General features: G+C 40.0%; 1 protein-coding gene across 2 annotated transcripts; it reads left to right on the forward strand.

Annotated features, from left to right (window-relative positions):
* The first annotated feature begins 44944 nt into the window (after nucleotides 1-44944).
* Nucleotides 44945-120793, forward strand: arhgef39 (Rho guanine nucleotide exchange factor (GEF) 39). Of its 2 annotated transcripts, none has more exons than XM_030045389.1 (12): nucleotides 44945-45053; nucleotides 52443-52612; nucleotides 53619-53713; nucleotides 62922-63042; nucleotides 68636-68754; nucleotides 85462-85532; nucleotides 94136-94264; nucleotides 103614-103843; nucleotides 108904-108992; nucleotides 114152-114278; nucleotides 118113-118210; nucleotides 118815-120793. In XM_030045389.1, the coding sequence occupies exons 2-12, from the start codon at nucleotides 52463-52465 to the stop codon at nucleotides 118852-118854; spliced, it is 1269 nt and encodes a 422-aa protein (XP_029901249.1). In that variant the 5' UTR covers nucleotides 44945-45053; nucleotides 52443-52462; the 3' UTR covers nucleotides 118855-120793. The 2 variants fall into 2 exon arrangements, with proteins under 2 accessions (XP_029901249.1, XP_029901250.1); XM_030045390.1 differs by having other exon boundaries at nucleotides 118818-120793.
* The last annotated feature ends 1103 nt before the right edge of the window (nucleotides 120794-121896 follow it).

Raw genomic sequence — 121896 nt, forward strand, 5'->3', positions numbered from 1 at the left:
CTTTTCTTGATAATGTTACAAAGTGCTTTCCAAGAAAAGAAGTAAAACCATGCACGGCAGATAAAATGAGAATAAGGCCAAAGGACATGAGCGCGGAGAGAGTAAACAAAATAAAATAAGTGAGAATTAAAACAGTGACAGTAGTCACAGTAATGAAATTAAAATCAAAATTTTCAAAAATAATAATAATTACAAAAATAACAAGTATAATCAAAACCAATGACAGAGGGCAATGAGTGCAAATGAGCAATATCAAATTAATGATGTGCACAGGGCAGAGCAGAAACATCACATGTCAACCATTTGCAAAAGCTTTCTCAAAACTTAAGAGATTTAAAAGCAGCTCAAGTTCAAACGGGCAAAGAGGTCCAGCACATACTCATCGACACACCAACCTTGTTCCCAACAATATACAATAATTATCTTCTTCCTACATTCTTTCACAGCCCACACATACAAAGGCCAAGCAGAGCAACAACACATGACAGAGCTGCTAGGCCTGCTGGGCGTTCTGCAGACATCTCCAGTGTTTCACAGGTGGACTTGTGAGAAGGTCAGGTGCCTATTGTTGGTAATTAACCCCCCAATGTCGACACAACAAAACATGCCAGCAAGGCTTCACCGCAGAGGACCACTCACCTTAAACTTATGCTTATGACCCACAGCCAACAATCAACCTCTAGACCACACACACACACACACACACACACTGGAATGGTTGGGAAAAGGTCAAATGCACAACTTCTCCAAACCTTTTGTGGTGTTTTGCTTTGCCACCGGGAAAGCGGAGCATTGAGGGACTGTCAGAACGATGAGGGGCTCTGCCAACAAAGAGGTGTGCAACCTTTAGTGTCCTGGCCTTGAGGAGCACCACCACTTTCACCTGAACATTGTTTTAAAGGCCATGTGTACTGTTTACGCTTTACATTTACCCTTTAGTCTGCTGTCTCCTCCACTGGGGGTATGACCAGCATATATATGACCAGCCAGGGTGTCCATACATAATAGGTAAGAGAAGACATGGCCAGCAAGGCATAATATTCTGCTGCCATGGAAAAATGAAGCCACCAGCAAAGCCCACCGTAAGGTTTTGCTTGACATATTTCTGTTGTCATCATGACTAGTAGTTTTGTATGTACATAGAAGATCTAAGTAAGAGAAGACATAATGAACTCAATCAAACAAATAGTAGTTTTGGTTGACTTCTTTCTCGAGTCAAGTCATTATGATTAGGCCAGGTAGATCGGGTTGGATGGAGTTTTAGATGTTAGGTGGAGGTGACATGTGACCATCTTTGGTTTCAGATGGATGACATTAATAAATGACTCTTTTTGGAAAGCTTTTATTTCACCTACACTAACGTAACTTGTCAGCCTGAGTAACACTATCTTCACTTCACTCTCCTCTGCTCCGTCAGAGACTGTGTGTGTGTGTGCGTGTGTGTGTGTGGAGGGGCTAAGCCCTGCCCTCGGTGAAACACAGAGAGCACAGTAGTGATTTGTTCACTAGTTGGTTCAGTGCTCCTGTGCGAGTGCTGTGTGCCTGTGCTGCTTCTGAACACCGAGCCTCAGCATTAGAGCACAACATGAGGCCCGCATTGGAAAATTACTCATTTTGCATTGATTTTATCACTTGGTACCGTGAGGTGTTAGTTGATTAGTATCCATTGCTCTTGTTCACTGAATTGATTAAGTGATGGAGGCTGATCCGAAACAGTGACTCAGCAAGCTTCTCTTTCAGTTCAGTCCCAGCCATGTTGAAAAGAGGTGAAAAACTAACTGCTGCCCCACACTCACACAAAGTTGGAACTTATGCAGAGGTAATCCGTTTTGCAAATTGTGTGACTTCTTGCTTTGTTAGCTGTACAAGAAGCTGTTAACAACAACAACAACAACAACAACAACAACAACAAAAACATCTCCCTGCATCTTCCTATTGAAAACTAAACATAACTGTCTGGGTGTCCTTGTTGTCAACTCCCAGACGCCCCAGTGTGCTGTGGGGCTACGGAGTTCTTTAGTTTATTCAGAGGAGACAAGAGAAACTAGTGAGACTGTAAATGACAGCAAAACTCAGCAGAGACTCTCACACTGAGCTGAAATAAAACAAGTGTACATAAATTAGTTAAATAATATAAAATATTTTGTTTCTCTCAGGAGGGAGGGGGTGAGGGGCCACAGGAAACACTGAGTTAGCTCAGTCCAAAGGCCACAGTTCTTTGCAATGGCAAATATAAAAATGGCCACCGCTCCGACCATCCCACTTTGTTGATTTGAACGGGAAAGTCTGTTCTACTCCATTCAAGTTCAGCAGTCAAACTTCAGAGGGGACCTCGTGCAGATGACTGATGGATCATGGGAATTTGCAAATCTCTCCATGTGTTTTGTGCATTTGACCATGCTGCTGCAGGTACCTTGGCTTCTGTATTAATATGTGGTACCAGGGTCAAACGATGCAAATCATTAGTTCCCTGTACACTCACATGTTGACCTCATGGCTTCACTGGCCTGTAATGTTCAGTGAGCTCTGGAGTGGTTTGGATTTGAGTGAGACGCAGGTGGGCTGAGGAGCAGCATAGGCTCATAATAATGTAGGATAACATAAGGCCCTGTTCACACCTGGCATTAACATGCATCTTGGGTGATCCTTTCACAAGTGGACAGCTTTAAGTAAGTCAGTTCACACATGGTATTAGAATGCGTCTCAACATGCGTCTCGAGTGACCACTTTTGATCGGATCTCATTTCCCTGCTCTGTCTGCAAATAAACATGTACATCACTTCCATTAGCACAGACCAAATTTTAAATTTGTTATTTGTCATTTTCAAACTTGCCATTTTGTCTGCTCTGTGCCTGTTCTTCTTCTTCTTCTTCTTCTTGTTTCACACTTAAACATGACGCTGCTGGCATGCAAATGAGTATGTACTTATGCTTATGCAGAGGATGTCAGTTTAGCAGGCCATCCTTCTGTCTGGCCCAGGACACATTCACATACACACTGCTGAGAGAATGTGGCCATATGCAGCCCAGACCACCTCCGAATGTGGTCTGAGTGATTGGATCTCAGTTTGTCTCGGGTGCATTCACACCCATACTTAGCGCTGTCCACTTGTGATCAGACCACCCAAGATGCATATTAATGCCAGGTGTGAACAGGGACTAGAAGTAATATATTTTCATTCAATTGAGGTTAAGAGTTGTATTTTCTGTGATGTAATAGAGTATGTAATAATAATGAATCATTGAATGAATGATGAATTAAGGCATGTTTAACAGATCAGTATTTAACTAAATACCACCTAACTTAATATCATAATTGGTGTATTAATTACCATTTCTGGGCATTTGTTTGAGTTGCTAGCCCTCGGCAGCTAGGCACTGGAGCTGCTAGCTCCACTATGATGTCACAAACTGGGCTAAAGTGTGTAGCCTCCAGTGATTGTTACAACCAACATAGTGCTGGACGCCAGACCGTCTATAATTGTAATGGCTGGTGGCAGCTGACAAGCATGTTGTATCACCAACCAAGTGAGGCCAGAGAGATCTCCCATACAGTCTGAGGTCATCTGCAATGCAGCATAGCAGCCCTCTACATTTTGGTCTTCCCTGCTAGCCTGACATACCTTGCTCAACTGTTCTCCACCAGATACATTTAGACATTTAGACGGATAGGTTGCCCATTTTGAAAAACTCTGACACTATTCTTTTTTCATGACACAATTATACAGCTGAACATTTCATCACTTTATATTCACGTAATAAATATAAAGTGATGAAATGTTCAGCTGTATAATTCAAATATGAAATGTGTAGTAAAATATAGTGTAGTTTTTCAGAATGGGTAAACTATCCCTTTAATGCTTGCATTATTATGGCCCTGTAGGCTACCAGGCATATGAAAAACACAGCTCTGCTCACCTAAGTGGCTGTCAAGTGAGAGTAAAATACATCAATATACAATATGACAACTTGTCAGTTGTCAGTCATTTCCCTTCACACATGCTGTTTGTGCTTGATTATGGCAAGCAAACTGAGAGCTTGTATTTTAACAACAGCAGCATTCATCCCAATGGAATTTACCAAGGGACCGATTCATAGTGATGTGCTCATGCACTGATGATCATTGTGTCTCTTGCTACTCTTTACATATGATTACATTAGGGTCTGACCAGTGTGGGCTTTTCAGGGCTGATGCTACTCTCACAGCAGTAGGGGTCTAATGACAGTGTATCCAAACCCAAGGCAGATAGGTCACTGACTCTGTAAACCAACAACATTTCGGCTTTTTTGACCAACAAGGAAATGGTTCCATTTGCTAAACCCAATTCTGAACTGTTCTGCGTATTTCAACCAAAAATAAATCAGTTTGGAACTTGAAAAGTTGCTTCCCAGCTGGAACCAAAAATATTAGAACCTGAAGTGGGAACCATGACAACAACAAGAGTGGGCGTGTGTTATTCTGCAGGGAAAGTTGGAGGAGACAGAGGAATTGAGGCGCGTACAGTGGTCTGCCAAACAAAACAATTGCTTTCAATTTGGACATCTCTTGAATTTCAGGAAAAGATGCAAGGGAGCACTAAAAAAGTAAATTGTCTCTTGAAATTGCTTAAGTGATGGTGAAGGCTTAGAACCTAGGCCCAAATTATAAACAAGTTAAATAAAGGAGTACACAGACTCTAAAAAGGATCTAGTGAAAAGTGGGGCTGCACGGGGTAATAAGAGGGGATATTAGGAATTCCTCAGCAGTGTGCTGGATCATAGAGCAGCAAACCAGCAGACTGGTGGTGAATTAAGCCTCAGCAGTGCAGTAGTTAGTGGCCAAATGTGAAGCATGCATTAGTGGAAATTTGCAGTGGTTGGCCACATCAAATGACAGTAGATTCTACATTATAACTTAGAATGTTTCTTACCTTTTGACCACAGTGTGGACCTCACTATTTCCGCTATCCCCACTAACCTTCTCCTGTATAGTGATGTCTGAAAGGTCTCCAACATGAACAGTACACAAACCACCCTGGAACGCTCAAGACCTTACTAAAATATCTGTTGACAATCTGTTAATTTGTGGCTTCATTGTGACCAGCATAGACAAAGTTCCACGGGAATTTAAATATTCCACTTAATGACAACACATTTAGCATATCCAATTAGTAATCATGTTTAGCTTAACGTCTCCAGACTCGAGATACTAAAGTTCTCACAGTTTCACAGCAGTCAAAAACTTCTCACAATCCTCCCCATGTAGCTACATTTGACTGTTCTTATGCCTTTTCTAGTCAAAATATTCACTGCACGGCGGTTAGGACCACTCCTTTGCCTTTTTTCCTTACCCGTACAGATCTATGATCTGTTGCACTCAGACACTCATTTTGTGACTCTCAAGAGTTGCTGCAAGTGCTTCTAGGTGATTAGGCTGATGTTGACATCTTTGGACTAAAGCTGCTGTTTGTTGTTGTCCCAATATTCTGCATATGGAATTCTGACCACTTTAAAATGAAAAATACGGAAAAAACACAAGTTCAGTGTTTCACCAGTAATTTATTTTTGTCAGGGTGGAAAAGCCTCTGACAGCATTAAGATCATGGGACCCTAATGGCATTTTGGTATGAATCAGCCCTCACATTATTGCATGATTGCAATTTTGTGTAGGTATGGATGGGGTTTCACACACTACTAAATGCAAACAAACCAAGGAAGTATGAATATACTTATGATGAAAATTCTGGGTGAAAGTGCTACTTGGCAAAGAAAAATTGGTTGCCAAATGTATCACTAAACAGAGACATTTATTATGGTCCTGGAATTTACATCAGGACAGTGGAAGAAAGTTTTGTGACGTTGCATCATCCATTTTATGTATGTAGTTATGTAGTTTGTAGTACAAATTTACAATCTTATCAGTCTGTGCTTTAAGTGATGGATGCTGGGTGCTGAGACCACCTCTTGATTTGGGTGTTGGGACAGCTGAGTTCATGTAACACATTGACACCACGCTCCACACTAACAAGTTGTTTCATCTATGTTGTTATTTCTTTTATTTGGCTTTCACATGGCTCAAATCAAAGTGGACCACGGTATGCAAAGCTGACACGCTTGCTTGTCATTTGTCAGAGAAGAACGTGGACAAATAGAAGAAGTTTTTCTCATAGTATAAGAATATTCTGGAACATGGACTTTAACATTTATGACAGTCATTCTAGATAGATAGATAGATAGATTTTTATTGTCATTGCACAATCATATACGTATAATAATGCAACGAAATTAGGGCTCAGTCCTTTCGGTGCAGGGGAGAATAGAAAGCATCGTGCATCTTGCTAGTTGAATAGCCAAGTCCAGTAATAGATGGCTGCAGCCATGTCTCTGATATCAGAAAAAATGCAACAGTCACGGAAACACTTGTTGGATGTGCAAGCACAGTTCGTCATCCCGTGTTCGCCATGGACCTGGCGCTGGAAAATGCTGGGAGGCGGCGGCCCAAAGGGCTGTCCTTTCAGCCGTGTCAACGCACCGGCCCTGCAGCCTCGGCGTCCTCCGGAATGTCCTGGCAGCGATGAAAGTCCGGTGAAATTGGCATCCCGCAGCGCAATCCCAAACTCAAAAGATCCTGATAGCTGTTGTTTCCTTTGCTTGTTTACGTTTCCTCCTGGACTTGTCACTGGGAAGAACTATCCACGGAGACCCCGGTGTTCTAACGGCGTCCTCCGGAATGTCCTGGTAGCGATGAATGTCCAGCGAAAAAGGTACCTCGCAGCACAATCCCAAGCTCAAAAGGTGCTGACAACTGTACGCGTACATTGCCCAACATAAGGTGGTGTTTTAAGCTAAAAACACAACCGTTCACACATACAAAAACATATAATACGGCACCGAGAGTGGAGAGCTGTAGCCGCTGCGTGTATGCGCACCACCATGGCAACCACAAATTCTCCTTTTGTTGTTATCCAAGGAACATTAACAAGACAGAACATGAGACTAGTACGACTCCAGTTGGTGGTGGTACCAGTATTACATGATGCCATCAGATTCTGGTACCAATGTAGAAGGCTGCATTATGGCAGCGTCATGATTTCATAACTGCATTAGGAGGCAGACCAACCAGGAACAGTAAGAAACGTACTCCTTGCTCAACCCACGTTGGCAGCATTGGTGCAGTTACCTTTCTCACTTAAAATGAACCACTCTAGAGTTTGCTTGGGACCGACCTGAGGCCACCTCTCCAATCTGACTCTGATTTGAATATTCTGTGTCCACCAGGGATTAGGGCATTCTGACCCCCAAACAAACTGCACCAAGCGTGTAAACACACCAGGGTTCGATTCAACCAGACTAAAAGGTGTGAAAGCGACTTTAGGACACAAACATACCAAAGATTCAATACAACTAATCATTAGGTGTGAAAGCATCCTAAAACTCTCTGTTGAAAGTGAGACTAATAGCATTCTTTTAGTTAGTTTAGCATGTCCTTGAAACACAATGATGCAGGTTTCATTGCAGGTTTTAGAGCGGGGGCTCTCAAGGTTTTGATTCGGGCCAATTTAGAGACACAACATTGGATTAAGGATTGCCCAAGAAAAAAAATGGAGCACAAATAATTCCCAAACAAATCTTTTCTTTAATAGCCTATTCTAGACTAAAAGTCATGCCTATTATGAATCATGTGAGGAATATATGTTTATGGAGGAGTAAAAATCCCATTTGTCCATTTGTAGATGCTTTAATGACAAAGATGCATGTGTACAGTTTATGTTTTGTAAATGGTTTGTAGCTAGTAATGTAAAATTAACACAATTTGTAGTTAATGAGGGTAAAAGAGAAACTGACTGCTGGACAAGTTGGGCCTCTTTGAAACTGTTCAACCTTATTGTGCACTCCTTGAACTTGTCATACATTTTATCATTGATAAAATGGCGTTTTATGTTGAACTCCTTTCACATTGCATTCAGACAAGACACATCGCTTTATCTGACCCATGAAATACAATGAAGTAAGTGTTGCTCCTTTTCTGCTTCTTTTTCCAGAAACTTCCCTCTCTCCTCACTGACACAACATTTTTGCATGATGGCCTCGGTTGCTCCATCTACCTAAATGGCTAACACGTCAGTAATGATGACAAAATCTTCCCCGAGACATGCAGGACTCACAAGATTCCTGACTTGACAGTATTGCCCAGAGGGCGCAGTCCTACCGCTCTTACAAGCATAGTGCTGTATGATGTAGGTTGCAAAAAAACTGCATTGTTTTTGCCCCACACTGCTCTGAATTAGCATAAGGTGGGCATGTCTGCAAAGACGAAACCCATGGCTAACCACCGAACCCATTTTCATTCAGATATCTTCAGGTCAGAGGTCAATGGACCCTTCTGAAAATAGCCATGCTAGCTTTTCCTTTGCCAAAATTTTGCCTAAATTTGGAGCAATTTTTAGCCCCCTTGCCAACAACGTAGCATGATGTATTTAGACCAATGGATTCCAATGGATTAGGTCATCTAGTTCAATATGATACCAGTATTTTCACTCAGCCTTTTAAACTGAGCCCAGTACAACCTCTGAGAAGCAGGAGGTTGGTCAAGGTCACCGCCGACCAGTGAGGGGTTTAAGAGGTTAACTCGTTGTGGGCCACAAGAAACTGAGCCACAAGCCGTGCTTTGGGAATGCCTGTTTTAAAGATTGACATCCCTGCAGTAAAATTACTTTATTCTCACCTCCATCACATTAGCAATGGACAACACTGACTGCCTTATGTCTGATTTTTATTGAAAGGCCAATATCAGCAAAATAATATATCGGCCTAACTCCTGTTTAGATGGCCAGGCTTGCGGCTAATTTGAAAGAGGAGCTGCATACAAAGTTCAATCCCATCTGTCTCCAGTGGAGTTAAGAGTCAATGCTGGTGCCACAAACACTCATCCATGACATTTGCAGTCAGCTCTGAGACACAAATCATCCAGTGGGGAGCCTTATAATTAGGAGAGTTTTGCATGATTTAATCGATCAACAGGAAAAAAAGGAGTAATATCCACAAGGTATTAATTACTGCTCTCCACCATTTTCTGTTGCCATATCTACAATTCACTCAAGTGGGACACATTTAAACTCATAGTCTCTCTCTCCATCAATGAAACATGAATGAGCATCCAGGGTGGTCCCTGCTTCTAACAATGCCCTAAGCCAATGCCATAGGCAAGGCGTTCCTTTGGCTCGTTTCTCTACAACATCCCTCCAGCCAAGAACCAATGCCTTTTCAAGTGTGTTACACAAAGTGGAAATGTTGAATACAGAGAGGAAGGAGGACTGCACACACACAGATACACGAATCAAAGGCCTGACGGCATCAGGGGAGGGGAATACACACACCTTAATCAAGACAAGCTTGTATATTTTATTCATCACCTATTTATTATTGAGTATATATTGCCTTTAAATAATTCAGCGATTCCCTCTTTCTTACCTGTAAGTTAGGTCTTGGTGCACAATACCTAGTGGGTACATTTTCACTTTTTTTTTTTTTTTTTAAAGAATCACTCCAAACATTAGATCTCAACTTTCTTTTGCTACCCGTGGGGCGAGGTTGCAGATTCATAAATCAATCATTAATTCCATCAAGTTGTCAGAGGACTTCCACTAGTCTAGAGTTTTGCTTCGGTAATGTAATTAGCCATTACACAGACACTGAGACGTTTTAAAGGTGACATGATTGGCCTGTGTCAAATTTCATCACATTTACCCTTAAGGCTGACAATCAAACGTGGATATGTCTGGCTCAAATTATAAAGATTACCAGTGTAATCACAGTCTGTATGATGTTGATGGGCTTGTCAATCAGCGGGGCTGTTGTAAAGGGTGTCATCAGGTGGTCATCTTTGTCTTGAGTTGCTCTTGGAGAACATGAGAACTGAATAAACAGTGCTGATGGCCAAGCAGGCTGCCAGAGAGACGGTTTAATTAAAACTGTGACATTGTATCATAAAAACCAGAGACCTAATCGCAATGGAATAAGTATAATGTAATTATCAGCCAGGTTATAAATAGCTTTAATTTCATGCTTTGCGGAAAATGAAATGGAAATGGCGTGGAGGGGAGGGGAGGTGCAAGTGTGTGTCAGTGTGTGTGTGTGTGTGTGTGTGTGTGTGAGGGGGTAGTTTACCGAGCTTGTCGCCACCCTCTGCCAGTGCCAAGAGACAGGAGCCAAATCCAATTTCTCCTCTCAGGTCACACGTCTGTCCATTCAGCCATCCTTCAAACCTCTCTCTATCTGTCACCCTCATCATCATCATCATCATCCCCACAGCAACTTTATCCAGAGTGACTTGGAGGGGATGCAGGGCCACCAGCACGCCACCTGCCCAGCCAAAGAGTCCTGACAGTGTGTTATTTTCCCTTCCAGATGCTAATTAAGAGCACAAACGGTAGGTAAACCACAGTCAAGACTTAAAGCAATACAGAGGCTAATGCAGTGACTTTTTGGGAGTTCAACTGGTGAACACTGCCAGATTCGGGTTCAGGCTCAGAGTTAACTTTATTGTTCTAGATGGGTTTGCAGCACAGTAAACACATAGAAGCAATAATACATACAGACAAATACACATGACATTAAAGTGTTTTTTTCTTTTATCCAGCCATTGGTTTCCATTCATTCCTCTACGATATGAAAATTAACTTTCAAAGACTTCAAACCTTCTTCACACCAGTATTCCATCACAGTTTTCCACATTATTTTTCCTAAAAGGAGCAGCTCTGTGGTGTTTTGATGAAACTAAGGCCCCGTTTACACGACAGCAGTTCTGATAAAAATGGAAAACGTTTTTCTTTTCCTTCCTCCACCTAAAACGCAGTTGTCGTGTAAATGAAAGGCCAAACCGCATCAAAAGTTTACATTTCTTTGTAAAAATCGTTGTCGTGTAAACAGGGCCTCAAATTAAAGTTGCGTGGAGTGAAATGGACTATCTGCCAGAAAATAGTCCTCATGGAAACATTTGCGTTACACAGCCAATTCTCAGTTCTGTGAGTGTTGATGACTTTGTTAGCCACAGAAGCATTGGTTCAACCAAAAATTCTAATTTGAAAATTTTGATATTATGTTGTGAAATCTTTAGTAGTCCCACAAGCTTTGCAAAATGGTTTGTTGCAATGAAAAGTGTGGGTATATTGTAGTAAATGGGCCAAACTTTCAATATCACTGGTATGGTCCTAAAAGGGGGTCCTCTAAAATAGGAATAATGCTGCCAATGTCAAATATACAGACAATAAGTTTTAGAAATGCTCACTAGGCAATGCACTTAAGGTTTCTCAGAAAACTGTAACGCACATCCAGTGTCTGCTGGCCAAACTAATAGATCTGTTACCCAATCCACTTAGCAAGCACTTAGAAAGTTAGTTAGAAAGGTTAGCTATTCCTAAACAGGTAAATGATTTTGTTGACTTACTTTTGTGTCAGGGTTAGCTTCAATTTATCCTCTGGGAACCAGAATAACATCTCCAATGTTGCTGCTTGTGTATGTGGACACCAAAATAACTTCTCAAAGCTGTCTCCCTCTGCTTTCTCAATAGCCATTTCCCCCAACCAGAACTGTCCACAGTCTGATTCACAGCAGTGCTCATAACAATAACCCACGTCTGCAGGAGAGGCTGGGCTCTTTACTGTCCAGAGTCTGTGGAAAACGGCAGTGGAGTTACTCCTGCAGAATCTAATTCAACTTAAAGGCGTCCTGTTTTTCTCTGCATCACCATCTGTCTTTGCATTGCCTGATTCCTCCCTATATATTCAAGTTTCAAATAACCCTGAATTTCCTGCAAAGTAACAATTTGGTTAATGTTGTCCTGATCAAACTCTTCAAATTGTGGCATATAATATTTCTTGCAGCCATGTTTAACTCAGCTGCAGAGTGACTTTTCATTGTAGCTGTTTTTTGGCTTATCGTGATCAATCCCCATTAGCCTCAGTCTGCTTCCTGATCAGTTTTGTGTTGCCTTTAGCATCCATAATGGTACAAAAAGTTTTCCATAGCCTTTCTTATCTCTGTAATAGCCTTACTCTGCAGCATGATAAATTTATGTATGTCGTTTGCCTGCTTAGACTTAAGAGCTGTTTTCAATACAAAATGTGTGTCCTTCATCAGTTTCAATAAATCTGTATTGAGCCAAGACAGCTTTTGGTTTTTCTTTCATGTGACTTTCATTCTTGTAAATTGTTTAACCATGCTTTGCATTTTTTTTTTCTTCCTGAAGTCTCCGAGCCATTTATGGGCACTTTGGAATCATTTCTTTGTGAGCTTTCTAGTTAGTAGTGTCTAATGAAGCTAATGAACTGCTCTCGCTGAATATCATGTCAATCAGTGTTTGGGATGAAGTGGATACCCCGGTCGGTCCTTTAACCAACTGCATTAAATCCAATTGATCTATTCTGCTCAAGCGACTTCCTGTTCTTCCTGTGATCCCAATTAATATTAAAATCCCCCATCAATGATTTCTTCCTGAAACCTCCACCCTAACAAAGCTGTTTACAAAGTCTGTTAACATGACGCCTTGTAGCGATTTTATGAATGTTTCAAAACATTCATTTGAGTGGTCCCTCGTTTATCATGGGAGTTACGTTCTAAAAATAACCCGCAATAGGCGAAATCCGCGAAGTAGTCAGCTTTATTTTTTACAATTATTCTAGATGTTTTAAGGCTGTAAAACCCCTCACTACACACTTTATACACTTTTCTCAGACAGGCATTAACATTTTCTCACTTTTCTCTGTTGTTTAAACTCTCAAAGTTCAAACCTTCGTAGAAAAATAAGTCCAGTATTATAGAATGAAACCAAAGATCAAAACCTCCTGGCACGGAGGAGATTGATTGACAATGGTCTACAGTCCCTTAGCCAATCAGGACGCAGAACACAATGCGCTGTTTAAAAGAAAAAAAAAAAAAAAAAAAGCATGCAAAATTGCGAAAGGTGAACCGTGTTATAGCAAGGGACAACTTTATATATATATATATATGTATATATATTTGTAGATATACTATGTGATTTATTGAGACACCAGCAGCATTTTTTTCCTTTATTGATGTTACCTTTTTATTGTTGTATCCTTATTGTTGTAATGGACTGTATTTGCATCTGTATTCTAAGTTATTATTGTATTGAAGAGTTTCATATGAAGTTGCTACAGTATAAGTAATTATTGAAGAATTTAATGATGAGAAATGATGTATATGTTGTTTTGGAATATAGTGGTATACATTCAATCAGTGGTCACATAACTATTATATATATGACTCCTTTGTAGCCTCATAATTGAGTGTCATATCAATGTTTTAGATTGCAAAAGTAAGAAAACTATTAGCAGCATTGTTTTTTTTTTTTTAACATTCTCATTAGTAAATTAGTAAACACATTAGTAAACACAGCAGTATTAGTATAAATAGTAGTGAAACCTTCAAACAGCCCTATTGTACTGGAAATAAAAAGATAAAATGAAATTCATTAACAACTAGGGTTATCATACATATAACTGTTTATTCATTTTGATTTATTCATTTCTTTTTCAAAGTAAATTTAAACACAGTGTTGCTTTTATGTTCTGTTTGTAATCAGTTTATGCACAAGGCTTAGTCATCAATACATAGCAAGTCGATGCACTGTTAGAATCAATCTAGCAGGTTTAGAAGCAATTATGTAACAACAACAACAAAAATTATTGTTATTTATTTATTTAAATAGGACTTCAAATGCTCAAATCAGAGTTACAAAGTGAGACCAGAGCAATAAAAGTCATCAAAATACAAATCAATCCAACACAAAACTGTAAAGCACTCAGTAGAGGGTATACCTCACATATGGCAGTTCCATGTGTTGGCTGTTCAGGGGATGATTTATCACAGGTTACTGTAAAGCTGGTGACCGTCCCATTTCTATCCCATTTTTGAGCAACCCCACCCCCACCTCCACCACCTACTGTTCCTAGTTCTTGAAACCTGAGACTTCTTAAATGTCAATGTCAAATTGTGGGAACACAGTGATAAAAACCTTCTCTGAAGACATCAAGGTCCTTCATGCCTTCAAGTGCAATGTCGGAAGCTTGTATTTCCAAAATCTGAACTCCTGTGTACAACTTGACCGGTGTTGAAGTGTTTTGGCTGGAAGTATTGGGTATCCATAGCAACCTAAAAACAAAATGGAAGCCGTTACAGGTCATTACAAATTACAACTCGAAAACATCAAAGTTTCCGACTGGTCATTATGAGTTTGAAGTGGCATTTGTTTTCTTGTAAATGTGCATATACTTTTATGATATATATGTTTATGATGAGCATAGATGGTGGAAGATATTTTTAATTCTGGAAAATGCAGAATTTGTGACAACTCAAGATTAATCATGCTTTCAAACTGCTGAACAATTCTGAGCAGTTCCTCCCCATATCAAATACTGCCTCAACATCCGGTTTCAGCAGGGCATGCACTACATCACGACAGTAAGCCACCATTGAAACACCATTTCCTTGTGATACTAGCGGGTAATGTGTGGATAATGACAATCTACGCTGTACTCCTTCAAGTCTTAAAACAGATGAACAGCTCAATAACCGAGGGAAACAGTGAGACAGAGAGGAAAGCAGTACAAAGAGCATGGTTGATTGACTTGTGGGAGGGGGTGGGGTGGGGTGAAATTTATGAAGAAGGCTCACAGGTGTGAGAGGTGAAAACCCAACCGCCTAAGAACCTAATGATCTGAGGGGGCCTTGAAGTACTCCTTGGAGAGCTCCAATACAGGCAGGAGGGAGAGGACCACCCCAAAACAGACATGGTGGTCACACTGCCAAGAAGACAGTTTTCCTTTCAATAATGCAAGAGCTGATGAGGTCTGATCAGTCGACAGGAAGCTGAGAATGCTACGAGCCTGGAAAGAAACCAGCACAGACTTTCGCACTTTTCTTCCTCACAACATTCAACATTTCGTTTGATTAGCAGAATGATTGCAGTTGATTAAACTAGAGCAAAATGCTTCAGGTGTAAGTGCTTTGCTAAATGTCTGATTTGTCTCATTACAGCAAAAGTATGTTTATGAAATGTGAAAAACTATTCAAAATGTGTCAAAGTGTAATTAAAAGCCAAAACCTAGGCCTTAGCTATTCAATTTGTTGCCGCTTTTAAGGAAGGTATTCGAAAAACCCGGTGGTTGAAGTGAAGGTCTAAGCATCAATATCACCATTTAATATAAATGCTTGCAGTGAAAAGCAGAGAGGATAGAAGGGTGTACTTAGGGGGTGATAAACAGTGCAGGGGAATAAGCCTGGGCTTTTTCAACCTTCCACTATAAAAGACCAAATGAAAGGTGAGGCTTAATTATACCTGCAGTAATGGCCCACATATAGCAAAGACTGAATGAGCTCAGACCACACATAACTGTGAAGGACAAAGTAGTTTTTTTTTTTTTTTTTTTTTTTTTACATGGTGTAATCATAAAATGAAATTCCCAGTGTCCATTTAATTGAACCAGCTTAATACTGTATGTCCCAACTGCCAGAAGCTTGCTGATAATTATAATTCCTCTAAAAATGGCAATTCCCTGTTTATGTTTATTTCAGCATAAACCCTTAAGTCTTATTTATATTTTTATTTTCTCTTTCTGCCGGCCTGCAATTTGCTTTTTATTGTGCCGTCGTATTAATTTCCCCTGAAGTGACATTCTGATAGGAGCAGAACAGATGGAAATACAGGATTGTCCCGGCAAAATTCATCATGAAAAATGCATCCGACACCTGTGTAATTTGCCTAATCATCTTTTCCTAATAAGCTCCCTCCATTAATTATGCACGACTTCCACAATGCAATCAAGATAAAAGTAAATCTGATGACTTAATACCCTTCAAAATAATTACCCCCCACCCCCATCCCACCAACCCACACCCGTCTCTGGGACAGCTTTTCTTTTGATTCTTCCTCCCATCTCCTTCAAGAATTTAATTGGGATTAGAGAATAAAAAATGTGAAATGTGGCCTGCAAACTGGTTGAGTGTAGATTTCCCTGCTGAGTTCCTGGACAAGCTGCAGTGAAATTCCCATTTACAGTAACACACCGTGTTTTAAACATTTTTTTTTCTGTTTTTTTGTTTGTTAGTGAGGAAAAAGAGGGAAAACCTGTGCAGAAACCACCACTAAAACACATCTACATTTGTTACTTATCCTTTCATCCTTTCCTCTTTTTATATTTTTCTTTCTTGCTTTGTTTAAATTAAAAGAACCGAGTTTTTCCATCTTTCCTGTGGGTAATGGGGGTGATGACACACTAGTATAATTATATATATATATATATATATATATATATATATATATATATATATATATATATTATGTAACTGTAATGTTACACTGTGGGAAAAAAAGGTTTTTTTTCTTGGGCAGGAATTGCCCTCATAAGATTGAATATGGGTGTCGAAAAACTGGGGATTAATGGGAGAAATGCCAAAATGGGAGGAGGGCAGGAAAAGGGGTTTAGAAAAAAGGGGGGGTTTCGGTTTGCTGACAGATATGGCTAGGACAGTAGTGGTGCTATCTTCCTGAACATGAACATAATATGGGTGGTGATGACGATTCCTAATAATGAGCATGCGCCTCTCTGTATTTTGAAAATGTGACTTTACAATTTAGCTCAGCTATAGGCCACCATCGCACAAGGGAAAAGCTTGTGGAGAACTCGCAGGAGGGGTTGTATTAGTGCTGCCATTGTGACACATTGCCTGTGGGGGGCATAGGTCACCCCCACAGCCTGGCATCTACTCCCAGGTTGCAGCTGTGGGCTCAGAATCTCACAGGTTTTCATGTGGCAAGATATATCTGTTGCTACATTGGTAGCAAGATTCAAAAGGACCAATCAGCATCATTTCTAATTACTCTGCAACTCAGCAAGCCAGAGAAATATAAACAGTTACGTGTTCAGGTTATGGCTGCTTCTAAAATTTGTGTATACTAGACAAATGCATTTACAACAAATACAATCATTTTGTGTCATGATACAGCTCTATACCCAAAGCAAACAATATTGCACGTGTGGCTTTACCCACAGCAGAGCAAACTATGTGTGAACTTGTTGCCTTGCACATATTCCCTTGATTCAGCATAGATTCCATCTATCAGTAAAAATGTGTCACTCATGCTAACCTTAGCAAACACATGGGTGAAGCTGATTGGCCTGAATTAAGTGAATCTTCGAACTTCTTCTAAATGCCACCAGTGTAGTGAGTAGCCAACAGTGACATGCAGAACAGCTGTGGAGCTGTGGAGCTGGCTGACTGTGGATGGCCCACCTGCTATTTCAAACTTGCTGTTTTTTAAATGCACTGAGAACTTATCGAATTTCATCCTTTTCATTGTCTTAACCTGTATGTGTGTCTTATTAGTAGGCTTAGAAAATGGTTGTAACATCATCACTAATTTGCTTGATAAAATCAGTTGTGTATGACTATGGAATAAAGAGACAAGCCCTACAATAAAAATTTGAAATAAGACTTGTCAAAGCTTGACATAGAGACATTAATGGAAACTGCTTGAAATGTTTTGATTTACTGCTCTGAATTGTGGCCGGCCTGCCTGGCCACTGTGCACAGAGTGGACTGTGTTCTGCTCTGGGTGGAATCACATGGAAATTAGTAAGTCCTCAGTGCAATGAAACAAGCACTGCCATGTCTTTTGTTTATTTTCAAGGGAGTGAATTTGAGTCTCTCCCCATTAACCCTTTGAAACCTGAACAAACTCACTTGGTGTCTTTCAGAAAGGTGGGAAAAAGGTGATAATAGTAAGAAAAAAATAATAACAAAAAAATAACAAAAAAAGATTTTACCAGAAAATTACCAAAAATCACATAATAATAATAATAGAAACAATAGTAATAATAGAATAAATATTTAAATGTCAGATCAGAGATACTGGATCTTTGTCATTTCTTATCTTTCCATGGGACCCAAAAAAGTTTAAAGTAGCCCATAGTTTCCTGTGCAATGTGAACAATGTGAAAATCAGCTGGCTGGCTTTGGGGCGCTAGTTACAGGCTGCATATGCTTTGACTAATGTTTATAACTCAGAACATAGGATTGCCAACCTCCCCCTTGGAACATTTAAAAAAAATAAATAAATAAATAAAAAAAAACTCACCTCTGACTTACATTGAGATGTCCTGAGAGCTGGGAAGTGGCCAATTTAAACCTCCCAGCTCCAACCAGGACACGTTCAGGAGCTCCACTTGGGAAAGCAAACAACAAACATGGCTGCCCACAGCTGAACACAACTTGCTGATTTCTGATACTGAAACTAAAACATCAGAGAATAGTGAGCGAACTGAACAATGTTGAGAAGGAGAGAAGATGCAGAAGGTAATTGTTAGCATGTTTATTGCTCGTTAAAGCTCAAAGATTACTCCACTTTTTTTGGTTGGATTTAAAAAAAAAAAAAAAAAAAAAAAAAACACACACACACATACACATAATGAAATGGTACAGTGGAGCAATCAAATAAAATTTTACAGTTTGTGTGTTTGTTTACAGTTTCCACCTGACAGAAGGTTTTTGATGGAGCCAGGAACTTGCCTCAACATCATGCTGTTTCTGGGTGAACTGGGGGGTTTAGAAATCTTGCCCAAGCTCCCCAGAGGGAGTTCCCACTGGGAACTTTTCCTAATGGAACCAGGGACTCCCAGGTCCCAGGACGGCTGGAATACAGGGTTAAAGGGAACGCGGCATTAATTCTGCGAATTCTGCTGAAATGGAGAGTGGAGGGGCCTGTTCAGAAGCTACTGCTTATACAGTAGCATGGAATCCCAGTAGAAGGGAGTCACAACATTACAAAATAAATATCAATGACATGAGAGAGGGTGGGTTGTCGTGAACAATTGAGTTCTATCTAATCGAGCCAGTGAGTTTTTTTCTCTCACTAATCTTCTCCTTTTATTTCCATTTGGGGGCTGGGCCTGACCAGGCAGACCAGCAGTATGTCTCGACAGGTGTCTGATGGACTTGTTTTAACTAGCATGTCCACATCAATGGCACTCCAGTCTCTCCCTTGTAAGGGTCTTTTGAGGCCACCTTTATTTCCCCTGTTGCTAATCCCTGCCACAATTAAATCCCTGCTACTTTTTGGATTTCTGCAGAAAAAAAATCCCACAATTTCTGATTACCCCGCGTTCCACCTTTGATCAACTGCTCCAGTCTCGGCGTGAGGCGTCAGCTAATGGGAGGTAATATTTCTCTCTGCAGTGTTGCATGCAGTGCTCCATGCTAAGCTCACATCAATGGCCATTACCAGTACACATATGGGGCTCTATTTTTAAAGCCACTGTTTCATGAGCGGAGACTGATTCTTAGATTGGAGCAGATACTGTTGTCCTTTTTTTTTTTTTTTTTTTTTTTTTTTTTTTTTTTTAAATTTTCAGTCTCAAATTGTGTTGTCGCATGGATTTCCTTTGGTTTTAGTTTGAAAAATCTTGAGGCCTGCTGAAAACTAAATGTTTGAACCTGGTTAGTCATTGCACTGCCTTTCTGACCAATACCTTAAAGGACCATACCAAGATTTTTGTCTATTTAGTGTAATATTGACAAAATGTACATACCTCACATTTCTGCTCATCTTTTCCCAGAGCAAGCAGTCATGTTTTAGAATTATGATATCATCTTTCCTCCCTTTTATGCATACATTGGTTTCCATTCATTCCACTACAATATGAAAATGAACTTCAGACTTTCATCACACTAGTATTCCATCCCAAATAATAAAGTTGTCTACATTAGTTTTCCAAAAAGTACCAGCATTTTGCTTATTTGAAATCTGGCGGAGTGAAAAGGTCTCTCGCCCAGGGAAAATAGTCCCCGGGGAAACGTTTGCTTTCCACAGCCAATTATCAGGTCTGTGGTTTATGAATGTTGACGACTTTGTTTGCCGCAGAAGTAGAACATTACAAGGTGGCTGTTTCAACCAAATTCAAAAATGGAGAGATTTGGATTATATGTTGAAATCTTTAGTACACCTACATGTTTTTCAAAATGGTTTGCTGCAATGTGAAATCTGGACAAATTTCAGTAAATGAGCCAAACATTCAAAATCACCAGATGGTCCTTTAACCTGTCACATTTATCATTTATCACAGGCCTGTGTCCTTGGTAGGTTGTTATTGCCAATCCAGATGCTATAGTCATTTCTAAAGTGAAAAATTACATATCAGTGTTTAAAATATATTTTTAACTGTCCCTGGCTCTTTAAGGGAGACAGAAGCATTGGCCTGGCCTTTGGAAATAGTGATTGATATATCAATAGAGACAAAGATAAATCTATCACCAGTTGACAAGGGGAAACAAGGCAATGTGAGGCCCTGATAAAAGGAGCCAATAAATAATTGGTGCAGCAAATCTCTCCTGTAGATTCAGTCAGATGAGTTAAATGAATTGACTCAGAAATGCTGTCAAATTAAAGGTTTGCTTCTTAAGGTATTAACATCTTTAATGTCAGGGGGGTAGTCAACACCGCCCACTTCTAGCCTTGCTCTGCCCATGCGGTGGCTGTTTTCAGGATAATATTCCTACTTTAACACCTGCACATCACAACTGATGCACTGCTGCTCTAAGTAGCTGTTTATGGGAGCTTTCACTTCGTTAATTTGGCGACTGCTGAAGTGTTAATCAATGCTGTTGCCATGGCAACCAAACAAACAGCAAAGCAAGGTCCCATGTTAATTGTGCTCCATTGTTTCTGACACATGCAGAAAGAGTGAGAGCAACAGAGAGAGAGAGAGAGAGAGAGAGAGAGAGAGAGAGAGAGAGAGAGAGAGAGAGAGAGAGAGAGAGAGAGAGAGAGAGAAGCAGAGTTTTGGACTGGTTTCAGTATCTACTAAATTCCTTATGTTATAGAGTTTAAAGTTAAAACGTGTTCAAATATAAATGTAAACTACAAACGGTCATGTGTAGGAGTCAGTCATTAAGTCTTGATCTGTGAGAGTCATGTTTTCATTGATTATAGCAGTAGCTTTAGTGATAAGTGGTGATTGCTTAGGTGTTTTGCCCTTATAGACAATGGACTAATACCTTATTATATTTACTCCAAACAAACTGCCGTTGTTGCTTGAATAAACATAAAGTGCATCCACTACTGTGTGCAGAAAATTGTTCCTGGGTAAGAGAGAAAATAGAAAGGTTTTCATGAACTGGACAGTAAATGACTGGTATCATAGTACACCAGAATCTTTAATGTATGAAAATGTTTCATATTATTTTATATTATTTCCTTAAATGATGCTAAATAAGGTGAATTTGATTATTATTATTATTGTTATTATTATTATTATTATTATTATTAGTAGTAGTAGTAGTAGTAGTAGAAGTAGTATTAGGTATATTAGTAGTATTAGGTGTAGTAGTAGTATTTTAGTTTGGAGTTAATTTTCAATTAAACTTAGCTGTCTTATACACATCATTAGTATATATTTTTTTTATATAAAAATCTCTTTCAACATTTGGTCAGCAGAATTTGATTTATGGTTCAGTGTTAGGTTATTTTAAACTTAGTTTTGATTATATGTACAAAGGTTGATTTCTGGTGGATTATGTTCTTTAGTTCAACCCCGTTTTCACACATATCAGTTTATGAGCTTACTTAAATTTATGTAAAATGTTTTAGTCATGTCTTGTTTTATTTGCTACCACAATTAACAGAACGTGTAGGTGAGTAACCAGTTTGACTCACGTTCATTTACTAAGTAACCTCATGCAGACAAAACTGCTTTGCCTATATAAATTGTATATAATGTCATCTTTGCCAGTGTTACAGAGATTTAACGCTGACATAAAGATGACATTTTTTGTACAAGAAAAAAAAAGTCGGGTGTGAAAAAATCAATAGGAAGTTTTAATGGGTTTTACGTGGGTAATGATAGAGGAGGTTAAGAGGCTAGGGCACGGGTTAATGGCACTATCAGGACATAGACCAAGTTAAGTGCAAAGGAAAGGTCTACCACCAGAGGTTAATTAACCTTTCGAAACCCAAGGTGTCTGAACGCACATACATATTGAATGGAAACTGCCACAAAAAGCCTGTAGGTCACGGCTAATACATTCTGCGAGTTACAATTAAAACATCATCAGACCAACGCCTGATCTCGATTTAAGAGCCATTTATGAAGCGGCAATTCAGGAGGCAATTTATTACAGCCAAAAGCTATCTGAATGGGGGGCAGTTAGGTTACCAGATATGTAATTTCAGTCAACGCAAAAGCAATGGATGGGAAGGAAAGGCCAGTGATGCAAGTGCAAAAGCATTTATTCTGTCTCCCTGTTCCTTTTTTTCGTGGTCACTGAGTACAACAGTGGAGAGAGTGGGGAAATAACTTTGATGTAAGTGACAGCAAAGTCCTCTGTTAGCACTCATCAGTTTCTGTGGAAGCATTTGCAACACATGTTAAAGGGACAGTTCACCCATGTTGAAAAATTTGATATTCTTTTTCTGTTCTGTAGGACAGTAGTGGTGCTATCTTCCTTTCATCATTACTGAGTGCTGGATACTGGCTGGATGCTCCAAATGCTAACTGAGGTGGACTTCCCCCCAGCGAACATTCTTAAAAACAAGTGTTTTAATCCACTCAAACAAGGTTTAACATCAGCTTACAAGAGTTGCTTTCCAAAACTAAACTGCACATATGACTACTGAGTGTACACTGATGATAATTTTCCTCAAATGATTGTTTATGTCTGTATTTTTCCGGTTATTAACATCCAGACAGATCCAGTAACTTCTGTATTTCCTGTATCACTCTGAACCAGAGGAGCAGCAGCCACCACAGAGTCACAAGTAGATTGTTTGTGTTTGCTATCATTTGTTTTCTTCATTGAACACATTTATGCAAGTTGAAGGACAAAAACAACAACTTTCTGGTGTAATAAAAGACAGCTGGCAAGTAATGTGGCTAGCTTCTTCTTTTCCTCCATTCTTGTCTACCTCACGTTTCACGTACCTCTCAGGCTCCTGCTAGCTGCCTCGTAACTGACGACTAGCACAGAGAGCAGAGACCACACAAGAAAATAGTTCTACTGTTGATACAATATTTTTTTTACGTCATTTCAGTCAATAAAAATTTCCCTACACATCAACAAACTCAAACTTTATTTAACAATTTGAGCAGATTATGGTGGTTATTTTTAAGAATGTTAGCTGTGTTGACTTGCTGTTTTTTGTTCATAAACCACATCTGCCTATTTCAACAGGTTACCTAAGCTAGGCATGCTAACATTACTGTTCTGAGTTGAGTGTGTGATGCACAGTAAATGTCTGAGCATGTAGTTCTATTTCAAAACATAAGTTCCAGGTTTTCTCCAGGTTCTAGTTTCACCCTCACATTGCTGTTGTACACTAAATGCCTTGCTTTGTATTGTATCGTATTTGAATTTTTCGCAAATTCATTAAAAAGAAAAAACTGAATTCAGATCCGTTACTCAGTACTTAGTTGAAGCACCTTTGGCAGCAATTACAGCCTCCAGTCTTTTGGTGTATAATGCAACAAGCTTTGCACACCTGGATTGGAGGATTTTCTTCTTTGTAAATCGTCTCAAGCTCGGTCAGGTTGGATGGGGACCGTCGGTGGACAGCCATTTTCAGGTCTCTCCAGAGATGTTCCATAGAGTTCAAGTCAAAGCTCTGGCTGGGCCACTCTAGGACATTCACAGAGTTGTCCCTAAGCCACTCCTGTGTTGTCTTGGCTGTGTGCTTAGGGTCATTGTCATGTTGGAAGGTGAACATTCATTCTGAGGTCCTGAGTGCTGTAGAACAGGTTTCCATTGAGGATATCTCTGTACTTTGCTCCATTCAGCTTTCCCTCAACCTTGACCAGTCTTCCAGTCCCTGCTGCTGAAAAACAGCCCCACAGCATGATGCTGCCACCACCATGCTTCACTGTGGGGATGGAATTGGGCAGGTGATGAGTACTGCCTGGTTTCCTCCAGACATAACGTTTGGAATCAAGGCCAAACAGTTCAATCTTGGGGCTCTAGTTTCACAGACCAGGCAAGGTGGGGGCGTAGTGCAGATGCGCTTCGCCAACTGGGTGTGGCCAGGCGGATTTTCCAAGTTTGGCACGCCGTGCTCACGTACTCCGCCGTCCCTCCTACCGGCGGAGGGGAGGAGAGAAGGCGTGGAGTGGGTTTGACACAGCCGATTCACATTTAACCAATCAAATGAGCCCCTGTCCTTACCTTTAAAATGCGCTGCGTGAAGGCGTAATGAAAGTTTACACAACTGACATGGAGGTCTATTGCCGCAGGCAGAGCGGAGCCCAGGAGACAGGCGAAAGTAGTAAGTATGAAAGTAGACGTGGTTTCAGATGGCGAGCTTTTGGCGCACCTCGGCGAAGCCTTTTGGCACGAAACTGTCACTGCGCCAAGCTGAATCTGTCGGCACCTCCCCCCGCTGCGCCGCCACTCCCATCTCGGCAAACCTCCGCCTGCGAAACTTGGACACTGTCTGCCTCTGCCGTTTCGCCGGTCGAAACTAGCTCTGCGCAGGGTTCGCCTCACTGCGCCACCCCGCGCTGCGCCGGGAAACTAGAGCCCTTGGTTTCATCAGACCAGGGAATCTTGTTTCTCACAGTCTGAGAGTCCTTCAGGTGCTTTTTTGCAAACCAAGCAGGCTTTCATGTGTTTTGCACTGAGGAGAGGCTTCCGTCTAGGCGCTTTGCCATAAAGCCCAGATCAGTGGAGGGCCACAGTGATGGTTGTCCTTCTGGAACTTTGTCCCATCTCCACACAGGATCTCTGGAGCTCAGTCAGAGTGACCATCAGGTTCATGGTAACCTTTCTTACTGAGGCCCTTCTCCCCCACGATTGTTCAGTTTGGCTGGGTGACCAGCTCTTGGAAGAGTTCTGGTTGTGCCAAACTTCTTCCAGTTGAGAATTATGGAGGCCACTGCGCTCTTGGGAACCTTCAGTGCAGCAGATTTTTTTGGTAGCCTTCCCCAGATCTGTGCCTTGCAACAATCCTGTCTCTGAACTCTGCAGGCAGTTCCTTTGACCTCATGGCTTGGTTTTTGCTCTGATATGCATTGTCAGCTGTGAGGCCTTCTATAGAGAGGTGGGTCTTTCCAAATCATGTCCAATCAATTTAATTTACCACAGGTGGACTCAAGGTGTAGAAACATCTCAGCAACCATCAAAAGAGAAGGGAGGCACCTCAGCTAAACTTCAAGTGTTGTTGCAAAGGGTCTGAATACATAGTTTTCCTTTTTAATTAATTTACAAAAAAAATCTACAGTTCTGTTTTCACTTTGTCATTATGTCATTATTTGTCATTATCATTTTTGATAGGTGCCTGTCTTTTCCGGTTTAAGTTATTGTTGTTGTGTTTCCCAATTTGTCGTTGTGTTTTTTGTTTAGCCGTTGTGCTTTTTTATTTGCTGTGGTGTTTTCTGATTTGTCATTGTGTTTTCTCTTTTGTTTATTTGATTTACAATTTGTTGTTGTGTTTTGTTATTTGCTGTTGTGTTTTCCTAATTGCTGTTGTATTTGGTGATTTGTTGTTGTGTTTTCCTATTTGTCATTGTGATTTGCACTTCATGGCCACCGTACCATGTAGACACAACTACACTGACTAAACAACAGAATGGGACTCAATACAGAATGTGCACCAGGTCCAAAAGTGAGCAAGAAAACTGGATTCACCAGCATTAGATATTTAACTTCTCTTGTACCCTTCGTCTGCTCTGGTATAAACTGTACCAAAGCATTTACAGCGCAGCCGGGCTGGTAAACATGAATGTGTGCTCTATGTTCATGACATTACTTCATATGATTTCTAGGTATTATAGGGTCATTTTTCAAACAATTGTCATTAGCAAAGCTTTGAATAATTTTGCAGGGAAAAATTGTTTTGGAGAGCCAACCTCCTGCTATAGGGAACCACTTGTAGCAGGATTACGACATGAGAGGAAGTGTTGGTCCCTTATCAGCACTTCAACATGACCTCAGTGTAGTCCAGATGAAGAAACAGAGCTGGTGAGAGGTCAGACAGGCCCTTTTCAAAGCCGATTCCTTTAATTAGCTGTAGGTATACCTGGAGTTACAGATAGTTCTAGCTTATCACGGTCATGTACCTGTGTTATTTAGTGGCTATTATAGTGTACAATCTATGGAGGATTGAAAATTGAGATACTGTGTCCAAAAGTGTTCCCACATTTACAAATGTGTATTATCATTTGTAAATGTGTAATCACATTTGTGAATGTGAGTTCATATCTGCAAATGCGCATTTGGATCTTAAAATGTATAATCACATTTCCAGGTATAAAGGGATTTGTACGGTAAATATTCCTCGGGACTTGGACAAAAACTGTCATTAGTAGGCTACCTCATGTTCCATTTAGTTCAGTTCCCACAAATTTGAAAATTGGCATCAAGCTGTTTGTGAATTTTGTTCCTCCCGTGGTGCATCCAAATTTATATTGAAATTTGGAGAAGGGGTACGCTGCAGCCTTGGAGGGTTCATGTACGCTGATACTTTGATTCCTGGATGAAACATTGAAGAAGCAAGAGAGTCAATTTGTTTGCTCATTATCTCTCATTTAAAGATCATTAGCACTCTAATTAAAAATGAAAAGCATGATCAGAATTGACCTGAATTGACCACAACAGTGGTCAGACCAGGACTTATTTTGACAAGGTGATTGACCTAAGATATGACTTCCAGACATATTCAAATTGGAATTCTCAAAGCCGAATTCTGGTTTTGGCTATTTTCTGTCCAATAAAAAAAAAAAAAAAAAAAAAAAAAAAAAAAGCTGTATTTTGGTTAAAGGAGGAAATGAAAAAAACATTCATAGTCTTGTTTTTCTCTCGAGTGAGGAGCTGTAGCCTCTTTCCTTAAGGCAGAAATAAGACAAGACAAAAGTAGAATTGAGTCTTGCTTTTTTTTAATCATTTTTTCAAATTGCTAAAACAAAAAACAAACAAAATCAAAAAAATAAACAAATCAATTTCTTGTTTCTGCAATGATATATTTCAACCAGGAATTGAAGTATTAAAATAAATGCGCCTGTACATATTTTGGACCCCAGTTGATTTTTACTAAGCTGCAGACCCTCATTGTGCTAATTTGTCAAGCAGTACATTTGTCACTTGTTTTTGAATGAAATCTAATTTCTATAATTGGAGAGCCATGTGTGTTTGTATGTCCCAGCATTTTCCCCCTTAAGGCTACTGATCCCTAAATTGACTTATGAGGGGTTTTACGGGTCCAAAGTCGATTGAACATGGTCCCAAGTAAACTGGACCACAGGAAATAATCGGAACTGGCCCATAGACCAGAAACAGAAGCCCCATCTCTGGAACGGAAAATTATAGAGACATGGGGCCAAGACTGGCATATTCATCGATCCCTGAAAACCACCAGACAATTTTTGGTTTTGAGTCACTACAAGGTTCAGTTCCAGAAAGCCCACTAATATAACAGCAGAGTAAGTTTGTGTGCCACCCCTTTCCCTTTAGGCCAGTGATCCCAAAATAATTTCCATGTTTTGGGGGCTGCTGAGTCCATTGGACACGATCCTGAGGTGATTGGACCACAAGAATTGCCAGATCTTCTGTTCCCATATCTTGGGAAAAGAAGATCATAAAGACGTGGGTCCCTTCCTTTCCAGAGACCCTCCTAATATAACTGGATAGCAGTGGGAAGTGTGGAGTCTATGTGTGTACTTGGGTCTGAGTTCATTTGTGTGTCCCACCATTCTTCCAATCAACATTCCTCAAATCCCTTGCAAATTTGCCCCAGCCTTTCCCTATGGTGTTTTTATCATTTAATTTTTTTATGCTTAATAAATGCTCAGAATGGAACTCTGAACCACTGTCACTCGGAACCATGATCACTGTTTTCCACTGTACCACCATTTTGGCTGATCACGTGATGTGTGAAATGCATTGTGGGGTTGTTTGGGAACAAACAGTGGGATCATCACCAGCAGATGCAATGCAGGCAGATCCAGTGGTTGATGCTGAGAGTACAGAGAGTTTTAACAGCTAGAGAGTAGATCAGTTATAACAGTATTTATCAGTATCCCCCTAAGAACACATGAAAAAGAAGTTTTAATTTGACATTGTAATGCCACAAGTATAACTAAAGCCTAATGCTGCACCAGAAGATTACAGCATTAAAATTGTAAATGAGTCTTTCTAAGGTAGGTTTGGATGCTGTCATTAGCCTTCCTGACCGTGATCCTCTTCTATGTAGTTAGGAGGACAGCCCATCTCATACAGAGAGCTTTAAATATAGAAAGGGTGAAGCCAATGCCTCAACCACATTCAACTACAACTACATTCTAGGCTCAAGTGGTTCCTCTGGTGCAAGGGCAGTGCTAAAGCCCAGTGTCAAGACAAAGCATGTAACAGACCTGCCACCACAGGAGAGCGTGTCATTGTCACGTTTCGCCTCGCCATGCTTTGCCTCCTTGCACTGTCTTGTAGCACCTACACCCTTTGGACCAGAACCAGAGCTTTATAGCACTTGATGTCGTTGTTCTCTCCTGAACAGATGTTTGCTTGTGGTGCATAAAAATCTCACATGTATGTTGCTTTCGATCAACGTGTCTGCCAAATGTGAATTGCAATTGTTGTTTTTTTTATTTAATTTTTTTTTTTTTTTTTTTTTTATTACACCAAGTGGACATAAAGTACAGACAGTAGACATGCAGTACAAACCACAACAGACAGCAACATAAAGTTACAATGACATGTATATAGGTACCGATTCTCCCTTTTATCTGACTATTCCATAAACTGGACCAAATCCACAATTCTGGAAGACTTGAGACTGGGAGACTGGAAGGTTGAATTTCCAAATATCCATCCTCATATGCCCGTGGGTAACATTAAATATGTGGGTATAAACATTTCCCCCAAGCTGTCAGAGCTGTTCAAATTAAATTTCACCCCACTACTAAAATCCATAGAGGACGACCTAAACCGCTGGATGAACCTCCCCCTCTCCATTACAGGCAGAAAAGCATCAGTCAAAATGATAATACTACCCAAAATCAACTACCTGTTTTCAATGATCCCAATTCAACCCACCACCAACTGGTTTCAATCACTGGACTCCATAATAAACAATTTTTACTGGAAAAATAAAAAAAAAAACCTAGAATTAAACTAACAACACTTCAAAAAAGTAAAACCGCTGGAGGATTAGAGGCACCAAATTTTCCTAGCAAATCAATTACAGTATATTACTAAATGGATTAATCTAACACCGCAGAACCATTCATGGACACAAATCGAACAAGCTCAATGCAAACACATTCCGCTATCTGACTAACCATTCCTAAACACAACTATAAAACGCCTCGACTGTTTCAAATTCATGACAATCTCGACAGCTCTGACGGCTTGCTGGAAAATCAACAAAATCACAAATTCAACATTAACCCCCTGCAAATACACTCCCATCTAGCACAATCCTGACTTTACAATAAATAATGCACCTCTCAACTTTACTACCTGGAAGGAAAGCGGAATCACACATCTACATCACATCTTCCGTAACAACAACCTCATCACCTTTTACAACCTCAAACATATGTACGACACTGGGACTGATCAATATCTCCACTATCTCCAACTAAAATCGGCTCTCAAATCCAAACTTAAAATCACAAATAACAGTTTAGACCCACCTGCACTATCAGAAGATTTGTTTAGGCTCAAAGGCACAAATAAAATTCTTTCAAAATTATACAAACTGTTAATAAATACGGACACCACAACAACACTCCCAACCCAAAAATGGGAGAGTGACCTACTGATCAGTCCTGATGCCAAATTTTGGACACAAATCTGTCACAACACCTTCACAATGACCAAAAACACTAATATACAGCTGATACAGTACAAAGTAATCCATAGAACTCATATTACTCAACATAAAATGCATAAAATGGGATTCACAGACTCAGACATATGTCCATCTTGTACGCTCAACACTCCTGATAATTACATGTGGCCATGTGGCTCTGCCCTCCAATCCACAACTTTTGGGAAGACATTATAACCAAACTCTCCAACCTACTGGAGTGTAGCCTTCCACTATCCCCCGCCCTTTGTTTGCTTGGAGACCTATCCACAATCAAACCAACACCCAACAACACTAAACCCATACTCACTGCCGTAGCCACTGCCAAAAAAACCATACTCCTGAACTGGAAAACTAGACATAGGGCCCTATCTTCCGCCAGAGTCCCTAAACTCGTTATTTGGGGATTTAGCATTGCGCAAGAGGCATTCCCCCGCAAAAGTTGCTATCTTGCGCAACTGCCGTTATCTGTAAAACACTTGCGCTACCCGTTAAATTATGCATAGGTGTGTTTTGGGCGTTGCGCCAGGTAAACCAATCAGTGTGTCAGGTGCAATTGCCTTATCCTAAATCCTCAAACCGAAACCCATGATGGAGAGAGGGAGGTAGATTTTCTCAGGGGTTCTACTGAGGCTAAAGCAAGGTGGCTTTATATATATATATATATATTATATATTATATTATAGGCGAGTTAATTCGGGAGGTGGAGCCACATGTGTCCAAGTGGACGTGTCACAAGGTTGTACTGATTGAGTAAAATCCCCGGGCCACACCACACACACACAAGAGGCAGAGGTGGAACTATGTGTAAACTAATTTATTGACAAGGTAGATTGGGCAAATAAAATACAGTGGTCCCTCGTTTATCGCGGGAGTTACATTCTAAAAATAACCCACAATAGGCGAAATCCACAAAGTAGTCAGCTTTATTTTTTACAATTATTATAGATGTTTTAAGGCTGTAAAACCCCTCACTACACACTTTATAAACTTTTCTCAGACAGGCATTAACATTTTCTCACTTTCCTCTCTTGTTTAAACACTCTCAAAGTTCAGACCTTCGTAGAAAAATAAGTCCAGTATTATAGCGATCGAAGATTTATGTAAATTTGGCAAGCTGAACACATTCTGTACTGTACAGGAGACACGGCACGGAGGAGATTGATTGACAATGGTCTACAGTCCTTTAGCCAATCAGGACGCAGAACACAATGTGCTGTAAAAAAAAAAAAAAAAAAAAGCATGCAAAATTGCACAAAAAAAAAATCCGCGAAACTGCGGAAACAGTCTTTCCTCTAAACAGTCTGTATGAGTAATATACTCAGTCCATTCCGGCGGCAATTGTAGGGAAAGTGCATAAACACGCCCACGGACACACCTCCAGGCGCAAATAACGGAGTCGGCATAATGGATAGCGGGTAGCGTGGGCGCAAGATACCGTTTAGGGATAGCGGAAGCTCCTAAATGCGCAATTCACGGGTAGCGGGTAGTGGCAGCGGGTAGCGGGTGTCACAAGATAGGGCCCTAAATCTTTTTCCTGTTCACCAAAACTAACCAAATACTCCCCTGCACTTTGGTTTGAAGTTTATTCCAGCTATTCCAGGAGCTAAGTAGCTCAAGGCCCTCTTGCCAAGTTCTGCATGGACTTTACATCCAGATCCAGATGCAGATAGAAAGAACAGGTCACAGGAATGTAAACTGTGACTGTTGATATTTATGTGCAAAACTGAGAGTGAAGCATACCAAGAATCACCTTTAAATGAACATGAGTGAATGTGTATGTGTCCATTACATAATGAAGGCCAGGTAGCCTTTACATACAGAGCACAGTGGTGCATGAGAGCTTTACAGCCAGTCACTAACATCAGTGCAAAATGATAGACCCTATCTAACAAAATGATGATGATGTAATTTTTTGCTGAGGTCTGTACCAAACATTTTTTTTTCTCTAACATCTGGAGAGTATGGTTTGTAGGCCAAAGCATCTCTGTAACACCAAAGTCTTTAATTCATAACCATATTTTGTCACACATTCTACTTTTTAAAAAATTGATTTGCAATCTGGACACTGCACTTGGCCATGCTGTGATTTCAAGAATATCTTGATTCATTGTTCTACTCAGACTCCAAAGGGTTGAATTGTTTCAATGTCATACTTAAACACTGTCAAATTGTGGTGAGGTTAAGCCAGAAAGAAGAAAATGTTAAAGTGATCCCCCATACATTTTTGGGATTGTAAATTGAAGTAAATTGAAATTAAACTATTCCTCATTATGCTGAAGACCCTCAAGGACCCCCTGGCACTTTGAAAAAACACTGCCTTAGAGCTAGAAGTAGTCTGCAACCAGAGGACTGCAGCAAGAGGACACTTGTACTTGTACTAACCCTAACCCTAACCCTAACCCTAACCCTAACCCTAACCTAACCCTAACCCCCAATGATCAAGAGGTAAGTTTGTGGCACCACGTATCCTTAACTCCTCTCCTGACAAACATAGAAAAATTACAGAAATACTCCTATATGGCCTTGTGGCAGAGATGGTGCCATCAAATGGTGTGGGTTCCTCTTTCAACCAGCGAGCACAGCAGGTTCTGCCATTCTCTCAGTGACTGGTAATCCCTGTCAACACCTCCATTTGGAGACTTCCTCAAAGACAAACGCTTCCAAGGGGAATGTACATCGGAATCAGTTTTGTGCATCCCATTTCTAGGAAGCTTCCTTGAAGAATTGCTATATCGAATAGAGGTTGGGGTGGGCGGTTGGGGGGGGGAGGTTCTCAATGTAAAAGATTCTACTGAGTACATTCTCTCTCTCGGTTACACACACAACAACACACACACACACACACACACCCTCAAACACCCACACAATCCATCTCCCGTCTTCTTCCCATGAGTCTGCCGATCTACACCCTAAACAAAGACAACAAAGCAATCCCCAGTGGAGTCCGGCCATTCCTTACTGCCTGAGAATGTATCTCCTGCTTCCTCTCTCTCTCTCTCTCTCTCTCTCTCTGTCTGTCTCTCTCCCTCTCTTAATCTCTCTCTCTCTCTCTCTCTCTCTCTCTCTCTCTCTCACACACACACACACACACACACACAACATCCACTCCATGATGTAATGAACCTGCAAGGCTTCCCCTTTTTCTTCTCATACCCTACGATCATTTTCTTCAGCTGTACTTTGGATTCACTTTTGGGGAGAAAGTTTTTGGAATACGTCCCTCCCCTCCCTGCTCCTTGTAACATGTCTTCCCATCCCCACCCTCCATCCCCCTCGTATAAACCCAAAGTTTGAGAACGCTGCACCCACTCTCTGGATGAGGCCTATTCCCTGGGCTCACTCTTTCCAAGTAATTGCCCTGTTTTTCAGCAAGCAAGGGATCCTGCGCCACAGTGATGCGGTGCTTTAATTTGCGGGTAAATAGGCTTTCTGCTGAGTTTAAAGGCACCATGCCCGTTGGGGGATTCAGCTTTGGGGAGACAGTCTGTGGCTTGGAGAAATCATTTGGCAAGGGGGGCGAGAGGGGGGGGCGGGGATGTTCTTCTTTCTGTGAGTGTCGGAAGCCTGGGAGCTGCAGCAAAACAGTTATATTGTGGACAAGCTTCATGATGCAAACAAGTAGTCAGTGCTGACCTGACATGGTTCCCTAACAAGGACTCGCACACTTTGTATTTCTATTCACTCCATGCTGCGAGCAAGCCTTTCAGTGACTCTACACTGTTGTTAAAGGTCAGGTTTATGTGAATATGAACATCTTACTGGAATTCTGCCACACAATACTAATAATTTAGATTCCAGAAAGGAGCTTTTTTTTCCTCGCACGCTTGAAGTATCAGACTGTAATTTCTTCAGTTATAGTTTTTATTCGTTTTTCAAAAGCTTTGGAGCGATCAATGCATTTTGCATCCCAAGCCTGACGAAGTGGCCCTTTCTTGAATGGACTTGTTTTCCTGCTGTTGCCAGCACCTCGATTGTCATGGACAGCTGTGCACAGCGTACACACACACTTTTGACTAAGGTTGATTTTGGGCAGGTAAACTCTTCAGCCTGTGTTAAGGGGATAGAAAAAAAAATTATTTCACTTCCCCCCGTAGCTGTTATGTAGGACAGTAGTGGTGCTATCTTCCTCTCATTGTTACTGAGTGCTGGATATTGGCTGTATGCTCTGAATGCTAACTGTTAGTCTCCTGCCATTGAGGTGGACTAACATTCTTAAAAATAACCACCTTAATCCTTAATAAACAAAGTTTGGATTTGATTATGTGCAACAGAATATCAATCATCTTTTTGAAAATGGGTGATCCTTTAAATGCTAAACGGATGGGACTCATGGAACAATCATAAAAATTCTTTAATGTTTTAAATATTAGCTTGAATAAATAATATTATACTAGGTAAGGGTGGTCTTGAATATGACTAGATGGCTGTCTATTGTAGGTCATACACTACTGTCAGGCTACAAGACTATAAATCTCATTAAAAATAGAACTGTCACTAATGTGTACCCTCCAAAACATGTGTCTTTCTCTAAGATCTGCATTTCCATCACTCTCCTATAACATTCCGTGCCTTCCAACACAGCCATGAAGAGCCGACCCCATGGTGGCCAGACTGCCAGCCAACTGCTGCATTTTTATCCAGATATGTTTACCAGTTCTCCTCATCTCTGTAATCCCTTCATTAGCAAGGGTTGTCCTCTAAGACGACCACATGCTGCCCAGCTGTGAGGCAATCATATGACAGTAATTGCCTTTTAAATTACCAGGTTTCATTTGACAACCTCTATTTGAAAAGTGAAGAAATTCTTCGATTTAAAGAAGTGCTTCTATTCCTCTCATCCTTGCCCCTTTGCTACCATTAATGTGTCTTGAGCCATTGCTATGGCTCTCAGAAGTATGTAATTATTAGCACATGGTGACAAATGCACAGAAAGTCATTACATTGTTTCAACTTCCTTTCTCATCAGCCAGAAATAATGGGAGATTTCAGCTCAGGCCTAGGACCCTCAGGTTGTCAGCTCAGAAAAGGTCTAAATTAGACAATTTCACAATAAATTGCAGCTCACTAATGGCATCGCTCTGCGATTATTTCCTCAATAATTTGTTCTGAGATTGATTAACCATCCCCAAAACAGATACTAGACCATAAAAGGAAATGCATTGTCCCCCATGAAGACATGAATCTTCTTCTGTTCATTTGTACAACTGTTTGTTGGACCTCCTTGCCTCCTCATGATTTGATTTTAAAATTACACTTTGTAATTGGCTCATAGCAGAGAGGAGGGCTGGCTCAAAACCACATGGCAACAGCTAGCCATGGCCTCTAAAAGTAAGTGTGAGCCGATTCCTGTACTGCCTTCTGCTGGATGTAACTCTGCCCACCTTGTTAAAGATTCAGTGAAATCTTTTATGTACAACTATAAAGTCAGTTTTTTGTACATCGAAGTTGTAATAGCTAATGTAATTTCTTCAAATGGCTTCCCCTTATAGTGATTACTTTAAACAATTGAAAAGAAAAATATTTGTGTAAACTTAAGTGAATGTAAGAAATTGTGCATTATCTTGTTCTTTCCTATGACAACAGCTCCAGGCTACATGTGAGCACGCTTTATGACCATATAAAGCACAGGTGTCAAACTGGTGCCATGGAGGGCCAAGAGGCTGCAGGTTTTCATTCCAACCAACAACTCCACCAGGTGATTTCACTGATTAGTCCCGCCTCTCTGTTTGGAGGTAGGGTGATCAGTGAAATCACCTGGTGGAGTTTTTGACACCCCTGATATAAAGCAATGATTTTCAAAATGGGAGAACTATTCTATAATATGAAAGAAGGAACTTTTTGTTTTGCCCAAATGTGCTCATTTGGGTTGTTGTAGAAATTGGCCCTCTTCTGCACATCAGCATCACTCAAGTGCTTCATGAGTTGGTGGCATCTCCTGCTCCACCCTTTTGCTCTTCTGGTAAAAACTGATTCCAAAAACCCACCATGGCAGCAGCCAGAAACCCCACTTCCAGCCTTGCAGAGAGTCAAGGTGTAATGTCACAGTCACTTTGTCCATGTAATTGATGTTGTTATTGACTGACTGTGAGCGGTCTACATCATCCAGAGGGTACTGCATGTTTACTGTTGATTTATTATCTAATACAGTCATGCCATGTACTGCTTTACAAGACCATTTCTATCACTACCCGGCTTGAGGTATAATAACCCTTCACCCATTAAATATGGACAAGCTCTTGTAATATTCATTTGCATTTGTCTCCTATGTAATTACTAAAACAAAGTGAGAGAGACGTGGTCAGATGACCTGAGGCTCAGAGTTTAAGTCTATGGGGATGCTGTGTAAATCTCTCAGGGAGGGGATGACAGGGAATAAGCATTTAACCTCTTTTGAATGTCATTGCAACAGACTATCTTAATACCATAGAGTGAATGACAGGACACTGAGAAACTGACGTAAACATAAAATATTTCCTGGCGGAACAACCTAAAGAGCAGAGCAGAGCTTTGGTTACACATTAGTTTTATATTCTTTTTTTTTTATTATTATTATTTTTATTATTATTATTATTATTTTTCCTTAACTTAGTTTTCTGTTTTTTCATAATTGAATATTAAGCCTCTGACGAGAAGTTATGGTGAGACAATTAAAACAAAGGCTATATTGATTGAGCGTCACATGAAATATTGAAACTGGCTACTGCTGAATTCATATGAAAGCGGGTGAATCATGGTAATTACAATCGACACATCAGGAGCAGCCCAGCACTAATAATGTATTTGGAGGAAATAAGCAACAAGCACACACTCAGACTCCCTTTGCAAAGAATAAAAAGGGATTTGCTTTGAAAATAAAAGACAAAATACCTCTGGAGAATAAACCAATTATAATGAGATAAAAGAGAGCTAAAAATAAGGTAGCTAAGAAAAAAAGGGTGCTGCACTTGTTTGTTCGTTCTCATCACAATTGTTGAAATAGTCTGACTTCAAGTAGGTTCCCAAAGGTCCATGCACTGGTTAAATATGAACCTTGACAACCCAAGTATACCCACCCACCTCCACCTAGCTCTAAATGGTGGTTAGACACAAAGCAGGCCATTATTGAGTAGTGTAAAAATGTCCATACAAGTTTTTTGGGGTATGATCATTTTCTTTGATCCACTTTGGAAAATTTGCCTCTCGTGCATATTTGTATGTGGTTCATTTCAGGTCACCATAAACAAATACAAGTGAACTGGGACTTGTATAGAAAACTTGTGTTTAAAACCTTGTGTGTCCAATTCAGGGGCCAGCTCTCTCGGAGTTCACATTTCCAGACCTTATATGTCATACTCGCTCAACAAGGCTGTCCCAATCCAAAGTGTCCTCCAAATGCAGCACAGACATGCAGCCTTCTTCAGGCAGAATTTGGAGGACACAGCAGGTGTCCTTTGCTGTCCTCTATATCCCATAATCCATTTTGCGCAGATATCATTGTGGAAAGCAGTTGCAGCAAGTGAAATGGAAAGTGAAAACTACATACAACCTTCATAATTTTGTCCAATCCAAACTAAATGTTCTGAGTCTTCTGGGCTGCTCCCGGGGCTGTAATCTCATTTGTGAAAATCTGTTCAAGACCAATCAAACAACCAATCACGGTAAGGACTCGTCTTGATCTCAGTCCAATCGCACTGGCTTTATCTCCCCCAAAAAATTCCACTTAGCCTTCCTTAGCTGTATCAAAAGAAAAAAATTGTTTCATGTGTTTCATCTTGTGAGGTTACACAAGTCAGAAGTCACAGGTAGGGTGAGAAATTAAGGGTTTTATTTATCTAAAATATTTTCAACAATAGGGTAACAAAACCAGAATCCAGTGAATAGATTTACAATAAAGAAATAAAAGGCCCAAAAATAAATGAGGCCAACAGACAACTTAACCCAAGTCTGAACAGAACAAAACTGAGCCCACCAGCCAAAACTGGAGCAACTTATATAGGCTAGCTGACATGAAGGAGGGGTAAAAAATACAACAAACAAAACAACTTAACTTTAAATCTACTGATACGATCCTTACTGCCCTATTTGACAATAAAGTTGCTCTGATCCTAATACTCCACCACAGGAAAGCTAATTTATCCATTTAAACAGTAACTTAAATAAACAAATATCAGGCACATCCCTCCAAATGCAGAAAAGGATGGTTGCTTCCAATTTGCCTGCCAATTGCCATCAGCTATCCCAGGTGTTGCTGAGGTGGTGCTGAATCACGGCCTCGCCCTTTGGCACAAGGTAAGTCAAACAAACAAACAAACAAACAAACAAACAGAAATAAATATTAGCAACAGGAAATGCCACTAAAGAGAATTTAACATACAATGTTAACTAAAATGTGTGCACTCCATCTGTAGATAAATCATTTAACTAAAGCGCTACAAAAATAAAAATATGGAGAAAACCAAACCTATGTGTTGTATGTGATTATACTAAATGATATGAAGACACTAAAATAACAGGATGAGTGTAGTGTGAGTAGTGTAAGGCAACTTATTGTGGGTCTCAAGGGGCAGCCAGCACACTTAGTAGACCATCCAGGTTAGCCATCATTAGCAAGCTAGAAGGTCTAGACCAGGACAACTCAATTACAAATTCAACTGGGTGAGATTTCAAAACCAGGAGATGTAGATGGACCAGACATTTTCAGCAGACTATTATTAGCTCTCTAGACTTCTGTCTTCCGAAGACCACACCTCCACAGACCATGTCCTTCAAAGGGAAAAAGCTTATGTTTGTGTGCCGAGATATTCAACATACAAATGTACAGAGTTGGACAAAAAAAAAAAAAAAGTCTCAGCCAGCTTATTGTAGCCCACCATGGTGAGCTACCGGAATCCAGGCGAGGGAGCTCTCCTTTATCACATTCAATAAGACGCTGACAGAGATAGAGATGCAAAAAATTTTTGACAAGCAACTTGTATATGCACTGCACTGTTAACAACTGTAATTTTATTTATAGGACAAATGAGTCGGACAGAATTAGAGCAAGAACACAACATTTACAATCCAAGGAGAGTTGAATCGAGGGCAGCAGGACTTGTTAATAGATTCCTGAAGACGTTTCACATCTCATCCAAGAAGTGCCAGGCTTCTTGCATTCTTGAAGAAGCTTGTGAAACGTCTTCAAGAGTCTACAAACAAGGCCAGTTGTTCTCAATTCAACCACCACACACTATCTTTACCATATTATTTTTCTCACTGTTAAGTAGGTCAATGTCATTAGTGACACTCGTGTTTATCCTACTATTCATTTCAAAATGGCTGCTCTGAGAAAGGTCTATTAACCCTCTCTTGATCTACCACTTACCAACACAATGAAATAGCTGAATATGAGAATCAAGGCTTCGACACATAAGAAACTTCTAGCTATCAGCAACATCCATATCCTTGTACCCATAACTGAGGTGAACAGGGGACATGAGGGGTTCTGGGGAAAAAAATGTAACCAAAGGTACAATTTTTCTTCTTTTTTTTTTTTTTTTTTTTTAATTAAATTAAATTAAATTAAATTTAATTTCTTTTTTTTATTTTATTTAAAATGCAGGGTGAATTATTTTGGTCTTTTACCAATTGTTATGACCTTGACTCATTTGTATTTGAATGTGTTTTTGGTTGTTTACCCTCCCTGCCTGTGGGTGGGGTTATTCACCCTGATTTTCTCCCAGTATGTTGAGTTGCAGGTGGTGGCTGTTGATTGGACGGGAGACTGATGGTGCCTGATTTAAAAGATGGGTCTGAGCAACATCTCCTCACTCCTCATACTTGCTGGCTCCCAACCTGATTGTGCTGTGTGTTGTGCTGCAGTGATGGTAGGTAGACAGGTAAGATGTCTTATTTTGTTTTTTTGTTTTTTTGTGAGTATTAAGTTACTTTATTAGACCTCCCCCCAACATTTGTTGCCACCATCTTTTTTTCCCTGTGTAAATTTAAGAATAAATCTATTCCTCTATGGACTGCATTCATTGTAGGAGTGGTCATCCCTGGGAGCAGGGAAAGAGGGGAGTCACTTTTATGCTATGCTCAGGGTCCCTTTAGGCCATGCATTGCACAAAAACATGGATTAATATTGATCAAACTGATATGACCCATTATGCCTAAGTGTTGATAGTGCTTTAAAAAAGCTAAATCATTCATGGGGTAATTTCTGAGGACAGTGCCAGCCTCAAATCCAGGGGCCAAGGGATCCAGGGGCCCTGGAAAATGGTGTCATCTGGTCATCCTACAGTAAACCTTGACATTTTGGGCTTGTTTCCTGTAGCTGCAGCTGATTATATTCTCACTCCCACTTCTTGGAAGAAGACTGAGCCTTTCATGCTCAGGCATCTCAGTGTGGTTATTTGGTGCCACCTGAGTTTGAATGGAATTGACATAGCAAAACTGACCTGAAAGAGTTAGTGGCCCAGAGTTGAAATAAATCACTGCAAATATGCTGCGTGTGGACATGCCCTTAGTTGTACGATGCATATGCCACCACAGGAACCAGGGAGGGCCAACACTTCCTTGACAGACTGATTTTCTCATTTGCAGTAATTTTCAAATCAGGACAATTATATCATGGAGCTTCTGGCTATGGTATAGGATGATTGAGCCATTCTATCGTCCCAGACCTTGTCAATCTCACACAAATACAATACAGGCCCCCTTTTGCAGCTTGACGGTTGAGCGACAGCTTTTGAGTGAGTTAGTGTCCCTGACCGTCAATTAGGAGCAGACCTCATTGACACGCATAAAGAATCCTGCCATCCAGTGCTTTCAGTAATTGCGGGCATGACAGTTTATCATTATCCATGAAAACCGCTGGGTTTTGCAAACATATCACTGTTTTGATGGTCCTCCACCACTTGAGTGTCACTCCATTTTGTGTGTCTGTTTGTTTCCATGTGATTATTCTTTTTTCCCTCACAAGGCCAAATGGTCATTTCACTTTAATGAGCTCACCGTTCTACAAAACACAAAACAGCAAGGGGAGTAGAGTGCCGGGTTGCAAAGGCTGATTGAGAGTTTTAATCAAGGCCGCTAAAGGTAGACAATAGGCAATTACAGCGAATTGCATTTGAAAATCCTAAAAACAGTCTTCATTTGTATTATTTTTTTCTCCTTTTTTGTTCAAAATGAGCACCTATAATTTCTATCCTATGGCATACTCTATGCTTTGCCTCCCCAACCCAAGATTTAAGCTCATCTATGATCTTCGAAATCAGAATAGAGTGTCTCCATGTTGTAAGACTGAAGCATACTTTGAATGAATATCTGTAATTGGTGAGTGAGAGTTTGGTCCTCTCATGACAGAGTCTTTACCCAGGAGAGTTCTGAAACAATTCCTGAAATACTGCAAACACATTACAGTTTTTACTAATTAAGACTAACTGATACAATTATGTACTTCTCAGCACGACAGAAGCTTTACTCAAGTGTCAACACTTGACGCCATGATTACCATTTGACAAAAACACTGTCAATTGCAACTTAGAAGTTAACTGAAGAGCCAGCACAGAAGCATTTAAAACGTAAATTAAACCTTTGCCCCCCTTCAGCAAAGGTAGATAATGGTATTCCACATCAATAAACACTTACAGGTTTTTTCACATCAAGTGGCAGCATCCTGAAAAAAAGTGCTATTTGACAGTAACATTTCCCCTGTACTCACTCAAGAGATTTCTGTCCAACAGAGCTCCTATTTATTTTTATGAGTTTTATTTGTTTATTTTTTTATGGCAAACTCATTTGATATCTCTTGGTCTTGCAACCTCGTTTCATATGACATCTTCAAGCTAAGGTAGCCTTGCCTCCTATGTCTTGAATAATTCATGACCTGAAATCCAATACTATTGGATTGGAGAGAGGGGGACTCAAAAGTTGAATTACAAAACATCACATTCTTTCATCTCATGAAGTTTTTTGCAAAGTGCAGGGGTCAATTATGAGTCCTCTGGCAATAGTTGGTATGAATAATGCACCGAAGGGCTACAAAACCTTGAGAGAGTTGCTGTACTTGTGTAGATTATTGACGCTTAGACATTTTTTCTATCCTTAGGTAAAAAAAAAAAAAAGAGAGAGAGAAAAAAGAAAAAAAAAAAAGAAAAGAAAAATGGACCCTTTGTCTGTGGTCTCTTGCACTGTTCATGCCTAGATAGCCTGGAGGCAAAATAGGCCTAATTTGCACAGGTCTGTTTTGGGGCCAATTATTATAATACCAAATGTACTGGAAACACAATAAAATTGAAAACAATAAAGAGTGGACCCGCCAATATCATCATACATTTTAATGAACTTCTCATTAAAGATGCATTTTATCTGTTCAGCAATTTGCAGTGTTTTGGCTTCCTTTCTTTAGACTCTTCCACATTACCTGGAGAACATGGCCATCCTCCTCCACGTGGTCTGCAGGGAGCTGATATGACATGCTGATTCCTGTCATCTTAAAACTCTGTTCAGCAGCTTTTGAGTCAGGCATTACTTATGTGAGACCACTATAAATGAGCCAGTGTTGTGCTCTTAGTTTGTTAGATTTTAGATTGACATACTGATATTGAAAATCCCCTAACGAAAGTCATGACCTGTGTCTGAGGTGGAAATAAACATTGTTTATGATGTGACCCAAACAAAGATCTACTTCTGGTGGCATTGCGGGAAGCACGCAGATCATCACATGAATTAAAAACATGGTGCCTGGAAAATACAGCAGAGCTTCATGTGTTGAAGCCTGGAATAAGCATTAAAAGATAAAAGGCTCTATTTGAAAAAACTAAGTGCTGGGTCTGCAGAGCATGGTACAAGTGCATTTATGTGTCTTTTGCTATTGTAACAGTGGAAAAAAGGCTGGTTGCTCCAGGCGCCTGGTTCAAAGGGGTTGTCCTGAGTCTCTTCATTAATCATAGCTGTGTTTTGGGTGTAACATGCAGTAAACCAATCAGAGCGCCATCTCCCATCCCCTTTAAAAGTCAGGTGTGTCACTCCTGGGTGGGTTGCTGTTATAATGGAGGATTTTCCAGGTAAGAAGGAAGGCTTCTCTGCAAAGGAAACAGATCTCCTTGTGGGGGACTTTTTCCCCCCTCACGTTATGCAAACAGTCAACACCTCATACCCTCAGTGCCACTGGATCCTTCCTAAGTTGCCATAATTGTACAATCATCAATTTGATATTGCCTTACACTATGTCTTCATTATAAATATTGTAATAGTGTAGTTACAGGTACATGTTTGAAACAAAAGTAATGATTATTTTATTCCATTTAGCCTCATTGACTACCATGTGTTCTACTCTGTTTAGCAAGCACTCAGCACTGCCCTCAATGGCCAAAAGACTGTTCCGCACTATTTTTTTTTTTCTGTCTTACAGCAGGCAATGGCAATAAAGGTGATCATTCACAATAACTTTGTATGAAGTTGCAGTGAGTCTTCCCTCAAAGGGAACAAGTGGAAAATGCCCCCCACAGCATGGCCTGTAGTGTTCTTTTGGTGGACGCCACATATGCTTGCCTACTTGTCCAGAATATGGTGAAAGATGTCGTCTCACCACATCACTTTTTTCTACATCTCTGTAGACCAGTCAGCTGTCAAATGTGCATTTGTCCTTGTAATACATGCTCTATTAATGAACCCTCTTTCAACATCCCTCCTTTATTCTAACCATCTTTATCCAAAATTGACATCATCTGGGTCTGCTCAGCATTTCTATACATGCCACATCATGCTGGGTTGATTGTTGATTGGTTAATTGTATAATGCTGGACATCTGTATGGAAGCATTATGTTTCTCCACTCAGTTATTCAGGTTTTTCCTTTAATTTGCCACCTGTCTGTAGGTACAGAAGTGGTCTCTTTTTGGTGATGCACATAGGTTAGAGCAGGATTTGGGCTTTATCAGCACTAGGTGTCAGTGTTCTCGCTGCTCTGTTGGCTGCAGGCACCATGAACTACAGCCTGTTGGCACTGTTACTGACTACTGGGATATGTTCCAGAAAAATGCATCCTATTTTTTACTTTAAAGTCTACATTCCTCATGGATTTCATGCTATATAGCCTTCTGCGTCAGGGCCTGATTACTGAGGGCATCACTTTCATCTCATACCCACAAAGATTCATAATGAGCTTAAACTGCTGAGCTGCGTTTTCCTTTCAAGGAGCAGTGCTGGGGAAGTTATTAAAAAAAAGTAATCACATGATTTTACTAATTACTGTGTCTAAAAAGTCATCATTATTATTATTGTTAATTACTTCACTTTTGTGTTACTTTCTAAAACCTAGGTTATACTTGCTTTTAGAAGACAGTCAAGAAACAAAGAAATATTTTCCAAAGTGTCTGCGCGTGGCCTGTGTGTGGATCATAGGCTGTACATGTTCCTGCTCCTGGCTCCTTTAGCAGACTGGAATAAAAATGAAGACTCCATCACATTGTGCTGTATCTGTGTTAGTTAGTTTTATATTGGAAGTTTGATAGTGATAAAAATGCCATTCACAAATAATAGCTTCACTACTGTCACTATTTCACTATTAAGCCTGAACTGACAACTCTGATGTTTGTTGCCATCCCTCAAAACATCCTCACACTTTATTTTAATTTATTTTATTCAAGTAAAGGGTGCAGATGTTATGGGCTATGAATGAATGAATGAATGAAGGAAGGATGAATATGTCATATGTCTATCAAAATTAATGGATAATTATTATGTAATTATGTAAACAAACATATCAGAGTTGGTGTGACACTTCCGAGTTAAACATTGGTGAAGGTATTGATTTTTGAAGGGCGACTATTAAGCTGAATAGCTCAAGTCCAATATAAAACTGACTTTACTCTGTTTATCTATTATCTTTCAAAATAATCTGACCAGGAAGAGCCAAATTTTGCCTGTTTCACAATGAACTTGATAGATAGATAGATAGACAGATAATTTTCCATAGGGCAGTGTTTTCATGGCTACTTCTGCCGCTCCCTTTGTTCAGCAGCTGCTAACTGAGCACAGGCAGCCGTGATCCGATCAGAAACCTGTGGTCCTCTAACTCTGCACGGAGTGGGAAGTCTTTCTGTGTGCTGTTGTCTGTCTTGGTTTGGAGCGAGAAGAGAGCAGCCAATCGATTTGCACGTCAACGTCACAACCCGGAAGAAAGAAACTCAAACGAAAAGAGCGCCTTGGTTAAAAATATTTGGAGAGCAGACGCTTTCTGAAGGTTAGTAAAAGTTTCGTTCCATATGCGCAACACAGTAACATTTTAGATTCATATAACGTTCTGGTTCTAGCACGAAGTAGTATTCATATATATAAGAAGATTTTAACTTTAGAAAGCTGTAACTTTTAGAAAACTGCTCTTTAGGGTGGGGTCGACCAACAGCGTTACTTCAAACTCCTTCATAGTCATGTTTTTGTAAGCTAATTCATTTGCTACAGCGACGTTAACACTCAGTGTTACAGTACGCAGTGTTTCCTTGTCGTGTAACGCTGCACGGACTGACAACAAGTGGAAGTAGGTGAACATGGAGGTAGTTGTGGCTACAGCTGTGGACTGCAGTGAGGGTGAATAAAATAGAAACGAGAGGGGAGATGAAATTACTTTCTTCTTAAGTATGAATCTTCAGGTTTTTAGCTAAAGTGAATATTCATGTCGCCAGACTGGAAGAACATCCATAATAATCCTTAACTTCAGCACTACTCCCCTTTTAGGTTGTAAGAATATTTTAGCAGATGATGCAAGTTACTGTAAGTGTAATCTGTTTTTGTGTGTTGTCCAGTCCTTTCCTGTAGCGTTTCTGTGCTATACAGTATGATTCAGTAGCTACAGTAATGTGGTGATTTGAAGCTGTTGCTGAGATGCAGGAAGTGTATTCTGCACACTGACAAGTATCTGATCAGACACTAGCTCCTGTTCATGTTTATCTGTTTACACCAAACTGATGCTCAAACCAAAGGGACACTTAGCCCATTTTGAATGAATGAATAAATAAATAAATAATCCACTTAAGCCCTACCATACCCTACCATACCACATTTATTTATATAGCATATTTAAATACAAACAGAGTTGTGCCAAAGTGCTTTACAATAGATTATAAACATAAATCAATCAAAAACCATATATACAACATACCCAGTGCCACATAAAACATCAAATGCTCAAGCTGAAGATGGAAAAGCCAAAGTGTAGAAATGAGCCTTGAGGCGTGTTTTAAACACCTGAAGGGTAGGGGCTTGTCTTATGTTCAGGGGCAGCTCGTTCCAGAGCCTAGGGGCTGCCACAGCAAAGGCTCGGCTGCCTCTGAGCTTCAGTCTGGTTCTGGGCATGGACAATAGACGCTGGTCGGAGGATCTGAGTGTCCTTGAAGGAACATAGGGTTCCAGCAAGTCCGACAGGTATACGGGTGCCAAACCATTTAGACACTTAAAAACAAAGAGCAAGATTTTGAAATCAATCCTGTATTGCACTGGAAGCCAGTGGAGGGAGGACAATACAGGGCTAATATGGTCTCGTTTTCGTGCACCTGTAAGCAAACGGGCAGCAGCATTCTGGACTAACTGCAAGCGAGAAATGGAGGCCTGGCTAACACCAATATACAGGGAATTGCAGTAGTCGAGAAGAGATATCATAAAAGCATGCATTACAGTTTCAAATACAGGCCGAGATAGACACGATTTAACCTTTGACAACCTCCTAAGTTGGAAGAAGCTCTTTCATACAACCCCATTTATCTGTTTATCCATCTTTAGATCAGAGTCTATTTTAACCCCTAGGTTGGTGGCGGTTTGCCTAATGAAGGGCTCAAGAGGGCCTAGGTTACCGGGAGGAAGCACATATGCATTGCTGGGCCCAAACACCATAACCTCAGTTATGGTGTTTGGTTTGGAGTTTTTATGTATAGTGGTGCTCTCTTCCTCTCATTGTTACTTAGTGCTGGATGCTCCAAATGCTAAATGTTAGCCTTCTGCCACTGAGGTGGACTCTCCCCCAGCCAACATTTTTATGAATGGTTGTGTGTCTGTTCCTCTGTTTGTCACTTACTTCAGTTTTTTGCAGTTTTTCCAAATGGGGCCTTGTGGGGAGTCCTCTGAGTCGAGAAAACGACATTTTTAGATTAATGCAGATTAGTGTGGACTTGACCTTTGTTCACACACAGCCATGTTCACTTCTAAGTGAGCTTTTTATTACAGCTTTTGGACTAGAGGTATTGGCTCCTCTAGTAACCTCTGTTACTACTCATCAAAATAGGTAGTGGAGATGTGTACCATTAGTAGGTGACAATGTTTTTATTGTGCAGTGTTGAATCATTACATGGAGGCTGTGAAAAATTCTATTCACAAAGTCAGTCTCATGTTCCCCAGGGCAGCAGTGATGGAACATGGGTGCAATCTATTGCACTCATCACTCTGAGGAATCCTACGAAAGCATTTCAGTGCACTTAATGTGAACCAGTAAATTTCATTAATTATTAATTGCTACTGTCAACAAGTCTACCCTACCTGCTATTTGTTAGAAGCTTTTTTAAAGGAAGTGGAAACACTACAGTTATAACATCTCTGACACGGTAAATCATCAGGGAAAGCAAAGTGGTCTTGCATGTCTCCAAACACCGTAGCCCTGTAAAAGCTCCCTCTTATTAGGCTTATCTGTTAATTCAAATGTATCCCCTTGTACTTTTGAATGCAATATGTATATTTATATTGGGTTTTGTTATTGCAATTTTGCAAAAGGTTATTCTAATAAAGGCTGCAGGATCCTCCAGGAGCTGTTATGTCAGCATTATGAGCTTTTTGTTTGTGTAGCTTGAACATACCTCACTCCACAGGAGAGGAGGTATGTCATGTAGCCTAAGTGACCCTGGCAGTGTAACTTTCTGAAAAGTTGGACATTGGACACAGGAAACTCCAGGTAGAGTCTTGCTAACCCTGCAGTCTAGCTAGTCTTTCCCTCAGATTAGATGAAGTTAAAGGGATAGTTCACCCATTTTGGAAAATATCATATTTCACTTCCCCCGTAGCTGTTCTGTAGGACAGTAGTGGTGCTATCTTCCTCTCATTGTTACTGAGTGCTGGATACTGGCTGGATGCTCCAAATGCTAACTGTTAGCTTCCTGCCACTGTCTTCAAATAAAGCAGAAATGCCAAATAAATAAATAAACTGTAACTGCCTTAATCCACTTACTTGTGTCAGTAATTTGACTTATACCTCATTACATTTTGCTTGAGTTTTGTACTTCACTACAGTTTAAATCAGATCCATTTCAAAGAGCAAATAATCAATGACAGATTGTGGAACCTCTCACAATAAAACACTCAGTCGGCAAAGATGAGAACAGGAACCTGCTTCTACTTTGTTGGCTATACTTTTTGCATTTACACATTTCCAGTAAAAGCTGCACCATGAAAAACTGCAGATGGTTGATGGAAATGAGAATCATTTAGACCCATCATGCAAAATGTTGAGTAAGTGTGGGAAAATAAGTTGGCCTGATGATGAGAACCATGTGGACTCAACCACCATATAGAGGGTCCTCACTTTAATCAGACCTTGGCAATTTTGTGCAATGCACCTTTAAAAGAATGTAGTTTGAAGTGTGTTCTCTCCTCCTTTTCTAACTGCATGGAAAAGATCACACCTAACACAGTTACTGTTTGGAAAAAGTTACTCTAATTTTTACTTTCAATACATCTTAAATGAGCTACTTTTTTATTTTTACTTTAGTAGATTTTTAGAGCAGTACTTCTACTTCCACTCGAGTAGCAGTGTGTAGTACTCTCCACCGCTGGTTTTCCAACATCTGAAAACTTTATTCACAAAACAATATTGCTCCACTCCTTGCACTGACGGTATCCATTTGGCTGCTTTCACTGGAGTGGGAGGTATCTTTGAACAGTTCAGTTCATTTTGGTCCGTTCACCAAAATGGTTCAGTCACTAGTTGGTTCAACGGTCCTCCATGAGAGCTGCATCATTCCTGAACACAGAGTCACTCTGAGCGAGCAGCCCAACCAAATTGTAACTGGAGCCTCAGTAAGCCTTTGTTCTCTCGTTCACTGAACAGGATTGGTTCAGTGAAGGAGGCTGATTCAAAACAGAGCGACTCAGCTAGCTTGCCATTCAGTTCAGTCCCAACATTGTTGAACAGACTTGAAAAACTGCTTACTTCCTTCTCACGCAAACTTGGAAGTTACGCATAGATAATCCATTTTGTGACTCGTGTGACTTCTTGCACACATTTGTTTGCTTAAAAACCCACTTACCTGCTCAAGTCCTGCATCCTTCTGTGAACTGGGGTGAAAACAAAACTTAACTTGATGTTTGGGTGCACTTCTTTAACTCCAGAATGGCCTTGTGCACTGTCTGTAGTTCAGTGGCGGCCTTGCTGGCTGGGTCAGCTCTGTTTTGAATCAGCCTCCTTTGCTGAATCATCCAATCCTGTTCAGTGAAGGACAGATAAGACGTTGCTTTAGCATCATCAGGGTAAAAGTAGAGTGCGTCCCCTGGATGCATGGATGCTGAGTTTACTTTGTCCTTTTGTTACCCTGGCGTACTGTTCAGCATCACTGTATTAGTTGGCAGCTGTCTTTTAGTAGTACTCTGGAAAAGGTTGTTATTTCTGTCCTCCAACATATGCACATGTGTTCAATGAAGAAAACAAACAATGGCAAACTCAAACAACTTACTTCCGTCTCTGCGGTGGCTACTACTTCTCTGGCATGGAGTGATAGCGTCTGTGAGCACTCAGTAGATATATGTCCATTTTTAGTTGCGGAAAGCAACACTTATAAAGTGATTTTGAACCTTCTTTGAGGGGATTAAGGCAGTTATTTTTAGTCCACCTCAATGGCAGCAAGCTAATGGTTAGTATTTGGATCATCCAGCCAGTATCCAGCACTTGGTATCAATGAGAGGAAGATAGCACCACTACATAACAGCTAGGGGGGAAGTGAAAAAAAAAAAAAAATCAGATTTTTCAAAATGGGTGAACTCTACTTTTGAGAGAGGATCAGTATTAGACCCATGACTGGACACCAGTATGACGGCCAAATGCTGATTTTCAACTCTGCTTTCGAGAGGATGTAGAAAATGCTGAATTGTTTTGTTTGTTGGACTGTATGAAGCCCACTTGGTAAGATAGTGTAGTTTAACTCATCGACCAGTCACATGAAGCTTGATGTCGTCTACCTGGTGCTCTGTGGGGGAAATGTACCCTGTTTAACATTGATCTGGCTCTCTTGTTTACAGTGCAAGGCTCCCCAGGGACAGCACAGGGGTTAATTGCTGCTAAAGCGCTGCTCTCTGCCCACACATCGGCCTTGCTAATACATAGGAGATGACACTAATGAGGGAGTGCAGGGAAGGCACCTCTTAGCCATGGTTCGGGGGGAGGGGGTCAGCCAGGGCTAGTCTTGGGAGTGATCAGTTAGTGTGAGAGATGGCCATTATTTATGGTCAACATAAATAGAGGAATAGTTTCATTGCTGAGTTAGAGACAATGAAAATACTGCCGTCACATTTATGACATAATCACATGGTTGCAATTGTATGTGCTGATTATTTGTGCCATTTTACATAATCATCAGGTTCCTAAATGTTTCCATCCAAGTATCAAGGGAATTTAAAGCCAGAGTTAGAAATGTCACAGCAGACAGTATACAAGTCAGGTGTGTGTCAGCTGGGTTAAAGAGGTTGTTCTTTTTTCAACCCCCAAAAAGTGATTCATCTATTAATAGTAATTATTTACGTGACAATTAACTGTCAAGTAAAATTTCTTCATGACATGACTATTGGTGGACATTTCTTGCACTAAGGCACAAGCTCACTTGGGCGTCACCAAGAGATTTTTGTTGAATTTGTGACCATAGATGAATGTGAGTGGTGAAAGGGGCTGGATCAGGTTGAAAACATTACAGTAGTTATGGTGGGGGCTGGCATCACTCCTGATCAATCAAATCAGCTCTTCTCATACCCTTTAAATGCACTGCTGTAACGTTTTGATTTAAAAAAAAAAAAAAAAAAAATGTGCCATGGGCACATGATAGCTCCTGCCTGGACACTATGTTTCTTTGCATAATTATGCTGATGTGGTATTTTGGAACTGCAGTTACATTATAATAAAAATGTTCCCATTAAGTTATTGATTGCCTTTGTTTTCCTCAAGTAATTAAAATTGCTTAGTGCTTAGTTGGTCATGTTTGGCCACACTTAAATATTCACAGTAATTCCACACTGACCAATACTGTGAACAATATGCTTTGTTTATGGCATTCACGTTAGTGCATAGGCCTAGGCCTTGGTTTGAGTCATAGCATCAAACTAGAGAGCAGTGTGTGAAAGTTGACCAAGAACAGTCACTCCTTTTAAACAACAGAATGATTATTTTCCAAGGTTCAATTTCAGGTCCACTGCTTTTCAGTCTGTGTATAAATGACCTGCCTACAAGTTGCCCAAAGTTTGGCTGCCAGCTTTATGCAGATGACATGGTCATCTACGCACCAGTTATGTCACCTTACCAAACAGCATACCTAGATGATGTCCATCAGTGGCTGCAACATAATCATCTTGTATTGAATCTGAAAATGAAAACATTTTCTATGGGTTTCTCTATTGGAAAAAAAAGGCTCACTTGAACATTTAAAAATCAAGATACGGAATGATTTTAAGTTCTTAGGAGTAATCTGAGATCCACCACTCAAACATAAAAACTTTTAAAGAAGATTTCAGAAATGGACCAACATTTGCAATTATTGCAGATTAATCTGGCACCTCATACGCACTCGGACAGCCCAGTTAAATATTTAAACCTTCAAGTATTTAAAACAAACAATAAGTTAACTGTGCTTAAATAGCAACTTTTTAGAATGCACAGAATTTCAATTGCAGTGTCCAGCAGAGACATGAGAAAATTTGGAAATAATAAATAGGCTTATGCATATTGAGAAAAAGAAACAACTACTTAACAGGAAACTTTGATGGCACTGTTTGCATCATTTCTTTTGCAAATTTATTATTATCCCCTGAGCATCCGGCTCAAATGCAGAATCCTTTAATACATGGCTCTTGCTGTGTTTCTTTTGGTCAAATTAAGGCGGAGCTGCTGCTTCATCTTTCACACGCGTTTGTCTCTTCTTCAGCGCACACTTGAACAAGTGTAAATCATAGCTACACTGCCCCCGTCAGTCCAAGAAGAATATGTTACGGCCCATTGAGGGCTAAATAAATACTACTACTAAATAATTACCGTGAATAAATATTCCATGCTAGTAACTGCTGACCAGAACAGTGTACTAATTTGGATTTACACCAATGTCTGATTGTAGGCTCTCAGGACATAAAACATTTTTGTCCACAGGATCCCCTTGAAAAGTCATGCCATTTTTGACATTTTGAGAAGATGATCATTGGTTTTAACTGTCTGCTTACTGTATGCTGCACGCTGGATCAGGATCAGAATTTAAGTTGCCACAGCAATTGATGGAGACTTCGATCTTGCCTGTTAGATCAGTAAATCCTGGATTTCTATAAATTGTATATGTGGAAATATGTGTATTTCATGCAAGTCTGCTTTCTGCAATACCCCCTTTGGTCTGCTTGCTTGTGTCTGCAGCTTCCTCCTCCTCTGTTGCCATGAGTTTCTTCCCTGGTCCATCCGGCCCCCTTGTGCACACCAGTATTCAGGAGCAGAGGGACCGCTGGGAAAGGAAACGCAGCCGAACGGCAAGAGAGCTGGTCCAGACAGAGCAGCGTTACTGCCAGCAGCTGGAGCTGGTCACCACTGTATGTATGAGTCAACAACTGTGGGGGGCAGTAAGACTTGTTCACCCCATCTAGCAATCCAGTGTCAATATATTTTCTCGTAGCAAAAGCGCAGCCAGCAGCAGTCTTGGTTTTATCTTGTTATATTGTTGCATGACTTCACTGTTTATTTTGACATTTTTTATTTTAGCAAAGTATTTCTACTCAGGAAACATAAAAAATGCAACATAAAAAAATAATCATGATTTTGCATATATTTGTTTTTTGTTTGTTTAAACTAGACTAAACTATGCTTCAGACTACATTCTTTAAAGATGATTGGCACCAGAAGGTTGCTCCATATTTTTGTTGCATCACTGCATTTAACAATATGGAGTGCACACACACACACACTGTACAATACATGGCAACAGACTCAAGGTAACATTCACAGTTGCATTCTGTTGGCGCTATTCATCCTTGCAGAGAAAACAGACTTTTGCATCCACCAGTGCAGCCTCAATTATACACAATTACTCACCCTACACCCGTTCAGTCCAATTAAGAGCCATTTTAGGCCTAATGCACATTCAATTCGCTAATCCCATTTTCACTTCAAATGACTTGAGACCAGCACAGCTGTCGCTTTATTGTCAGTGATGTGGTGCAACAACATCCCTCTGTATTTACTTGTGCACACCAGCCAACCACATATGCCATGTACCATTCGTCGTTAGCATATAGGCTGTAGGGCTAAAAATCAACCAGTAAATCCCTGGTGTTATGGTTTTAGTTATGAATGAACTTGTATGTTTTATGCATTTTGGCATGTTCCCTTCGGTGATCTGGTATTACACTTGCTCTCCATGTTGAGAGAGTAATTGAGGTGTCAGTGGTGCAAGCATTTCCTTATCAAATGATGTTTTCCTTCATCTCAGAGGTATCCAATCAGAGATGACAGCCCACTTATAAATAGGGAAAGGCTTATTAATACAAATGGTGAAAAGACATTTTATTCTGTCTCCTTCTGCTCTCTTGTTCCTCACAGTACTTTGTGGAGATTTTGAAGGCCAAAGGAACCCTAAGGCAGGACATTAGAGAAAGCATCTTCAGTTCAATTAAATCCATTCATTCAGTAAACCAGTAAGTATCTTCTGAATAATTAAACAAATATCCATGCTTTAGAGAGAGTAGGGAGAGGCTTTATGAAGGCGTGTGTGTGTGTGTGTGTGTGTGTGTGTGTGTGTGTGTGTGTGTGTGTGTGTGTGTGTGTGTGTGTGTGTGTGTGCGCGTGCGCGCGCGTGCGTGCATGCGTGTTTGTGTGTGTGTGTTAGTAATTTGTCTGTTGCATAAGAATTAAGTTAAGATAAGCTCTTAGTATACCAAGCACAAGCCCTTATTTTCACTATTAGTAGGAATCAGTCCGGTGGATCTTGTCATGTGGCTTCAGTGTGGTTTCTGTTTCCTGTGAGAAATTGTTGTATATTATTTGTAATCACTTGAGATGATATCAAAGGATTCTGTGCAGGCAGATACAGTAGTTAAGCAGTACAACCTCAATACCTGCAGTTTGAGTTCTATATCCATATTATTTATTTATTTATTTATTTGTTTGTTTGTTTGTTTGTTTGTTTGTTTGTTTGTTTATTTAACCGGAACAGTGCACATTAATCAATATCGCTGTAAATGCGCCAGAGTTAGCCAAGAGGCTATTTTTCATCTGTAGTCCCTGGACAGATGTTTCAGAGTCACCCTAAAAACATTTCATTTCATTTCATTTTCATTTCATTAGGGCCCAAGCACTGTCCCAGTGCGAAGCCCTATTGTTTTTTTCATTTTGGCTTAGAAGAGTGGAGTGCATTATTGTTATCATAATTTATCTATGAGTGCTAGCTGCCCATTCAACCAGGAAGCTAAAGATCTTTAGGTGCATGGGGGGGCCTCTGGTTGAAGAATGGTCCCTAAAAGTACACTATATTGCCAAAAGTATTCGCTCATCTAGCCAAATCATTGAATTCAGGTGTTCCAATCACTTCCATGACCACAGGTGTATAAAATCAAGCACCTAGGCATGCAGACTACTTCTACAAACATTTGTGAAAGAATGGGTCGCTCTCAGGAGCTCAGTGAATTCCAGCATGGTGCTGTAATAGTAATGTAATAGGACGCCACCTGTGCAGTAAGTCCAGTTGTGAAACTTCCTCGCTACTAAATATTCCACAATCAACTGTTAGTGGTACTATAACAAAGTAGAAGCGATTGGGAACGACAGCAACTCAGCCACGGAGTGGTAGGCCACATAAAATCACAGAGCGGGGTCAGCGGATGCTGAGACGCATAGTGCGCAGAGGACGCCAACTTTCTGCAGAGTCAATAGCTTGAGACCTTTAAACTTCATGTGATCTTCAGATTAGCTCAAGAGCAGTGCGTAGAGAGCTTCATGGAATGGGTTTCCATGGCTGAGCAGCTGCATCCAAGCCTTACATCACCAAGCACAATGCAAAGCATCGGATGCAGCGGTGTAAAGCACACCGCCACTGGACTCTAGAGCAGTGGACACGTGTTCTCTGCAGTGACGAGTCACGCTTCCCCGTCTGGCAATCTGATGGACGAGTCTGGGTTTGGTGGTTGCCAAGAGAACGGTACTTGTCTGACTGCATTGTGCCAAGTGTAAAGTTTGGTGGAGGGGGGATTATGGTGTGGGGTTGTTTTTCGGACGTTGGGCTCGGCCCCTTAGTTCCAGTGAAAGGAACTCTTAATGCTTCAGCATACCAAGACATTTTGGACAATTTTATGCTCCCAGCTTTGTGGGAACAGTTTGGAGATGGCCCTTCCTGTTCCAACATGACTGCGCACCGGTGCACAAAGCAAGGTCCATAAAGACATGGATAAGTGAGTTTGGTGTGGAAGAACTTGACTGGCCTGCACAGAGTCCTGACCTCAACCCGAGAGAACACCTTTGGGATGAATTAGAGCGGAGACTGCGAGCCAGGCCTTCTGTCCAACATCAGTGTTTGACCTCACAAATGCACTTCTGGAAGAATGGTCAAAAATTCCCATAAACACACTCCTAAACCTTGTGGAAAGCCTTTCTAGAAGAGTTGAAGCTGTTATAGCTGCAAAGGATGGGCCCACATCATATTAAATCCTATGGTTTAAGAATGGGATGTCACGCATGTTCATATGTGTGTGAAGGCAGCCGAGCGAATACTTTTGGCAATATAGTGTATCTGGATCGCAAAAAATGTAAAGGCACAGGGCAGATAGCCTTGGTAGAAAGGTTGGACATCTCACCCACCACTAAAAATTACATGACCTGATCACATATAGGTGCCATAACAATGAACTTTCTATTTTTTGGGTGATTACTTTTGAACTGTGAGTCGTAGGAACAAAGTTTTATTTCAGCTGGATTCCTTGGATCAAGACCCATCTACCCATGGAGGCCACACCTCTTTACATCTAACTGGATTTTCATCAAGTTTTTTTTTTTTTTTTTTTTTCCAAAATCTATTATTTTACTACACCTGCCATTTTTGTACAGTCATTGTCACTATATTTTACACACAGCATGTCTGGACCATGCCACGAAAAGGATTATTTTTGGATTTTTGATAGTTGGTAGACTTTTGATAATTGGCTACCAAAGTTTAATCAAGTGCTGTGGGCGGGGCTTAGAAATAGCGTTTTTCCACTATACAGAGCTGAGCCGTGAAGGGCTGTGCCGGGCTGAGTGTTTCCATTGCTTATGGTACCAGCGGATCGGCGTCATAGAATTAGAGAGGTGCGCTCGTTGCCATGGAGTTGTTATAGTAACAAGAGGAGCTGTCAGTTGTTACATTAGCTTTTTGCTACTTTTTTTATGGACAAAATCTTGTTTGAATAAATTGCCGGCCAGTGGCTTTGTTATGGACTGGCTGCGGCACCGGTCGGAGTCAGGCGGGTCGGCCGCAGCACCGGCCGCTCACCTGTCATATCGGCAGACGTGACCGGGTGGGCGTGGTACCGGCCCGCCTGACGCCGACTGGTGCCGCGGCCGACCCGCCTGACGCCGACCGGTACCGCGGCCGGCCCGCCTGACTCCGACCGGTGCTGCAGCCGACCCGCCTGATGCCATCATCATCATCATCTTCACAGATGCTCTGCCATCTGCGCTTAGTAGTCACATTTCCATTTCCATTTGTAAGAAAAATGTAAACTAGGCTACACAACAGAAAAACCCAACAAAAAACTCAGCAAGCAAATCAATTTCTTCCATAATCTCTCCAGAAACTAACGTTTGTAAATAATAGCCCACTGGCTGACTGTTTAATGGTTGACACTTGTCACTTGTCAGTTTGTAGCAGCCTGGTTAACTGACATTCTAATGGACCAATCACGAAGGAGATCATATTTAGGCCCGCCTCCGCGGCCCCGTTCTAACCGAGCCAGCACCAGATGTCAAACCGGGCTGAAATCTTTAACGGTTGGTTCCCGGAACCAAGCGGGCTGGTGTAGTGGGAATGAATGCGGAACCGTGAATTTCACGGCACGGCGCGGCATGGCACTATAGTGGAAAAACGCTAAAAGACTACCATAAATCCTGAATGCATTGTGCTACTGTGCAAGAGAGCCATTGTGCCAGAGAACAAGCACGTCACCAAGTGTGTGCTGCTCTAAAATGAGTCAGAGTGGATCTGGCCTACAAAACAAGCCAATTTCAAGCAGTGATCCAAGCAAAAAAAATATTTCAAAGGATGCAGAACAACATGTGTTTGTTTAGGGCTGACTATTGGTCCTCTTTTTCAGCTCTTTTTCAGTTGCTTTTTAACTGGTGGAACTACTTTGTTTCACTATGTAACAGCTCTTGTCTGCACTTCATGTTGGTTCCTCCCCTCTCCCCAACTTCCCCACATAAAAAATTCTTATGCAACAGCAAAATTACTAACTACTAAGTCCAACTCTGAGGGGTATTCCACGAAGCAGGATTGGCAAGTCTATTGTTATTGTCTATTATTAGCAACGTGCGTTAGAGAGGACTGGGTCATTAACCTTAACCTAACATTCAGCCTTTGTTTTACAGATTCAAATCACTATCACCAGGATTTTGCATCTTTGCCACAGTTATCCACTTTATTGCTGATATCTGATATTCCATATAAGGCTGATGTTAGTCTCATCATATCAATAAACCCAGTATATGCAAGCAGATGTCCATGGTTTTAATTATTAGCCATGATATACTGTCATCAGAGTAAAATTTTTTGGATTTGATTTATAATTGTTTTGTTAATTGTGATTTTTGTTAAAAGTGATTGTCAAAAGTGATCTTTTGTAGAATTCCACTTTGCATGATTCAAGCTGCTCAACCTAACTAGCTCACTTTTATTTCACAAATCTTTTTTTTTTTTAATTCAAGTTGGAAAGTATTTTTTTTTTTTTTTATGGATGCGACTAAAATGTTTGTGCATAAGTCCACCCTGCTTGTGTGTAATAGACAAGCTAGAATTGCAAGATTCAGTGTCTTACTATAACAGTATGCTAAACAATGGAGTGAATGGCAGGGATATTTTTTGACTGGGAATTCCATTTCCAGACTAAATAATGAGTCGTGGGGGCTCCCTCAGGTCCTCAACCTCACCAGAGTGGCTGCCTTTCTTGTTGAGAGTGCTAGAATGAAGATTGAGGTATGAATTACACAGTCTGATGTATTGGATAAATGGTTTCGCAGTTACCATACATCTTCATTATGAGACCCTTATTGAATCAATGGTTCAAACATAATGGCAAGTACTCGGTTTAAAAAATGGTCCATGGAGAGACAGTGTGTTAGTGGTAGACTGATTTACCACTGCTAAGTGATTGATTATAGATTTTCCTATATTCTTTCCTAGTTTCTTCCATTCTGTTATGGTGTATACGCTAGATTTGTCTGTAACACTGTAAAGAATAATTGATGGTAACAGCAGTGATAATTACCTCTCATAGGTGGCTTTGCGGATGATTCTCGCATCTGTCTGTCAAACATATTCAACACTTGATGGTTGACCAGATTATCATGTAGTGTGAGTGGGCTCATGAGTCCCAATGGTCATTAAGAATATCCTGTATTTGGAATTGGTTCAAGACTGCACACAACTTCAGACCTGTCGGAGCCTGACTATTTTCCACCCACTAGTCTGATTTGGTTTGTCCAGTGCATGTGAAGCAGTGCACTGGACAAGTGGCATTTTAGAATAAATCTAGCAACAGCCAATGGGAGTTAAGCTGTTCAGGACCCAGTTATGTTCCAGTCACAAAAAATGTTGTAATTTTGGATTTCTATCGTAAACGCACTCACAAATTATTAGCAGTCAAAAACATTGATTAAAATACTTTATTCTGTGTTATTTTTCTGTCCATTCCAATGGACTGAGAATCTGAATGAGAGAAACCACCATTGGTAAAAATGACAATAGTAGCCTATTAAGAGACTTTTTTTATCAACAAACAAGAAAAAAAAAATTACTCACATTTAAAATGCAATTTTTAACAAAATTATTGATTAAAAAACAAGAGGTAAGTCCAGAAAGCAATATGTTCAAAGCCTCCTGTGTTGAATATTCTGTGTACATAATCATTAGGATTCCTATTAGCTGACTGTATCATTATAAAAGCAAATCAGAACAGTCAGAATAAATAAAAATAGGGGAATAAATAGCGAAAAACTATTTCCTTGCTGGCAACATACAGATCTCCTGACCATTCCGTTCCACATTTTAATTTTCCTATTACTTCACTAAGCAGAAGTTAGCCCAATGAGAGAATCTAGAAGAATGTCTATTCTGTTCATAGGTTTCACACTCTTCACGGTTAATCTGCCCGTCTACAGTACAGACAGTCATGGAATAACTAAACCTTATCAGATGAGGATCCCTGAGATGACATCAAAGCAGCAGTATAGTTAAGAAGTAACAATATCAAATGAACAGCAAGACAAAGATAAATACACAATAACAAAGATACAATGTCCAACAAAAGTGAAGGTTAACGGAATGAAAATAGAAATTAAACAGAATGATAAAAAATAGATTCAGTGAAAAGTAGACTAGGGTCCCTGTAATGGACTCATGCTGTGATACATTTGTACATTCTGCATCAGTAGGGCTAGCTGTTTTTATACCATGGTAAAAAAAAATCACTTTTACTTCAACATACCCTGCTGTTGAACAGTATTGAAGCCTTCAAGTATTTAAAACAAACAATAAGTCAGCTGTTCTTAAATAACAACGTTTTAGGTTGCACAGAATTTCAATTGCAGTATATAGCAGAGACAAATATGGAAATAATAAGTCTCTTCTTCAGCGCACACTGAACGAGCATAAATCATACGTTTACTGCCCCCATCAGTTCTGGCAGAATAAGTTACAGCCCACTGAAGGCTAAATCTACATGCTCTGATGTTCTGCAGCTGCTTACAGTGCCGCAGAAAAACAAGTACCATCTTATTTTTTGACTATTGGCATTGACTTGGTACCAAAGTATTGGTTCTTATAACATCCCTATCTGTAACTGAACAAGGAAAATTACCTTGGAAAAGACAAAATTATTCTTCAATAAGCAGGAATCAGTCATGGTTTTCATTGCAGGGAACGAATACACCTCACAGGAGCTCAAATGTGCTGTCTGTGCAAATTAAGTTCAAAACTCAAATAGCAACACTTGACACAAGTGTAGCGATAATGTCCAACACAAGAAAGTATTGTGATATCTTGCATTATTGGTTTATTGATCCACTCAGAGTTATTTTAGAATTTGTTTCAATACGTTCCGACTTGGAGTTCCTCTCAGTTGTTTATCTGAACTGCCCTGATTGGGCAACATTTCATGAGTTTGATTGGCTGACTCAGCCTCAAGACAACTTTGATCCATAGCCTTTCATCCTTGCATAAATGTGCTTTATAGTATAGAGAGATGTATTCTTTAAAGGGATAGTCAGCTAAAATATGCAGGTTCTCATTAAAATGGCTATTTTCATCATCCTGGGGTGTGAAAAACAGTGTACTCAGAATCTGTAGTTATATCTATGCTGAGACATGCCTGTCTGATGAGTTTCCCAGAACCCAGCAACCGCTTTTTGTGGGGTTGAGATTAAAAAAAAACTTTCATATGTAACAAGCAGGGTGATCCTATAAAACCGTGACCTCATTTTCAGATACTAGCTGCCAAAAGTTGAATTTGCATTGACATGTCAATCAGCTTGGGCCACTCCCACATCATACAGACAAGGATAATCTCTACACAGCCCCTCTGAATTATGTCACAGCAGAAGGTGCCTCAAAACAAGTTTTGTGTTACTACAGTTATTGAATTTTTAGTTGTCGGATGATCATATGAACATGTGAAAATAAAAGGCCAGATTTATAAGTTTAGTTGTCAATCCTTTTAGAGCAGAAAAGAACTTCTTTAATCCCCAAAACATTCTGTGAGGCCCTTTTCAATTATGGACAAGCTAATGGTCCTGTCATAATAATACAAGTGTATGTGTATTTGTGTGTGTATTTGTGTGTGTGTGTGTGTGTGTGTGTGTGTGTGTGTGTGTGTGTGTGTGTGTGTGTGTGTGTCTGCAAGATGCATTCAATTCACATCTACTGTTTTTATTTACTCCAGAGTTGTGAGCAAAGTTAATGAATTCTGCTTTCATTAAATATTGCTAAGTTACATAAGACAAGGAGACATTTGAATATATTGATATGCCATGCCATTCATCCTGGTTATGACTGTTTATGTGGAGTAGAGACCAGGCAATAGAAGGAGCAACCCAATTATCCCTGATTGCTACATAACAAACTGGAATAACGAACTTGAAAGAGCTGTCACTTTATCAAGTAAGTAGCACAAAATCAGCGTGTTTGAAAGTTGAAAGGGGGTTCTTAATGAGAGTAAATGTGGTCTGGAAATAGATCAAATAACATCCTGCATGACAAAGTCACTCCTTGTCAACAGCGAATGGCAGAAACACAGCATAAACCAAATTGTACACTCCACTGAGATCAACAAGGTGCTGGCTTTTTTGCTTTGTTCTTAGTCACTCTTTGTGTGTTTATTTGTTTTTTAGGGAATGCTTGCACTGTGCAGTAACAATTAGTATTCCTCTGTTCAAGCCTTCCACAAATGAAGCCACACAGGCCTGGATTGTTTGGTCGAGGTTGTATCCACCCCAGATGTCGCAATGCTCAGAATTAATGTGGATTAACATGACGCAGGAGGAATGCTAATGTTATCTTCATCCTGCTCCTGATGGCCAGACAATTTAATTGCTGCAAAAAAGTATAAAAAATGTAATCCATAATTTCATATTTATCATAATAGCCTCTGGCTGTGAGAGGGAAAAAAACGGAAACTCTGTTTTTCCCGCCCTTTGCCCTCGTTAGAACTCTCTTGGCTGCTCCGGCATCTCCTGATTATGAACAGAGGCTACCTTGGCGCGCAACTTCATTAAAATCTATTTAAATCAACTTCAACGCAAAGTGCTCCTTCTTCCAGCATGTACGAACGCAAAGTCTCTGGGAACATCATTAGAGAGGAGGATTCGTGTGTGTGTGTGTGTGTGTGTGTGTGTGTGTGTGTGTGTGTGGTACTTCCTCTAAGTTTGGATAACAAGCTCCTTCACAAGTGTCAACACCCCCAACCAATTGCGTCCGTGTTACTGTAATGTGCCTGACAGGCTGAGCGACTGCTTTGCCACTGCCTTGATCCGGTTGTTTTGTTCCTGGATTCAGCGGGCGTGTTCACACTACAAAGTGGCCCTCGGTGCCCTGAAGGTAGACCTACCGTCTGGGTCCCAGTAAATATGTCACCCACAGGGAGAGGCCTTCAAATAACGCTACGGAGTCTTGCCTGCTAAACTTCCCATTAACTGGGAAGCAATCCTCTGAACTTTGCTCAACCTCCGCACTTTCCCCAAACATGTGTGCCTTAGCTCAAAATGATGCTTCAGATCTGATCCTGCTTTATTTGAGCTCCTTTTTGCCACTGATGCAGAGCAGCGGTGCATTCTTAGGCGGTAAAGTGCACTAACTCAAAGTCCGATGCAGTTTGACTTGAGGCTAAATGCTCACTGGGGGACACTTTGAAATGAATGTGTCAAAGGTCTGTGATGCACAAAAAATATGCAGCAGATACCCAAGTGGTTACTTATGCGATGTCCTCTATTAGAGTTGAGGATGTTGCTGTGACTGGATAATGATGTCTGCCTGCTTGCCTGCCTGCCACAAAAAATGTGACAGAAACCCAACGGGATTATAGTGGTAATGTTTGCGTTATATTGCAAATGTTATATTTGTCTGTTGACTGCCAAGTCGCTAGATGATTTTGTGTGCTTTTCTTGCAGATCTCTGCTGGTTCATTTGGAGAATGGTTACTTTGGCCGTGGCTTCGACCAGTTCTGCCCACAGCTATACCACTACAAAACCTATGTGGATAACATTCATAATGCCAGCAAGGTGCTCAAGGTATGACAGCTCACTCAGTAGTTGGTAGTCACACTTTTTCATGTAAGTCTGCCAATGCACTGATGTACAGCTTACAAGCGTTTGCGTTATCACAATCTGAAACAGATCAGATTAAATGAGACTAGACTAGACTGAAGCTCCTGTGGGAAAACTAGGCCGTTGCAGCAGCAGTTTGTAAGGGATAGGTCCAAAAAGAATAGAAAATAAATAAAATACAACAAGTGCAGGTTTTATAAATTAGGATTTAGCCTTTATGTTTTTGTTTCTTTTTTTAGCCACTTACACGATAAGTTAAGTGGAATGATTAGAAATCAGTGGCTGGATAAAAGGCCATGCAGTTAGTAGTAGTGCCATGGGATTGAGGGATGCACAGAGTAGGATAGAAATTCAACTGAATTTGCATAAAATCTTGTTGTTTTAACAAAGATTATGCTGTAAGATGTTTCAATGCTTCAACTACACGTAAGCTCCCTGTGAATAGGTTAACCTGTAATTTTGCAAATATTCAGTTTTTTCCTGATAACTCCCATTAATTCCCATATATTCCTGTTAATTCCTATGGAAAGTTTACAACTTCGAAATTTCCTGTAATTTTGCAACCCTACATGGAGAGTCAAAGGCACTTTAATTCATCATCAATCCATAGAGATTTCTTAGACCTTGCTGTAAATTTTTTCAAGGGAGAAAACTAATTTACCACAGCCCTGAAGAGAATCATGAAAATATCTGTTGTGTCAACTCAGTCATTTTTGTAACAGCTCTTGTACACGGCCTTAATGACTGTTTTTCTCGCTAAAGCAACCAAGTTGTGATCGCTACATCCAACTGTTTTGGAAATAATATTGATGAAGTGCTCAGGGATGTAGGTAAGAATGACCTATGCATGTCTGGGTCATTATTATGTTTCATTAACTTCATCTGCTCTTCTTTTTACTGGAATGGGAATGGGAAGTAACATCTCCTCCAAATATGTTTTTGTCCTTGTATAGTCACGGATTGATATTTCAGAGGAATCAGAATGTGTTTTTGTTAAGGCCAATATATTGATGTTGAGGGGATGTATTTGTAAATACGCTTCATGTGCCTTGTTTCTTAAGCTGCTCATATTGAAATGAGTATTTATCATATCCTTTATGAGTATACTGCCAGATTTTATACATGTCTGCTGTGCAACTGGTGACTATATTTTACCGTTATAAGTTAGCATTAGATATTGATTAATTTGAAGTTTTCATTTTTATGCACAATGTAATTGCTAATGTAAATGCTATTTCAGATAATGTTATTTAATCAAGACAGTGATCTGTGTGGTACAGATTTTGAAATCCTGCTCACACAAGATTCTATTCCACTCTTGCACAAATGTAATTTTTTGTTTCACTCGTGCCCAAATTAAATCCCCATTATCGATCAAATTATTGTTGTTAAGTTGCCTTGGCCTCATTGGTAGGTGCTGTCATGCTTAAAAGAGACGTCAGTCTGAGATATGGTATATATTTTATTCAGAAAATCACCAACCATGGATGTTTAGGTGTGTTGTAACATATAAGAATATATAAAACCCTACCACAGTGCATTTAATAGCAGGACGTCCTTGCTGTATTTATTTATTTATGGAACTTTAGATCATGTTCTTGTCTACCAGTGAAAAGCTTTTCACATTTTTTTTTTTTTTTTTAACGGTTTATAGTCAAAATGATTAATTGATAAATCAAAAAAGTAATTCATCGATTCATCACCAATAACAGTAACTGTTAGTTGCAGCACTAGATTTTGTGTTCTTTTTCTGTGTTCTCTCTTAGCATAGCGAAGAGAACGACTGGAGTAGATGGAAATATTAGAAAGCAACAGAAAAATAGACTTAGCAGATGTGATTCCCGGTTTTGGTTTATATCTTTTTTTAATGAGACAGTGTAGATTATATTAATTATGCTACCTTGTAATCCTCTTGTTCCAAGCTTGGCAGTAGCAACACCAATGCCACCAATGCACCACCATTGGTCACAGCTATCAAATGGTAGTGGTAGACTGTACATTTAAAGGGTGTCTTTATAGTCTTACTGGAAGCTTACTCGTTTTCGCATTACTGTGTCAAATTCTGACTCAGATTGGAAAAAATTCAACTAGAGAGAAGGCCTCTTTGCCTCAATTTGTGCCGCCTAGAGCAAAGTTGCATCATCTCACTCTATTTGCCTCCTTATATTGACTTTGCAGGGATTCCTGCTGTCACTACTTTATTTTATTTTTTCCCACATTCTATCTGAACATCAAGTTTGACTTGGTGAGATGATATTTCTCTACACTGGATCATTTTCACCTTGTGCTACATATACAGTCACAGTTACCACCGTAAAGTTTCAAGTACCAATAGTGGCTAGCAAGTTGTTTAAAAAAAATCTTAATATAACAAACTGTGGAAAGTCATGTATTCATTTTTATGTATCAGAAGAATTTTACCCCTTTCCATTTACCCATTATGAGAGTCCAGAACATTGTCTGCACATACCCAGGGCAGGCTGCGGGGTCGTTTTCAATCCTCATGTGACATGTTACTTCATTTGAAAAAATAGTTGGCTTGATGCAGATAGGGATATAATTGCTAGATAGTAGAATTGTCCTGTGTCGTGGATGCATTTTAACCGTCTTTACCTCCAGGTTTTCATTGATGAGCCTACTGGGAGTGAGCAGCAGTAATAACCCAGTGCTAGCTAACGTGTTCTTATTCATCAAAGCTACAAAGATAATATTGTCTTCATTAAGAGGAAGACTGCAGAATATTGTTTGATTGCATTGATTATGGACTGTGCCATGCTAGTTTGCACTGATCTCTCCTCTGGCTCGGCAAACCAGGTCGAAATGTAATTGGCTGCACAGAGGACAATGTGTTAGTGACAAGCATGCTAGTTTACTCAGGTGAACAGTGATGAGTCTGTCCCCTAATAATTCAAACAGAAACTGAGTTTACTGTAAGAGTTTAAAGTCTGAACCAAATCTGATTATTTATTTCTGCAAAATATACTGTAAATATACTGTTTCTTAGTTAAATGAATCCCTTCTTGCCTGTCGTAGATTTTGTGTTAATTCTCCTTTTTCTGCCAAAGGTTGGTACGTTTTTGGCACCAACTGAATGAAGGTGGTCCTACCAAGTACCATAACATAATTATTGTGCCAGATTTGATTATTTTGTATCTATTTTAATATCTAATTTGTTGTCTCTCGTGCACGTAAAAATATTCTAAAAACTATGATGCAGTTGTATAATAATACTAAATTTAACTACTTATAAGAAAAAGTAAAAAGTTATGAAGTACAAAGTACAGTTGAATAAGGATGGATAAGGTAGAAAAAAAATGTAACCAAGAAAAAACAGCCAAACAAACAAACAAACAAACAAAAAAGGCACAAAGTAAAGCAGAATACCAGCTAAGGCAATACAGTTAAGGAGTAAATGATCAAATTGGCTATTGAAAAATTGCTTGTTCACTGAAGTGGTTTTTAAGAGATTTGTAAGATAAAACTGATAGTTCCTCAAGGAGCACATTCCAAAGCCCTAAGTCCAGTCACGTTTTGTCTTTAGCCTGGATTTAGGAACAACCAGGTGCATCCTCCCTGAGGATCTGAGGCGATGTTGGGAACTGTAAGGTCTGATATGTTATGGGGGGGCAGCCTAAGCTGTGTGTCAGTAAAATCTTAAAATCAAAACTAAAAGTAACTTGTGACCGGTGAAGGTCTAATATGATCCCCCTAAACCAAGCAGCTGCAATGTTCACTTCAGCTTCTCAAGGTCTTCCATAGTTAGACCTAACTTTAGGAAGTTTCAAAACACAGGTCAAAGACATATAAGTTCAAGGGACATCCAATACTGGATATCTGTGTGGTGAGCAGCCAGCATTGCAAGTAGGTCAAACAGCCAGTGTTGCTAAGTATCATCAAGGTGTAGTTTTGGGTGTAATCTTTGTGGCAATGGAAAGAAATTTCTGAATAATATGACCATTGGGGAAGCATATAAAGCAAACAAACAAACAAACAAACAAACAAACAAACAAACAAAAAAAAAACAAAAAACAAAAACAAACAAACAAAAAACAAGGGGCCAAGGACTGACCCCTTGGGGACACCATAAAAATGAGCTGAGACAACCTATTCCCACCATAACAGAGAATGTTCTTTTAGACAAATATTGATTAAATAATTTAAAAACATCATCAGTGATAGCAAAGGGTAGTTTGGAAATAGATCCATATTTGATACAACAAACATCCAGATAAGGCTTTTACAAGAGCAGTTGAATTACATCATATGTTAAACAACTGGGTATGGTTTATAATTGTTAATCTCTCTCTTTTCCTGGTAGCAACTGTGAATTATAAATCAGACATATCAGTTGTTCTTGCTAACTTTGTGTGCATGCTATCTATTTCTATCACTTAATTATATATCTAGAGGTATGTATTTTGAGGAGTTCTGAATCTGCATCTTTATAGAGATAAGGATCTTCAGTTTTGATATGTACATATGTATGATATGTAGATATCATATTGATATGTCTATCTATCTATCTATCTATCTATCTATCTATATATCTATCTATCTATCTATTGATATGTACATATATACGTGTGTGTGTGTGTGTGTGTGTGTTTATACTATCTACTACTATCTATATATAGATAGATAGATATAAATATATTATTTTATTTTATTTTATTTATTGATGGATGTTTAATATGCTCAGCTGTGATATCCTGTATTAATTTTCACTATTTGAAGCCAGCTTTCCTGAAGCTTCAAGAGCAACACTCAAATAGTGTCCACACAGAGATGGACATTGCATGTTTTTACACTGAGTCAGCAAACTTTGACACTAAATCCAAGTTGTCAGCTTTCAAAGGTGTTTAATTTCTGCCTTCAGTTCATTTGACACTGGTACACCTCCTCACCTAAATAACTGATTCCTCTCACATTGTACCAATCATTCCACTGACTCACCAGCTGTCTGCTTCACTATGTCCAACTCCAGCTACCGCAGGCATAATGACCAGCTAAACAGCTGTGTGTGAGCAGCACACACACCATAGCTGGCCTCTTAAGTCAAGTCGCATACACTGCAGTGCTAATGCAATGAAAGAATAGAGCTTTACTCGTGCAGGTCTATTTAAATACAGGAGCTATGTTTATTTTGATGACTGACATGGATGACAAGATAACGCTTTTTTTGTCATCCAAATGTTGACACATACTCATGCTGACATGGTTTTCAAATGCATATTTAATGACAACTGCAGCTCCCCCCATACCTCAGCCGGCAACCTGGAATAATGAGTGACAACAAGGTGATTTGTGGGTTTGTCAGTGAGAGTACTCACGCAGAAAGTGACATGAGATTCAGGGGTTGTCTGGGATTGTGTCATGTCCGCCATTCTGCTAGCTGGATGCAAATGCTATTACAATAAAAGATATGGATATGCATTGTGGAGCCAAATGAGATGATAAAGACAGACTGGCTCCCGCCATTACCATGTTAACTGTTCCTGATGAAAAACAATTGGTCACTACATCATATAACAAAACCACTGTCTGTCTGTTGTTTTAGATCCAGCTGAAGAGGAACAAAGCCTTCAGACGCTTTAAGAAACTGCAGGAAGACAGACCGGAGTTTAACAACTGTAAGCTGGAGGAGCTGCTTCAGCTTCCCACTCAGCGCATTCATCAGTAAGAGTCACAGCCCCTAATTAAAGGAAAAATCCCCCCTAAAACACTTAAAACACTGTTAGGAGCTTTTGGTGATGCACCCTACATATCTGGGCCCATATTTTTCTTATTCCTGTGGATAACTGGCTAAATGTAGTTGGTGTCATGTTACATCAAACTTCCAGCACAGCTTTGCTCTTTCTCTCCTCTGACTTTTTCTCAACTAGTAAAACTGACTACACTACAGCTGTTGCTCTTTATACATACACATTTACACATGCAGCTTGCTGAAAGGTAGTCAGTCTGAAGTACATTACAGTCCTTAAGGTAGAGTGAGTAGGATTTGTCGGTTACACTTAGTAAACACAACATTCAAAATTGGCCCCTCCTCCCGGGCAAAACTAAAACGTTGCTCCTCTCCCTCAGTGCTTGCCAGTGGGTGAAAGCCAACCCCACATTCACTCTGGTTATGGAACAAACTTTGTCTGCTTGACGTCTCTCTGGGCTATATATTTTTTCCGCAATCCGTGGTCCTTGTCCATGATTTTCATAGGTCCCTATTAGATGTTGTGCTATTGCTCTCGCACTGCGCGCTGTTATTAGCTGGTAGCTACACACCCACTGCCCAAAGGCTAATGTCCAGAAAAGTGGCAGATGGCCACCCACCCAGAGCCAGGTTCTGTTTGAGGTTTTTCACTCTGTTAAAAGGGTTTCTTCCTCGCCACTGTCATTAGGTAGATTTCCATCCACCTGTTTTTATTCACATTTTCAATTTGTGCATTAAAAACCCGAATGGAAACACTGAAAATTAAAAAAAAATCTCAAAATATTACAAAAAAAGTTTTTACGCTTGGAGGTTGTGGAAAAGTTGGTGTATCCATAAAAGGAAAATGCAAATAAGTGCTATAGAAACAGGTTTAGCGAATGAACGGTGACATTCATAATCACGTGACTTACGCTCCACTGTACAGACGAAAAATGACAACAACACCTGGTATGTTTGGACCGAAGAAGAGACTTTAACTTTTTTTGAACTAATTAAAGAAAACAATATTCCCCGCTTTTTTACGCTACGTCTTTCTTGGTCTCTTCTGTTGCTGTTGTTTCTTTTGATTTTTGACTGACGAGCCTGCAATATGTCATCACGTTGCGCCCTCTTCTTCTGCAGTGGTATAATGTCACCCAGCTGGAGAATCAGCGCCACCTGTTGCTTACCTCGATGAACCAACTCAAATATTCGCATTCGCGTTTCAAATATTTGCATAACAGAAGTGGATGGAAACGTGCATAAATTCGCATTTTCTTTTGCCGATTTTCTGAAAATTTGGTTAAAATTTGTGATATATATCTGGATGGAAACCCAACTGGCACCACTGTGCTTGCTCATGGGGGATCATGGGAATAACCAATATATGTTGGGTTTCTGTAAAGCACTTTGAGATAACTTCTATTATGATTTGACCCTATACACATAAAACTGCAATGTTGGGTAGTAGTGGTGTTACAAGTAGCGATGTTACTAGTTTAACTACATTTCTCAGTAGCGCGGTCGCAACGTTGCTGTTTTCTAAATCAGATAGCTTTTTAGTAGTGAAACTATTTTACTGGTCAAATAGTGCGGTAGTGTACACAAAAGCTACATTTTCCCAGGCATTTCTAAACCTTAAACACGGAGGAGCTTTTGGTGCAGTTTGAAATCTAACTAGGAGCAGCAGGTGACGTCGCCGCCACTCATAGACCTGTACGTGATGTTGCATACCTATCCTTCCGCTGATGCGCAATTGTCTGCTCAATCAGGATGCCTGGCCTCCGTATCCACTAATAAGGAAAAAACTTCTCTCTCTCTCTCTCTCTCTCTCTCTCTCTCTCTCTCTCTCTCTCTCTCTCTCTCTCTCTCTATCTATCTATCTCTCCCTCTCTCGCTCTCTCTGTGTGAGACATCACACGTCATTTTTTGCCAAGTTGTTACTGTTGGGAGCAGGTTTCTTCTTTTGCTCCTGTGGTTTGAACCAATTTATTGAGTTTTAAGGTCATTTACACTTTGTCCTCCAAATGGGCCCTAATTTTAGCAGACATGCAAACACAGGTGTGTTTGCATGTGTGTCACACACACACACACACACACACACACACACACACACACACTAACATGTATACACACTTCCCCCACATTAGTATGTACACAACACCTGCTTTTTGTCATTATGTGAAGCATGTTGTTTGTTTTTGTTGCCGTGGTTTGTAGCAGTACAAGCAGAGAGAGCAGTTTCATAAACTATTGAACTGAACTTTTTTTGCCTGACTGTCTGTTTGACTGACAGTTTTATTGATCACTAAGATAGCAATGACTTGGAATGAAGTTGGTTCGATGTTAACAAAAAAAAGTAGCTTTGATGTAGTTAAGCTACATTTTGTCATTTTATTGTAGCTCAGCTTGCTACATTTCTCTGGTGGGTAGCTTCAGTGTAGTGAAGCTTCATTTAATATAGAGTAACTAGTAGCTTAGCTCACTACATTTTCTAAGCTTGCCCACAGTAGGCTTTTATTTTCGAAAGAAACTGATTATTTGTAAGTATTAAACTGATCAAAAATACAGCCAAGAAATTAGTATTACTTAGGGGTGTAACGGTACATGTATTTGTATTGAAAATTTTCGGTCCAGGGCGTTGGGTTCGGTACAGAGGTGCGCAGCACAGGTGAGTTACGAGTATAATAGGTGGCGGAACATATGTTTCGTTTTCATTTATCCATATCCACCTGCAGCTATACGTGCGAAACAGTAGAAGGCAGCAGTACACCATGGAAGCGTCTAGTCTCTCGAAGAAGAAGCATAATAAGCTACACCTGAAGCATGACCTGAAGCCTGAGCACTGATGTCATGGCTACTAAGGATGGAACGATGAACCGCAATGCAGTTAAAAATCGATTTTTTTTGGGCCACAATGTACGTCAAGGAAAATGGAAATGAATCGCGATGCTCTTTTAGACCACCAGAGGGTGTATCATATTTACTTTACTTTCTGAAACACGTGTTTCAGCATGTGACAGTGTCACGTATTTGAAGGTCATTGATTGAACGGAACAGAAATGGATGTGGTTGGGCCCATAGGCGGAAATCCAGGGGGGGTCGGAGGGGACAAGACCCCTCCATCCATAAAGTCCCCCCCCCCCCCCCCCCCCCCCCCCCCCCCGAAAAAAAACAAAAACAAAACATTGTTAACACTAATAAATAATTTTATATAATATAGTAATATTCAATGAAAGCACAATGCAAGCAGTGCTATTTATAAATGTAAAATAGCGTACTGTATCAAAAATGTACCGAATCGAGACCTCAAAATTGTGATTTTTGTGTATTGTTACACCCCTACTACTACTGTTTGACATAGCTGCTTTTTAAGTACAACACACTGTTACTTCATTCTTAGGTAATGATACAGATGTGTTCATTTGGTACCAGACAAATTATATACACTTAATTTAGTGCAAATGAAAAGAATGGTGCTGTTAACTGAAGTAAAAATTATCTTTCTTTCAGTTGCTACAGTATGTAGTACACTGGCATTTCTAAAGTTCAGTTTTAGTTTAAAAATACCCAAAAAGAAACAGCTTTCTCCAGACAAAAGATATGAACATTTCTGTGATGGTATACAGATAGCATTTGTGTGCATGTTGCAGTAGTGCTTTTCCAGAGTGGAGAACACTGTTGTAGTTGGGTCACAGATTTCATGCTTGAGCTCTGTTTTGCTGTTTTGTTGTTTTCCTCTTACCAGTCACCCACTGCATTTCACAGCGCAGAATCCCGGTGACAGATGTAATTATTATTATTTGATGTAACACCCATGTAAGTACTCAGACTGTCCAGAAACTGTCAAAATCTCCTTTGTTAAGCACCAGTTTTTGTTGGTTGTAATTTCATGCGGTCTTGATCTTGCTTGTTAATTAGTGGAACAAGAGGAGAAATGGGCCGAAGCATGCTTTCCAGTGTGGCAGATATCATGACACTGGTTTATCAAGCTGCTGCTTGTATCTTAATTAGGTCCTTCTTGTCTTCTCATCTCTCCAGACGTACAGTAGAGCACTTGATATGTTACATTCATCTATCATGCAGTAAAGACGTTTTCGCTAAGATAAGGTAACCCCTCACCTTAACATCTGTGATACAGACTATTCCTGTATGACTAACTTATGTTCATTTCCTCCTCCACTGAGGAGAGGAGAAACGCTCACCTGAATTAGTGAGGTGCTGGCTTACTGGGTAGACATCAGAAGGATGAGAGGGAAGCCGCACACATAACTCTGATACAAAAGTTTTTCTTTTCTTAGATATCAAATGTTGCCGTCTTCATTGAAATTACAGGTACATGTAAGGCCAATGCATAAGTAGTCCCACGATTATTCCACTGGACAAAATCCTAAAATCTGTGGCAGACTTTCTAAAATCTGCAATTGGAAAAAAAAAAAAGATTTTCTACAAACTTAGAAGAGAGACCATTCCTACTCTGCGGTTCCCTTTGGCACTCATGGTGAGTATTCCCTGTGAGAATTATGAATGGCATTTTTTTTTTTTTTACCTCCAGAACCCATTTCTACTGTATTCCACAGCTTGTCTACTATTCCACAGACAGCCCAGACTTCTGTGAAAAATTCTGCTATTGGAAAATCCTGGGGGGTCTACATAAGAAAATTCAAAAAGGGCCCGATAGTGAACGAAGAGAATACTACTTAAAATAGTATTAAATCTTAATGTAAAATGTAATAGAGAAAATAGAAAAAAATCCATTCATCAAGTACCCTAATTAGAAAAACATGAATTCTCAAGACTTGAATCTTCAAGACCTTAGCACAGTAAGTAGAAGGATGACAAAACATCTGCCTTCTACTTACTCTGCTCAGGTCTTGAGACTTGGTTTAGGGTTAGGGTTAGGGTTGATTAAGGCACTTGATGAATGAATTTTTTTCTATTTAAAGTATTTGTTTTTTTATCACACAAATGTCCATTCTGCATTTTCTAATTTGTCTTGCAATACCTTTATTTAGATTATCTAGGTTTGATGTAGAAATTATGTAGGTGATGTAGAAAATCAGAGCAAAGGGTGGCTATTTTGAAGAAACTAGAATATAAAACATGTTTTCAGTTATTTCACCTTTTTTTGTTAAGTACATAACTCCACGTGTTCATTCATAGTTTTGATTCCTTCAGTGAGAATCTACAATGTAAATAGTCATGAAAATAAAGAAAACGCATTGAATGAGAAGGTGTGTCCAAACTTTTGGCCTGTACTGTATATATATATATATATATATATATATATATATATATATATATATATATATATATATGTATATATACACACACACACACACACACATTGATTTTATCCTGAAGAAGGCAGTATGTGCCGAAACACTGATATCCGGTTCCTCCTTCACAGCACTGGCTTATCTTCCTCTTATTTACTGCTTTTGGCATCCTGAAACAAGAGAACCGTCCCTGTCTCATCTGAAGCTGCTGACCACAGTTGTATTTGATTTTGACAGGTACATAGTTGGCCTTGTTTGCCCCAGCTCAGACCTCACTTCCTCAGTCCTTTTTTTCTGCTCAATCCCCATCATCATCATTGATTCCTCTGTCAGTGAAACTCAGGAGACTCGAGGGAAATGTCTAATTGTATGATAATTTTAAGTGGAGCGGCCAGATAATCATCCATGGCTGGCGCCTTACCTTGCTCTGTCTCCACGGCTGGGAATAGCAGGAAATTGTTGTCACTTATCGCCATTCAAGGATGATGGATGGCAAGCAGGGCCTGGAGTAGGGATACTTATGGTGCTGCTGGGGGAGAAATAAAATCATTGCCTTTATTAAGTGGCATTCACTAGAGCTGGCTGGGGCAGTCGCCGCTGTCCTCCCTACTGAGCTTGCCATTATGACAGTGATGGGGTCTCGAGTTGATTGTGGCGGTGAATAGAAGCCCTCTCTGTCTGTATTGGCCGTGTTTGTGTCGATAATAGAGATGTAGCTCTCATAGTGATGGCAGCAATTGGAGACCTTGGGATGCAGCTGCTCTGAGCTGAGCACCATTTAGTGTAACAGGGGAGCGGCCTGGTGGTTGGCTCATTGTCATGAACATGCATGCTCCAAGTAGAGGGCGCACAACTCTGGGAGGTCTTTGGGTCATTGCCATGCTTCCTAAGCATTGAGAAGAGCTTAGATGTGTGTTGTACCGACCATTTATTTGTCAAGATGGGATTTAGAATTGACTGATCTGAGGTAAGACTTGGATAGTTTCATCATCTCCAACAGCTTTATACAGTAGGCTCCACTAACACAAGGTCACCATTTTGATTAATTTTTGTAAGCTTATGAAAAAATCTCGAATGAAGTATCTTAAGTGCCTTTTCTCCTATGTGGTCCACAGTTACTAAGTTGTATTTCGGTTAATAATTGATGTTACTTTGGTTAATTGGTTATGTTGTCTGTAGTGACCTAGTAGTTCATTGCCAATTTACTTCACCGATGCAGTGAAGTGAAGCTTGCACTGAATCGATGCACCTCAATCGTAGATGCTCTAAGACATTGTTTTGTTGTTAATCATTAGTTGATTCTATTGACACCAAATGTAGAGAACATGCTTCAGAGTTCAATAGAGAGGTTCAAGATTCTGATTATTAAATATGAGGTATTCACAGACAATTGGCCCATACAGACTTGAAAGACTATTATTTCCCTGCAGTATATTCACTGAAAAGTGTCCAATTCAAATTTGCACTCTGATTTGAAGTTGACTCAAGGCACGCAATAATGAAAGCTCCAGTAATTCTGCAGTTTGACTGAACAATGTCTCCTAATATCCACATTTGCAGCAAGTTACATTCTCTTTCAGCAAAATCCCAGTTAGTCACCCTTTTAGAATAAGATAAGACGCTCTTCACAATCACTTCATATTACAGTTTAATTGCTGAAGTTTGGAGAGCAGAGTATTTCCACTCTTCCTGGCTTTACTATGGATGTGCATTCCTTTCTTTTGAAGATATTAAAGTTGAGTAATTACCCACAAGCCTATGCCATGTTCACTAACCCGTGCAGAAGCCTGACAGCGCCTGTTGTCTCTTAATTAGAAATTTGAATCCTTAATGCACGTATTTAAAGCAAAATAATTAGACAGATATTTTCCCCATCTTTTCTTTTTTACTGACATGTGTGGAACTGCCCAAATGACCCAACATGTCTGCCAGGAGAGAATGAGAAAAAAAGACTGCATATCATCATGCATATTACAAAGGAATTAGCGTCTGCTGCTGCGACAGTGGCGGGCGCATCCCCTAACTAGGCCAGTGCATGCTTTCTAATGCTGCATTCTTCATTAGAATATCTGAACTGTTATAAATGTGGTTCAGATTACGTTATTGTCTCATTATCTTCTCTTTGCTTTGCCGCTAATGAGCAGGACAGAGCAGCTAAACGAGCGAATTCCGTTTACATTATTTGGAATGTGCCGTAATAATGCTCATTAGAGTGCTCCCTTTTTGTTACGCAGTCACTTTAATTAGATTTTCCTCTCCCCTCCCTAATAAGGACGAGGGCATCCATTGCCGATAATGCCTGTAATGTATTTGTTATTACACGACGAGACAAGGAGAGGAAGAATTGAAATTATTTCTCTTTTTAAGTGTGTCTTAATTGAAGGAGGCTTAATTGGAGCTTGTTCGGCTTCCATTTAATTTCTAATGAGTAATAGACTACACCAGCGTTGCTGTTCTCTTTCCCTCACTCTGGAGACTCAGCAGTGTTCTAACTTACTGTTCTTCAGTTCAGCTCCTGGAACTCCATACTAGTATCCGCTACAAGGTTGTAGCGGCTGATTGTATTGCTGAGGAAGTAAAATGCTGAAAAAGCATCTTCAATTTGTCACACTATTTCTTTTCACAATTGGGCTTAACACTACAAGTTGTAATTGAACTCACTGAAGGAGATATGTGGATAATTTTTATTGATTCCACAAAACAAAGAGTATGGTGCTTGTTCTGTATATATAAAAAGAAGTGACACTGAATTCACTGATGTTTTGTATTGTGTTATGGCGAGTGTTTTTGAAATCATGACATGAAGTATTAATACTGCAAACTTAACAACTGAATCCTGATTAATCAAGAAATCATGATCAAATTGACCCAAGAGTCTGGATTAATTGGAATGGTCAGATCACTGGTGATTCCCACCCTTAATATCTACACACAAGAATGGTTGAGTTGTGGGCTTCCTCACAATTACCTCCCACAATGACTTGTTTTAAAAGGAAACAAGCACAGCTTTTCTCTCTAAACACTTTGGCCCAGATGGCTAGAATGTAGTGTGTGAGTGAGCAAGGTTAAAGCTGCACTAGGTGAGACAATAATGTAAAAGTCCGTCCTTCATATCATCCTAAATCACAAAGTGGGGCTACAGTAAGAAAGAGACAGTATCAATTTATTTACTTTATTTGCCATATACATTGACATGTATTAGGAATTTGTCTGGGTTAGGTTAGGGTTAGTATGGCACCCTTAACACTAGGGCTGTAGTCAACCAGAGAAAATCTTGGTCGACTAAAGTCCTGAAATTTCGACCAAAAGTCGACTAATCGGGGGGCAGGGAATACAAAAAAAAAACAAAAAACTATTTTTAGATTAATTAACTGGACAGTAGCCTGCCTGCTAGCCTTGTCCGCCTAAATGAATTATAAATAAACATAAACAACAAGTATTTGCAGTATATTAAATAATTTTTGACTGAATTATTTTGCACTGAATGATCATACTTGCCAACTCTCCCGATTCACGCGGGAGACTCCCGATTTTTAACCCAATCTCCCGCAATGCTCCCGGTCAGTAATTTCTCCTGCTAATTTCCTGATTTTACAGTGAAGGAAACAAGTCAGATTGTGGGGCGTATTTGTCGCAGTATCTGGCCATAGCTGCCAACATTCCTGTTTTTTCCAGCTTTCTCATCTCCTGCCGCGCTCTCGTTTTGTCTTTTCTCCCCGGAATCTCCCGGAATCTACAAGCCCCAACTTTGTTTGTTAATAATAATGAGAAACGCACAATAACAGGTTTTATTTTGAAAGCTGAGACCGAAAGCCGCCGCAGCTCCGTTAGTTAACAGAAGCTGAAGCTGTTGTAAATCTTAACCGGCTCGGCAGGCACTAATATCCCCGCACATCTTCTGCTGCTCCCCACCACAAAAATCTCCCGGATTTTACTACTCAAATGTTGGCAGGTTTGTGAGTGACACCCTGGAGTTGGTTGGCTCTGACAGCGTTGCATCACGTGCACCTCAATATCACAGCCTATGATTTCCGTTTATGTCAAGCTGCCGTCATCGCGGGTGTGCGCGCCTGCAGTTATAAAACGATTTGACTAAAACTTTGAAATACGCCAATTCTGATATGTTTATACTCCAAACTGACGGAGCAACCTAATGCAGACATGTTAGCTTACTGTTTAAGGTGATATACCATGTTGGTTGTTGAGCTGTGATACACAAACTTTTGTTTTGCATTCGACTTTTTTTCCATCTATTTTGGTAAAATGATGCCACACCGACGACGTCTTTGACATGGTAGAGGACTAAATGTTCATTAAACGTTCTTAATTAAGCAAATAGTCGGAAAACCAGACCTAATTTTTTCTTCAATTCAGAACATACCGGCCTACCTATCTGTCTCCGCCAGTGGGTTGGTTGGGGGGGGGCGCAGGAGTCGCTCTCGTCACTCCCTGTCCAATCAGTTGCCTGCACGGCGTTAACGTCACATTTTCAGCTCGACTCAGCTCGACTCAGCTCGCTTGGAACCCCGGCTGAGTAGGTGCTAAAATGGGACCTGCTAGCAGGTACTACCACCTAATGGAAAAGCTCTTAAACCGAGTAGAGTCGAGCCGAGTCGAGCAGAGTCGAGCTGAGTAGGTACTAGTGGAAAAGGGGCATTAGTGCTTTACTCCTGATAAAATTAACACGGCAAATAATCGACCAATCAGATTTTGGTCGACCAAGAACGTATCGACCAATAAATCGACCAGTCGACTAACAGACTACAGCCCTACTTAACACACATTTCCACAACCAATAACAACAATAATAATAATAATAATAATACATTTTATTTGTTATGGCGCCTTTCATGGCACTCAAGGTCGCCTTACAGTAAAAATAAATACAGAATACAGCAATGACAGAAAAAGCACAGCATAAAAACATCACAGAAAACACAGCATAAGAAAACATCATAGAAAATAGCATAAAAAGAAAACATCATAGAAAAATACTTAATTGGAGATTGTGACACCCACCCCACAATACAAACTACAACAACTATTTGTTCTATTGATTAAGGTACTGATTATATATATATATATATATATATATATACACATACATATACATATACACATACCCAAATATACATACATACATAGATATAAAATGGAACAGAACAGAACAATGACAATATACTAAAAAAAACAACGTCTAGGAAAAATATAAATACTTGGCATAGCAGTAGCAAGCAGGGGTGTAATGGTTCACAAAATTCTCAGACAGGCATTAACATTTTCTCACTTTTCTCTCTTGTTTAAACTCTCTCGAAGTTCAAACCTTTGTAGAAAAATAAGTCCAGTATTATAGAATGAACGCATTCTGTACTGTACAGGAGACACCACACGGAGGAGATTGATTGACAATGGTCTACTGTCCCTTAGCCAATCAGGACGCAGAACACAATGCGCAGGCTCTCCCTTAGCCAATCAGGATGCAGAAGACAATGCGCTGTTAAAAAAAAAAAAAAAAAAAAAAAGCATACAAAATTGCACTAAAAAAAAAATCCGCGAAACTGCGAGGCCGCGAAAGGTGAACCGCGTTATAGCGAGGGACAACTGTATTTGCCAGAGAAGTTTCCTTGAATTATAAAAAATAATTCATTAAAACATAATTAAGTATGATCTTTTTTAGTTTGAAAAATGATGGCACCTGACCCGTCTTCTGGGGTGTCCTCTTAGAAGCATATAAAACAAAAACACTAACAGCTTCTTAAGACTGACATCATAAAGTATGATCTATTTGATGATGAGGAGGACTATGGCAGTGACTTCCCATTTAGCGGTAAGATAATGTTACAGTTACCGTTACAGTTAGCCAGCTTTGTGGAGTCCCTGATGTCTGGCCGTCTGCAGTCAGAGCAACAGCTCCTGCTTCCCACAATTCATTCTCTATTTGAGCTTTTGTTTTTTGTACAAAGCAGGAATTACATTCTGGCTGAAATGGGCTGGAGAAGGAACAGTGTGCCGGGGCTCAGTGACACTAAACATGTTGTGAAAGCGTTTGACACCACAGAGTAGGCTCTCATATCCACAGCTGTAAATGTAGCAGTAGCCGTGGTGGTTTCTTTTGCCCAGTTTGAATCAGTTGGGAACAGCTGCGTCTGCAGAAATGCTGTGGTGATAGTTTGTAGCGTATATGTTGCTAACTTTTTTTCATCTAGTTCCACTTACAGTGTGGTGTCATCAATGTAAATGAGTTGTCACTCATTTCAGTTGGAACGTATTCTTGTGTAGCAGATGCGACACGCCGTTGGTTTTTATCAACCACTTTGTTTCCATGGCCTTATAATGCACAGGGAAACCAAAGTGGCTCCAAATGCTAGACCTGTTGGTTATTGGAAGACCTTCTGTCTCTGGTAGGATAATGACATTACCAGCCATATTGCATCAAGCTAGCTTAGCTTAACTTTGTGTGCCTCTCAATGTGCCTCACTGCAGCTGCGTTGCAGTGGTTTTCTTTGGGGATGGGAGGGGGAGACAGCACGCTGCCTGTTACATCGTGTTAGCTGCCTTGTTGGGCGGAGTGGCTCCGTTCTCTTTATACATCCATGACTGCCACAAAGAACATTTAAATAAAGAACACATCAATATGAATACATGTATTGTTACTCCCCTGGTAGCACGTAATACTGCCTACAGCTACAACAAGTAAAGCAAACTTCACGGCTGTTTACCGACTGATGATTCAAATGTCATTGTGATTTTTGTTGTATATCAGACTAACAAGATAATAAATAATAACATAGCCATACATAGGTTATACTAAGGCACCCTGCCCAGGTACAGTGTCTTAATAGCCGCCCAAGGGCTTTCTTTTGCTGTATTAAACTGTTTCTACAGTTTTACATCATCCATGTTGCAGGACACACTGCACAAAATATGGGCAATTGTCTAGCACAGAAAGCCCAATGCAAGCAAAAGACCTATCATCAGCTTTGTACATCAGGAATTTAAGCATCACTGTGCCTGGTTAATGAATGAAGAGACATCCAAATTTGTTTCCTAAACAGCAGTGAGCAAGCACTTGCCTCACAGACCTCCACCACTTCCATATTTGGTTAACCGATGTAACCTTTGCAGGATTTCTGGGTGATGAAGTCCTCAAATTACCTCTTGCCATGGGGCCGCCAATACTGAACGTTGCGTAGGCCTGCTTTCAGAATAAACAATCTGTTTTTATTTTATATTCTGAACATGCATTCATACAAGCACTTGCACTGTTATCATTCTCCCACACAACACATCCCTCATCGCACTTATGCCACCAAATGGACCAGTAGAAGTGGTGTATGGCAGCCAGTCTGCTACCATCACTAATGGCCTCTCTCTCTGGCACCGCTGTGTCTCTAAAACAAGCCCAGACTGCAAAAGAGTAAGGAGGCAAAGCAGAGACAGACACAGTGGAAATCAATGTCAATTGCCAATGCACCTCAAGGTCACAGAGTCTCACCAAACAGGATAAAGATTTTTGAGGAAGCTGACGCTCTCCCCAACTAGAACAACTTTAGGTGACTGGTCCACTTTTTTTTTTTTTTTTTTTTTTTTTTTGTTTGTTTTCTTTTGTTTTGTTTAAGGGGTGGGGGGGTCTTTATACTTCCCTGTCATACTTAATGGTAGAGAGTAATAAGAAAACCCTTATACTTGTTCTAACGTCTGTGGAAAAAATAATGGGTTAGATTTATTACACACACACACACACATACAGGTATACATACATATATGTGTGTGTGCTCGCGCGCCTGTGTGTGTGTTTAGAAAAACTTGTCCACTCTGTCCACTGACAGCGAATGAATCGCTAACGACAATGGCCACTAGACTAGCTAGAGTCGTCTTCACTGCTAGTGCTAGGTCTGCTGAATACACTGCTATAAATCTGTGCAGTTGTCAGAGAAGAAGTTTGTTTATTGTTGACTGTGTTGTTCACCATTTTGTTGTGATATCATGTATAGGTATTTTAGCAAAGTCAGAGCTTTATTACTTATGATGAGGATGATACTTACTTTTCCATATAGGAAGTTGGATTTATCCTAGTTCCGAGTTCAGTGGAAAGCTTCTTAATACAAGTAGGTGGTTGGCTGAAATTCCCACACTGCCTAGAAAGCAAATGAGCTGAACCCCCAACTACTCCAGTGGAACTTCTCAGTTTCAGTAGAAGCAGTTATAATGGGCAGTTCCTGGTGGCCTACAGTATCAGACTGCAGCTGGATTGGGCTGCTCTTGGTGGCCGTCTGGGAACAGTGCTGGGCAGCTCTGAGTATCAACGTGTGCATTCGTGGAAAAAAAAAAAAACACACACAAAGCACTGCAGACTTTCCTGGATGAAAAAGTAGAAAAAACAGCAGACATTGTTTACTTGTTCATTGACAACAACAAACCAATTGTTTTAGCCTTTGACATATAATTTCACGCGGGCTCTTTTAGCTCTGGATAGTGTCATTGTTTTTTCTGTTTAATACACCATGCAACCTAATTTGAAGCAGTATGGAGCAGATGAGACAAGGTGTTTGTTGTTTTGGTTCATTTCCACGCAGGGGCAACAGAAGAAATAAAACTAAAGTTACATAATGAACACGTTCCATCCAGAAACGTCCCCCAAGTCCAAGCACTTAACATGATCACTATAGCTGCTCCTCAGTCTGCTGCACTGAATGAAGATTCACTGCCTTTTTCCTGTTCAGCACAGAAAAGCGGTTCACCTCTTGTTTTTGATTTCAGAAAAGGTAGGAGGCAAAGAACATATGAGCGCAGAATAAATTAGAACTTCCATCTTGTCCTTACAGCTCTATGTTGGCCTTGTTGTCTGTAGCTTGCTTAAAAGTCTTTAGAAGCTGGGTGCAGTGCAATTGGACCATGGATGTTTCTGTAACACTCACTACACCTTAGTATACACACACACACACTCACTTCTGTGGCGAGTGGCAGCTGACACTGTAGACTGCTGCTGAGATTTCCAGACCTGAGGCAGTGGTATTGTTCCCTCCTGGCACTCTTCCAATTAGGAAGCCCTGCTGCCTGGTAATTGGTATACTTCATCCTCAGCTCCTCCTCACCCTCGGGGATTAAAAGTCTTACATGTAAAATGGGAATGGAGCGCTGTGAATGAGAAAGGTTCTGACGCAGGAAGACGGGAAGTGTCAGCAGGTCTGTAAACATGTTGGAAAGGCGTTTGAGCCTTAGAGTTTAGACACCACAGGGGAAAATGGCAATTTAGGCAGGCTTGGTCATTTTGAGACATTATAATATTTCACTACCACTGAAGTTCCGTAAAATATTCTGAATAACCATCAGAAAGGACCCGAAATAGTTAAGAATTTACGCCAACTACTCCAGGAGCACCAAACAATACATTGGAAAAAAGTAAATAAAACAAAACATCAAAATCCAAACTTTAAAGGCATATTTCACCCATTTGTAAAAGTTCAAGACTACTTTGGAATCCAGTAGTAGGGCAATAAGTAAGATTTTTCTGCTCCAAATAGCGCACAGTCAGTAATATAGCAAGTCAGCTGCATTGGTCAGTAGAAAAGAAGCTAGCCACAACATCACTTGCCAACTATCTTTTAGTACTGTGGAGAAAATTGTTACTTTTGTCCTCAAACATGTGTATGTGTTCAATGAAGAAAACAAATGATAGCAAACTCAAGCAGTGATGTTGAACAGTATGCATCCTATGTCCCTGATGCATTCATATCTGAAAGGATGTAGTAAATTCACTATCATATGCCCAGGGGAGGCACCCTGTGTTTACCCTGATAATGCTTACTCAGTGGCTTCTCTCTCGTTCATTGAACAGTATTGGATGATTCAGTGAAGGAGACTGATTCAAAACAGAGCTGACTCAGTCAGGGAGGTCATAGCTGCGACTGAACTAGTGACCTCATTATTATATCCCCACAGTTCTGCAGTTAACCAACATGTGCACCCAAATGTCCAGTTAAGTTTAGTTCTCAACCAGTAACCACAAAGATGCATGACTTAATCTGGCAAGTAAAGTGTGTTTTGTTGAATGCAAACAAATACGTAAAAGAAGTCTCATGATTCAAAAAATGGATCATCTATGCATAACTTCCAAGTTTGTGTGAGCAGTTTTTCATGTCCCTTTAATATGGTTGGGACTTAACTGAATGGTAAGCTAGCTGACTTTCTCTGTTTTGTATTAGCCTACTTCACTGAATCAATTCAGTCGACTGAGTGAGAGAATGTAAGTCCCACCGTGGGACTAATAAAGGAATATCTTATCTTATCTTATCTTATTACGCCAAGACGCCAAGAAGGTGTGTTTAGTTCAGTTACTTTTTTACTGAATGACTACTACTGTACTGCATTGCGCCTGGTGTCCAGGAGTAGTGCAGTACTTGTTTTAGGACTGCTGAACAAACTAGTGACCAAATCAGTGAACTAATCATTTTGCTGAGCAAACTGAAATGAACCAAATCTTCCAAATCAATGATAATTCCCACCCCGGCAAAAGCAGCAACAGATACCCTTAGAGCAGGGGACCTGTCACTTACAGGTTAAGTGACAATGGCTTTTCTCCATTTCCCCCCCAATTTTACTTCCTGAGTGCATTATAACGAGTTTTCTCTGCTGTTCTGAATGAGATGTGATATTTGCAAAAATGAGCAGTAGAGATAAGCACTGAATAAGCCATGTCAGATATGATTAAGGACAGGTTTTCTGAGCTCTGAGAGTGGGTTTAAATTATAGTTAACTGAGCTCATCGTCAATTGCTTGAGTGGGCATAAAAAGGCCCTTTTTTTGTTCTATGATGATGGCCATTTCCTTAATGGTCTGAGATCCTGATTTACCCTGTCATTTATAACACCTGTATTTGGATACAGTAAGTCAATATTTAATTTGTTCTCTGCCAAGCAATTTATCTAAGGAAGCCTGGAGTAAAACCACTGCAGATCTCCATTCTGTCATGTTACAGCTGTCTCTGTCAGAGGGTGTCACCATCATCACAACTTCAAAGCAAAACCTGGTTTCTCCATCTGCATCAGTCAGGAGCTTAAATCGGACTGCTGAAAGACTACTTTGTACGTTTTTCTGGTCTGTGGTTGTGCCTCCCATTTGGGATGCCTCTAAGGTGTATTCTGTCAAGCCTTCAAGACACTACTGCTGTTTTTTTTGTGTCTACTTTGCACTGACAGAACGGGCCTTGTGTTGTATGAGTTGACAAAGAGCACACTGATCAACGAACACCATGGCTCTCATAGTGGCTGGGTTACATGAATAAAGTTGGATTGAAATGACAAGGCCCGTCTCGCTCGCTCATACCGATTGTTTGTTGTTCCAGTTTACTTCATACACTTCTGTCAATGATATTTTTAGATATTCAGCACATGTTGACCTTGTTTATTTTCTCTTTTCTCTGAGGTATAAGTATTTCCTACAAGACCTGACAGAGAACACAAGTCCAGACAACCCAGAGTTTCTACAGCTTTCAAGTAAGTGTCTTCTGCATGGCGCGGCTAGCTCAATAATCATTGTGTTGCCTTTCAAGGAAAAATATTTATGGATTAACCCAGCTATGTTTACGACTGCTTTTATTGTCAAGAGATCTGTCTCCCTCAAGCTGAAGATTCACATTTGCACACGTGTGAAGCTGAGGTTGATGTTTTTGTCACCCAGTTTGATTTGTACCTCTTCTTTTTCCAGTTTGTCAGGATTGTTGGGAGTTTGTCAGCAGTGCCAGCCTAACAACAAGTGATATGCATGTGATGATGATCTGCTTTACATCGTTAGTCACAAAGACTTTTGGCTCGTTCACAGCGGAGCTCTTCCTCTCTGTGACAGGCAGTTTCAAACCGACTCAAGCAAAATTGTGCCGTTATAGCCTGTAAGGCTAGTCCTCCAACAGGAGGAAAAACAAAAGAAAATCAGACAAGAACACTTGCGCTGCACCAACCAAGCATTGTCAGTGTGAAAGACAGCCCTCATTATCTTCATTTTAAGAACAAAGGAAAAGCTCTCCTTTCCTTTCATCATTCATTTGTTGTTATTGTCACAGCAGTGCTTGGCTACTAGAGGAATGAAAGCGAGGCAAAGCTCAATGTGAGTCTAAGTTCTAGTTTGATGTGGATTTTGACATAATTAATTGGGACCGGATCAGAGGATATTAAGCGGGAGCTATATGAATAAATAAAATCTTCAACATCAACACGAATCCCGATAATGACTAATTTCAATCGTCAAATAAACAGCGAATCTGACTCAAGTGCAAATGTACACAAGGAATTATTTATGTGTATCAATTAAAATCTCATTGGTTGTGTGCTGCCTTTGCTTACAAATTAAAACAGCCTCTGACTCTAAGATGAAGGTACATATCTAAATGTGCTCCTCCATCGCCTTTTCCTCCTCTCATTAGAGATCCTTTTTTAAACTCCTCAGCTTTTTATTGAGGGGGCGGCGGTGGGGTAGGGGCGAAAAAAACTTCCCATAGTCAGCCTAGCTGTATTGTAAAGGGAATTATTTAAAAAGAAATTCCAGACAAATCACATTGTATCTGATTAAGCAAACTAGCAGGGAGAATCACAAGAGGCTTTGTTGTTGTTGTTTTTCACGTTCCTCTTGTTGTGTTGCTCTGTGTCGGTTTGCTTTTTATTTTCTTTGTCTGTTTTATTTTTTCCCCAGCTTCCCCTTTCCCTCACAGTGCGTTCAGAGTGGAACGGCATGCATTTAATTGTTGTAATTGCGGTGCTTCAGGAGTTTTCATCAGCCTGTGTTAATGTGGCACCCTCTCACCCTGGCTCTTCTGCAGCACCCATAACCAAGCATGACCCACTCAGAAACAACTTTCCAACTCTGACAGAGATTTAATAGTAAAAGTTAACACAGTCATAGTCCCATGGTCAAATACTATCTAAATACTCTGGATGGAATAAAGAGCTGGAAGAAGTTGAAGATGTCCTCAGAATGTCTAATAGGCTAGATGTATTATTAATGCCTCGGCCAGCCCTGAGCCCAAGAATACTGTAATTAGGTGTTGTTGTTTTTATAAAGCAGGCAATGGAAAATATTCCATACTCGTACAGTAAGAAAAAAAAATTCTACACAGATGCCTTGTTTGGTTTACATGGTAATTGCTGTGAAGTTAAGCGAGCCAATTAGGCCGTGATTATTTTAGTGTGGAGAAGCCGCCCTGAGGATCAAGTTCATACACTGAGTTTCAGCGCTCAGAACAAAAGCAGAAAAGTTGAGCTTGAAATTAGAATCCATCTGTTTGTTGTTATTTTGGATGTGTTAATGATGTAGGCCTAAATGTCTACAGCAATTATTATTGCTGGCGTGCAATAATTGGATGATTCTGTCTAGCATTAATGACTTGCCTATTTGTTCTAGGGCAATGCTCCTAAAGGCTTGGTGCAAAAAAGAAGATAACTTGTTTAAGATTTTTTTTTTTTTTTTTTAATGTAGAGGACCAAGGTAAAAATGCACCTCAACCCCAAAGAATTTATGCTGGTGCTGGTAGCCTAAATTGGAACTTTAATGCATTCAAACATGTGGAGGACTGCACACAGACTCGTCTATTTCTTCTCTCTTCTTTTGTTTTTCTTCCATTTACAAATGGACATCCAATGTTTCGGGCTCACAAGCTATTTCAAGGTATCCCATTGGATAATTAAAACAAGATTTCATTGATTACACCTTTATCATATATTAATTATTGATTTACTGTATCAAGGTCATCATGTTGGCCAAAAAGCAAATGAATGAATGAATTGAAAACAAAATAAATTACGAAAAATATATGACGAAAAAGTATTTTTTTTTTTTTTAAGATTATTTTTTTGGGCATTTCTGCTTTATTTGACAGTCACAGTAGAGATAGAGGGGATGACGTGCAGCAAAGGACCTGAGGTCAGATTTGAACCCCGGTCGCTGTGATCAGGACTAAGCCCTGGTACATGGTGCGCGCGCTTTACCGGTGAGCCACCGTTTTTTTTGTTAAGATAACATCTTAAATCACTCTACTCATTAAGTCCATGTGGCGACTGTTCACACGATATATCCAGTAGGCTTCATGCTGCCAGTTCAAAATTGCCACCACATCTAGGGCAGTACACCATTTCTATACCCTTTATGTGGAGGAATAATTTGCCCTGAAATAGTGGAATCCTGGCAGACTATTAGTACACAAGCTCATAAACCACCAGCATCTTGTACAAGAACTGATTAGTGAACGGCGAAATGTTACGGCAAACACGTTGGAGGAAATAGGTTTATTTAACCAAATGAGCCATGCTTATTGGGGATGCTGTTGTTTGCATACAATTACCTGATGACAGCTCAGCTGATTTGCAGGGAGGCAATGCATTATGGGCTAGAGGGCCCCTGTGGTGCAGACTAGCATCACTCTAATTAATATAGTCATACATAAGGCCACCCCACACACACACATTCACCCTTAACACACACCCCACCCTAACACACTCAGCAACCCATCTAGCCCAATCAGGACTGTTTTGATATTTTAATAAGCAACACCAGGGTTAAGTTCTCTGCAAGGGGCTGATGATGAAATCAAGCAAAATCAGGCATGGATGCTGAGTGAACCCCCAAAGCAAGCTCAGCATCTACTTTGTGTGTGTGTCTGTATGTGTTTGTATACCTTCCCTGGCTTTGGGAGTATGTGGAACTGCTTTCGTGTAAAAAAAAAAAAAAAAAAAAGAAAAAGAAAGAAAGAGAAAGAAAGGAAATGCCCAAAATGACTAACATTCGGTGTTTTCCACAAGATAGAAAACAGGGTGAAAGGCCTCTGAAAACACATGCAGACTGTAGCACAATAAGGCTGCATTTTCACCTTGCATTTAAGTGACAATTTGGATTCTTACCCATGTATTGGAATACATCCTCCAACCTTGTTCCGTTAACTCTTTCCCTGTCATGAGAACGGGAACTTCACTGGGACACCAAAAAACCACAGCACAAACCTGAAAAATTCTTTTGAAGGCTGCACACACGTTTGTTGTCATGGCTTTCCAGGTCAAGGTGGGGTACGGCAACTCCAGCTTCCTATTCAAAATAATTTACACCTGGCTAAGACCCCATCCGTATGTGCTCTGCCAGGTCGGATTTCATTCCAATCACAATGCGTTCTGCGTGCATTTACAGCTTGCATTGAGATGTGTCTTTCCTTATCTGGATAACTTATCTGAATACAGATTGCATTTTAATGCAAGGTGTAAATGGGGTCTAAAATTCTTAAACTCTTGTCTGTTTTTTTATCAATCCCCCAGAAAGTGTGCTGGGCTTGAAAGCCAATTTTACATAGTGGCGAAATTGTATGATTACAACTTCCAGGTCCGTCACATGATCCACAAAGGCCCAAAATTTGCCATAGACTTACACTGTGAAAGAGACGGCTATTTTTTATTTATTTAATTTTTTTTGGATGTACGTCAGCATTCCAGTACAAACACTTAAATAGCCCTTATTTAAATCATTATGTCCTGAAAGTTGTTACCGTCACTAATACTCAAATCCACAGTTTTTCTAGGCATCCTGAACACGCATCAGAGCCACGGGGTGGTGCTGCCCTGCGTTCATTTATGATATTCCAGTTCTTCTGGCTTCCTGCTTTGTATATGCAGCTGTAATACATCCTTCTGTAATCATGGAAGCATTGGCTGTAATCAACATTTACCTTATGATACATCCATGGGTTGTGTGCTGTAAAGCCAGTATTGTGGATGAATTAACGTCTTGGTTCCCAAACATCCAGCTGTCAGCTAGTGGTTAGTAGCACACCATAAACGGAATTTAATATAGTAACATTATTATTTGTATGCTATATTAACACTCAGAGGCACATGGCACAACCTCATATACACAACACATTTTGATTTGGTTTATTTTCTCGTCCTGATTATGATATGTTGCTGGATTCAGTTGTTAAACATGTCCAATTGGATTATATATTTCATTAGTAAATCAATGTTGTGGCTACAAGGCTAGGCTACTACGAGCGAGCAAGCAAGGGGCACATGGGCTGTCGTTGATGTGAGCGAGTCCGAGCGAGCATTTGGGAGGCAGGGTTACTAGGAAACGCTAGTGCTCTTGCTCTATGGGCCCCATATGTGCAGAAGATCTGGATAATTTTATACCCGGAAGTTTACATTTTTGGCTTCATGCACCACAGAGCAACTTTCATAGCACAGCGCCTCTGACGCCATATCCATTTCTCTGTATACATCCATGATTTTTACCTCTGCCAGTGGAGTTGGATCAGGGTGATGTTTTCTCCCCATTCCGTCTGTTTGTCAGCAGGATATCTCAAATAGCTATGACTATAACTAGTAATGGCAGCCCACCGTTACAGTGGTTTTGCACAGCAATTGTGGAAAGGTAATTCATTTGCCAAGAAAGAGCTGATTGACTTTTCATGCTGATTGGTCAAAACAGGACTTGACACTGTGCATCGCCGATTACAAAAAGGCATGTAACTTCTGAACAGATTTACTTAACATGGAAGAAACTTGGCCAAAGGTCACAATTAACCTTTCACATTGATTGGCCAAGAGGGAGTGTGGCCTATCACAAAAACTGGTTGTATTATTGATTTACATTCCTTCTCATCTGTGTAATCAGATTCCAACAAAGAAACACTCTGTTTCTTAAAATTGTGTTTTGATTTGCTAATTTGATTTGTTTTCATTTTTATACATATGCTGTAAATATAGAGGTAAATCTTATTTTAATAAAAGGACAACATCCGACCCAGATATTGCCAAACCAATGATTTAGTCTAACCCTGAACCTCAAACCCTTGGGTATATCTCTCTCAGTGGATGGATTGGTAAATGCAAACATGCATTCACAGAGTGAGAACATGGCCACAGGTGGAGGAGGTACAGAGAGGCGTGTGGATCCTCAGGGGAAGCCTCTTCATTTCCCTTCTATGGAGCACTTCAAATAACATGATGCCATTGAGCCAGGGGAAGATGGCTCTGCTTTGCCTAATGCATTCTGGCAGTACAGGGCTGTGTGTGCGTGTGTAAACAAGGATAATAAACAAGGATTATATAGACCTGGCAATCCTCACTTAGTTCACCCTCTTAACAAAATGCACTTAATTTCTTTTTATTTTTAATGTTTTTGTGAGAATTTTATGGCCATTTTCTTGCAACTTTTTATATTTTTATTTTTTGCACCTTTTTTGCTTTAAGAATAAGCATTGAGATATCCTTTAAGGATGGCTCAGTGCATAGGCCTGGTGTGTAGGCTGGTGACTAGAGTATGAATTTAGCAGGATAGTTGTGAACATAGCAGAGCAATGTGTGTACAGTATAGGCTATCTGTCAGTGAATAAATCCTACAACTCCTCAAAACCCAAGCCAAGTTCCCATGTATATTGCCTTAAGTGAAGAGGGTTACCCCTAAAGTTAGTGACAATGGGTTAGCCCAACATGACCAGACTCCCTTAGGGTGGACCAGCTGGAGAAATGTCTGGCTGCTGAGCCTCTCCTGAGTTTTGTCACAACCCCACCCCCATCTCCCTCACAGCGAGTATATCAGCAATAGGCAGTTATTGGGCTGAGGGTTGGCACTAGGGAATTCAGCATATCATCCAACACTAACTACAGGTATAGTTGTATTGTAATTTTTTTCACCTGGATTTTTAGGCAAGTTTCAGGCAAACTAATAATTTTTTACTAATATTTTGGTCATTTTTTTTGCTAAGTTACTAATCACCTTTTTCCCATGTTTTTGAAAAAAAAAAAAAAAAAAATCAAGTAAATTAGATAAAGTTTCAAAGGGTTAAGGGACTAATTCCAGGTTAGGATTTGGTTCAAATTAGAGTACAGTTGATGGATAAGGTTGAGTATGTTTGTGTTCAGGGTTAATATGGCAACAAGTCAGACTTTGGCATATCTTTGGAGGTTAATAGTGTCGACCAGTACCAGTGACTCAGCAGTTACTTAGGGCCTGCTCACATTGGCAAGTTTTATCCACGCCCAAACACGTTTGCCCCTAAAATCCGGATTCTTTGACTAGTGTGATCACTCTGTTCCGTGCTTGAATACAATACACTTCCCCCGCGCTGGCACGGTTGGAAGGGGTGTGCTTCTGCACGGTACGGGCGCATACACGAGTACATGCACGGTCACGCACGCAGTGAGCGAATGTGGATACGACGTAAATCATGCATCTTTCCTCTTGCATCTGCAAAATTGTTTAATGCGCACAGCATGATTACCAGCAAATGACCGCATTGCGCAGTCAATAATAAACTATGTTGTCTGTGTCATTGTCTGTTATGCTGCTGCAACCGCGTATAAACAAAAGTTAGTTTATAATGAAAGTACAGCAGTCTGTGTGCGCGGCGCACTTGTCAGATCCGGCACCGGCCGCGGCACCAGGTCTGGTCTGCCGGATCTGACAGGTGCCGCTCCAGCTGTCAGTTGGACCTTTCTGAAGAAGGAGGAAGTTACTTTAGCACGATACGGGGCCAAATGTGAGCAGGCCCTTAGCTAGCTGCTGAGAATGCTGGCTTCCAGCCTGTACTCAATTGCTCAGTGACAGCAACAGTGCTATGAGCTATGACCAGGATTGCAACCCATTTTAGCCATGAAAAGCTTTGTTCTCAAGCCAAACAATTTCATTTTTCCAGTATGTAGTATGGTGATTTACTTCATTACTCGACATTTCTGTTTGATATTTGCTCTAATTAGCTATCTTACTGTTCTCCATTGGGAAAATTTGGCTTATTATTTGTCAGGTACAGACCATCTTTGCTCAAGGGGTGGAAGAGTACATGTTTAGGGAGATAAGTTCCATCATTAGCCATGTTTCCATAAAACATACAAATTAATTGCCAGCAAGTAATTGGATGTTGAAAAAATCAAGCAAAATAAGATGTGTGTGAATCATATCTGTTTGTGTTAAGATGTATTTTTGCATTTGTACTTCTAAACCTTAGTAGAAGTATTGTGTTGCTTTTTCCTAATATCACCGTTTCATTATTTGCATATATGAGACAGATGTCTTGATTTCTTCATGTGTCCACCTGTACCTGTTGAAGTGACCACACCCCACCATTACAGCAGCTCTGCCTGAGGTCAGAGGTCAAAGAGCAGCTGCTCATTTGATTAACTCCTATGAGCATGTTCAGTATGTATTTGGCAAATTCATTTCAGCAAATAGTTTTTCTGCCCCAAACACATGGAATGATCTTCAACACACCTGATTTTTTTTTTTTTTTTTTTTTTTTAAAGTGTGTATGAGTTGTATATTGGTATATATTGGTGTTATGGTATTTTAAAATGCATGCGTGCTTGTATGTAAGTATATAGTCATATTTGTGGATGTATAAGCATCTATTTATGAGTGCATGTGTGCATGTAGATATATGTATAGTTATATATTTTTATGATGTACAATCACATACATATTTTTCTATATTTTGTTAATGCAAATTCTGCTTCTATTCGGTAATCAGCTGTGAGCATGAAATGTAAATAAATTCAAACTCAAACGCTGAAAATTACAGCTTTTATATCCATTGGGCAGTGTATTTGTAATCGTTTCGTCTCTCGCTTTTTGTTTTGTTGTCTCAGTGTCATTGTAAATTGGGACAACCTCAATGCTTTTCGAGGATAAATATAGGTTGAATTAATTAATGTAGACACAGACACATGTAGTCACAACTTATTTCATTTCTTTTTATCAATTAAAAAGTTTATCCATCTCAAGCAAGCAAGAAAACTTGGTTGCATTATAGGCATTTCATTCAGTATTTGCCAGTTCCATCAAGCATTTATTTTTAATTCAGTACAGCAAACGCCCAGTTCCTACTGGTGGCCACTAGAGGCCAGTAAAGGTCATAGATTGCCTGATGTACGTTTAAGTTTAGAATCAGCATTAGATAAAGGTAGAGGACAAAGCTGACTTCTCGATCTGTGTCGAGGTGTCGCCATAACTATGACATGGTGTGAGGTGTGAGTATTTAAGGTTCTGTGTTGGTGGGTTTGGATGTTGCCTTGATTTCATCAATGAGGGCCCTCACAAGTCTGCTAATGCAAATGTGTGTGTGTGCATGCTGCAGGGGCAGTGACGTCAGTCTCCGAGGTGTCCCGCCGTATTCAGGACAACGCCCGCAGCCATGAGAATCACCTGCAGCTTTGCCGGGTGCAGAAACTGCTGAAAGGGCAAAAGACCAAGGTGCTGGCTGCAGGTTAGAGCCTCTGATCAGATATTCCTTTCATCTCTTCTGAAGAGCCACCTCTATTTCTCCGCTCTCTCGCTCTCTCTCTGCATCTATCACTCTTCCCTTTCGTCTTTTGTGATATGGTGGGGAGGAGGTGGAAGCAAGAGGGGGGCCAGATAAACTGAAAGGAAATTAGTTAAATATGAAGAGGTGTTATTTTCTGAAGATGCCTGTCTGGATTGCTTTTAATCGATGGAGTGCATTGGACTTCCTACATGAAACCAGTAGATTTTGCACATCAAAATGGGCCTGGTGTATCAATAGAGTGTTAGCACTAATTGGCAGGGAGTGAATGTGCCTTCCTCCTTTTTCCTGCATTCCCTCTCCCTCATTTATTCCTCCTCTTCCTTTATCGTTTCTCTCTTCACTTGTGGAACGGTGGCCCTTTTCTTCCTGCCACTCCTCCTCCTGTTGTTTGTCTCCAGAGAGTCGGGCCTCCTCGTTGCTCTGCTCGGCCTGCCAATCTCCCCCAGGACCAATTAGAGCCCAGCCTCATCTTGTGGGCCGGCAGATAAAAAGGAAGCCAAAGTGTGTGTGCGTGCGTGCATCGCTGTATATTGCTGTATATGTGTGAATGCATTCGCGCACACAGCCACGAGTGTGTTTGTTTGCAGGCACGTTTGTGTATGCAGGGCTGTTTTATGTGTGTACTTGAGGGTGTGTTGGTGTAGGTTGGGAGCGAGTGCTGAATAGCAGCTCATCTCTCTAATGCCAATGTGGGAAGTTTCAAAAGCTTCCTCTCATCCAAGTTCTCAGGCCCTCGCAACTCCGCTGGCTTCCTTTCCAGCCAATAAAGCTCCAGTCCCACCAGGCAGACTTCAGAGCACCACTACCCCCCCAACCCCATGCCGACCCACTCTCCTTCCTCCCCACCAACACCACTTCTAATGTGGGTAAAAGAAAAGCTCGGCCTTTTACAGATGAGAAGCACCAGAGCCCCTCAAACATATTAAGTAGCTCTGTAGGAGATAAGGGGGCGATTGTGAGACGCGAAGCTTGAATCAATGGGACATCAATACAGCAGACAGTCGGCCTGTTTCTCTGGGAGGCTGCAGAGGTGTGTCTGCCTGTCTGTCTGCCTTCCTGTCCCCTCAGTGATTTTTTTTTTTTTTTTTTTTTTTAAAGTAATGATGTCTTACATTTCCTGTGATGTCTGCAATTGCTTGTTATAATTGATGGCCTTACATGTTGCCGACTGTATGACCAAATTTGACTTTTTTTTTGTCATTTTTATGAATGTTTTGTTCTCAGGTTGAAATAGACATCTCAAATTCAAAAAGACAGCCTGATTAAGTGAGGGATAAATGAAATAAGGATGCAGGTGAATAAGAGAAAAAGACTGCAGTGAAGAGGAAAAAAGATTTAGATTTAGATAGAGTGTCTCTTTCCTCTTAAAATGCTCCCTCCTTTTCTGCATACCTGGATTCAATCTGTTCAAATCCATTTTTTGAAACCCAGGAGGTTTTATTTCATTTAACAAGATTTAAGATTTAACACGATTAGTTTTAATATTAAATTTTGTAGATAATTTTTGAGGACATTTTCAGCTAATTTTCTTGTAATTTTTGGTGCTCATTTCCTGCTAATTTTCAGGTAATTTTATGATAGTTTGCTCATTACATTTTTGACCATGCCTTTCAAAGAAATCAAATTTGAATTTGCTCAAGTAAATGCCTCTCACAAGCATTTAAACACAATGAATCTGACATTAATCCAACATTACTGATCAGACATTTAAATATATCATTTTAATTAGTGGTTGAACGATTAATTGGTCAGCCAATTCATTTCAATATGATTTTCTTGTAATTGGAAAAAAATGTAATTTTCAGGTACATGTTTTACTAAAATTTACACTAACTTTTTCTAATTTGCTGATCACCTTTTTCCCCCATGTTTTTACGGGAAAAAAAAAACAAGTAAATTTGCTCAGGTGTCAAACATGAAATGCTAGAGCATTTGAGCTTCCACTAGATTTTGTCCCTGACCTGATGCTGTATATTCAAAAGCTATATGAAAGAAGCTTGCTTACAAAGGTCACTCCAAAATCAGCACCACCACCAATAACACCAATCAACAACAAAGGGCAGCTGGCATGACCCCGCCACGCCAGCTGCCCTTTGTCTCTTTTATTCCTCTGGCCATGGACACATCAGGAGCAACAGGAACCTTTTTGAGATCAATCTTTATTCCCTGCCCCACCCACCCCAGTCCCCATGGTCCAACCAAGAAGGCTTTGTAGCAGAGCAGAGGTGCTCTTTGACAGGGGGAGCTGAAAGGCTTGGACATGGAGAGGATAACTTGGCACCTCCTGCTCTTTGAACCCTGTGCTGCCTCAAAGCACTCTGGTGGTTTGGAAAATTGGAGGTCTACCAACAGCATCCCCCTCTGCATGTAAACCATATTAAACCTCTCTGGCTGTCCCAAACCTGTCCATTAGGGTTTGTGGAGGCCTTGAAAGCCTTAAAATGTCTTGAATTTCATTACCTATATTCAAGACCTGAGTCCTTCAGTTCTCTTAAAGTAGTAATCAATAATCCTAGATAGCACGCATATGCTGGACTGATGTAGGCTGTAGATCTGTGGCCGTGGTTGCACCTGTGGTTTCGATGCAGCCAGGCACATCTGATCACACCATATTGCATTAACTGTCAGATGTGTCCGATCAGAAAATCCACATGCTGAAGTGGCCTAGCTCATACTGCTATTGGATCTCAGCTGTGTGTGGACATAAATCCAGCCACAATCTGGATATTGCAAGCAACGTCACTGTCTACCATGCCCCATTTGGTATTGCCTTCTTCTAGTTTCCTTATTCTGTACATGCCACAATCAGGGATCAATGACAGAAAACAAAAAAAATGGGCTGTAGCGGGAAAGTAGAAAAGGTTATTCAGCTCTTTAGTGAAGATACCAAAGATGACAAGTTCCCATCAGTGTTGTGTGCATTCTCCAACTATACTTCCATAAGAGCACTGAGGAATATGCTTTCTGTGTTAAGCATACACTTTTGCTGCACTAGTTCTACTGCTAAAAATGATGTTTGTCTTGTTTTGTTTTTTTTGTTTTTTTAGTTATTTAAATACTTAGCGGGGAAAACAAATCGATCTCATCTGAGCACAGAGCTCTCATACAAATGTCGTGTGTGGACAAGACCTGATGCCTCTGTGCATTTGACAATAAAGCCTTTTAACTTGGTCTCATTCATCAGTTTGATATCAGGTTGACATAGGGCTGATGACTGTGTGCTATCAATCAAGGTCTGTTTTGCAACTGTCTAGTGCTAGTTGATCTAACAAAAAAGTAATTCAGTGTATTTCCAGTTCATGAAAGCTTCAACATTTGCTCCATTTTAGAATTATTCCTGTGTGTTTGCTTGATGGGCCATTTTCAAATGAAAAATGAGCCCAGTCATGTATACCTGTTTAATTTGACCTTAATTTTAGTAGTAAAATTGATCTAACTACATCTGGCATTAAAAAGTCTTCAAAAGTCTTAGGATTTTCCTTTCCTTTCACAAGAAGCCAGTTGCCACATAAAGCACTTTCCGGAAAAATGAAAAGGGCCACAGGTCTGTCAGTTGTTTGCACAAAACCTAAGGGTTAGAGGGGTTAGTTAGTGTTTTCTTGGGGAAATCGTTCACAACTGATGTTGATCAAATGTCAGATGTCGTTCATTCAAACTTCCCTGAACTGAGCTTTGAAAAGACAGCCTTTCAAGTAGTTATTGAAACAAGTTCCCATATTACATTTTTTACTACTTGCTCTTCACATAATGTGTTATTTTAAAGGGAGTGTATAAGCTCCGACCAGAAGATACTTCATTCATTTACATCGTTCTTACTGGAATGATCACGACCACTGCTCCAATCTCCACATAACACCTGAGAGAGTCATGGCGTGTCTCAGGACTGTTTTTCCATTCGAGACCCATGGCATTTTAAAAGCAATTTGACCCCTGCCTGGCCCTTTCACTTAATCACAGTGGGCTTGTCTGTAGCTGAAAATGTCCTCCCTGGGCCCCAAAGGCACAGCTATGGCCACTCAGCTAGCTGCAATCACAGGCTACTGGCTAAGGCAATTACAAAAAAACCCTGGACCCAGGCTGAATTTTCATCTTATCTATCCAAATGTCAGCCTCTCACTTATTAGCCATCATCATGCTGCTGCCAATCATGGTGAAAGAGATGAGTTTGCCTCAGCAGCCACACCCCCCCATATCTACCTCCCACTGAGACTCTCTCATGCATTCTCTCTTTTCTTCTTTACGCTTTCTCAAACAGCCTTCATTTCTCTGTTCAGTTCAGTTTGTCTTAGTTTATCTTATTTTCCATTTGCAATTCCTGCAATTTAATGCCTTTCGGTTGATACATATGATGACTAGGCAGGGGTATCATCAGGATTTTATCGATATCCAATACTTATCGATACTCTTATTGATACTACTCTCCATAATTTGGTGCAAAAAATAAACACAAGACATAAAAAGATGTGAAAAGATTCAACAGTTATTTTATTATTACATTTCGGAGAAAGAACAAATTAAATTATTTCCTTAGGTTCCTGTAGGCTATATATAATTAGGGAGGAACAATTGCTACAAATGCCTGGTCAGCAAATGTCTTGTGGTGATGTGTCTTAATGCTGCTTCACTACCAGAAGTTAAACTTAAACAGTATCACAAATTACCAAAGTACTACAGTCACTGAACTTGTCAGAAGCTAACAGAAATAAATAACAAAGAATTCTGGTATCTCTCCTACATTATTTGGCCCACCCCCAAAAAATACAAGAACAGTTATTGTTTAAGAAAATGAGCATGTTGGCTTTCTCAGGGAGAATCTGAGCTCTCTTATTACTGATTGTGTCCCCAGCTGTGGAGAACACTCTTTCAGCCAGTGTTGAGGGGGCCTGAACACAGAGGTAGGCGGTGGAGAGTTGTGAGGGAAGAGGAAGAGTGTCCTTCTTAGCCCACCACCAGAGGGCAGGGTCTTCTGAGGTAGGGATAGGAGAGAGGTCTCTTTACTCTTGATCTATTCACAGTCTTTTGCTGTAGAGTGAGACTCCTTCTCAGATTTTGGTCTTCTTCTGCGAAGAGTTCTTCTAGTGCAGAGACTCTAGGTTCCCTGGAAACGGGAAGCTGAAATTTAAAATTAACTATATTGTATTGTATTGTAGTCAGAGTTATTGCTTTTTTGTTAGAACACATAGCATAGGTATCACAAATGTATCTCTAACTTAAATCTTGCCCCTCCTCCTCTTGATCCTCTTTTCCATCCTGAGCCTGCACTAGTGTCACCTCATTATCCTTCTCTGACAGCTGAGAGGGAGATTACCTTATTAATGTTGCTATGTACATTATTGCATTCAGAATGAAAATACACCTTGTAATATACACTGCATGCATTCTCAAATAACTTAAATTTCGATGATTACTTCCATCACTGCTGTCTCCTTCAGTCGTTCCCACACTTGTTCATTTTTCCTTGAGTCTAGGGTCCATTATAGTGGCCTCCTCGAGAAATGACATGATATCATCATCCTGTACACAAGGAAATAATTAAACATTAACTTCCAGTATCTGATCACATTAGGGATTTTATTTGGGTAAAAACAGACAGTGATAGTGAATGTTTTATTTCGGTCATTTTCAAGTTGCAGAAATCAAATACACATATGAACAGACAATATCTTATATACATATTTTTAAACAATAAATAATATTTCATTTCCTTTCAGTACTGGAAAACCAAAACAATATATGATATGTACAAATAAACACTGACCGAAAAGGTATGAAGTCTGAAGCCTTAGCTTATTTTGCCTATCCTTCTTACATTACTAAGCTTTTGTCAGCTCACTTAAATAATAAAATAAAGTAAATAAAAGACACAAAAACAAAATATGTGTATACATACAAAGTGTCCCAAGGCAGTTCATAAGTACACTAGTGTTCATAATTTTGTTTTATATTTACTAATAATATTATTTTTAAATAGCTTTTTAAACACAGCTTTATATAAAGTGTTTTTTTTTGTTGTTTTTGTTTGTTTGTTTGTTTGTTTGTTTTATTAGATATCTTTTGTTTTTGTTTTTTTTGCACCTGGTATCGTTTGGATAGGTCACGCCAGACTTTTCCTTTATTGGTGGCCACAAACTGAATTTTCCTCTTGAATTCAGAGGTGGTTCTCCAGCTTTTGAAGGATAGGCAGAATCTGCCCACATGTAGCATGCCTGTCACTTGACATGCGCAAGGTAGATATGCACAGAATGCACATCAGACTGATGAAGTCCTCAGCCTTCTTGAAGTCATTGTCTGCGACCTTTTGGAGTCTGAGATAAAGAAATATAATGTGTCTAGTTCCCACATTATTTGTTTTCTTTTATCATGACATGAATTTTCATTATGCTGACAGGAACTCATTTTTAAGTCATACATGAATATGTTCGCTTAGACTCTTAATATCTACTAGTTCTCTATGAGTAAGTGTGAAATCCAACCCAGTGCATTAACTGTCTCTCCTCATGAGCCTTTTGGTTTGTTGATCCAAGAATGCTGCTTTTATGGCTGGATACTGCTCTACAAATCTTTCAACCATGAGAAACAGACAGTTCCAGCGTGTCCTCACACCCAGAACAATGGAATGCTCAGGCAGGCCTGAACATATAAAGGACCGATTGAAATCACTTTAAATCTATTTAGTCCTGCCTGAATGATACTGAAACAGTGAGGCTTAATTTCTTACAGAGGATACGCTGCTCCTCCTGGAGCACGGTCTTAATGATCCACACAGTGGCATCCCAGATACTTGCCGTCCACTTGGACATGGTTTAGATGGTATTGACCTTTTATGCTCCAAGGTTGAGAGTATGCGCAAAGTACCCAAGCTTTATGATTTGGAGTTGTTGTACAGCCATGTCCATATTTGCAGCATTATCGACTGTTACGGCTACAACCTCCTCTCTTGCAGCAAATTCTGAAAGACTTCCTCTCCTCAGCCACAACAGGACGTCATTCTTTGGCTGGGTCTTTAGGACTTTCTGTCTCAGTTGGCCCTCATTTACATAGTGGAGTGTGACGGTGATCAGGGGCACCGACAGGGATTTTGGGCCCCATGAAAAGAAATCTTATTGGGCCCTTGTATAGCCGGCAAATAGGCAAACCTTTTTATTTCAGGCCTTTCGAGGGCTCCCTCCCCCATTGTGGCCCTGGGTAATCAGTCCCGCTTACCCCCCACTACGGTGATATAGTGATCTTGTGTGATACTTGTCCACCCATCAGTGGATATGGCTACTTTTGACATGTTGGCAAGCTAACAAATGATGTTTTTCTTCTCAACTTCATACTAAGCAGGTATGAGGGTGTTTGATAAAGTGTCTCTGGAAGGGTGGTACTAACTGTTTTTTAAGGGCTGTGGTCATATCCTTACAGTGGAAAATATTAACTTAAGCAAAACAAAATTAGTTATCTCTGGTTGTCAATACAGCTCTCACTAAGTTCAAACTTATTATTATATTATTATATAATATTATTATATTTTTATGGAGTTATAGTTTCTTCAGGCTCAGGGTGTGTGGCCCAGTACCGGGAGACCCCCTGGGATGAGGAGAATTACCTCCTATTATCAAATACTCTCCACCCTGCTGCTACGATGTTTCTGTTGTTTACACTGTTTATTCTGTTCTTTACACTGTTTATTCTGTTTTATCTATTTATTCTCTCTTGCACTCATTATTATTTAGCTCTTGTTTTTTACGCACTAGTTATATAGATTATATTTATTTATTTAAACTGCCCTACAATTCCATCTTTGTTGTAATCCGGAAGCCAAGCAATGACATTTCGTTGCAAAAAGCTCACTGCTGTGTTTTTTTGTGCAATGACAATAAAGAAAGTCTAAGTCTAAGTCTAAGTTAACCTAGCTAGCTAGTAAGCAATTTATGCTATGCTAACTAGTGGCTGCCAACTGGACTGCACTGTAGAAAAAGGCTGCAAGTCTTTCACAACAAACTTGGTGACAGCCCTGTGGCATACTACTATTTTTTTCCTTTCCTCATCTGGTGATGGAGAATGGGTTGGACTTGAGAGTCTGATTTTTGCTATCCACCGATGATGCCTTGGCTGCTGCTTGACTGGCGTTGTCTATGGGATTATCATGGAAGATCAACTACCTGTGCTTAAAACCGATGTTAGCAATGTCCTCAGTTAATAACTATGCACTTATTTTAGCAATATCAATGACAATAACAAGAGTTACGTTGACTTGACAAGGGTGAAACAGTTGTATTTTTAGTTTGTTAAAGCCCATCAGGATTGGAGCCGGGAGGCTGCACTGTTGACGTAGCTGTAGCAGCTGCTTTGCTGAAGCAGTCAAACACACTGCACTGGTTCAGATTTATAAAATGTTGTATCTGTAAATGTTTTCTGATGTTGCTGGTGTTACCACGTTTAGATGCAACTACCTTTTTATATATGTTGCATTTAGCTGCATTTTTATGAAATTTAGTAAAGTGAGCCCACACATTGGAATGTCTTGCCCTGTCAGCCATGACTGGATAGCACAGAATGTAAATACGCAGTTACACAACGTCAAACGTAATTGTCTGACTCTGGTAGCTTAATTATTAATAGGCAATGGTTAGGAATTTAAAATATGTCGGCTATGTTAGAATTAATTAACATTATATAAATACCAAAAGCAGCACCGTTTGCCTAGGAGTTTATTGCTATTTTGGTTCTGACCAGTTAAGAACCGGTACCAATTTAACACTGGTACTCAATACCCATCCCTAATGATGACAGTAGTATTGTGATAACTCTCTACAAAAAATGGTATTGCAAAATGGCCAGTTGTGATAGTATCAACCTTCTGTTTTCACCCTGTCTTCCTTCAGCACTTTTTTTTTTTTTTTAAGCGAATCAGACATCACCGTGTCTCAGTGGTTGGCACTGTGGCCTCACAGCCTGACAATTGCAGGTTTTTACATGTTCTCCATGTGTTATCCTGGGTTCCCCCAGCAGTCTTGTGGATTGGAGACTCTTGTTTTCCCATTGGTATTAACCCTTTGAAACCTGGGCAAATTCATTTGATTTATTTCACAAAAGGCAATCCGCAAATTAGCAACAATAAACAAATAAATAAATAATTTTGTCAGCCCTGTGATGTACTGCAGAGCTGTCCAGGGTCTTGCACTGCTGCGAGTAACATTAACACAACTCTGCCACCCTGAAAGGCACTGAGCGGCATAAGTGGATAATGATTGAATGAACAATTCTTCTGTATTTTTCTCTCTTCCTCCCTCTGTCTCTCATTTAGGGAGATGGTATATCCGTGAGGGCTGGCTGAGGATGGTACCTCGTAAAGGTGCCGAGACCAAGCCGAAGATGTTCTTTCTGTTCTCCGACATGCTGCTGCAGGCCAAACGCTGCAGTCCGCTGCATCCCACCAGCGGAGACAAGTTTGTTGGCCAGCATGCCTATCCCCTACAGGAGTGCACTGTGGAGAAGGTGTTTGGCCACACCAGGAGCCAGGGAGGCCTGCTCAGCGTAAGCATCCACTGTTAGTCAGAAGGCAGCACGCTAAACAGCTTTTTTGTAGCCTAGCTTCAGTGACAAGGTCATTTCCAAAACACCGCAGGCGTCATGTTATTTCTGTAGCATCATGTAATTTTGAGGGTATGTTACAGACAAGGCATTTGATAAATGGAGTTTTCCACTGACTGCTGGATATTCCAGCTTCCATGTTGTAGCCTCCCACCTCCTTTGATGAATGTGCTCCACACCTGCAAGACGACAGAAGAACATTGATCTGGCCACTGACAACAAATGACTCCTTAACAATGATGACAGCTAAGTTTAGCTGCTAACATGAGGTAGGCTAGCCACAGCTAGTCATCTTCATTGCTAGTGCTAGATGCGTTCATCAAATTAAAAGAATATACTCCTACAAATATATACCATTGTAAAATATCGATTGCAGAGAACCCTAGATTGAAGGTGAACATCACATATTATGACATAAGGTATATGTCACTTAAAGGTATTTTGCTGCCTGGATCCAGCCCTCATGATTCACCATGCCATCATTTTTTAATTAACTGGCGATCCCTGATGTCAAGAACTGCTGTCATATTTGGGCGTGGATTTTAGCAGAATCTGTGCAAGATGCCTGATTGGCTAGTTAATAAATTCTCTGTTAACACCTTCACAGTGCATGGTGAGAAGAGCAAACATGGCAGCAGATGTAAAGAGTTACAATGTTATGACAGTAAGCAAAATTTGGCGGTTTCCTCTGTTCCAGAGAAATTTACAGCCACAGTAAATTAAAAGACAAACAAGTGGCCAGTCTAAAAGTTGCTGTTACAACAATGCCTGATGATGCAATCTGTTAATCTACTATAACTGGTGTAATACTGACCAGTGGCCCTGGGACGAGCACTGACTTTGGTAAATCATCTCATAGGCTAGGTATTTTGGCTAGCTTTCAAATCTTTTCCTTAATTCTGACTGGGAGTGCTTTAACATGTAGGAAGTCAGATTTATCCTCATTCCAAGTTTGAATGAAAGCTTTAAAGTCTCTCGAGAAATCAGGGAATACTACTACAAATTTCACTTAACAGGAAAATAACACAATGTGTCAACATGTCTGTAGGTTCTCAGTCATCCAAGTCATGGTTATCCATGTAGAGTTCAGTTCTTCAGTTCTGCAGAAGAAATGAAGAAGGTTCTTGGATGAGGAGTGAAACATCCTCAAGAATCTAAACACAGTCCAGTTGACCTTAACTCAACTCTGCATGGATATTTTCCAATTTGTTACACTTTTATTGCATTAGATGTTTTTAACATCCTAGGAAGCAAGACCGTTTTTAGATCATGGGACCACTCCAGTTTAGTTAGGAAGAACTGTACAAAAGTCAAGGGCCACAGCAGGAAGTGTCTATAATTGTTTTGGGTATATAGCATCTAGTATTTTTAAAATACACATGCCTAAGGGGGTATTTTTTTCACATACATAAATATACAGTCAGATGCTTTTGTCAAGTCATGTAAAAAGTTCCATAATTCTTTTTCGCTTTTTGCTATTATCAGTATCATAAAAAAACATGACAATCATTTTATTTGATATGTATCCCGATTTGGAACAAAAATGTGTTTCCAAAATGAGAGCCCATGCTGTTCTAGTCCCACATGATTGTGATATCCATTTATATCCATGATCGTGAAATCAGTTTTATTTATTTCTTGGTCATTCATAGTGAAAGGACAATGGTTGTTTTTTTTTTAAAGATTAAAAGAAAGAAAATGCACACAGTGCTTGCTGAGCACCAGGTGGGGAGACATCTGTTCATTGATTTGAATATATGCATGAGTGAATTCTTAGAAGAGTCATTATTTAATTTCCACTGTTCATATATGTTGGTATGATTTGTCTCACATATGTCCTTGATGGCGGCTGCTGCATACGCCGCCAAAATGTGGTTTCTTAAATTCATCCCTTACAGCATTGTGACAACCCCACTGGGCTCACGCTGAATGAAAATGTCGTTTTGTTCAGCTTGTCAGATGAGACCCTCCATTCCCTTGCCCCTTACTCTCCCTAATCACTTCAAGCCTTTGTTGAAGTAGCCCAAAACTTGAACTTTTAATGTGTCTCTTCTCTCTGTCTGATCCATCTCCCAGGTCTCAGTACAGCTGCTGGCTGACAAATTGTGTCTAAATGATGTAGTTGCTGTCATGAAACATTCAAAGGAATGAGTTGCGCGTCATTGAGCAAGTAACCAAACCGTTTATGCAGCGGGTGTTTAGTGCCGATGCTGCATGGTATCAATATTCATTTGGGCTGATGCTGCGCTTGCTCAAAGAGCCCTTCATGTTCTGCTGGTAATGTGCTTCCCTGTGATGCGGGCTTTGATTACTCTACTGGGTGCTCAAGCTGGTCTCTATCGACCCCAAAATGTTGGCATTATTTCACGCCTCTTCCATGGCATTAAGACTGCACAGACTGTCCAGCATTCATGTTGCCGTATGATTTTATTGACAGGCCCATTGACGTAAAGTTCAAAGTACTATGAATTAAGCGTCCCTCATGTGACTAATGAAAAGCCTGCTGACAGGGAGACTAGTCAGTCCTGTATTTTTTGGACCGTGTGTGTGTATATATGTGAATAGCTGGAGAGCGTAGTGACGGCTGCCAGCTGTAACAGAATCTCTGGGTTGCTGGATCAGATTAGGCTGCAGATCTATCTCTTCCGGCTCTCCAGTAAATACATCTTCCTCAAGCCTGTCGTCCCTCTCCACCAGCCTGCTCCACGTTATCTAATGGCAGAAATGGCATTTCATTAGCCTCTTATCCCACTGCGGCCCAAATGCATACTCAGTAGCATTACGCGTAATTTCTCATAAGGACACATTATTGATCCCGGGCCCCTACCTGAGCTCAAGGAAAAGGGCTGTCAGCACTCCAGGGCCCTCCTCATCCAGGGCCATGAAGAATTAAAGCCAAATTAAATTTGACAGCTGTAAATGCCATGGCAATCTATATGCAAAGTTTGAAAAAAAAAAAAAAGCTTTTATTAAAATTTCCGATGTTTTTTTCCCCTCCTCATGCATGTTTTGAAGAAAAGAGAAAGCTTTTATTTTTGGATAGCCCCCATATCGCTCTCTCTCTCTTCATTCTCTGTCTCCTTCTCTGTGTTTCTTCCTGTCTCCTACTTCCTCAGTCTTTCCTTCTTCACTCTCCTCTCTCCGTGTCTGCAGAGTCTTCTTCCCCCTAATATCCCCTCACTACTTGAATATTTTTCCACATCCCTGACAGATTCTCTTTGATGTATAAATAATCAAGCTAAATTATGTGCAGCGAGGAGGCTTCGTGCTCCGCCGTTCTTATTATACAAAGTAATTTCTACCTAAGAGGGTCAGATTTCCTGACAAATCCCTAATTACCGCATTGCAATAGAAGTGGAATCTATTTGTGCATAAATCAACCCGCCGTCCCCCAAGTGGCGAGTGCCTAATATCACGCGCCGCTCCATTCGGCCCCGCTCACTGAACTCTGTAATTAGATAATACTTTTGATGATGGTACATTTGAAATCTTAATCCATTTAATCTATAATGAGACACTCCCCTCCCCATCCTTAAAAAATATCATTATATTTTGCTATGTACATGTTCTTCTTTACCACCATAAAGTTTTGTCAAAACAGACTTGAAGATTATCAATATGTCATCACCGTTCAGCATAGTTTTCTTGTGTTGGGGCTGCAGCCTCAGGTAAATGTTAAAGGTCATTTAATATGGTGAAGGCCTAATTTTGATCCTCTGTAATAGCTTTCCCGTTATAATTATTCTGCTCTAAAAGCCCCTTTTATTTGGGTTTGGACAGCTCCCATTGGTTTGTTTGACAAGTGCAATCTGAGGCTGGTGTTCGTAATGTGCATGATAGAGTTGGTAATTACTGTTGACTCAGAGGAAGAGCCCTCTCATATGAACCCTGCCACACTGTAGACTTGTGTGGTGCAGGGATGTATAAAATTTAAAGCACATTTTATTCCAATTGTAGATTAAACAGTTATTTTTCAGATGTTTCTCCATCAGTACAAATTTAGCAGCAGTTGGTCTGTTGTACAGCCTACTTTGATTTCTCTCACTTTACATTTGCGTAAAGAACATCTTCTAAGTTCAACTCTTCAAGGTGGATGACTGTCTGTGATGCGTCGCAGTAGCTTCTGCTGTGTGACAAGCAGAGAGGATGGTTTCTGACTGGATTTGGCCTGCCCTCTACTGTTCTGATAATGTTACTGCCACATCAGTCCTCCTGCACACAAACAAGTGATGACTTATGGATGACCGCGCTACTAAAATATAAACTAAAATCTGATAATTCTATAGTTTGGGATTAACAAAATTACTCTAATAAAAGAACATTGTCCCTAGCCAATATGGACAGCAAAATATGCCATAGGAAGCTTTAATTTAGGAATGATTAGGATTGTCAACTGTTTATTTATTTCTGTGGTTTATTTGATAGGGACGGATACAATATACATACACAGGCTGAGTTATTTGATGCAAGTATGAAAAGGTTTATAGTTGACACTAATTTGCAACACCCATGCCTAGAAGGGCTGTTGTGAAAGTAAGATATAAAGCAGTAAAATATCAACAAAAAAGAGAGAAAACAAAATGAACTGAGTACAATGAGAAGATGATATAGATGTAAGAATACAATTGGATTTAGAAACAGCAAGGTATGAACAAATGTCAAGCAGTTACTTATTTTAAGCTGAGGTTAGGCTTAATCAGAAAAATATATGGGTTTATCTGGGTCAACAGTATTACTTTTGAATTGATTCTGCCAGCGGCTTGTGCCAATATTCACTTGCTTTAAATCCAACCATTTCAAGCCACCACCACCATCACACCTATCCTAATACCAGGCATCAATCCTAACATCTATCCATAAACACCAGTCTACGTACAACACCCACTCTGAGATCCAACACTCATCCAAACTCCCATCCTAACAGCTAACACTCCTTATAACACCCATTTTAAGGCCACCACCGATCCTAACACCCTAATGCTTCTCTTGTTCTCTTCCTCCAGCTGACATTCCCCCAAGCAAAACTCCTACTGATGTCCAGTGACCAAGAGGATCTCAATGACTGGTTTGAAAGCCTCAGCTCTGCTATCCGGTACACACACACACACACACACACACACACATACATTGTTTTTTTTTATCTAATGCTATGAGATGTTTCTTTGTGTTACATGTTCAGATTACAGTTACTGATGCATTTGATTTGTTTTGTATTTAGATATTAGCTTGTTAGCTAGCTGACCATATCATCTGGTCAGCTAACCATCAGTGTGTTTACATGTACATTTGGGTTATTTATCATGTATGGGCAGTTAGCCAGTGTCTGAACTGCCATGTAAAATGAGAAACCAAGTTTCCATAATCAAGTTAAAAGATTAAGAGAAATCCAGTTAACACAGATAGATTTCTGCTGGAGAAACCAGATTATTAGGCCATATATACCCCTACTCAGACTTCTTCAAACTTTCTGGTGTGTGCATGTGCAGGAAAAGAGAGCAGTTAAAGAAACTGACATAATAAACACAATAAACACTATGTATGATGCTTAGGAGAGTAAAAACCTAACTGTATGTTGGACATGGTTGTTGAACAGTGCTTAACAGTTTTATGTAAACTTTGCCAGAGATGAAAAATAATGTACCCTAAAACACATCTGCCGAGTGGCAGAAAACTACCTACCGCCACTCACTGGGCAACCTTTGGAAATCTGACTTTCAGAGCAGAAGGAGCATAGCTTGAGAAAGTCACTACAGTAAGAAGCCAGATGCCCAGTAGTTTTTAATAGTAACATTAAAGTTTTCCATTGAACTTGGAACTAGGATAAATCCATCTTCCTATGTGGAAAAGTCAGAATTACAAAGAGGCTCTGAAAAGTCCAGGTTTGCCAAAATATCCATATATGAAGTTACAACAAAATAGCAGACAATACAGTAAGTGATAAACAAATGGATTGTTATTTCAAACCATGTTCCATGTATGTGTATGGTTCTCTATAGTCTTGGTTGGATATAGAGTAGATTAGGTTTATAGATTTAGAGGTTATAGATTAGATTATTAGTTTTTGTTGGTTATAGATGATTATAGATTTACAGCAGTTCAATTCAATTCAGTTCAATTCAGTTCAGTTTTATTTGTCTAGCGTCACACGTAACACAATTATCTCAAGGCACTTTACAGAAACCCAGCAGATCTTGGCCAAATCCATGGACCAAGAGCAGCACATGGCAGCAGTGGTGAGGAAAAAAACCCTTTCAACAGGGGAAAAACCTCGAGCAGAACCCGGCTCTGGGTGGGCAGCCATCTGCCTCAACCAGAAGCAGAGGGAGCAGAGAGAGAGAGAGAGAGAGAGAGAGATTATGATTATTATGATTATGATTTCAAGCACAGTTACTCTTATTCAGAACATTTGTATTTTCAGAAAGTGACAACTGCTAAAAATACAAAAAAAAAAAAAAAAAAAAAAAAATACATTGTCAGCATTTCAAGAACATTCAAAAGTTTTAACATAGCCCTGAATTTATCTTTCTTGACCTTACATGTAACAATGTTTGAAATGGAGTGTTCGAGAGAATGTTGCGCTTCAATAATATGATATCTCAGTGGTGAATCCAAAAATCCAATGGGCATATTCAAACACTGTAAAAAGGTAGCAAACCCCAAATTTCCAAGTTAAGGAGGACAAAATACTAACATATCACTTGTTTATTTGGCTCACATCACAAAAGAAGTGTTTTTCTAGTTTTTCTCTAGAAAAACTTTGTATTTTTTTTCTTTCTAGTGTGATGTGAGCCAAATAAAGAGGTGAAATGTGAGTATTTTGTCCTCCTTGACTTGAAAATTTGGGATTTGCTTTTAATATTTTTTGAAAATATTTGAAATGGAGTCACACTCAAATCTTCAAGCTTCTCTCTTTTTTTTATTATTAATTTCTCACTTGTTTTTTAACAGGAATAAAAAAAAAAATTCAGCCATTAACCTTTATCACTGTCATTATGTGTAGTGAGAAACAATCTCATTTCCCACAGGCATTCCTTATTATGACAGTCACCTAGGATAGCTCTGCGCCTCCTCTCCAAATCAGCTAAGTCAGTAGGGCCATACCGAGCTTGCATATAGCCTGATATTGTACCTCAGCCCTGCCCCTCTCCCAGACAGCTTCTCAGCATTGATCAGCCAAGCCTGGGTAACAAGACTCCCAGCCCACCTGGCCTTGGATCCCTGAAGGAGGGTCCGGGTCAGCCTCTCTAACCAGCAGGGCCGGCCGGGCGGAGGGCCCCGACCCAAGCATGCCCGACCAGGCTAATTAGTTTATCACCCTGTCAGAGTGGGAAGAGGAGAGGCTGTCAAAGCCCTCAGACCACACAGCTGATCCTGCATGGAGGCTGGAGGCTGACGGCTCTTAAACTCCAGGGAGCATAATTAGTTGTGGTGGAAGACTGAAGACAGGACAGGCTGAGAGGACCAGGGGTCATCAGCACTGTGACCACTAGGGATGACTTGGAAGGATGTGGGTGTGTGTGTGTGTGTGTGTGTGTGTGTGTGTGTGTGTGTGTGTACATCTGAACTGAATTATTGATTTAAAGGTGGCTATACTGCCTTGACTGTCATCTCTGAAAGTATTGGATTTTGCCACCAATGATCACCAGAAATTCAAACCATATGGTGTTCTGTTGCAGAGTCATCAGATTACTATCCATTATACTTTAATCATTTTCAATGATACTCCCCCTCACCATTCCATCTATGCATTGCATACAGTATCAGTTGTCTTACTGTCAGCAACTACAGTATTAGCAAACCCAAGGGGAGCACTTTTAATATTTTCCACATTAAAGACCACAGCACTCCAAAAACGTGATCACAATTGTATTTCAGAGGACTGTTTCCTGGGGGTGAGACGAACCATTATGTTCACCTTATAAACATGTACTCACACACAAACACACACACAAACACACACACACACACACACACACACACACACACACACACACACACACACACACACACACACACAGCTCCTAGCCAAGGGAGTCAATCTGGCTGAATCAGTGCTTGGTGACACAAAGTGAACAACTGTGGCAGAATGAGGCCTGGACACTCTAGACATTGTGGAGGGTGAACTCACTTTCACTTTACCTGCCTTTTTATTTTCAGAAATGACACCTTTGGAAAGCTGACAACATATTTATTAACCCTGAATAAATTCACTAGATTTCTTTAAACAAAATCATGTGGAAAAAATAAAATATAATACCCCCCCAGAGGTAGTCCTGGCCTGCCTCTAGGTACCCTAATTAAGGTATGACCACTTAAAAAATAAATAAATAAATAAATGTTTTTTCTTATTGTGGACAAATGAACAAGGACTTGAGCAACTTGTAGAGATTTCTGCTTGTGTTGTGCTGCTACTCTTGGCTTCTTTTTCACCTCTCTCAGGTTTGCATTTTGTGTTCTTGGTATGATCTTTGCAGGATTCGCACTCCTAGGGAAAGTAGGAACAGTCCTGAATTTCCTCTCTTTGTAGACAGTTTGTCTTATTGGTCTGATGAAGACCCAGGTCTTTAGAAAGGTCTTTCCTTTCTTTAGTCTTGACAAGCTTTGTGCTTCTCTACAATGCTTCCTCTAAGGTCCTGCAAGAGTTGTGTTCAAGGGGGTGGTTCACACCAACAAAACTGTCTTGGTCAGAACAGATCTGGTCAGTTTTGCCTGTGTGAAAATCTGATCACATTTTAGGTCATACTGAATTTACACAGAATTATAGAAATGTCTGAAAGGTTCACAGACTTTCAGGCACCACTGTCCACCTATCTGTCAATCTATCTAACAATCTATCTATCTATACAGGTAAATAGCTTAACCACAAATTTAAGAGTGATTTGATTTGATTGAAAACCTCACAAAACACTTAAGAACAAACTTGAATTTCTTTATATTCTCACTTTGACTGCAGTTTCAAACAGTTTGTGCTGCTGCTGGGAAAGAGGTGACTGAGGAGAAAATGTCTCCGGTAGTTATGTATGGAGTTATGCAAGTCCACAGTTTTATGAGTGAAAGAAATGCAAACTCTTGGGCCCAAGCTTCTCTGAAAATCGAAATACTCATTCACATAGTTAAAAAAAGGCTCAGAAAAACGTTTGTTTTTGTCTGTGTGTGTGTGTGTGTGTGTGTGTGTGTGTGTGTGTGTGTGTGTGTGTGTGTTTTGTAAGCAGAAGTACCAGAGCAGTGCTCTTGTAGTTATTTTTACAGAAAGGTGTGTTCTGGCACTTCAGACATGTTTGCGTCCACATGTGACATGATTTGTGCTCAGTAGTTGAAATCCCCTCTATTTTCACACAGGACATGTCCACCCATACACATCCAACTGAATGATAGAATCAAAACTCCTTGTGTTGTCCTGTCAAATGCACCTTGCAACATGTCCAGTGTCTTTTGAATGCAAGAAGAAAGCTTTGTCTGAACGTAGTATTTTTTCCTGTCACTCCGTTGTGGGTCTGTTGGTGACAGCAGCTACATGTTAGGATGTCGAGAATAAGCTAGGTTAAATCAGCTGTCCAGCTAACCACTTAGCAGGGAAAGCGGGGCTCCGATCATGGCCAGGTCAAGGTCAAGGTCAAGTTAGTATTGCATCCAAATGGAACACTAACTTGGTTTCAACAAAAAAAAGTGGCTTAAGAAAGACAAAAAACATAGGTCTTCTCGTTAATCTTATAAATATTCATTTAGCTATTTTATCAGACACACAGTTGTATCCAGAGCAAGCTTGTTGTTTGTTTCTGTTTTGGTTTTGGTATCCAGGAAGGGAATACAAATTGCCATCAAATTGTTCAATCTCAGGATATTGTATATCTCTGCTGCATGGATCCCAGGCATATTGTTTCACCATGTATTTTTAAAAATACAACAGCAGAAAGCACTGAAAAAAACCACTTGGCTATCTAGAGAAACTTCATTCACATCTATGGAGAAAGATGTGTTGTTTGTCTGAGGGGAACTTTACTTAGCTACAACTGGCTGTTTTGCCTTTATTGAGGGCAGGTCACAGGATCAATCAGCTGTATCACATTGTCAGGAAAAAATATTATAATATCAGCCTGAGAATGGTAGTACCCAGTAATCTCTTGCATTAACTTACATTTCCTCAATGAAGGAACATTTTATTACACTGTGATATCAATACATATTCTTTCTTGTTTTTTTGTTTTGTTTTTATAAACTTGTTTTCTGGTGTCTTATGTGTTGTGTGTCCAGAAAGCTGCAATCTAATAGCACAGTGGTCCATAGGAGAGATGAGCTGTGCAGGAAGCCCCTTCATGCAGCCCCCGACAGCCACAATACACCAAGCAGCTCCAACACACCTGGCAGGAAGAGGAATATGGTGAGACACTCACACACACTGTAACTCAACTACTCAGTCACTGAAACTTATTCTGAAGTGCTCATATGCACACACTTCTGCCACACTCACTATCAGTCAGTTGGTGTCACTGTCAGTACCCGTGATAACTTGTCATAGTGCAATAAAAATTTGTCCCTAAATGAATAAAAATGGTAATAATGCCTGTCTTTAAGCAGAGTGAGCAAAGTGTTTTACAGAAAGGAATAAAGGAATAAAAACAGTGACAGTGATGTTGAAGGGTTTTCAATGTAGTGAGTCCCCAGGACCCACAGGTGCTCAACTTGAGTGGGCCCTAGGGAAGCTGAATGGGTCCCCCCCAAAAAATTTGTTTTTTTGACTAATAGTATTGTGCTAGGGTTGACATGTCGTTGATCATCTAAACAAATGCAGGATACGCAAGGCAGCCATCAACTGCATGTGAAAAGCATAGTTAAAAGCAAGTATATCTACAGCTTAAGGTCTTAGTGTGTTTCTCAAAGACCTAGTGTCTGTGAGAGAGAGAGAGCGCAAGGCTGTATCACAATCCAGGGGAAAGGGGGTGGGTCTCAGGAGTTTAGCAGTCTTATGTTGTGGGGGAAAAACTGTCTTGGAGCTTGTTTGCTCTTGCCCGCATGCTTCTGAACCGTTCTCCAGGCTGGAGCAGAGAGAACAGTAGGCTGGAATGCCTGTGGTCATTGAAGATATTGTGGGCCTTCCTCTTACACTGTTGGGTGTAAAAGGCCCTCAGGTCTGGCAGATTGTTAGCCGTTGAAGGAAGAACAGGTATTGTGTCACTACCTTGATGGTGATGCCAGTGTGCAGTAACCAGGAAATGTCATCAGTAATGTTTACTCCAAGGAACTTGAAGCTGCTCTCTCTCTCCAATGGGACAGTGAGCTGTCGATGTGGGAGTGTGACCCCTCCCCAGCTGTTTCTGAAGTCAACAATCAGCACCTTTGTTTTGCTGACATTGAGCTGGAGGTGGATATCCTGACACCATGATATCAGGATTCTCACCTCTTTTCTGTAGGCCATCTCATCGTTGTCAGTAATCAGGCCGATGATGGTGGTGTCATCAGCAAACAATGGTGCAGATGGATGGCTACCGTCTTCCAGGCTCCCCTTCAAGTTAACTTTTTAGTTCTTTTATTGGCACTACTTATAATCAGCAATCCAATTTTTTTGAAAAAAAAAAAAAAAAGCCATTGACAGACAGACTGCAATCAACATTAGAACCACACTAGACACATTTTACTACCAAAAAACAATCAAACAGACTCAGCAACCACTCAGCACTACCGCTTGTTTAGCTTACCTGCTACATCTGTCAAATGGCGCCAGAGGAGGAAATGGGGCAAAAGAGCTGGAGTCAGGCTGAGATAACAAGAAAACTATCCCCCTATGCTAAAGGTATCCTTTTAGCAAATGTTCCGTCACTGGACAGTAAGCTAAGTGAACTGAGGAGTAGGCCCTTAAGTGGGACAATAAAAACTGGAATGTACTGGTTTTCATGGAGAACTGACTCGACCCTTCAAAGACCCTGTACAGAAAAATAAGTACATAATAAAAATAAAAATAAACATAAGAAGTAGCCCAAGATCAAAAGTTACTAAGGACAAAACCAAAAGTTACATTTAAAAAAAGTCAATAAAAGTGCATTTTACGACTTGGCTTAACTTAGTTAGAATTAACACACTGTATGTACATACACACTTTCAGACCACTTTCAACACCAAGAAAATAAGTACATGCAGGGACAGGCAGAGAGCATAAGGCTTTATTTGAGGCCTGTACTTAACATTAAATTAAAAGGTTAAGAATACAAAATTACATTAGATGGGAAATAGATGTGAACCTTTTCAGAGGAAATTTTGAATGTGCATGCTGCTCTGCGTGTATAGCGGTTTTCTCAAAGGCGTAGATTAGTAGCAAACTGAAAAAATGAACACAAGAGTAAAGTATAAAGTAGAACTGGCTTAAGTTTCTGAAGAAACGTTGAATGTGCTTGGCTTCATTGCATAATGTTAGCCATTCGCTGAACTGCCATCCCTTCGCTATGCGGTTTGTAGATGGTTGTGTGTTTGCTCGTTGCTATGGTATACAGAGGGATTGCTAAGGTGTTTTAAATGTTTGCACTGTGTTTGCTTGTGGCATAGCTGTGTAGTTACTATTGTGTTCCGGGTGGTTGCTAGGGGGTGGCCATGGTGGTCTGAGTAGTAGCTACAACATTGCTAGATGGTTGGTGAGATGTTCTTGGGGGTTGGTAAGGTATTACTGGGTGGTTGCTATGATGTTCCTCATGGTTGTTAGGGTGTTTCTAGGTGGTTGTCTTGGTGCTGTGGGTGGTTTCTAGGGAGTTTCTAGGCAGTTGCTTTGATGTATTTCATTGTATTTGTATTTGATTGTATTGCTAGGGTGTTGCTAGCCAGTTGCAATGGTGTTATTGGTGGTTGCTAAGGCATTGCTAGGTGGTTGCAGTGGTATCTAGGGGTGTTGCTATGCTGTTGCTGTGGTGTTGTGGGTGGTTGCCAGGTGGTTGCTATGGTGTTCCTGATGGTTGCTAAGGCATTGCAAGGCTCTTGCTATGGTATCTGGGGGTGTTGCTAAGCGGTTGCTATGGTCATGTGGGTGGTTGCTACGGTGTTGCTGTGGTGTTCCTGATGGTTGCTAAGGCATTTCTAGATGGTTGCTATGGTGTTGTAGGTGGTTGAATGCATTGAATGCAAGTCGAACAAGATGTAGGAGAACCAAATTACATATCAGAAATTGAATAATTTTTCAAGTATCTTCTGTAATTTAGGGAGGATGATATTTTTACCAAAGGAAAATAAAAACTGTATAATTTGTTATCTCTGAATCTAAAGAATTAACCTCTGGTGAAGTGTTTAGGGAGAGAAAGATCTGTCAGCTGTCTGGCTGAATAAGAGTGGATATATACATTTGGTTGAAAATAAGTTTGCTAAATTTCCCACTTTCAAATCTACTATATAAACAAATAAGCATATCTGAAGAATATGAATATCAAAAACTGTGGGAAGCTGAAGTTTCTGAAATAAAGGAGCAGATGGGATGTGCAACTTTGAGTGGGAAGGCACTCTGAGAAAAAAGACACTTTTGGAGCAAGAAGGTTTTCTGAAGGGAAATGTATTAGCCCAGATAATGTTTCAATATAAAATGTAAGGATAAATCAGCCCGAGCATACGAAAACAATCTGTACTAATGGGATGACCAGTTATCTTCATCATACGAATTCATTACTACTAGCTAAATTGTTTCCTCTGATTTATAAATCTTCATTCTGAGGAACCTTAACTGGGAGTTGATTTGGTTTTATTTTGATTTTTTGTTTAGTTTTTTTTGTTTGTTTGTTTTTTGTTTTAAACCGCTGAAGTCTACTCCCATTGGTCTTCTGGGAATATTATTTTGAGAGGTTATTTTCCAGTCATGGAAAGTCATGGAAATTGATGAATTCTCTGGGGAAATCCGGGACATATCAAGAGATTTTACAAATGGGTCACTTCACAGCAAGTTAGCAGAAGTTATTTTACAGCTTCTGTGACACACTTATTGTATTAGAAGCCACCTGGAGTAGAGACAGAGGCCAGGGAATGAGTATTTTTAACTCATGGAGGTACTTCTGATTTAATTATTGAAAGTCACTGAAGTTTTACAAAGTGTGCACTATGGGTAGGAATCATCAATGATCTCATGAGACCCCCCACCCCCCAAAAATACTGGATGATGGGGATGTTATATATGGAAAAGCTTTATGTGGAGAAACCTTCCCATCTCTTTCTCCATCACTCTGAAAACTGTCACTGCTCTGCCTCCCAGGTGAGTGCCAAGCCCGATGAGCGTGTGCTGGCACCTCCAGCAGGGCAGGAGGACATCGCCCCCAAGAGGATGAAGCTGGTCGACACACCAGTGCAGAGGTAGGATCCTCACCACTCAGTATGGCTCTGTGGGGCAAATATAACCCACGTTACAATCGTGATTTAAGGCCTACAGTTACTGACCCTTTGAAACCTTAGCAAATTCACTCAGTTTTGATGGGGAAAAGGCAATTAGCAAATTAGCATAAGAACATTAGTGAAAGAAAGAAAGAAAGAAAGAAAGAAAGAAATGTCTTGTAGATCAGCTAAAAAAAAAAAAATCTTTGATTACAAAAAATATTTATAATTATTAAGAAATCAGATCAGTGATGCTGGATATATGTCAAAGTTCTTGTGTTTAAATGCTAAAGCATTTAACTCTTTAAAAGCAGTGCATATATATATATATATATAAATACATATATATATATATATATAAATACATACATATATATATATATATATATATATATATATATAGATAGATAGATAGATAGATAGATAGATAAAATTGATACATTCAAACAGTTCACATGTCCTGGGTGAAAAACGTCATCATGACATCATGTCTGTATACTGATGTTTGTTTTGTTTTCAATCTAAGCTCAAAGTCCAGTTTGTCAAAGTGAGTTGCTATGCACTAAAGCTGGATTTGTGTGTCCAGCAGTCCAGAGGCGGCCACCTCCAGCTGTGTGATCCTCTGATGGGTCTCTCCTGCAGAAGGATCAGACGTGCAGAATCGTGCCGTGGACCCATACCAAGCTCTCCTGCCAGCTTCTTCATGACATCACTTTGTATTTCTACTTCATTTTGATAAATGTGACACAGATGTAATCGTGTCCTTGGCTTGTAACATTACATATTTTTTCACTTTATTTTTTGCTCTGTACTGTTGGAAATCTGAACATGATGGGAGAGATCTGGATCTGGATCAGCAGTTTTAACCTCTTCCACTGTGCAATATAAAACAAAGCTGATGTCAAGGAAGCAATGTCTGACAAATGTTTCTTTTGCAAAAGCCAAAATATATAAAATCTACAATTTTTATGCCAAAAAAAAGTTTTTCTGGGATTTTTCAGGCTGGAGACGCCTCAGAAAGGGCATTTAGACCACCTCAAACTGTACCAGCCCCCATTTTTAATAAATGAATATCATAAGCATATATCAATCTAACCACAGGAAGTATCTTAGGATTTTCTGCACGTCAACATGTTTGTAATTTACTGCTCGCTTTCTGCAGTAACAGCTGAGGAGCATGCAGGAGACTCTGTTCTTCATCTGCCTGCATTTTCTGTAGTTTGGAAGAGGAAGACAAAGTTCAAACAGCTTCATTTTCCTTCCACACCACCAGGAGTCCATCTACCCCAACACCACAAGCCTGCCAGCTTACAGCCACACACTCGAACCCTTTGAAACCTCACTGAAATTCCTTTTTGTCTTTTCAAATATATTTTTTAACAATATGTTACATAAACATTAGATATATCTTTTCAGTATCTATTTCAGTTTTTTCTTTTTCGTGTGCATGAATTGTTTTAAATTTTTAAATTTTTACATTTTTAAGCCCCCCCCCCCCGCCCCCCGTTAAAAAAAATACTTTTTCAGAAATTGCTACTATGTGCAATGAAAATTTTGTTTGTTTGTTTGTTTGTTTGTTTCAGGAAATAGACTGATTTGGTTGGGGGTGGAATAACAGCTGTTTAAATCAATTGTTTTACTGCCAGATAATATAATCATTCATGCATTTAACATTGCATTAGCGCATACTCATACGTTGTATCTCATTGATGGCTGCACTCTAAAAGATGACATTATGGTTTGATTTTTTTTTATTTTTCTATGAATTCTAATCTTCTAGGCAGATGCTCATTTCTCTGTAATTACTTTGGCTGATTATTTCCTATTATATCCTCTTTCTAAAATCAGAATGTATCCCTTTATACACATATATACACTCAGTGGCCACTTTATTAGGTCCACCTGTACAGTCTAATGCAGTTCAATGCAAGAGCTTTGCCATAAATTCTACCTTTTAAGAAAGTTTATAATGTTCATGTTGACATTGTGGAGAATGGGTCAATTTAATTCTATGTTTACTTTCTGAGGTAGTTTGCAGAGGTCTTGTGCTGGACTACATTATATTGAGAGGTGTTTCTAATTTTTTGTCCTCTCCATTTATATGCATGACAGGGGACAAGATGTTGGAAACACAATTTAGTACAACAGCTGCACTAACTATGAGCTCAAGGTCCAACATAATTAAACATAATAAAAAGAAAAGAAAAAAGAAAAAAAGAACAAAAAGAAAATCTGAGTATTACAGGCATCATAAAAGATAAACTGTGCAGGTAGACGGTATCAAGTGGCCACTGAGTGGGGACACACACACACACACACACACACACACACACACACACACACACACACACAGACACAGTATATATACATATATATATAGATATATCTATATCTATCTGTCTATTTATATCTATCTATCTATCTATATAGAGAGATATATAGATGGATAGATAGATAGATATGTTTCTTTGAATTTGTATGTTGTGTTTTACTTACTACAATCGAGCTGCTATGTAAAACAGATCATAACTGCTGCTCTATGCATATGTGTCAATAAAATGAATGGAAGGGAAATACTGAGCGATTTTTTTTCTCTTACTGAGCATCCAAATAAGGCGGGATATTTCATTTTAAATAGTAGCAGAGCTGCTTTGGCCGCTGCAGCCGTGTGGCTCGTCCCACATGAGACGCTGAAGATGTGGAGGGATGCGGAGCGGTCATGCAGGCGCTTGACAGTGAGCTGCTGGCCTCATGACGGTGATGGAGTCTGGAGGATTTGTCTTTGTGCAGCGGCTCGGCCAGTGGAGGGCTGATGAAGACATTTTAAATATTCAATGGCTCTATAAGTGGAGCGCAGGGGAGAGAGACTGATGAGGTTTCTATTTTAAAAGGCACATGATGGCTGGTCACTTTGTCTGTGACCAGCCATCATCAACACGCAGCGAAGCCCAGCGCTCCGTCCTGTCTCACTGTAACAGCAGCTGCCGCGGATGCGCAGAATCACAATGAGAAAGACTTCATTGATCCCTGACGGGAAATTGAGTAGGTGAGGCGCGTCCAGCATTCTCATATGTACAGCAAGACACATCTTGAAACCGTAGATTTAGAAAGGTTTCTTGAACAAAATTCACTTTATTTCTTGTTATTTATATCTTTGTTTTGGGGGGTCGTTTTGGTGTGTGTGTGTGTGTGTGTGTAAAACAATCAATTTGTTTGGCAGTTTTATTTATTTATTTTTTAAACATGTTTTAATAATTTAAATATAATTATAATAGTTATGAATACATAAATAATTATGTCATCCTCACAACAAAAGCCACTTTATTTCTTAATTTTTTATGGGACTTTTATTCATTTTTTTCCTTTGATGTTTTAAAATTTTTCTAGTATTTGTTTTGTTAAAAGTCACTTTATTTATTATTATTTTTTTTTTTATGTATGTAGTTATTTCTTCCTTTTTGGAGGGAGGTACATTTCTTGTATTTTCAGTTTGGTAATTTTATGGTATTTTGTGCACATTTAAAAAAATTTTAATATATGATCATAATAGCTGTAAATCAATAAGTAAGAACTGTTTTTGTTTGCTTTTTTTTTTTTTTTTTTAAACTTTCCCACATTGTTTTACAAAGTATCTAGAATTTGTTTTACTAATTTTCTAATAGTTTTTA

Source organism: Myripristis murdjan, chromosome 23 (genome assembly GCF_902150065.1).
Source record: "Myripristis murdjan chromosome 23, fMyrMur1.1, whole genome shotgun sequence".
In the NCBI taxonomy this organism is placed as follows: domain Eukaryota; kingdom Metazoa; phylum Chordata; class Actinopteri; order Holocentriformes; family Holocentridae; genus Myripristis; species Myripristis murdjan.

Excerpts from the sequence above, each read along its gene's own strand:
- arhgef39 (XM_030045389.1), top strand. The coding sequence starts at position 52,463 with ATGAGTTTCTTCCCTGGTCCATCCGGCCCCCTTGTGCACACCAGTATT. Across the intron at positions 68,755-85,461 it reads CCCACTCAGCGCATTCATCA|GTATAAGTATTTCCTACAAG; the intron begins GTAAGAGTCACA and ends CTTTTCTCTGAG. Across the intron at positions 118,211-118,814 it reads GTCGACACACCAGTGCAGAG|CAGTCCAGAGGCGGCCACCT; the intron begins GTAGGATCCTCA and ends TTGTGTGTCCAG.